The sequence below is a fragment of the Episyrphus balteatus genome, chromosome 1, assembly GCF_945859705.1.
Source record: "Episyrphus balteatus chromosome 1, idEpiBalt1.1, whole genome shotgun sequence".
Taxonomy (NCBI): Eukaryota; Metazoa; Arthropoda; class Insecta; order Diptera; family Syrphidae; genus Episyrphus; species Episyrphus balteatus.
In genome coordinates, this window is record NC_079134.1 from 57,391,218 (window position 1) to 57,535,396 (window position 144,179).

General features: G+C 33.0%; 3 protein-coding genes across 5 annotated transcripts; 2 read left to right on the forward strand and 1 right to left on the reverse strand.

The window, feature by feature from the left end:
* The first annotated feature begins 15,639 nt into the window (after nucleotides 1-15,639).
* Nucleotides 15,640-17,218, forward strand: LOC129916213 (uncharacterized). Its single transcript, XM_055996052.1, has 2 exons — nucleotides 15,640-17,011; nucleotides 17,087-17,218. Exon 1 carries the CDS (start codon nucleotides 15,842-15,844, stop codon nucleotides 16,868-16,870), a length of 1,029 nt encoding a protein of 342 aa, XP_055852027.1. The 5' UTR covers nucleotides 15,640-15,841; the 3' UTR covers nucleotides 16,871-17,011; nucleotides 17,087-17,218.
* A 3,461-nt stretch (nucleotides 17,219-20,679) lies between these two features.
* Nucleotides 20,680-102,114, forward strand: LOC129916273 (out at first protein). The gene is made up of 4 exons (XM_055996131.1): nucleotides 20,680-20,971; nucleotides 60,464-60,577; nucleotides 101,131-101,449; nucleotides 101,524-102,114. The coding sequence occupies exons 1-4, from the start codon at nucleotides 20,861-20,863 to the stop codon at nucleotides 101,805-101,807; spliced, it is 828 nt and encodes a 275-aa protein (XP_055852106.1). The 5' UTR covers nucleotides 20,680-20,860; the 3' UTR covers nucleotides 101,808-102,114.
* LOC129916253 (putative nuclease HARBI1) lies at nucleotides 72,955-74,816 on the reverse strand. 3 transcript variants are annotated; one of them, XM_055996119.1, is made up of 4 exons: nucleotides 74,406-74,816; nucleotides 74,242-74,345; nucleotides 73,969-74,113; nucleotides 72,955-73,905 (listed from the first exon to the last, which is right to left on the reverse strand). In XM_055996119.1, the coding sequence occupies exons 1-4, from the start codon at nucleotides 74,548-74,550 to the stop codon at nucleotides 73,442-73,444; spliced, it is 858 nt and encodes a 285-aa protein (XP_055852094.1). In that variant the 5' UTR covers nucleotides 74,551-74,816; the 3' UTR covers nucleotides 72,955-73,441. The 3 variants fall into 3 exon arrangements, with proteins under 3 accessions (XP_055852094.1, XP_055852085.1, XP_055852078.1); XM_055996110.1 differs by having other exon boundaries at nucleotides 72,955-73,707; nucleotides 73,768-74,113; XM_055996103.1 differs by having other exon boundaries at nucleotides 72,955-74,113.
* Nucleotides 102,115-144,179: the final 42,065 nt, after the last annotated feature.

The window sequence follows — 144,179 nt, forward strand, 5'->3', positions numbered from 1 at the left end:
TTTTCTGGCAGTACGAATATTAGGGTGGGTCAAACAATTTTTTTTTCCTTAGGAATTTTATAACTCGTAAAAAACAAATTTTAAGAACTGCGCCATTACTTTTTTTGTAGGAAATTAACTACTCTACAAAAATAATATGTGATTTGTCGATTAAATTAAGCGTTCAAAAGATATTCGTCGTCAAACTCCAATGCACGCAAATTTAACCAGTTTTTCATTAATAATTCGGAAAATTTCAATTGAGTCTATGAGTTTGACTTTTTATGAAAAGAGAAATGTTTTAAACTATTTTTGTAGTTTGTTTTTAAGTCGTTAGCATGTTAACTAATACCTAAAAAAAATATGCATCATTTCTGACTTAGATTCAATCTTTCATTTAATGGTAGTATAAAAATACGTTCTTGTTTTTTAATTGGTTATTAGAAAGTTTATTTATTTAATTTTTAAGTAAGTTATTAAATTTAAAACATTTATAAAATATTCGTACTGTAACGATGAATTACCGAACTACTTTTAAGATAAAAGTCTGAACACACTACCTACTACTGCAAAGGTAGAAATGTGAACGGTCCTTTAATAATTAAGAAACTACCTATGCTCTGAACACATCCCAAAATATCCCACTAGACTGGAAGTATGAAGCGCCTCTCCTGGAAAGGAAGTTTCGAGAAGCAAAGACGAGAACCTTCAAAGACATTCTCGAATCTCGAAATTCTCGACATTCTCGAATCTCGAAATTCCGGTATAAAAGGGCAGCATAGACACCGACCGGACACAGTTTAATCTTGAAAGTGAAAGAGTACAGTACAAAGTGAAATAAAGTGTTGCGAATTGTTGGTAGTAAATAAAGTGATTCAAAAGTGTGTTTGTTTGAGCGAATAATAAAAGTAAATGAGTTGAAATAAAGTGTGTTCTTATTTGAACGGAAATATAAGTGGAAATTAAATAAGTTTTATTGTGAACCCGGAATAAAACATTACATTGGTGTCAGAAAAGTGGAATAAAACTTATTTATTTGTGCGAATCAGATAATATCGCGAATGAAAAAAAAAGTGCGCGTGTGTTTTAACAATAAACAAAGTGTAAAACATTTTGAAATAAGTAATAGTGCTCGCGTTTTGAAAAGTTAAAATGGGTAAAACACTAAATCAGTTAAGTTTGACTGATCTGAAGGCGGAATTAACTAAGCGAGGTCTTCCTACTGCTGGATCGAAAAATGATCTCATTATTCGTCTACAGGATTATTTAACCCAGAAAAACGAAGATTTGGATACATTTCAATTCGAAGTTGAAATGATAGAAGAACGAGTAAGTACTAGTTCCAATATGTCATCCATGATGGCTGTTCTCCTTGCAAAATTTGAAGAACAGAAAGATCAAATGGAACAACAACGTAAAGAACAAAAGGATGAACAGAAGAATGTTCTCTAACAAATAGAAAAACAACAGAGTAGTGTTCTAGAAAAAATAGAGACACAACGCACAGAGCAAAAGAAACTTCTAGATGAACAGAAAACCCTCATCGAAGGTAAGCTAAATATGATCGAAAACAAGTTTGTTGGTCTTGTTGCTTCCATAAAAGACGTTGCAAAACAATCTCAAGAAAAAATCGAGAAAGTTGAAGAAAAACTCGAGAAATTAGAAGGAAAATTCGACCAAGTCGATGACAAATTTGAAAAAATAGAAATTAAAATGCAAAGTTTTACCGAAGAACTTGACAAGGTTCGGAAGATTAAGACCCGAGAAAGCTCTGGTGAGTATTCAAAGAAGAAGGAAATGCATCCACAAACCTTTGATGGACAAAGTTCTTGGTCGATCTACAAGAAACAGTTTGAGGCAGCTGCCACAACAAATGGCTGGGATGACGAAGAAAAATGTCTACCGCTGACTCTTGCTCTTAGAGGTCCTGCTGCTGAGTTATTACAAACTTTACCACCAGAGAAGAATGGTAACTTTAACGCTCTTGTCCAGGTAATTGAAAAACGCTTTGGAGATGGCCATATGCAGGAGATCTTCCGCGTCCAACTCAATACAAGAGTCCAGAAAAGAGGAGAAACTCTGCAACAACTCCAAGCTGATATTGAAAGGTTAGCTCATCTGGCATATCCGACAGCAGGAGACGACATTATCAATCAGTTTGTGACAGAAGCCTGTATCTGACATAAATCTTCAGCGAGCTATACGAACAGCTGGAAAACGTTCCCTTCCTGAAGCATTAGCGTTTGCACTAACTATGAAAGCAGCAGAACAGGCTTCTCAAGGCGTTCATCGGGTAAGAGAAGTTGCAGTGGAGGAATGCTCTTGTCAAAAACTCGCATTCCAAAGAAACCAACGAGACGGAGCTGCTCGATGCTGGAACTGTAACAAGACAGGACATCTCCAGCGGCAGTGCAGATTGCCACCAAGAAGAACTGCTTGCACACACTGTGGAAACAGGAATATTGCCCAACAACACTGCCTCTATTGTACGAACAGACTTGGTGAAGATGACATGGCTACATAACACCAACAGCTACCGTCTGAAGACCGCCACAGGAGAAGCAGCAAGAGTGTACGGAGAAGTTCGTCTTGAGGTCCGTATAGCAGAACTAAAGTTTTCACATGTGTTTTTGGTGGCAGATATATGTGACGAGTGCATCATTGGAATCGACTTTATGAAGGAGCATGGAATCATTTTGGATATCGGTCCTGTCCTGAAATATAGAAATGTAGAGATTCCAATGGTCTATGGCAGCCAAAACTCGACAACAATTAGAACTGTCATCAAAGAAGACATGTGCCTGCCTCCTTCTTCAGAAGTTTTTGTGTGGACCAAGTTAAAGGGGAACTTTGGAAGCCATCGATACCTCATGGTTGAACCAGAAGTTGAGCAAAGTTCCCAAAACATCATCATCGGGAAGACTCTTGTGGCACCAAAGAACAACATGGTACCTGTACGGATACTCAACATCAAACCATACCCAATAAAGCTTAAGAAAGGAGAAGTTGTTGGGCAATGCGAATCTGTGTCCGCAATAACTAAGATCAACGAGGCGGACACACAGATGACTATGAACTCGGAGAAACTAAAGACTCAAATTCTTAAATCAGACAACTTTAGTCAACATCAGCTTAATGTTGCGGGAAGGCTTCTTCACGAATATGCTGATATCTACTCTTCACCCAGCGGGCAGTACGGCCGAACACAACTCGTGCAGCATCGAATCGATACAGGAGATGCTAGGCCGATTCGTCCACCAGCAAGACGTCTCCCCTTGGCCAAACAAGGTGAAGTTGAAGAAATGATATCGACAATGAAGAAAGATGGGCTGATCGATAATTCCAAAAGCCCTTGGGCATCACCGGTAGTTCTCGTCAAAAAGAAAGATGGAAGCACTCGATTTTGTATCGACTACCGCAGGCTGAATGATTTGACGAAGAAAGACAGCTACCCACTGCCAAGAATCAGCGATACTCTAGATTCAATGGAAGGAGCACAATGGTTTTCGACTTTGGACTTTAAGAGTGGCTACTGGCAGGTAGAAAACTATCCAGAAGATCGGGAAAAAACGGCTTTCTCCACAGGAAATGGTCTGTGGCAGTTTAATGTCATGCCGTTTGGGCTATGTAATGCCCCAGCTACTTTTGAGTGCTTGATGATTGCGTTTTGAATGGATTAACCTGGAAATCTTGCCTAGTCTATTTGGATGATGTCATCGTTTACGGAAAAACATTTGATGACCATTGTGGAAACCTAAAGGCTATATTCCAGAGGATACGAGAAGCACATCTTAAGTTGAATCCAAAGAAATGTGCACTTTTCAAGACAGAGGTTAAATATTTGGGGCATATCATCTCATCCCAAGGAGTGAAGACTGATCCTGGAAAAGTTGACACTGTGAAGAACTGGCCAACCCCTCAGGACAAGCATCAACTTCGGAGTTTCCTCGGTCTGGCAACGTACTTTCGACGATTTGTGAAGGATTTTGCGAGAATCGCCAAAAGCTTGCACCAACTTACGGAGAAGGGTAAACTCTTTAAATGGTCAGGTGAGTGTGAGAAAAGCTTTCAGGAACTGAAGCTGCGGTTATGTGAAGCTCCTGTGCTGGCCTATCCGACTCCAGGCAAACAATTCATCATTGACGCAGATGCAAGTAATGTTGGAGTTGGTGCTGTTTTATCGCAAGTTCATGACGGAGAAGAAAAGGTCGTTGCCTATTTCAGCAAGGTACTCTCGAAACAAGAAAGAAACTATTGCGTGACCAGAAGGGAACTTCTAGCTCTAGTATTGGCAACAAAGCACTTCCATAAGTACATCTATGGACAGAAGTTCCTTCTTCGCACAGATCATGGTGCACTTAATTGGCTTTTTAACTTCAAAAATCCAGAGGGTCAAGTAGCAAGATGGATCGAGATACTTCAGACGTATCAATGTCAGATTCAACATCGAAGAGCAAAGCTGCATTCAAATGCAGACGCATTATCTCAGCGCCCGTGGAAGCAAGACTGCAAGCATTGCACACGACTAGAAGAAAAGTAAGTTGTCGCTGTTAGAAGAACGAGAGCTGATCCCATTTGCGGCTGGAGTAATGAAGTACTCAGAATGGCCCAACAGGAAGATTCGGACATCGAACCCATCCTTGCATAGAAGGAACATCAAGAGAAACCAGAATGGGCCGACATCTCCGACTCACTTCATGTGCAAGAAGAGCTACTCAGGCATAAGTGGGAATCCGCAGATGGTAAATCCTATGTAATGCAGCTAGTCGTACCGCAGTCAAAGGTTCATGATGTTCTCCGAGAGATGCACGATGGAATTTCTGGAGGCCATTTAGGCATCAACAATACGCTGGAAAAGCTACGACAGCAGTTCTACTGGTTACGTATGAGAGAAGACGTAGAAAAGTGGTGCCGAAAATGTGATACTTGTGCCGCTAGCAAAGGACCAGCTAGAAAAATCCAAAGCAAGATGCAGCAGTACAATGTGGGCGCACCTTTTGAGAGAATTGCAATAGACGTAGCAGGTCCTTTTCCCGAAACCAACAACGGAAACCGGTACATTCTTGTAGTGATAGACTACTTCAGCAAATGGCCTGAGGCATTTGCCATTCCAAACCAGGAAACCAAAACAGTTGTGGATAAGATTGTCTTTCATTGGGTGAGCAGGTTTGGAGTACCCATGGAACTTCATTCCGACCAAGGAAGGAACTTCAAATCTAAGATTTTTCAAGAGGTTTTTTCACTCCTTGGCATCAAGAAGACGCGAACAACACCGCTTCATCCACAATCTGATGGGATGGTTGAACGATTTAACAGGACACTTAAGGAACATCTGTCAAAAGTAGTCAATGATAATCAACGAGACTGGGACCGACATATTCCATTATTCTTGATGGCTTATAGAAGTGCAACACATAGTTCTACTGGACATACACCATCGGAAGTCCTATTTGGCTCAACAATACGCCTGCCAAGTGAGATAAAACTTGGATGTGTTCCAAACGAGCCACATGAAATGGATGAGTACGTAGATAACCTGAAAGGAACACTGGCTGACATTCACCAACGGACAAGGACAAATATAAAAGCGTCTAGTGACAGGATGAAAACAAGATATGACGCACGAGCAACAGCAACAGGGTTTCAAGAAGGAGAACTTGTGTGGTTTTACATTCCTCACCGACAAAAGGGACTATCACCGAAGCTACAACAAAACTGGGAAGGCCCTTACACAGTAATAACCAGAATTAACGACGTGGTTTACCGTATACAAAGAGGGATAAGGAGGCAAACTAAAGGTAGTTCATTGTGACCGTTTACACCGTTATAATGGTGAAAGAAGCAATGGAGTTGTTCGGGACGAACAATCCTAAGAGGGGGGCAATGTAACGATGAATTACCGAACTACTTTTAAGATAAAAGTCTGAACACACTACCTACTACTGCAAAGGTAGAAATGTGAACGGACCTTTAATAACTAAGAAACTACCTACCATCTGAACCCATCCCAAAATATCCCACTAGACTGGAAGTATGAAGCGCCCCTCCTGGAAAGTAAGTTTCGAGAAGCAAAGACGAGAACCTTCGAAGACATTCTCGAAACTCGAAATTCTTGACATTCTCGAATCTCGAAATTCCGGTATAAAAGGGCAGCGTAGACACCGACCGGACACTGTTTAATCTTGAAAGTGAAAGAGTATAGTACAAAGTGAAATAAAGTGTTGCGAATTGTTGGTAGTAAATAAAGTGATTTAAAAGTGTGTTTCTTTGAGCGAATAATAAAAGTAAATTGAGTTGAAATAAAGTGTGTTCTTATTTGGACGGAAATATAAGTGGAAATTAAATAAGTTTTATTGTGAACCCGGAATAAAACATTTCAGTACATTTTTACTGTAAAAAATGTTCTTCATTGCAGTTCCACTATTTTTGTTGATGTTCTTTTACAATTTCCAATAAAAATTGAAATTGCTCTACATTTTTTGTCAAGCATTGATTATATTCAGTTACTAATGCGACTGCTCTCTCAGCTGCATCATTAACAACTTTCAATTGTTCAAAGTATTCTTCATTTTCGTTATAACTTTCATTAGTAGGCCATAACTCAATGTCTATATCAAGAAAATCATAAGGAAGATCAAAGGTTTTAAACAGATTCAAAGATTTCTTAGAAACAAAGTCATGCATTTTTTTTTGCGTAAATGAATTCAAATTATTTTTATCAATCAAAAATCTTCTACTTTTAGGATCTTTTACTAGTCTTAACAACTTCAACAGTATTTTTTTTTATATCACATGGAACAGTTTCATCAAATAATGATAAAATGGCAAGTTCATCACTTAAGACTGGGTGTCCCCGAATGACGAATTCAGACTTCATGTAAATGAGCATAGAGGAAGCAATACCTAGAGAGCCGACTCGTACCCTTGCCTAAAACACCCGCAAATTTAATTTCAGATAATTGGTATACATGATACAACTAATACAGATATGGCATTGCGCATGACGGTTATGGCTGTCAAAATATCGTGACGTCAATGACACTCATCTGAGGTAAGCAAATTTTATTTCCTGTTGGTAAATAAAAAGGAAGGAAGTGAATTTTTTTTAATTTGAAATAAAAAAAAGTTATTTAAAAGTGGTTTTTGTTAGTTAATTTATTGTTATAACAATCGGTAATAAATACTAAATAGAAAAAATGGGCGTTTGTTCGGTTTTTGACTGCAATAACAACACAAGAAAGAATATAAGGGATTCGAGTTTCCTTGTTCACCAAACGCAAGGATAAAATTAATACACAAACTGCAAGGATTTGTAGCTTGCACTTTTTGAAAGAAGATTTTGAAAACAATAGGGGTATTCACGATCCGATGCAACTGGTCTAGTATCATTGCAAAAGTGCAAAAGTGTAAAATCTTGCAACACTACAACAACAAAATATTTGGATTGAAATTTTACTATGGTCTTGCACTTTTGCTATACCCTAACCCTATTGCAAAATAAAAATACAATGGTGTAAAATTTTTTTGACAGATGGCAGCTCGCCGTCGCGTGTCGCCCATGATGAACAGTTTATCTTTTTTATTCTTATTCTTTTTTATTTTGTTTCTTTTGATGTAATTTGTGAAAATAAATTAACCCGAACACAACAAAGAATGAAATTATAAAAAAAAATGAAAAAAAAGAAGAAGCATCGGTGGAAAGACAACTCCGTAAAAAAAAAGAGTGAAGCTGATATAAATCATATCATGGATTCCATTCAATATTTACTATAGATAAGAAGAGGTGCGTTCACGATCTATTGTAAAAAAATAAAATTTTACACTCTTACTAGGCCTGTTGCACCAGATCGTGAATACCCCTAATATAAAGTATGAAATGGGTGAGTTGATTCGAAACAGCAGTTCAGAACAAAAGTCAGAAATGAGTTTTTATACCTATCAGGGTTCACCCCGTATCGGATTTTAAAGCCAAATGCAGTGCCTTCAGTATACACCAAGAAAGAATCCACGGCCTGCTTTGAGCCTGAGTCAACACAAAGGTCTAAACGTATGGATTTGAAAAAGAAAAAAGAACTAGTCAATGGGTTGCTAGAAGTCCCCGTTGAGGCCGAATCGAAAAATGTAGATGTGACCGAAGCAGAAGAAAATCAAGATGATGGGGATAATATATCAAACCCTCGGATAGAACAAGCTCAATTTGATGAATTGATTGAACAAGAGTAAGTAATATCTTATTTAATATTTATTGATAGAAAAAAAAGATTGAACTATCTTTGTATATCAGTGTAAAATTATATGTAATGCTTTATTTTCATATACTTATTAGAAAAATCTTACGCGAAGAAAACGACCAACTAAAAACAGAGTTGAAATCTTAGAGGATATAATATATGGAGTGCTTGTGCTGTTAGTTCCGTGAAGCTTTTATAGAGAGCTCTAGTTTCTTTAAGTTTTTCGATGAGTACATGCCTCCATTTTTATTTATTGACAGTTGCGGTACCGGATTCATATTGAAAAACGAAAGAAAGAAAGAGATGAAAGATAATCAACCGTCGGCAGCGACCCCTATCCATGCATATGGCGTTACAATGTATTAGGTATAGGAACAAGCACTCCATATATTATATCCTCTAAGGTTGAAATTAAAAGAAACAAAAATTATGTTGCTACAGACAGAGGTTAAAAAAGCTCAGTTCAACCAATTAAACTTGGAAGAAAAACTTTTATCAGTTTTCACTCCTAGTCAAGTTAAAAAAATTAAATCTGGCTCAAAAAGATTAACTTGGTCTGAGGAAGACATAGCGAGATCTATAACGCTATATTCCTCGAGCTCACGAGCCTACAAATTGCTTCGTAGAAAAAACTTCCCTCTCCCTGCAATACGAACACTTCAAACATGGGCACAGAAACTCGACATTACACCAGGTATCATGATGCCCATTATGAAAATCATGAAAGCAGCACAAGAGCTGACAGAACACCAAAAGCTTTGTGTACTAAGCTTCGATGAGATGAAAGTCAAAGAAGCATACTGCTATGACAGATCTTCCGACACAACGCTTAAACCAGCATCTTACGTGCAAGTAGGGATGCTTAGAGGTAAATATTCCAATATTATTAATCTAAACGTGCTTATACTTATCCAAAAAATAGGATTAGTTGGAAAATGGAAGCAACCCATTTTTTATGACTTCGATTGCAAAATGACGAAGAGCATTTTGTTCGATATCATCGAAAATGTAGGCAAATGTGGATTCACAGTGGTTTCAATCACGAGTGACTTAGGTGGGGCCAACAGAGGCCTCTATACTGAACTCAGTGTCAGTATGGACAACCCTTGGTACGCTCTTTGATACTTAACATAAAACTTAATTACTTAAATTAATCTCTTACAGGTTCACTTTCAAAGAACAAAAAATTTATGTATTCGCCGACGTACCACATTTAATAAAATTGGTTAGAAATCATTTTATTGATGAGGGTTTTTTAATGAATGGAAAGGTTGTCAAAAAAGACATTGTTTTAAAACTCCTTTCCTTAACATCTGGAGAGTTGAGTATAACCCACAAAATATCATCCAGAACTTTAAATGTGGTACAAGCAGAGAGACAGAAAGTTAAATATGCCACAAAATTATTCTCCCACACAGTTGCCAAGGCGTTGTCTCGAGCTGTTAACTTAGGATACATTGAAGACGAAAGTTGGGAGGAGTGCTATAAACTCTTAAAATATGTAAGTCGCTGGAGAAATCAATTCCACAATATTTTCCTTAATAATTTTTGTTGCTAGACGAATGACTGATTTGACGTTATGAATGTCAGGTCACCCTACAGTGATTCGCGTGAAAGAGTCCATGCATACGGACTACATTTGGAAACCCAAAACAAAATATTGAATGACATGACGGATATGATTCGCAATATGCGGGTAGTAGGAAAAAATTGCTTGCTACCATTCCAAAAACGTAAGAAACTATGAAACTAGATATATTTCGAGTGAACACGATTTAATGCATTTTATTCAAAGGTATCGTGCAATCTAATACTGCCTTACAGTTATTGCACAAGGATGTAAACCAGGCTTGTCAAACTCAATGGCATTCACGGGCCAAAATAGCAGGATCTAAATTTCTATGGGCCGCAAAAAAAAAAGATATTAGAATTTTTATGAAACAGATTTATTTTTATAAAAGAACAAGAACAATATGTAGTAATATTAATGTTTTCTGCCTGACACTTGGCATCTCTTTTCTGTACCATCTTCTCTACTTGTGATGAAAATTTTTTAGAAGTTATTACTTTTAAAACAGACCCAAGGCGTAGATCTGTTATTCTGGATTCAACTCATTTCGATTCATAAGTGAAAACTGCTGCTCGCATCGATGAAGTGCTTCCAAACATACAAATGATTTCATATGCCAATTTTCGAGTGTTCTCAAATCTGCTTGTTAGATACTTGTAAAATTCAGGTATCCCAGCTTCATCGAATTTATATCTTTAAACGGAGCCACACTGGATTTCGATTAGCTCCATTTGCAAATGATTACGTACTGATTCTATATTTATAAACCCGTCTCAAAAAGAGATTAAAAAAGAATGGATTTTTCGGGACAAAGTAGCGAAAATATTTGCATTGGTGTTCATTTAAGAAAAAAGTAGCGACTGCAAGTCGACTGCAAATCGAATTTTCGGTTGCTTGGAAGTCGACTTAAATATTTTGTACAATTAAACAAATTCAGAGCTTATTCCCGAAAATTCACTTAGGATGCAACAGATCGTATGGAACTTTTTCACTGCTTTCCCATTATTCAAACTGCACTCCAATACTAAATATAGCAAAAAAAAGCTTGTTTTCAATACAAAAAATGTTTGTTTACCTTTTCACCCATCAAGAACTCATATAAGCTGGAAATTCTCCATTGCGACATAAATAGCAAAAAGTTAAAATCTCTGCAGTGAACATCGTGTTGAAATGGAGAAATTCAAAACAATTTTTTTGGATTCCCCGGTTTGTTCGTGTTCATTAGAGACATTTAAATGTAAAAATTGAAAATGCAAGTTGTACCTAAATTAAGCTTGGGCCGCACAAATATACGATGTGGGCCGCATGCGGCCCGCGGGCCGCAAGTTTGACATGCCTGATGTAAACGAACGTTTTGGTGTCAAATTCATTATGACTTACCGATTGAACCAAGACGTTCTCGAAATTTTTTTTGGTGTCATAAGAGCAAAAGGTGGTCTTCATGATCACCCCGACCGACAAGAGTTCAAGTACAGACTAAGATCGTACATTCTTGGTCGCAATGAAGGAGCACTTTCGGAGGAGGGAAACGTTGGTGTAGATAATACACCAGATTTATGTTTGGAAGAAACTTCCTTCTCAGGTTTTAATCTAAGAATTTAATAACCGATGCGTTTTAACAATAATTTTTCAGGAAGGATCTTTAGCGTTATTAAAGTTGATAACAACACTCCTCGCCTTTCTGAACCAGAAGAAAATCTGCCATTTATATACGATGGTTTGGAAAATTTGGCAGGGTACATCTGTCATCGCTTCAAGGATACAATACCTAACCTTGAGGAAAAAAAAACAACAAACGAAAACTCTTGGGTCAATCATTTAGATGAAGGTGGTCTGTCGAAGGCAAATTCTGCATTGATGACTCAATTGGTCGCATTGGAAAACGTTTTCAATGCTGTAAATGGAGAAGGTGAAGTGATTTACATCACTCCAAAATACATCGACCACTTGCTTGAAGTTGCTGAGAAAGCAAAAATTCAGTGTGAGGAAAAGGTTAAAAAACTTTTCTTTCGTTGCAGGATGTACTTTCGGATGCGAAAACTTAATAGACAAATAACCGAAAACAAACTCTCAAGAAAGAGAAAATTTAACAAAATAATAAACTAAATAAAATGTTACCTATACAGATATCCAGAAGAAAATCATATCTTTTATTTACTTTTTTTTACAACCTTGCAGGTAATTTCACGATGAATAGTTTGAGAAACAACAATGTTTTATGGGCAACAATATACCGACCTAAATAATATTAAACAAAAATCACTTGAAATTCATAAAACTATTCAAGTAAGAAAAAAAAGACACCATGCTCTTGATTCACTTTTATTTTGCATTTATTTCTTATTCTTTTCACACATTTTCCACAATTTTTTTAGCCAAACAACACAAATTATAAATATTAACTAATTTACAAAATTTATTTGAAAAATACACTACATTAAAAACATTTTATTATAAGAAAATCTAAATGTAAACAAATGAATGCCTTTGTTTTGCTTTGAATTTCCATACTGAATGTGAAACGTCAAACTCATTGCGTGTCTATGACGTAGATGCGCAGAACGAAACAAAATTGAAAACGGGAATGCGCTATCTGTTTAGTTGTATCATGATTGGTATACATCTCTCTTATTTTTCTCTTGTTTTCCTATCTGTGAATACGTGTGAAAAGTATAATGCGTTTAATACCTTCCTTTCACCAGTAGATGTCCTCACAAACTTTGAATTTAAACATGATTTTGGTTTGTACATGAACTTGAATAGCTCAAATAGGAAAATACTTTAGCGACATCTTTTGGTAGATCTGCCCTTCAATTTTCTGCATAAGGTTCAAACATAAAATAAACTAGCGATCCCAGCGGTGGCGACGCAAAACAGAAAATTCTACTTCATGAGAGTACTATAAGAATACATATACAATGTAGCTCACTCCAGACACCCACCTTTCAATAAATATGTACAGAAATAAAAAAAAAGTTTCGTGTTTTGAATTTATTATATTATTTTTTTATGAATTAATTCCTCTACTGAGCACTTAAATTGTTTTTAATTGTTTTGAGCACAACTCCACAGTTGAATGTGTTGGTGCCATTTAAAATGCACGGGAAAACTACCACATATAAGCACTGTGGAGTTTTTCCTCTCATTGCAGCTTGTAGGGTGGAAGAGAAAAACCAACCAAAGTCACGTGTCTCTAGGTATTCCTTCCTCTATGTAAATGAGCTTGAAATCAGAAACACAATCACGCTTTGCCAGACGCGTCGTCACGTTACGTTGAGTAATCCTCACACCCCGCCTCCACAGGATATATTTTTCTCTAACTCAATAGGTGTGTTTTTTATTACCACCGGTCTTAACTGGACAAAAAAAAAACGCCTCGGGGCTTAACCTGAAATCTTGGCAGCACTGTATATTGAATGTTCCGAAAACAGCAGACACAAAAAAAATTTAGAGTTGTCATATTTTTCGCTTTCGTCATTTTCTTGTATTTTTCATGTATGTTTTACAAAGAGATACAAAAATGTATGCTAGCAATACAATAGGTGTGTTTTTTATTACCACCGGTCTTAACTGGACAAAAAAAACGCCTCGGGGCTTAACCTGAAATCTTGGCAGCACTGTATATTGAATGTTCCGAAAACAGCAGACACAACAAAAATTTAGAATTGTCATATTTTTCGCTTTCGTATTTTTTTGTATTTTTCATGTATGTGTTACAAAGATACAAAAATGTATGCTAGCAAAACTATTTTAATACATTTTGTCCTTCCAAACGTGAGTTTTCACGTTTTTAAACAAATTCTAAACAATTTATGAAAAATTTGTTTGGTAGCACAGATTTAAAACTCTTCAAAAAGTTAAGCCCAAAGAAATCTCCGGGCTAAACAACTAAGCCCAAGGGGCTAAGGTGTTGTTGTATTTAAAGCCTGGTACGCTGCTCGCGCTAAATTTTAGCTGAGATAAAATTCCCATACAAGTTATCGATAACTTGTATGGGATCCATTTTATCTCGGCTAAAAATTTTCGATAATTTGTATGGGAGCTAAAATTTAGCGCGAGCAGCGTACCAGGCTTAACATGTAAATTGCTTAGCCCAGACTGCGTTTTTTTTGTCAAGCTAAGACCGGTTGTAATAAAAAACACACCTAATGTATTAAATTTTGTCCTTCCAAACGTGAGTTTTCAAGTTTTTAAACAAATTCTAAACAATTTATGAAAAAATTAGTTTGGTAGCACAGATTTAAAACTGTTCAAAAAGTTAAGCCCAGAGAAATCTCCGGGCTAAACAACTAAGCCCAAGGGGCTAAGGTGTTGTTGTATTTAACATGTAAATTGCTTAGCCCAGACTGCGTTTTTTTGTCTAGTTAAGACCGGTTGTAATAAAAAACACACCTAATGTCTAACATCTACAACATAACAAATTTTTTTTCTTGGCTGGGCAAATTTTGTTTGGATATTGTATTTCATATGCCTCGTTCGCCAGAGGATGATGTATGATTTTTTGCGGACAAAATTTATTTTATATGCAGTCAATTTTGTATGAATACTTCTGTTTGTTAATTTTTTCCAATTTATACATGTACGTATTGCTTGGTTTGTTTTTTTTTTTCCTTCTAAAAAATAAACAAGCTTTTTTTTATAGAAATCAATTATAATACCTGTTAAATAAATTCAAATAAATAAATAAATTCAAAAATTATATACATACCATTTCATGAAATCTAATTCAATTCAACATAAAACATTCAAAAATTCGCAAAACAAACAAATATATTTTGTCGTCCGCTACTACGGAGACAACCTTATTCCTCATGAGAGGACAAAAAATAATGAAAAAACTACACTTCCATAAGAAAAAAAACACATTTGTCAAATTCGTTGTTATACAACCGTGTTCAGACAAAATCGAAGACACGATTGTCTAACATTGAATCGTAACAAGAAATGGCGAGCCTCCACAAGACATTTCTTGTTAAGACACGTCAACATGACAAAAATTATCTCCTGTGGAGGCGGCCTGTCCCCTTCAAGCAAACAGGTCCGATCTCGGTCCGAATCCGCTCCGCCTCAGGCGGAGCTGAGTCCGACTTCGAGGCAGAAACTGGTCCGAGGGCGGCTCAAATTAGTATGGAAATTAGAATCACCGCGGAGCCGATTTTATATGTATTGGTTTTTTCACCACGATTTCTCCTTCGACTTTGCGTTCATATACAAAAAGTTGCAAGTGTGTGAGTGCAACCCCGTCTTCCGGGGTCGGAGGTCGGAGTGTCTTTTCTGAACTCCGTTTTCTTGCTTGAAGGGTCCCCTTCAAGCAAACAAGTCCGACCTCGGTCCGTATCCGCTCCGCCTGAGGCGGAGTTGAGTCCGACTCCGGATCAGAAACTGGTCCGAAGGCGGCTCAAATTAGTATGGAAATTATAATCACCGTGAAGTCGATTGCATATGCATTGGTGTGGTGAAAATCTCCATTCCGAGAAAACTGAGCCGAAGTCGGACCCGAGGCGGAGTAGTGAAAACCTACAAGAAAGAGGAACAAAAAAGGGATGACGTTTCGCATTTGCGACCAAAAATAGAACAAGATTTATTTTTTTTTCACTGAAATTGTTTTATTTATTTAACTTTCACAAACACAAATGTTTACAATTATTTTCTGGAGAAACAGCATACAGGCCAGCGGCAGGAATAATTGATTTTCCAAAATTTTATTTGTTGAATGTTGTTCGTGGTTGGTGGTGGCGTCAGGCTGCAGGAGAAGATGACTTCCTACGAAAAACATAAAAAAGATTAATTATTGATTAGAAATTTACTAAGCTACATTTCAGCAATGCATACCTGTTTTTTAATTGAAGATGATTTATTGACCAATTTAGAGTTTATAATCGAAAGAAGTGGAAAAGATTAAAATCTTATATTCCTTTGGCTTTTTTGGTCGCAGTGGTTGTAGTAATGAAACAATTAAGTAACCATTAGCTTTTCCCGACGTTTCGACAGGGGTTGCTGTCTTCTTCAGGGGAACAATTATTTACAATATAAAGACGATATATACAAACAAATTTTCGGAATGCCCATGGGTAATCCACTGTCACCTACCATCGCCGATTTAGTACTCGATTATTTACTTGATGAGTGCTTTGAAAAAATGATTGAAAAACCAAGATTTGTTGCAAAGTATGTAGACGACATATTTGCTGTAATAAATAAAGATAAAATTGAAGAAGTTCTTAGATCCCTCAACGGTTTTCATCCTAAAATACAATTCACCATCGAAATGGAGAAAAATTTTGAAATAGCGTTTCTTGATGTAAAAATTCGACGGCAAAACGATTCTCTTATGTTCAATTGGCACCAAAAAGACACGGCATCAGGAAGATTAATCAATTTTCGTTCCAACCATCCGAAACACATAATTCTAAATACAGCTTCCAACTTAATAAGTAAGATTTTCACGATAAGTGACACTTGTTTCCACAGAACAAACGAAGAAAAAATAATTAAAATGTTGAGAGACAATGGGTTTCCTTCTACCTTAATACGCAGTCTTCTCTTCAAACATAAAAATAAAATTCCCCAAACCAAAAAAGATGATCGTCCAACTGGCTACTATAACAGCGTTATTTTTGTACCTGGCTTAACGGAAAATTTCAAAAAATCTATCGTCAACAAAACCAAAAATATTCTCATGGCTTATAAGCCCAACATGACGCTCAGCCATCTCTTCACAAAACTCAAAAACAAACCAGAGAAAGATAAAGCTACAGATGTGATCTACAAGATTAACTGCAAAGGAAAACCGAATGAACCATGCAATTTGTGCTACATTGGCACAACAAAACAATTTCTCCGCCAACGCATGTCCAACCACAAGTCGGACATCAAATCCAACAACCCTGGAAAAACTGCATTAGCCAGCCATGCAATTGAGTATGGCCACACTCCGGACTTCGAAGATGTTAAAGTTCTCCAGACTGAACGACATACGTCTAAACGATATACACTGGAAACACTGCACATCATTAATAACAAAAACAACATGAACCGAAAGCTCGACACACAAAACATATCATCCGTATATTGTTCTCTTGTCTCATAGTAAATGTCAAAAATATTTGTTTTTTTTTGTTTGTAATAATTAAAGACTAAACTTCTCTTTGAAGTGTATTTTGCTCATTTTTATTTTTTTAATCTTTGCTTTTTAATGTAGATTACAATTTTTGTTATATTTTTATGTAACGTAAGTTTACAATATTGTTTAAATTTGTTGCACAGTTGTTAATAAATTATTTGTTTTTATTTTGATAAAATAAAGTTCCCCTGAAGAAGACAGCAACCCCTGTCGAAACGTCGGGAAAAGCTAATGGTTACTTAATTGTTTCATTACTACAACCACTGCGACCAAAAAAGCCAAAGGAATATAAGATTTTAATCTTTTCCACTTCTTTCGATTATACCTGTTTTTTATTCCAATTAATATTAATAATATTATTATTATTATTTTTGACGAGTCACTAGCACGACACGCGAGGAACTTCAACAAATAACAAATAAATAACAAAATGGCGCTTTGTCATTTTCTTGCCTTTGTCTTTCTTTCATCAGTTCTCCTTTTCGCAATTTTCACCACGCTTCTCCTTCGACTTTTGTGTTCATACACAAAAAGTTGCAAGTGTGTGAGTGCAACTCCTTTTTTCGCGTTCTGAGGTCGGAGTGTCTTTGTTGAACTCAGTTTTCTTGCTTGAAGGGTCAAAGCGCGCTTCTGTCACTTTGACTCTGAACAGTTGATTGAAACATAAAATGTGCTGTCAAATAAAAAAAACAAAGTCACTCACAAAATTATTGCGCCAAGTCTAAGGATATTATAATTTGTTAAAAAATACATAACAATTTGTTTATTTTTTAATTCTATAGTTATAAAAGCAAAACCAATCAAAATAAATTCTCTTTTAAAGAGAACTAACAATAAAACTCAGTCTACTACATCATTAAATTATTGTTATTTTTAATACGTAAATTGTTTTGATTTAAAATATCTCGATGTCGTTTCTTTGTGCAAAAACAAAAAAGGGATGACGTTTCTCATTTGCGACCAAAAAAAGAACTAGATTTTTCTTTTTTTTTCACTGAAACTGTTTTTTTTCTTTTCTTTATTTTATTTTCACAAACACAATTTTTATTATTATTTTCTGATGAAGGCCAGCGGCAGGAGAACTCGATGTAATTCGACAAATTGTGGATGTTGAATGTATGTGGGTGCTGGTGGCGTCAGGTTGCCGAAGAAGATTTCCTAAGAAAAACACAAAATGATTAGTTTATTATTTAAAAAATCACTGCGCGAGCACACTCACCCATATTTTATCAATGAATTATTTTTTTGGCTTAAAATGATCCCATATTATATATTTAATATATATAATTTAATATTAAACAAGGCGAGACACGACACGCCACAAACACTGCAAGAAAAAAAATAAAATGAAGTTGACGCTTTGTTTTTCTGTTCCCTTTGTCTTTCCTTCGTCTATTTTCCTTTTCGCACTTTTTCACCACGATTCTCGTTCGACTTTTGTGTTCATACACAAAAAGTTGCAAGTGTGTGAGTGCAAGCCCGATTTTCGCGGTCTGAGGTCGGAGTTTCTTTGTTGAACTCAGTTTTCTTGCTTGAAGGGCACCCTTCAAGCAAACAGGTCCGACCTCGGTCCGAATCCGCTCCACCTGAGGCGGAGCTGAGTCCGACTTCGGATCAGAAACTGGTCCGAAGGCGGCTCAAATTAGTATGGAAATTATAATCACCGCGAAGTCGATTGCATAATGCATTGGTGTGGTGAAAATCTCCATTCCGAGAAAACGGAGCCGAAGGCGGACCTGAGCCGGAGCAGCGAAAACCTACCAGAAAGAGGAATAAGAAAGGGATGACATTTCGCATTTGCGACCAAAAAAAGAACAAGATTTATTTTTTTTTTTCACTGAAACTGTTTTATTTTTTATTTTATTTTGGCAAACGAAATTTTCACAATAAATACAATATAAAATACAATACATTTTTTTTTCATTTTATTTCATTTGATGCTGCTGCTGTTGTTGGTGTTTTTTTAGATACCCAATCGCATGTTTCACCTTCTAGATTTTTCTTCATCATTAGAGATTACATCTACAACACAAGAAGAAACAACATTTTAACCCAAACACTTTGAGCGATATATAAAACATACCTTTTTTGTTTTCCATATTGTTTATAATTTAATAAAATTGTTTATAATTATAAACTAACATTAGCCGTTTTTTATTATCACTTGATCCATATAGATCATTAGTTAAAATGTATTACAACAACTACATGAGATCTTGCTTTTCATCAGGATCACGAATCGTGATCTTGCTTTTCATCAGGATCATGAATCGTGATCTTGCAAGATCTCATGTAGTTGTTGTAATACATTTTAATTAATGATCTATATGGATCAAGTGATAATAAAAAACGGCTATTATACAAACAACGACACGAGACACGACGCGGTGCCCTTCAAGCAAGAAAACTGAGTTCAACAAAGAAACTCCGACCTCAGACCGCGAAAATCGGGCTTGCACAAAGTCGAACGAGAATCGTGGTGAAAAATGAGAAAAGGAAAAGAAAGACAAGGCCAACAAGAGCCAAAGCGTCATTTTGTTATTTTTTGTTGAAGTGTTTGGTCGCGTCGTGTCTCGTGTCGTTGTTTGTATAATGTTAGTTTATTAATTATAAACAATTTTATTAAATTATAAACAATATGGAAAACAAAAAAGGTATGTTTTATATATCGCTCAAAGTGTTTGGATTAAAATGTTGTTTCTTCTTGTGTTGTAGATGTAATCCCTAATGATAAAGAAAAATCTAGAAGGTGAAACATGCGATTGGGTATCTTAAAAAACACCAACAACAGCAACAGCATCAAATGAAATAAAATGAAAAAAAAAATGTATTGTATTTTATATTAGGTGTGTTTTTTATTACCACCGGTCTTAACTGGACAAAAAAAAACGCCTGGGGGCTTAACCTGAAATCTTGGCAGCACTGTATATTGAATGTTCCGAAAACAGGAGACACAACAAAAATTTTGAGTTGTCATATTTTTCGCTTTCGTCATTTTCTTGTATTTTTCATGTATGTTTTACAAAGAGATACAAAAATGTATGCTAGCAAAACTATTTTAATACATTTTGTCCTTCCAAACGTGAGTTTTCACGTTTTTAAACAAATTCTAAACAATTTATGAAAAATTTGTTTGGTAGCACAGATTTAAAACTCTTCAAAAAGTTAAGCCCAGAGAAATCTCCGGGCTAAGCAACTAAGCCCAAGGGGCTAAGGTGTTGTTGTATTTAACATGTAAATTGCTTAGCCCAGACTGCGTTTTTTTGTCTAGTTAAGACCGGTTGTAATAAAAAACACACCTATTGTATTTATTGTGAAAATTTCGTTTGCCAAAATAAAATAAAAAATAAAACAGTTTCAGTGAAAAAAAAATAAATCTTGTTCTTGTTTTGGTCGCAAATGCGAAATGTCATCCCTTTCTTATTCCTCTTTCTGGTAGGTTTTCGCTGCTCCGGCTCAGGTCCGCCTTCGGCTCCGTTTTCTCGGAATAGAGATTTTCACCACACCAATGCATTATGCAATCGACTTCGCGGTGATTATAATTTCCATACTAAATTGAGCCGCCTTCGGACCAGTTTCTGATCCGAAGTCGGACTCAGCTCTGCCTCAGGCGGAGCGGATTCGGACCGATGTCGGACCTGTTTGCTTGAAGGGAAATGCCTTGTGGAAACGTTGTGGAATTCAGTTGTAGCTCTGGAGGTATTCACTTTGCATTCAAAACATATACATATGTTAACTTTTTGAAATAGGTCGCTGCACGCATGTTTATCATGGGTGCACCGAGCACGGTATTGTCACCTGTGACAATAATTTAGAATCTTTTTGTTGATAAAGAAGTGATAAAGAAGTGAGAAACATGAGAAACAATTTTTATTTTTATTCGAAATTTCTTTTTCACTGAAAGAAAAAACAATAACTCAACGATTAATTAATAAAGATTTATAAATATTCATTACAATGATAAGCATAAGCATTGTAAAATATAAATACCTTGCGCTAAGGGTACTTTTTCTTTTCAATGTATTGTCAAGTGTACATAGCCAACTTTTGATAAATATTCAAAATCAGGTATAATATTTATTAATAATTTGTATTTAATATCAAACAAAATAACAAATTTAAGATAAAACAAAAACTACATTTAATTTTAGCATAGATCATCCCTACTAGTATCTATAGTTTTTTTTTTTGTTTTATTTACATTTTTCTTATGAAGAAACGTACATACATAATATGTTATATATTGATGTTTTCAATTTTCTTTGTTTTAATATCCGTAATTAATATAGTTAAATGCAACAAAACCTAATTTTTAAGCTTTAAAATTTTGATTAATTGATCGCACTTCTTAATGTTTGTTCATCGAGGTTGTTCTGCATTGTTCCGAACAGAAAAGTTCAGCGTTTTGCTGTTTATTGAGGTTTTCTGTTATGAACTGTTCTAGTTGAGCAGAACTATTAATGCGATGGGGTTATGTTAATACATATTTGATGTACTTGTGGCTAGTATTTATTTGACCATAGCTCATAGGATTGGGTTTTATTAAGACAAAAATAAGATCTGTGTTTTTTTAAATTTATTAATACGGAAAACACCCAAGAACTAATGAAACTTTCGCGTCAAATCCCAGCATCATAAAAAAATGAAGGAAAAATACAGTGCCGCTCATTTGAGCGCCCCAATGGTTTAGTACGTACATAACTCTTCAATATTTTACTATTTTGTATTAGACCGAGAGCTAACGACATAATGAATCAAGTCATCTATAAAGAATGTTGTGAGGCATATCATTAGAAAGGTCTTGGGGAGTAAAGCACGACTCGAGAGTTCTGGCAGCATTTTGGTGTGACCAACATGTGTTAAGTTCGACCCAAAAGTGTGACAAAAATGAAAGAAGTCAAGTCATCTAAAGAATGTTGTGACGTATATCAGAAAAAAGCCCTTGAAGAGCTAGACAAGAATCATTAAGTCTGGCAGCATTTTGGTGTGGCCAACATGGGTCAAATTCGACCCAAAGTGTAAAAAAATGAAAAAAGTCAACCTGGTTGGGTAATTTTGTAAATTTAATTCCTAACCGAAAGTAATTTGCATAATATTTTTTTTGATAAAATTTGTCACATAATATTCCCAAAAATGTAAACGCAAAAAGTCAGACCAAATTTCTTTGACAAACACCCCGGTAGACAACTTTAAATGTCGAAATTTCGAAATTTTCGAAAAAAATCCTGTTTCTGTTTCTTTTTTAAGAAAATCAGTCATGTGAAAAATGTTGTGATGCATATTCGGAGAAAGGTCTCGATGTGTAGCATAAGAATAAATTTCTCTGGCAGCTTTATAAGTGTGACCAACATGGGATTTATTCGATCCGAAGCGTGAAAAACAGAAAAAAATCAACTCGTTTGAATAATTTTGTAAATTTAATTCCTAACCGAAAGCAATTTGTTCAATTTATTTTTTGACAAAATTTGTTACACAATACTCCCAAAAGTATTTGCGTAAAGAGTCAGTCTAAAATTTTTTGACAAACACCCTGGTAGACAACTTTAAATGTCGAAAAATTTTCGAGAAAATTCAGTTTTTGTTCCTTTTTTTTTTTTAGTTAAGTCATCTAAAGAAAGTTTAGAGGCACATAAATAGAAAGGTCTTGAGGAGTTAGACAAAAAAAATTGGTCTGGCAGCATTTTGTTGTGACCAACATTGGTTTATTACGGTCTGAATGTGTGCCAAAAATATAAGAAAATATATTTTTAGGTTACGTGTAGGTTACGTTGAGACAAGAAAAAAATCGTATAGGAGGGGAGGGTCTTTTCTCCCGTTTAGTCAGGAGCGGCAATTTTATAAAAAATTGGCTTTATTTGGGAAAAAAATAAAATAAAATCAACGCTTTCACCTACAATTACGTATTGTACCTTTTTGTAAAGCCGTTTTTGTTTTTTATACACTTTATAAATAAAGCTGTTTTATGAAATAGTTTTTGATAAAATAATTTTCAAAGTCAAAATTTTGAAAAAAAAAATGAAAAATATTGAACTTATTTTTTTTTTCAAAATTTTATGTAAATAAGTACTAAATTAGCTTTCAAAAATTTAATGGTCTTATTGTTTTTAAACAAAAACAGAAAACGGGAAGTAAAAATGTCACACCGTTTTCGAGAAATTAAAAAAAAACCAAAACTACTTAAAAAAAAAAAATATTTTTGATTTGTTTTGTTTTTACGTGGCTGGACTTCTTGGTAAATTATTTTATGAAATATTAACCTTCCATTATTCTTTAACATTCAGATAATATGAAGACAATAAAATGGGACAGTATTGGATTAACCCTGAATTAATCAGGAAATATGATTTTAAGAGTCCTTTTACTATTATCAAATGCTTACTTACATATATTGTTAACGCCTTTTTGTACATTAAAGTTGTGTGAAAAAATCTTTTTTTCGATTTTTGCGTGCCCTGTATTATCAATCGTTAGTCCATGATCTAAAATGCTTTTTTTGTTCAGTGTATTTTAAATTTCATCATCTTACGTTTTCGTTCACCACAACCACGAATTAATGAATTTTTTAAATTTCTTTTTTTTTTATAATTTTCTGCAATAATTGACTAAAGCCATAAGCACTTAAAATTTTTTATAGCTGTTGCACTTTTTCTTTGAAAAAATATTGAAATTAGTTTTTCGATGCAAAATGTAAATTTATGAAAAATTTTAATTTTAAATTTTATAAAAAAAAATCTATGGGAATGTAGGTGGCCTGTGGCCAACTTTTTTAAAAATATGCGCGTCCAAAGGGTATTGCAGAATGGCAATAGTTTTTATAAAATCTAGAGTTACTAGGAAGTTATTGGTACCAAAATGCAAAAAACGCCTATTAATTTAATAAATTATTTTAACTGTATAGTCTTAAGTTTTTTTCACATTGCTAGACAAATGCATTAATTCCATCAGTTTTTTTTATCAGTCATATTTTAAAATAATTCTTCTAATACATTACTATACAAAAATGTTATAACCGTTGAATAGTGGCTATAGAAAAGTAATTTAACTTTTTTTTAAATGCAAAGTAGAAAAAAAAAGTTGCATGGGTATGCCCAATTGTGCATCGGAACAGCTTGTTCTCAATTTTGACTTTTTAATGATCTCGTTTTAAAGAAATATTGAGATTTTCGGTCCCGTTGGCCGAATGCAACCTTATCAAAAATGTTGGTACGTTTTCGAATTTATGTTGAGTTCCCAATCTTATTTGGCTACGAAAAACATGCAATATTGGTTAGATGCAATTTTATTAAGAGTTATAATGTAATCCCGTCTTTATTTTAACTTTTTAAACTGATATTTGGCAAATTAGCAAACAAATATTTTTTTTCTATTTTGCGTTTAAAAAAAAGCTAAATTATTTTTTTTTATAGCCAGTATTCAACGATTAAAATTTTTTTTTCTGGTAATGTATTAGCAGAATTATTGTAAAATATGACTGAATAAAAAAACTGATGGAATCAATGCATTTGTCGCAGCAATGTGAAAAAATTTAAGATTATACAGTTAAAATAATTTATTAAATTAATAGGCGTTCTTTGCATTTTGGTACCAATAACTTCCTAGTAACTCTAGATTTGATAAGAACTATGAAACCATTCCGCAATCCCCTTTGGACGCGCATATTTTTAAAAATGTTGGCCACCTACTACATTCCTATAGATTTCTTTTATACCACAGGTGTTTAAAATTTTTTTCATAAAATATTTTTATATTTTTCATTTTGCATCGAAAAACGAATTTCAATATTTTTTCAAAGAAAAAGTGCAACAGCTATAAAAATTTTTAAGTTCTTATGGTTTTAGTCAATTATTGTAAAAATTATAAAAAAAAATTTCAAAAATTCGTTCATTCGTGGTTGTGGTGAACGAAAACGGAATATGATGGAATTTAAAATACAGTGAACGACAAAAAGCGAATATTTTCTAAACTGGCTGCGATAGAAATTTTTTCTATTCGGTTTTAGTACAGTCATAAGTTTAGCTATCAGCCATTTCTGGCTTATCCATTTTTACCGGACACCCTGTATTTACTCATTTTTTATATTTACCTATTCCTTAGCAAAACTAGACTTCTTACGTTTAAATCTGAAGCCTTTGCTTTTACATCTGTATCGTACCTCGTTTCCTATTAATTTTCTTGTCTATCAAAGTATCCCTAGCGTCTTTATGAGCTATTTGTAGTTTGTGTCTTAAGTCTATCGCATAGTCTTCGCAGTGGTACGCTGGATCTACTATATTTGTGAGATTGTAAGGTAAATAACATTGTCTTCCAAATACTAATTTCAAAAGGTGTGTAGGGTATACACACCTTTTGAATGTTGAATGTACTGAAGTGTTGAAACAGAAAACATAATAAGGCAGCCTGATGTTCCAATCTGTATGCTTTTCCGATACATAACTCCTAAGATAAGCTCCTAAAACTTTATGGGAATTCTCAAATGCTCCAATGCTTTCATGATGGTAAGTGGACTGTAGTTGTTCTATCTTTAATAAACTACACATATCTTTAAAAACTTTATTTATAATCTCGGTACCTTGATCAGATGCTATAGTTCCAGGGACTCCATATCTTAGAATAAAAGATTCTACGAGCCCTTTAGCTACAGTATTAGCTTCCTTATTTGTTAAAGCTATTGCTTCGGTAAATTTAATTAATTCGTCTTGAAGATTAAGAATATATTTTGACCTTTTTTTTGATTCGTCAAGAGGTCCTACTAAATCAAGAAAAATTTTATCGAAGCTGTTGACGTTATAGTCATAGTTTGCTTCTTTGGTTGTATATGTTTGTAACATTAACATATAAGGCAGTGCTTAACGTATGTCGTCACATCGTTTTGCATGCTTGTCCAAATTTTTTTTTTATATTTCGCAGCATGCGATTTATACCAGCATGTCCACTCGTTGGTAAAATATGATAATCATTTAGTACTGATTTTATTTTGCAAGGGTCTGTTATATTAATTTTTTCATCTATAATGTGCACATTTATTTTACTGTTTCTAGAGCTTTTAAAAGTTCACTAATGATCTTTTCATTTTCTAATTTGTCTTTTGGGGGATTTTCTTGGTTTATATCAGATTTCTTTGATTGTACTTTTGTTGTGACACAAACGTATATATGAAAAAGACATAAATTTATAACAAACATTTTTTATTAAAATAATAATTATATTTTATTTTCAGTTTATTTTAGTTTTAAAACTTAATATTTACAACATTTATTTTCTTTAATTTTAAATAATTTGCGACGCGTTTCGGATTAGTAATCCATCATCGGGCGGAGGTGTAGTTGACGTATAGTTTTTACAAGTCTTCTGAATGAATTTGTATTCTACTTAGAGCATCTGCAGTGCAGTTGTTTGCCCTTGTTTTTACTCTACATAAAAAGTATTGTAATGTTTTATTCCGGGTTCACAATAAAACTTATTTAATTTCCACTTATATTTCCGTTCAAATAAGAACACACTTTATTTCAACTCAATTTACTTTTATTATTCGCTCAAACAAACACACTTTTAAATCACTTTATTTACTACTAACAATTCGCAACACTTTATTTCACTTTGTACTGTACTCTTTCACTTTCAAGATTAAACTGTATCCGGTCGGTGTCTACGCTGCCTTTTATACCGGAATCTCGAGACTCGAGAACGTCCTCGAAGGCTTTCGTCCCTGTCTCTCGAAACTTCCTTTCCAGGAAGGGCACTTCATACTTCCAGTCTAGTGGGATATTTTGAGATGTGTTCAGTGTGGGATATTTTGAGATGTGTTCAGTGAGATATTTTTAGATGCGTTCAGTGGGATATTTTTAGATGTGTTCAGTGAGATATTTTTCTTAATTACTAAAGGTCCGTTCACATTTCTACCTTTGCAGTAGTAGGTAGTGTGTTCAGACTTTTATCTTAAAAGTAGTTCAGTAATTCATCGTTACATTGCCCCCCTCTTAGGATTGTTCGTCCCGAACAACTCCATTGCTTCTATCACCACTATAACGATGTAAACGGTCACAATGAACTACCTTTAGTTTGCCTCTTACCCCTCTTTGTATACGGTAAACCACGTCGTTAATTCTGGTTATTACTGTGTAAGGGCCTTCCCAGTTTTGTTGTAGCTTCGGTGATAGTCCCTTTTGTCGGTGGGGATTGTAAAACCACACAAGTTCTCCTTCTTGAAACCCTGTTGCTGTCGCTCGTGCGTCATATCTTGTTTTCATCCTGTCACTAGACGCTTTTATATTTGTCCTTGTCCGTTGGTGAATGTCAGCCAGTGTTCCTTTCAGGTTATCTACGTACTCATCCATTTCATGTGGCTCGTTTGGAACACTTCCAAATTTTATCTCACTTGGCAGACGTATTGTTGAGCCAAATAGGACTTCCGATGGTGTATGTCCAGTAGAACTATGTGTTGCACTTCTATAAGCCATCAAGAATAATGGAATATGTCGGTCCCAGTCTCGTTGATTATCATTGACTACTTTTGACAGGTGTTCCTTAAGTGTCCTGTTAAATCGCTCAACCATCCCATCAGATTGTGGATGAAGCGGTGTTGTTCGCGTCTTCTTGATGCCAAGGAGTGAGCAAACCTCTTGAAAAATCTTAGATTCGAAGTTCCTTCCTTGGTCGGAATGAAGTTCCATGGGTACTCCGAACCTGCTCACCCAATGAAAGACAATCTTATCCACAACTGTTTTGGTTTCCTGGTTTGGAATGGCAAATGCCTCAGCCATTTGCTGAAGTAGTCCATCACTACAAGGATGTATCGATTTCCGTTGTTGGTTTCGGGAAAAGGACCTGCTACGTCTATTGCAACTCTCTCAAAAGGTGCACCCACATTGTACTGCTGCATCTTGCTTTGGATTTTTCTAGCTGGTCCTTTGCTAGCGGCACAAGTATCACATTTTCGGCACCACTTTTCAACGTCTTCTCTCATACGTAACCAGTAGAATTGCTGTCGTAGCTTTTCCAGCGTCTTGTTGATGCCTAAATGGCCTCCAGAAGTTCCACCGTGCATCTCTCGGAGAACATCATTTACCTTTGACTGAGGTACGACTAGCTGCATTACATAGGATTTACCATCTGCGGATTCCCACTTACGCCTGAGTAGCCCTTCTTGCACATGAAGTGAGTCCCATTGTGCCCAATATGCTTTTAGAGTGGGGCTTCGGTCGGAGATGTCGGCCCATTCTGGTTTCTCTTGATGTTCCTTCCATGCAAGGATGGGTTCGATGTCCGAATCTTCCTGTTGGGCCATTCTGAGTTCTTCATTACTCCAGCCGCAAATGGGATCAGCTCTCGTTCTTCTAACAGCGACAACTTCCTTTTCTTCTAGTAGTGTGCAATGTTTGCAGTCTTGCTTGCACGGGCGTCGAGATAATGCGTCTGCATTTGAATGCAGTTTTCCTCTTCGATGTTGAATCTGACATTGATACGTCTGAAGTATCTCGATCCATCTTGCTACTTGACCCTCTGGATTTTTGAAGTTCAAAAGCCAATTTAGTGCACCATGATCTGTGCGAAGAAGGAACTTCTGTCCATAGATGTACTTATGGAAGTGCTTTGTTGCCAATACTAGAGCTAGAAGTTCCCTTCTGGTCACGCAATAGTTTCTTTCTTGTTTCGAGAGTACCTTGCTGAAATAGGCAACGACCTTTTCTTCTCCGTCATGAACTTGCGATAAAACAGCACCAACTCCAACATTACTTGCATCTGCGTCAATGATGAATTGTTTGCCTGGAGTTGGATAGGCCAGCACAGGAGCTTCACATAACCGCAGCTTCAGTTCCTGAAAGCTTTTCTCACACTCACCTGACCATTTAAAGGGTTTACCCTTCTCCGTAAGTTGGTGCAAGCTTTTGGCGATTCTCGCAAAATCCTTCACAAATCGTCGATAGTACGTTGCCAGTCCGAGGAAACTCCGAAGTTGATGCTTGTCCTGAGGGGTTGGCCAGTTCTTCACAGTGTCAACCTTTTCAGGATCAGTCTTCACTCCTTGGGATGAGATGATATGCCCCAAATATTTAACCTCGGTCTTGAAAAGTGCACATTTCTTTGGATTCAACTTAAGATGTGCTTCTCGTAGCCTTTGGAATACAGCCTTTAGGTTTTCACAATGGTCATCAAATGTTTTCCCGTAAACGATGACATCATCCAAATAGACTAGGCAAGATTTCCAGGTTAATCCATTTAAAACGCACTCCATTAAGCGCTCAAAAGTAGCTGGGGCATTGCATAGCCCAAACGGCATGACATTAAACTGCCACAGACCATTTCCTGTGGAGAAAGCCGTCTTCTCCCGATCTTCTGGATGGATTTCTACCTGCCAGTAGCCACTCTTCAAATCCAAAGTCGAAAACCATTGTGCTCCTTCCATTGCATCTAGAGTATCGCTGATTCTTGGCAGTGGGTAGCTGTCTTTCTTCGTCACATCATTCAGCCTGCGGTAGTCGACACAAAATCGAGTGCTTCCATCCTTCTTTTTGACGAGAACTACCGGTGATGCCCAAGGGCTTTTGGAATTTTCGATTAGCCCGTCTTTCTTCATTGTTGTTATCATTTCTTCAACTTCACCTTGTTTGGCCAACGGGAGACGTCTTGCTGGTTGACGAATCGGCCTAGCATCTCCTGTATCGATCCGATGCTGCACCAGTTGTGTCCGGCCGTATTGCCCGCTGGGTGAAGAGAAAATATCAGCATATTCGTGAAGAAGACTTCCCGCAACATTAAGCTGATGTTGACTCAAGTTGTCTGATTTGAGAATTTGTTTCTTTAGTTTCTCCGAGTTCATAGTCATCTGTGTATCCACCTCGTTGATCTTAGTTATTGCGGCCACAGATTCACATTGCCCAACAACTTCTCCTTTCTTAAGCTTGATTGGGTACGGTTTGATGTTAAGTATCCGTACAGGTACCATGTTGTTCTTTGGTGCCACAAGAGTCTTCCCGATGATGATGTTTTGGGAACTTTGTTCAACTTCTGGCTCAACCATGAGGTATCGATGGCTTCCAATATTCCCCTTTAGTTTCGTCCACACAAAAACTTCTGAAGAAGGAGGCAGGCACATGTCTTCTTTGATGACAGTTCTAATTGTTGTTGAATTTTCGTTGCCATAGACCATTGGGATCTCCACATTTCTGTATTTCAGGACTTGATTACCTATATCCAAAATGATTTCATGGTCCTTCATGAAGTCGATTCCAATGATGCACTCGTCACATATATCTGCCACCAAAAACACATGGGAAAACTCTAGTTCTGCCATACGGATCGTAAGACGAACTTCACCGTACACCCTTGCTGCTTCTCCTGTGGCTGTCTTCAGACGGTAGCTGTTGGTGTTATGTAGCCATGTCATCTTCACCAAGTCTCTTCGTACAATAGAGGCGGTGGCACCGGTGTCAATTGTAGCCACGTGTTGTTTGTTGTTTATGGTCGCCTCCACTGTCAGACTTTTGTTGTCTCGTTTACTCTGTGAGACTTGAATTGTGGTTCTGGGGCCATCGATACCAGAAACCAGCTTCTGCCCCTCGAAGTTGGTCCTTACTCGTTTCCCGAATGGGAAACAAGATGAGCATGAGTGTTAGTTGTATCGCTTACCTGTTGTTGGGCAATATTCCTGTTTCCATAGTGTTCGCAAGCAGTTCTTCTTGGTGGCAATCTGCACTGCCGCTGGAGATGTCCTGTCTTGTTACAGTTCCAGCATCGAGCAGCTCCGTCTTGCTGGTTTCTTTGGAACGCGAGTTTTTGACAAGAGCATTCCTCCACTGCAACTTCTCTTACCCGATGAACGCCTTGAGAAGCCTGTTCTGCTGCTTCCATAGTCAGTGCAAAAGCTAATGCTTCAGGAAGGGAACGTTTTCCAGCTGTTCGAATTGCTCGCTGAAGATTTATATCAGATACAGCACGTACAAAGGCTTCTGTCGCAAACTGATTGATAATGTCGTCTCCTGCTGTCGGATATGCCAGATGAGCCAACCTTTCAATATCTGCTTGAAGTTGTTGCACAGTTTCTCCTCTTTTCTGGACTCTTGTATTGAGTTGGACGCGGAAGACTTCCTGCATATGGCCATCTCCAAAGCGTTTTTCAATGACCTGGACAAGAGCGTTAAAGTTACCATTCTTTTCTGGTGGTAACGTTTGTAACAACTCAGCAGCAGGACCTCTAAGAGCAAGAGTCAGCGCTATACATTTGTCTTCGTCATCCCAGCCATTTGTTGTGGCAGCTGCCTCAAACTGTTTCTTGTAGATCGACCAAGAACTTTGTCCATCAAAGGTTGGTGGATGCATTTCCTTCTTCTTTAAATACTCACCAGAACTTTCTCGCACCTTAATTTTTCGAACCTTGTCAAGTTCTTCGGTAAAACTTTGCATTTTCACTTCCATTCCTTTCAATTTGTCATCGAATTTTATTTCTACTTTTTCGAGTTTTTCTTCAACTTTCTCGAACTTTTCTTGAGATTGTTTTTCAACACCTTTGATGGAAGCATCAAGAGCAATGAACTTGTTCTCGATAGCATCAAGCTTACCTTCGATGAGGTTTTTCTGTTCATCTAGAAGGTTCTTTTGCTCTGTGCGTTGTTGTTCCATTTGTTCTCTCTGTTCTTTGCGTTGTGTCTCAATTTGTTCTTTCTGTTCTTCAAATTTTGCAAGGAGAACAGCCATCATGGATGACATATCGGAACTAGTACTTACTCGTTCTTCTATCATTTCAACCTCGAATTGAAATGTATCCAAATCTTCGTTTTTCTGGGTTAAATAATCCTGTAGACGAATAATGAGATCATTTTTCGATCCAGCAGTAGGAAGACTTCGCTTAGTCAATTCCGCCTTCAACTCAGTCAAACTTAACTGATTTAGTGTTTTACCCATTTTAACTTTTCAAAACGCGAGCGCTTTTACTTATTTCAAAATGTTTTACACTTTGTTTATTGTTAAAACACACGCGCACTTTTTATTTTATTCGCGAAATTATCTGATTCGCACAAATAAATAAGTTTTATTCCACTTTTCTGACACCAATGTAATGTTTTATTCCGGGTTCACAATAAAACTTATTTAATTTCCACTTATATTTCCGTTCAAATAAGAACACACTTTATTTCAACTCAATTTACTTTTATTATTCGCTCAAACAAACACACTTTTAAATCACTTTATTTACTACTAACAATTCGCAACACTTTATTTCACTTTGTACTGTACTCTTTCACTTTCAAGATTAAACTGTATCCGGTCGGTGTCTACGCTGCCTTTTATACCGGAATCTCGAGACTCGAGAACGTCCTCGAAGGCTTTCGTCCCTGTCTCTCGAAACTTCCTTTCCAGGAAGGGCACTTCATACTTCCAGTCTAGTGGGATATTTTGAGATGTGTTCAGTGTGGGATATTTTGAGATGTGTTCAGTGAGATATTTTTAGATGCGTTCAGTGGGATATTTTTAGATGTGTTCAGTGAGATATTTTTCTTAATTACTAAAGGTCCGTTCACATTTCTACCTTTGCAGTAGTAGGTAGTGTGTTCAGACTTTTATCTTAAAAGTAGTTCAGTAATTCATCGTTACAGTATATTCTTCTTTTAATAGTCGAAATTTTGTTAACCGACTGGTAGGTTCTTTTAGCGAAAATAGATATACTAAAGGCCTATGATTGGTTAATATTTTAAAACGTCATCAGCGTTTTTAGGAGTTGGGTAATTTTTCATTACATTCGATTTAGATGGATCTGGTATAATACCATAATTGGATATTATGTGTCCTAAATATAAAACTTCTTTTCTAAAAAAAGCACATTTTCTAGGATGGATTTTAAGGTTCACTTCCTTAAATCTTTCAAAAACTCCCATTACATTTTTATTATGGTGTTCCAAATTTTTACTGATGACTATTAGATCGCCAAGATATACAAAACAACGTGAGTAAGTAAGATCTGGGCCCTATTTCATAGATAATACATCACACATTACATACATCATACATTCAAATTTTTTTCATACATTACATACATTTTTTTTGTTTCATAGATTTCATTGGAAGTAATGTATAAAATCTATTCTGTTGTATTCAATTTAAGTTTATTGAGACTTTCTTTTTTTTAACATTTGATTTATAAAAGTAGTAAAACTTATACTAGGTTTTGTTGCTGACTTTGAATTGGTCTAGCTCATACATACAAATTTTTATAAAAAGATTAACATTATCTTTTGAAAAAAATAGTTAATAACTTGACTAGTTACATATGTGTTTAAGTGTTGCTCAGGGCACTTTTCAGAATGTACATATTGTGATTGAGTACTTAAAACTAGATAAAAAAAATTAACAAATTAACAAGAGGCAGATATCGACTCGTGCCAAAAAGGACACAAAAGTCCCCTCATTGACACGAGTCGATAAATGCATCATACCACAAAAGGTATTACATAAGTTTTTCATTATACATGGTATAGAGTTTAGTTTCATAAAATTTGTACATTGTTCATTTAGTTAAATAAAGCAAATAATTTAGAATTTTCATAAAGTTTAAAATTTGTACATTATTTAAAAAAAATTTTTGAGATCTGGAATTGTTCAAGTGTGTTAACATTTTAATTTGAAAATAAAAGCCACAAAAAGTGTTTGAATGAGTTGAGTTCCATCTATTAGCCTCTATATACATTTGGATTGCCCCTCCCATAGAAGTCAGAGAGGAATTCGTTGTCATGAAGTTGAAATAATTGGGAAGACGAGGGGTTCGCCAAGCTAATTGGAGATGCATAATACCTATCTTCAATGGCAAATTCAATATTAGCTGTATATACATTTCTAATCAGGGGGTTGTCATGATAACTAAAAGAACGAATTCTTTTCGTAACCAGGTCGAAAAGGTATGAGAGTAAAGGTATCGTATTTGACTCGCCATATATGATAGCATTTTTATACCATTTTCCACCTGGTCGTCTATGTTTGTTTATACAGAATCTTAAGACATATCTTTCGAATATTTGAAGTTCTTTAGCTACAGTTGGAGAAATTTTAAACCATGAAATGAAGCCGTATGAGAGGATAGGTCTGATAAGTGTTTTATATAGGAGGAGTTTGGTGCTTTTGTCCACAAAGGAAGATCTGAAGAGAAATTTAAGCTGAGCTGCTGCAGCTTTACTTTTATTAAGAGCAATACGAGCGTGGGGGTTCATTCTTAGTCTCTCATGGAAGTTAATTCCAAGATATTTTATCTGTTTTTTAAGTGGGATCAGATTTCCATTAATAAAAAGTTTGAGTTGCTTGCTTTCTCTCACTGCTAAGTGATGACCACGAGGGGAAGCGTTTCTAAAACAAATCAACTCGCTTTTTTGATAATTGATGGATATGCCCCAGTGGTTAAAGTAGTCGACAAGTCTTTCGACATGACTTTTAATAAAATTTAAAGCATCGTGAGGTCTTTCAGAAGAGGCAAAAATAACTATTCTGTTGTAGTTGATGTATTTATTTTGACATTTCGTTTGAATGAATTGTGATTTGTGAGGCTAGGTTTCGTACGAATTTTTTTACTGACTAACCAAAACGAAAAGTAACAGAAACTTACGTGTCATTAAATTTAAAAATAAAACAAGGAAAGACAATGAATTATTATTTTCTTTGCAAAAACAAAAAATATTTTATGTGCATATTCCCTATGATTAAATTATGAACACAAAACTTCCATTTTTATACTTTTATTAACTAAATAAATTTTGTTTACAGCAAAAAGACTTGCTGTATGAAATGTATGAAAAATTCACACAAAATGTATTAAAATGATGTATGATAAATTTCCATGAAACAGTATCATACAACATTGGAATACTTCCAGTCGATTCTCCGTTCATACATTGATGTATGACAGTTCTTCATACAACATTTCTATGAAACAGAAATAATACATCAGAAGTGTCAATATCATACAATGTATGTAATGTATTATCTATGCAATAGGCCCCTGATATAGCTATCGACATCATTCTTGAAAAAGTGCTGTGTGAGTCGTTTGGGAAGTCGTTTTATTGGGTAATGTTCGTTTTCTGTTGGAAAGGCCGTGCAAGGTCTGCTATTTTTCTCTAATTCCATTTGATAATAACCTTGGCCTACCTACGTTGCACCTCCAACCATATCAAATATGTCAGTTACATTAGGTAATGGAAATTTATCATCCTCAATAATTTACTTTTCTACAATCAATTACCAATCTGACTTTTTGTATTCCCCTGCAAAAATGCCTTTATTCTTTCGGGAACTCTGTTTTTACCTGATTGAGTTGTTGTTCCGTGCTTGTAATGAATCAGCCACTCACCACTAAGCTTTTCCACCAGTTGATATAAGGTTTTCTGCAACATCGCGCTAAGAATCCCCAAAAAGCGTTATTTGTGGAATTCATCCGCGGAAAATTATAAAGCCGTTTATTCTTTAATTTTTCTTACTTAGCAAGGACGTGACACTCTTAAAAGTATACCACTTAAATTCTTTAGGTCGGAACTTAGATAAAAAGTTAAAAAAGCCACATTGGCACTCTTCTCATGCTAAAAAGCCATGGATGGACACTAGACTGATTCAAAAAAAATTTTTTTTCTTTTGTTCAAAGCATTGTTGAAAATATTGTTGGAAATGACGAAAAAAAAAATACCGTAAAAGTTTCAGCCCTTAACGTTAACATTTAGTACCGCCGCATCGCAAATTTCTATTTCCCATACGATTTGTATGGGAAAGATTGTGTATTTGTGTTTAGAATTTTTTATCTTTTTAATTGTTCATCCAAAAGGCTTGACAAAATCATTTTCTTTTATAAAATTGTCCGCTCTACAAAAAACCTTTTCATAATTTTTTTGATTTACCCCCGCGTTTCGAAGTTATTCAACTTTAAAGTATAAAAAGTAATTTTTTCTCATTTTTTTCCGATTTTTTGACGAAATTATTAGGTTTTTCAAAAAATTTGGCAAAATTTTCGAATATTTGTATTCTATGTTGTGTTTTGGTTTCACAGATCCTTTTATATAACTCTCAAACCCCTAATACTATCATATTAGATTTCTTCAATAAATTCGAATTATTCATTTTTTCAACTAAAAATTATTTTAATTAATTTTTCGCGTCCGTTTTTTTAAAATTTTATAAATGCAATTTTGTAGAAAATGATTTACTACAAGAAAATGATTAAATCTAGCCTTTTTGATGAACCATTAAAAAGATAAAAAATTCTAAAAATGAGTTTTATACACCAACATTTTTGTAATTTCAACGGCTTTCAGACAAAATTAAAACAAAAATTAGAGGCAACGGTACACGTAAAAAATACATACAACTTTCATGGTTTCACACAAATTTATTATTATAATAAGGTTCCATGTTGTTTAAATTTCAACGACTATCTCAAACCTTTTATAAGGGATAGTAACTCTCTATATTGTGTTTTGCGTCATTTTTTAGTGGAATTCATAGGTTTTTAAGGTCGCTGAATCCAAATCCGAAGTCCATTTTGCCTCATCAGGTCAGGTTCTCAAGATAACCTCAAAAAATGTCACAGCTTAAAAAAAATTTTTTTGTTATATCTGGGAGTGCGACTATATTAATTATATATTTTTTGGGTCGTTGAAACCAGATTCGAAGTCTATTTTATCCTATCACTTCGAGTTTTTGAGATAACCTCAAAAAAGTAACGAACACCTTTTTTGAGGTTATCTCAAAAACCTGACGTAAAATGAGTACCTCATACAAACTAATTTTAAATTCGTGTCCTACCCATCACTAGTCTCTAGGTATTCCTTCCTCTATGCGTACGTCTTTCCCCCTAAAACCCTTTTGTGTATAGTGATGTCTGTGAATATATGTGAAAGCCACCACGATGGTAAATGACGTTAACACGCACATATTTATAGATTCACCACACATCGGACACGAACACAACGATAGGTTCACGACATTCACCACACCTCGCATTTTTTGTTTAGGGTAGAGATGAAGGAAGATGACAAGGCAGGTGGTGGTAAAATATGTAAATAAACAAACACCAAAGGCACTACTTAATGGTGTAGCAACAACAGAGTAGAACTGCTAGGCAGAACAATACTTAAAAGAACTCACCCAGAAGGGAAGAGCAAAAAGCAATGATATTGATGTTGGAATGTACAATTTAGTTGGTAGAGTGCGTTTGTTTGTGTACCTACTCCTTCTAAACGACTAGATAGATTTTTCTGAAATTTGGTGGGTGTGATAAGGTTAATCCGAAATAGGTTTTGTTTTATAATTGGACCCGGTAGGTGGCACTATTGTCAAGTTATATGCAAATTCCGTATTTGGGGTCGAATGACTGAATCGATTTTCGTGAAATTTTGAGTGTGTGATAAAGTACATGTTTTGTGTTATAATTGGATCCGGTAGGTGGCGCTGTTGTCAAGCTATATGCAAATTCCATATTTGGGGTCGAATGACTGAATAGATTTCCATCTGAGACATGTTTTGTGTTATAATTGGACCCGGCAGGTGGCGCTGTTGTCAAGTTAAATGCAAATTCCGTGTTTGGGGTCGAATGACTGGATATTTTTTGTGAAATTTTGTGTGTGTGATAAGGTTCATTGGACACATGTTTTGTTTCATAATTGGACCCGGTAGGTTGCGCTGTTGTCAAATCTTAAGAAAATTGCATATTTTAAAGGAACGACTTGACAGATCTTTTTAAAATTTCATGTAAGTATCGCTTTTGTCAAGTTATAGTGAAATTCCATGTTTGGAGTTTGAAAGACTGTATAGATTTTTGTGAATTTTTGTGTGTGTGATAAGGTTCATTCGAGACAATTTTTTTTTATAAATGGACCCGGAAGGTGATGCTGATGTCAAGATATAAGCAAATTCAATATTTGGGGTTTAAAATCATTCAACTGTCTTAAGTTGGACTTGACTTCATGTTACTTGGCTTTTAAGATGAAATTATAATCTAAAGCACACTGGTAACGGGTAATGAAACGGGAGAATGTGTCATATTTGTCGTGTATGCAGCCGGGTTTCATCGATTTATTAGACGTTATCATGTAAAAAAAAACACCAAAACCAATTTTGACTGCCCAATTCATCAGCTATATTTAAAATTTAACATAGGTACACATTATTAAAAGGACCCCGCACATTTTGTATGGAAAGTGACCTTCGGTGAAATTGTCTGAAATTTTAGTAAGTTGTTCTCTTGAAGCTCCTGATCAAAATATGGACAGAAAGTCGAAAAATGGACAGTTTTTCAGATAACAGTTTGACAACCTTTTATTATGATAGAAACTCTCTATAGGTATTGTGTTTTGCGTTGTTTTTTTTAGTATAATTCACAGGTTTTTAGGGTCGCTGAAACCGAATCCGAAGTCTATTTTGCCCCATCACTTCGGGTTTTCAAGATAACGGGCTTCAGCAGAACAACATACTAAAATTTCAGACAATTTCACCGAGGGCCACTTCCCATACAAAATGTGCGGGTTCCTTTGTAAAGAGTCGTATTTTTTAAGTGTATGGAGTCGTTTAATTAAATAAAAAGATTCGAACTTTCATTTCAAAATAATCCAAATTCATAAAATTTAAACTTACTAACTTAGTATACAAATTTCGATTGTAGCCACGAGGCGTAGATGATTATCAAGCGAAAAGATTTTGGGTTAAGCCTTCTATTTATACATTTTACATTTTAATAGAAAAAGGAAATAAAAGAAATTAGAAGAAATTAATGAAATTTGAAAAAATGTGTGACGTAAAGTAATTTCAAATAAATGGAAAATTCGTATTATCTAACAGCCCAATTTTGTAAGTACCGAATTTTTCGTAGCTGCACTACAGAAGTGAGCATTTTACAATCTTACTTACATAAGTTCTAAAGTGAAAGTTTAAAAGTAAACTCATTTTTCTAACTAAAATACAACTGAAAACTTACAAAAATGTGTTAAGAACCTTATTTCGAATTCCAAACAACCAAAAATTCAATCTGCAGTTCAATCAATCTGCATTGAAAAAAACTTGCTACTTTTCCGGAAGATTCCGGAAGACTCGATCTGAAACTCTTTTTGAGACGGATTCACATACATTTTTACACACACTACAATATACAATTGCAAAACGTCAAACCAAACTATAATTTGGGACAAAACAAAATTTAATAAACCAGAGCCTTTAAGCCTGAACTACATAGAAACACAAAGTGAAAAAAGTACAAAAAAGTTTCTAATTTTTCAAATAATTTACATTTTAAATGTCACATCAATAAAATTGTTTTTGTTATTTTGTACTTTAATTTAATTTTTATACTTTGTTTGACTTTGTGTTTCGATGCAGTTCTAGCTTTATTGGATAAAAATAAAGAAATTTAAAACATGAAATCATTTCAAAATAGTAAAAAATCTTTTGTTTGATCTATCACTAGGACACACATAAATTTACAAACAAAAATTCCTACCAATAGAATTTCCTAAATAGCCAAAATATTTGTGCTCCACATATCAACCGAACCGAGTGAACCGATTTTTTTTTGTATAGGAAAAGTTTTACACATTACAGGGCTAAAAATTGAAAATAAATACTAGGAAAGGCGGAACGAAGTCCGCCGGGTTAGCTAGTCCCTTATAAAAGGTTTGATATAGTCGTCGGGAAAACCCGTTATCCCTGCCCACATCAACTTTTGATCAAGAGCTTCAAGAGAACAACATACTAAAATTTCAGACAATTTCACCGAGGGCCACTTCCCATACAAAATGTGCGGGGTCCTTTCTCAACATAGAACTTAGATGGTAATAAAACTTTATTAATTAAAGTAAAAATTGAAGATTTTTTTATGTTTATGTTTTGGCAAGGGTTTTTAAGCAACTTTTTCTTATCTCGTTATGTAGGTATACATTAATTTAAAAAATTATTATCTAACTGAATCTTTGGCGAAATTCATTTGATTTACCTAGACAGTCCTGCATTTGAATTTAATTTCAATTTGAGGCTTAAATTAAATCTTTTAAAGCAGGGATGTCAAACTCAATGGTTACAAGGGGCCAAAACAACGAGATAAAAATTTGTGTGTGCCGCAGAACATGTTAAGCTACAATTTTTGTATGTAAAACAATTTTGTAAACAAAAAACAGCAAGAATGATGAAACTGAAACTATTTTTTTTCATTTACCATTTCTTCTGAGACCAAAGTAAGTTATTGAGGATTTTATAGGTAACTCATTCCTCTTAATGTCTGAAAAACTGTGAAATTTGCAAACGATTTTATATGGTAGTTTTCAAGTGCACAAAAATACTTATAATATCGGGCATTTCAACGGATTTGGAACTTACTTCGGAGTCAAACTAGAATTCGCTTTCCTCCATTTTCACCATTATCCATTTTTGCGACTCAGATAAATGTTTTGCTACATCTAGGTAGGTATCATGAATTATAAACTCTGCAACCATTTTAGCTAGAAAGACATGCTGGTTAGGACTTTTATCATTAAAAACTAAAAAAATTCCCAAGCCCCAGAATCGTTTGTAGGTGAACTCAGAATATTCGCTTCCTAGTTCACTTTAAGAAATCACATAACTTACCCTGATTTAAGCCACGAGATCTCATAAAGTTTGTTAATTTGTTTGTTTTTGTCCCATATTTATTTGTTGATTAGGAAAAAAAGGAGGTGCATGTGTGTCAAAAACATAAAATCTAAATTATATTCTAAAACTCAAAATTAATAAAAATGTGGACAGGGCCGCAAAGTTATTCGTTTTTATTTTCTTTAAACTTAACGTATAAAAATATTAACATGCGTTATAGTCGGAGAGGCGACCGACCGTCGAGTTACTTAGCTCATAAGGTTAGAGGTTAAGTTTAGTGTCAAATGAAAAATAAGTTGATACTGAAAAAAATAATGGGAACTTCAATGTGGCAACCCTATTTTAAAGAAAAAATTGTCACATAACTTATATATTCATATCTTTGTTGTTTGACCAGATAAAAAAATGTTTGAAATGCCAAACGAAAGTCAAAATAGTAAAAAAAATTAATAATATATGTAAAGAACGTTACCCTACAAATGTGGCAACCCCATTCAAATGAAAACAACACTGACAAAAATCTTCTTTGAACGAAACAGTATAACTTTTTATGCACTAGAAAGCTAAACTATACACCAAATTTGAGATAATACTCCCTTCTATCTAAAAAATGTCGGGTGCCAGCTCGCAAATGCAGACAAGTACTCGGCAACCCTACTCAAATGCTAAAACACACTAAAATCACTTGTTTTTTGGCCAAAGTGTATAATATTTGATAGAGTTAAAGGCTATAACATACATCATATATTAGCTTAGACTCTCTTCTATCTAAAAAATGATGGGTGCCACCTCGCAAATGCAGACAAGTACTCGGCAACCCTACTCAAATGCTAAAAAACACTAAAATCACTTGTTTTTTGGCCAAAGTGTATATTTGATAGAGTTAAAGGCTATAACATACATCATATATTAGCTTAGACTCTCTTCTATCTAAAAAATGATGGGTGCCACCTCGCAAATGCAGACAAGTACTCGGCAACCCTACTCAAATGCTAAAAAACGCTAAATTCACCCTTTTTGTCGGCCATAGTGTAAAATATTTGATAGAGTTAAAGGCTATATTATAAATAATATTTTAACTAAGACTCTTCTCTATCTAAAAAATGTCGGGTGCCACCTCGCAAATGCAGACAAGTACTCGGCAACCCTACTCAAATGCTAAAAAACACTAAAATTACTTGTTTTTTGGCCAAAGTATATAATATTTGATAGAGTTAAAGCCTATAACATACATACACAACAAATACATTCAAATCTTTGTTGTTGTTTGAAATGCCAAACGAAAGTCAAAATAGTAAAAAAAAATAATAAAATAATATAAAGAACCTTACCCTACAAATGTGGCAACCCCATTCAAATGAAAACAACACTGACAAAAATCTTCTTTGTACGAAACAGTATAACTTTTTATGCACTAGAAAGCTAAACTATACACCAAATTTGAGATAATACTCCCTTCTATCTAAAAAATGTCGGGTGCCAGCTCGCAAATGCAGACAAGTACTCGGCAACCCTACTCAAATGCTAAAAAACACTAAAATCACTTGTTTTTTGGCCAAAGTATATAATATTTGATAGAGTTAAAGGCTATAACATACACTACTTATATATTAGCTAAGACTCTCTTCTATCTAAAAAATGATGGGTGTCACCTCGCAAATGCAGACAAGTACTCGGCAACCCTACTCAAATGCTAAAAAACGCTAAATTCACCCTTTTTGTCGGTCAAAGTGTATAGTATACTTGTCTGCATTTGCGAGGTGGCACCCATCATTTTTTAGATTGAAGAGAGTCTTAGCTAATATATAGGTAGTGTATGTTATAGCCTTTAACTCTATCAAATATTATATACTTTGGCCAAAAAACAAGTGATTTTAGTGTTTTTAGCATTTGAGTAGGGTTGCCGAGTACTTGTCTGCATTTGCGAGGTGGCACCCGACATTTTTTAGATAGAGCAGATTCTTAGCTAAAATATTATTTATAATATAGCCTTTAACTCTATCAAATATTGTAAACGTTGGCCTAAAAACAAGTGATTTGAGTGTTTTTTAGCATTTAAGTAGGGTTGCCGAGTATTTGTCCGCATTTGTGAGGTGGCACCCATCATTTTTTAGATAGAAGAGAGTCTAAGCTAATATATGATGTATGTTATAGTCTTTAACTCTATCAAATAATATACACTTTGGCCAAAAAACCAGTGATTTGAGTGTTTTTTTAGGATTTGAGTAGGGTTGCCGAGTACTTATCTTCATTTGCGAGGTGGTACCCGACATTTTTTAGATAGAGGAGAGTCTTAGCTAAAATATTACGTATAATATAATCTTTAATTCTATCAAATATTATACACTTTGGCCGACAAAAAGGCTGATTTTAGCGTTTTTTAGCATTTGAGTAGGGTTGCCGAGTACTTTTTTGCATTCGCGAGGTGGCACCCGACATTTTTTAGATAGAGGAGAGTCTTAGCTAAAATATATTGTATAAAATAGCCTTTAACTCTATCAAATATTATACACTTTGGCCAACAAAAAGGGTGATTTTAGCGTTTTTTAGCATTTGAGTAGGGTTGCCGAGTACTTGTCTGCATTTGCGAGGTGGCACCCGACATTTTTTAGATAGAAGGGAGTATTATCTCAAATTTGGTGTATAGTTTAGCTTTCTAGTGCATAAAAAGTTATACTGTTTTGTTCAGTGTTGTTTTCATTTGAATGGGGTTGCCACATTTGTAGGGTAATGTTCTTTATATTATTTTATTATTTTTTTTTTACTATTTTGACTTTCGTTTGGCATTTCAAACAACAACAAAGATTTGAATGTATTTGCTGTGTGACAATTTTATCTTTAAAATAGGGTTGCCACATGGAAGTTCCCATTTTAGAAGTGGCAACCCTATTTTTTTATTTTCAGTATCAACTTATCTTTCATTTGACACCAATTTTAACCTCTAACCTTATGAGCTAAGTAACTCGACGGTCGCCGCTTGAACTATTATACACTGACAAACATAAGGCAATAAGAATATTAAAATTTCTAATAAAAACAAATGAAATCCTTTAAAAATCAAATTGAACTTTATTTATTTTAAATATCTAAGAATTTTCTTCTTAAGTATATCTGCTAATTTTACCTGTGTTCTTATTGAAATTAAAAAATTAAACAAATATAAAAAGATGTTACCGTAATTTAAGAGGATTTTCTTATTTCAATTTTGTTTGGATATACATTTTACACCTTAGATCCTTTATTAAGTGCAAGAAATTAAAAAAATGTGTCCGCATATTTTAAGTCTTCTTTGCAAAAAACCATGCATGCAGAAATTCGCTTAATATAATAGGTACAGATTCGTGTACCTGCTTCAACAAAAATATGAATTTTTATTATTTTTTTTTAGCAAATCGTGATTTGTTGTGTTTTCGCTCTTATTAAATAGGATTTGACATAATATCTTCCAACTAAAGTGAAATCAAACCTAAAATGAAAAAAAAAAAAAAATCAAAGCATATTTAGATATTAACCCTCTGTCGGCACACGGGTGCGAATTTGGCAGGACAAAAATAAAAGGTGGTCACAATATATAAGAACTATAAGGTTCTATGTGGAACATAGAACCTTTTTAAAATTTGTTTTCAAACTTTTTCATAAAAAGGTTCTATGTAATTTTTTAAAAATGCTTCCAGAGCCCTCTTTTGTGGTGAAATTAATGATTTTTTCATAGTTTCGTGACTTTTTTAGGGTCCTTTATAAGATTGCATCGATTTTGTATTACTTTGTTACTATTTTATCCAAAAACCAGCCTAAAAAACTTCGAGATCGATTTTCTCAAAACAAAGCTGAGACAACCCTATAATTCTCAGCCAACGATATGGCAAACAAATGGCAATTCGTATCAAAGCCTCTTAACAATGGATCAATAATAAGATTGGTCACTCTATTATTCTGAACTGTTTCGGACCAATCCCAAGTAAAATAGACTACACCATCCCACAACTGCAATTTGATAGAAGTTTTCAGGTAATCATCCCTCTAGATCAATCTGGAAGGATAGAAAATTCCTGGAAGATGAATCGATCCATTTTTACACGGACGGATCAAAAACTGAAGATGGAGTTGGTGGAGGTGTATACTCAGACAGACTAAATTTAAGTCTCTCCTTTCGTCGTTCTATTCACTGTAGCGTGTTCCAGGCGGAACTTTTGGCAATAAAAGAAGTCCTGTCTTGGCTTTAAGAAAACGTGGTATCAAACAAAGATATCCGTATCTTCTCGGACAGCCAGACAGCCATTAAATCTCTTGATTCTGTCTCTACCAACTCAATAACTGCCTTTAACTGTTGATCATCTCTGATGGAGATGGCACAGCAGTTTAACATTCACTTTTGCTGGGTGCCGGGCAGTTACGTCCGAGACTTCACCCTACACCATAAACCCATTATTCCCCACACGCCCCTTCGCCTAACGGCACATTATAAAATTCCTAACTGTTTCCCACGCCATTTTTGCATACGTTGCTAAAACCAATCCTAAACGGATACACCCCCTTTTCCCTTTTACCTTTGTTCACATATTAGAACAACTAGATGAAATATGAATATTTCAATAACAAGCTTACCTTACACATTTTAATTCTTACCTGAGGTTAAGTTCTATCAAAAACACTTTTGTAAATTTAGTCTTAATAAAAATAGCTAAGACAGAGGTGCAGCCTTGCTTTGGACAGCGGCTTCTTCTTAGATCATGTTAATTAATAAATAAACGAATAAAATAAAAATAAATATATATAATAATATATATATAATAATATATATAATATATAATAAAAAAAATAAAATAAAAGAATAAAAAAAAAAAGATAATAATAAAAGAAAAACTTAAATGTTTTTTTTTAACACAACCGTTCGGTCAGAACACGTAATTGGCGCAGTCGGAAAACACACGGAAAGTGTATTTGAATATTCGATTAAGAAATAAACACGAAAAAGTGTATGTTAATATTCGATTAAGAAATAAACACGAAAAAGTGTATGTTAATATTCGATTAAGAAATAAACACGAAAAAGTGTATGTTAATATTCGATTAAGAAATAAACACGAAAAAGTGTATGTTAAAATTCGACTAAGAAATAAACACACGAAAAAGTGTACGTTAATCTTCGATTAAAAAAAAAAAAAAAAAAAAAAAAAAAAAACGGTTTGTAGTGTTCTATAAAAACAAACTATCAAAATTAATAACAATAGAAATAGAATCTTTGATAACATAAGAGCTAACAGGATGGCCCAGCTCAATGTTGAACAGTGCCTAGCCGCACTCACAGAAATCATACAACAAAACAACAGACCATCCAGCACAAGAGCGCGTATAGAGAAAGACATTAGATTTCTAGAAACATTCAAAGGCGATAAAGGAACTTTGCCTTCATTCGTTAGTTCTGTCAACAAAATCCTCAGTGACTATCAGGAGGAAGAAAGATCAACAGTATACCAAATAATATACGATACCAAAATTCAAGGAGCAGCAAAGAATTTGATGTACTACAACCCACCAACAACATGGATCCAATGCCTGGAAAAGCTGCGAAAACATTTCCGACCAACAAGGGATGAGATGAGTATAACAAAAGACATTGGATTACTCAATGTAAGTTAGACAAAAAATTAAAAAAGCTTATAGAAAATATCTCAGAATTTTCCACATTTTCCGAAAACGGTCTTCAAATGACCATGATTTTTAATAATATGTTGATTCAGAAAGTCAAAGAATTAGTAGCTGGCTCATTAGCATTTGCAATAATTAACGTATACGACATTTCTGATATTAGAGGCATTATAAGTAAATTTGTAGGACACGATCAGGGAAATTTAAAAATATCTGAACCTTACCACCAAAACAATTCAGGTTATCCTAGACAAAATTATAGACCCAATAATTTTAGTTATCAGAATAATAACTTCCATAACAATCCCAACATATCTGGTCAACGCAATTCAAACCCTTCAAGTACATTTAATAATAACAATCCCAACAGATTTGGTCAACGCATTTCAAATTCAAATTCTTCAGGTACATTTAATCATAACAATTCTAACAGATCTGATCAGCACAATTTTAACAATAGGCATAATCAAAACAATGCAGGTAACAACTCTTATAATTACCCCACTAATTCCAATCGATCCGGGCAGAGTAGAAATAATTACTCAAACAATTATAGAAATCCAGAACCAATGGACACCCTTTCTACCTCGTTCCAAAGGCAAATCAACTTACAAGACTCGGATTTTCGCGAAACCAGCCCTCCGGTAGATAACCCTATATAGTCGTAGAGACTAATATCACTAACCACAAATTAAGAATTTTAATCGATCCAGGCTCGGAAACGAGTATAATAAACCCGGGAATTTGCCATCCCAAATGGGCAAAACAGTTAGAAAAACCAGTCAAAATTAAGACCACAAGCACACCTCTCTTCATTGATAAAAAAGTCCAAATACCCTTGTTCAAAGAATTCGGCAAAAATAAAACTGCAGAATTTCTAGAATTCAAATTTCACGATATTTTTGACGGATTAATAGGTAACAATATTCTTCTACCCTTAGAGACTATTCTTGACTTCAAAAAGAAAGTCTTGGTTGTAGAAAATATTGAAATACCAATTTTCTTTAATAAAGATGAAGAAGAGTATGAAAGTAAAATACCAAAACTAGAAATATATCACACCGAAACAAGTAATGATCCAATTTCTAATCAAATTAGAATAGATCATTTGAATACAGAAGAAAAATATAAAATAACTGCTATTATTAAAGAATTTTCTAGCATTTTCTATCAAAAAGGAAGTAACTTAACCTTTACAAATGCGATTAAGCATGAAATAAAAACAGTTAATGAAATTCCTATTTATACTAAAAGTTATAGATATCCTCAAATTCACAAAAAAGAAGTATCCAAACAGATACAAGAAATGCTTGAGCAAGGTATAATACGGCCTAGCAATTCTCCATATTCTTCCCCCATTTGGGTCGTTCCTAAGAAGTTAGACGCTTCCGGTGAACAAAAATGGAGAATTGTAATTGACTATAGGAAACTTAATGAAGTCTCAATAGATGATAAATTTCCTATTCCGAATATTGACGACATATTCGATAAACTAGGAAAATGTATGTATTTCACGACACTTGATTTGGCGAAAGGTTTTCACCAAATTGAGATAGCAGAAGAAGATATAAGAAAAACAGCTTTTTCAACCGATATGGGTCATTACGAATTTGTTCGCATGCCCTTTGGTTTGAAAAATGCGCCTGCTACCTTCCAAAGATTAATGAATTCTGTTCTATCAGACTTTATTGGGAGAATTTGTTTGGTATATCTAGACGATATCATAGTCTTTTCAACATCTTTAGAAGAGCATATAGTATCTTTAAGAAAAATATTTAAGAGACTAAAAGACGTGAATTTAAAGGTACAACTTGATAAAACCGAACTTTTAAAAAAAGAAACGGAGTTTTTAGGCCATATAATTACAACGGAGGGTATAAAACCCAATCCAAATAAGATTTCAGCTATCATCAACTGGAAACTTCCCAAAACAAAAAGACAAATCAAGTCATTTTTAGGCATTACAGGTTATTACCGAAAATTTATAAAAGACTACGGTAAAGTAGCTAAACCCATGTGTTTATTTCTTAAAGACGGAGCTAAAATCGATATAAACGATAAAGATTATATCGATAGTTTCCAAACTCTAAAAAAATTGATTACGACAGAACCCATTTTAAGATATCCAGATTTCGAAAAGAAATTCACTTTAACTACAGATGCATCCAATTATGCAATTGGTGCAGTTTTGTCCCAAGAAAATCACCCTGTATGTTACGCCAGTCGTACGCTGAATAACCACGAAACAAGGTACTCTACCATAGAAAAAGAATTATTAGCCATTGTATGGGCTACCCAATATTTTAGACCATATCTTTACGGCCGAAGATTCTTAGTAAGAACTGACCATCGACCCCTAGTTTGGCTAAAGTCACTCAAAGAACCGAATTGCAAACTACAAAGATGGGATGAGAAACTTAAACAGTATCTTTTCGACGTAGAATATATTAAAGGAAAAGATAACCATGTAGCCGATGGTTTATCTAGAATTGAAGTTTACCACAACGAACATGTGACGAACCGAGAATTACTAGATTCCAATGAAACAAATGAACAGATTGATGCACAATCTATGATCGCTACTATTCACAGCGCAAATGAAGATAGCAGTGATCACATCCCAATTATTGAATCACCAGTAAATATTTACAGAACACAAATAATACTAAATGAAACACAAAACATTAGCAACCATAAAATTTATAAGGTTTTTAACAAGAAAAGAGTAGTAATAGAAATAAAAAACTATAACGAAAAACTGATGTTAGATATTATGAAAAAGGTTATTCCACCCAAAAGAATTGTTGGTATATTCTCAAGAAATGATAGTCTTTTCGCCAAATTCCAAGATACTTATATAAAATACTTTAGCAAAAACAAACTCTTAAGATTCATAAAATGTTCCAAATTTTTAGGAGACCTCGACGATAAAGAAAAAGAATTATTAGTAATTTCAAAATCTCACGAATCTTTAAACCATAGAGGCATTAACGAGACTTATGCCGAAATCAAAGATGTTTATTATACCCCTAACCTAAAAACTAAAATTCAAGAATTCATAAATAACTGCGAAATTTGCAACAAAGCAAAATATGAAAGAAGTCCATACAAAATACCCTTAAAATTAACTGAAACACCAATTAAACCAAACCAGATCCTTCACGTTGACATTTGGTACGCCAATATCAACTTAATGTTTGTTACAATGTTGGACAAATTTTCCAAATTTGTCACAGTTCATGAAATTAAACATAGAACTTGGCCAAAACTACTAAATACCTTAAAATATAGATTTACCAATAATGGTATCCCGGAAAGAATTATAGTTGATGGAGAAACAGGATTTTCTTCAATAGTAATAAAGGAATATCTAAAAGAAAATAACGTAGACTTACATATAACGACACCTTACCATAAGACCGGAAACTCGGATATCGAAAGATTCCACTCGACTCTTAACGAGCACATACGAACATTTAACGCTGATAAACAAAATAATGACACTTTACGAAACAAAGTCTTTAAAGCCGTTACAATATATAACAAAACAATTCACTCTTCCACAAAAAGAAGACCTATTGAATTTACAGACGGAACAATAACAAATCAGGAATACCCTACAATTATAGAGACAATTAATAACAATAAAGAACGATACATACAAAAACATAACAAAGACAAAAACGATATAAACCTTACAGAAGATAAACACTCATATTTAAAAACAAGAACACATAACAAACTTAAGCCTACCCACATAAAATCAAATACCACAGCCTTAGACGAAGACCATGTAGTAGATGAAAGAGGGTGCAAATATTACAAAAGTCAACTCAAACGCAACTTTAAATTTGAACAAAATACATAAAATACAATTTCCCTTCCTTCTCCTTCAGATACTACTAACACTACTTTTAGCAACAACGGGTACAAATGGACAAAGACTTGATGTACAAAACGTTAATGCAGGCAATGGCTACGTAATAATAAAAGAACAAAATTTAAACATTATTACAAACTTTACAAAAATTTTACACAATATCAATTTAACAACATGGACAGACAATTTAGACATAATAAAACAAAACATTGACAAACTCAATTTTAAAAACGAATACCCTACAATAATGCATAATTTTATAACCTTGTCAGAAGAGATAGAAAATTTGTTGGTACACCAACACCAGAGGAAGAGAAGAGGACTATTTAACATAGTAGGGAAAGGATTGAAATACTTAACAGGAACTATGGACTATGAAGACGAAGAAGAAATTAAACAAAGCCTGGATATTAATAAAGAAAACAATAAAAACATTATAGACGGACTAAACGAACAGATTAAGATCAACAACAATTTTAACGAAATATCGAACAATATTAGTATACAAATTAATAAGCAACAACACGACATTAAGAAACAATTTGAGAATTTAGGCAATGCTGTTAACCAAGAACATATAAGAATAAAAAAGATGCAACATGCATTTCAGATTAATTACGACATAGATCTATTAAGAGCACAAGTAAAGAAAGTAAAAGAAAATTTAATGCTGAGCCAGCTAGGAATTCTAAATACAGGTTTACTAACCTCGAAAGAAATTAAAAACTTTGATATTACACTTAATAAAATACCGAATATAAAGAGTTCTGCTATAATCCACGAAGATCAAATAATATTTATCTTACTTATACCGAATTATTCCGAAGAAATTTTTTATAAAATAAATGTGGAACCCATTCCAAATAAAAATTATCTAGAAATTGTAATATCTAACAATAACTTTATTACAAATGGGAAATTAGTATACTATTATACTGACAATGAACTTAAATTAAAAAATTTAAAAATTACAAACGATACTTGTTTATCAAATTTATTAAAAGAAAACATGGAATGTGAATTTAAAGAAAATAAAAACATAGAAATCAAACAAATAGCAAATAATGCTATTATAACTAAAAATATTGCACAAACAGAAATATTACATAATTGTCATAATTTTAAGATAACCATAGTTGGAAACAATATTTTAAGATTCGAAAACTGTAAAATCATTATCAACAATGTTAAATATGAAAATTTTGTTTATAACGATAATTTTATAATACCTAATTTTAAGAATATATCAATTAAAAAGATTGTAATGAACTATACCTCTGAAAAACTTCACTTTAAACAAATAGAAAATCGTAAAGCTATAGAAGAAATAAAAAGAAAAAATATTACCCATATTTCTATAAACATTGGAACCTTCCTTGTAACTTTCATTATTTTATCAATTATTTTAATATTCATTTTTAAAAATAAATCAAACATAAAAGTTAATATAAATAATAAAGATTCTCCGGAGCAGAATCTTAAGGGGGGAGGAGTTACGTCCGAGACTTCACCCTACACCATAAATCCATTATTCCCCACACGCCCCTTCGCCTAACGGCACATTATAAAATTCCTAACTGTTTCCCACGCCATTTTTGCATACGTTGCTAAAACCAATCCTAAACGGATACACCCCCTTTTCCCTTTTACCTTTGTTCACATATTAGAACAACTAGATGAAATATGAATATTTCAATAACAAGCTTACCTTACACATTTTAATTCTTACCTGAGGTTTAGTTCTATCAAAAACACTTTTGTAAATTTAGTCTTAATAAAAATAGCTAAGACAGAGGTGCAGCCTTGCTTTGGACAGCGGCTTCTTCTTAGATCATGTTAATTAATAAATAAACGAATAAAATAAAAGAATAAAAAAAAAAGATAATAATAAAAGAAAAACTTAAATGTTTTTTTTTAACACAACCGTTCGGTCAGAACACGTAATTGGGCCATAGAGACATTTCAGGAAATCGCAGAGCTGATGAACTTGCCAAAAGTGGAACACTGATATCTTTATTACCAAATAAGGTCAACATATAGGTATTCCCATCGCTACGTGTAAACTAATGCTCAAACAAGATGCTACAATTGTTTATTATCTCTTAGCAGATCACAAATCAGCTCCGTAATAAGTGTCATAACAGGACACTGTATAATAGGCAAGCACGCAACACGCCTCGGAATCTATTCCAATGATTTCTGCAGAAGCTGCATGGATGAGGAGGAGGTTCTACTATAACACCCTAGTGAGCTAGCAAATATAGACATATAGCTGCGGTCAACAAAATAGCACTGCACCGAAAAATATTTTAAGTAAAACATAAAACATAAAAAGAGTTTCGATGTTGGATTTATTTTTTAGTAAAACTATTTTAGATACATTCTAGATTAATTTTTAGTATGAATGAAATTTCATTTATTGCTAATAATATTGCAATAATCCAAAAACAAAATAAACCTAAAAATTAAGCGGTCAAAATAATAGCAGTGATTTTCTTTTTCTAGTAAACTTAAATAAAACAAAGGCACAAGAAGTTCAAATAAACGGTATTTTACTTGGCAAAAGCTAGCATTTGCTCCCTTGACCTTTATTTTTAATTAAAGCTCGGCAAAAAACCTTTTATGGGGCCGACAAGTCGCTGAGATCTATGAGGTGTTTTAGCTCACCAAACCTGCTCAACAACGGTCCATAACTGCCGTTATGTTTGGGTTTTGCTTTATAAACTTCTTTTATATCCTCGCAATGATTCTAGAATAGATCGATGTCCAAAGACTAAGCAGTCCACTCCATAAGCTAAATCTTAATGTTTTGAAACCATTGTTTGGCTGCTCTCCTGAAGTATTTTGGGTTATTATCTTGTTGGAAGACCCATTTAAGCGGTATTTTGAAGTCGACGAATAGATAGATAGATAGATAAAATTCTTTATTTCATAAAACAAGGTTTACAATATTTATTCCTAAGAATAAGGACGTGGCAATTCTGCCGTCTGCCTGATATGACATTTCATAATAAAGAAAGAAAAAAATATATTGAAAATATTGAAATAATTTATAAAAATTGGCTAATGAACAAAATTCAATAAAATAATAAAAACTTATTAAATAAGGAAAAATTTAACAATTAGTTGAAAATATAAGTAACAATTTTGAAGTGATTTGAAACACAAAATACATTTTTTTCACAATTTATAAAAACTTTAAACATGTTATCAATTTTCAAGTGATTTGAAACACAAAAATAAATTATATATGTACGAGTTCATAATAATAACACAATAATGGTATAAGTTTTACAGGATTTGACTCTATCAATTTTGCAGTGATTTGAAACACAAAATAAAAATAAAATAATTTAAACTGCAATAGCTGGGATAACTTTAGAATTTCTCATAAGTAACTATTCCGAAAAGTCAGCGCATGTTTACAATATTTGTATAGGTTAGACCACCCTTGGGCACCATTAAGTATTTCGCGCAAACGAATTGGGGAAATAAAGCTCTCATCTAAATGTAATCTTCTTATCTCTTGAAGTATTGGACAAACCGCAATAAAGTGGAGAGTGTCTTCAGCTTCTCTTCTGTTACACAAACCACAAATTTGTGAGAGATCAGGGCGATGAGGCATACAGTTGAGGCTAAGCATTTCAACCCGTGCTCTAAAAATGTAGCTTATAGCTTCAGCCGATAGTTCGTTGGTAAAATAGTTATTTTCCGATTGCAAGTGGTGGTTGAGAGTTCTGTATACGTTTCTGGATGTAGTTGATGATGCTTTGGCTTGGTGCTGGATGTAGGCTTTTTCAAGTCGACGAATACAAGCTTACTGTTTTACAAGATATCCAGGTACTACTGCTGGTTTATTTTAGTTTTAATCTAATATAATAGACCAAGTCCGTTAGATTGTTAATTAGATTGGTTTGTTTATTTATGTTATTTGGGTTGGTTCTATTAGTGTTATTATATTGAATAGAATTGTTATTCTGTGGCGAACTAAAACGCGGTTGATAAGATGATCGTTGGTAATTGCTATTGTTGTTAAAATTATTTTGCCTGGGAAAATTTTGAAAGTAATTGCTACGAAAATTTGTTTGCCGTGGAAAATTTCGATTCATGTAACTAGAATTATTAGCATTATTAAAAAAAATTCGGTAATTATTGTGAAAACTCCGAGGTGCAAAACCCTGACCTCCTGTTTGGTTTTGGGCATTAGAAAAACAAGAATTGTTGGCATATCTGATATTTTCTGTTACTTGGGCTGTACTTGGAGCTAACTCTAACAGATCGTCCCGTTTCTGCTTGAACCTCGTAAGTACATTTTTTTTAAAAGATTTTTTTTCTGTTAAAAATTGCTCTAAAACTTAAAAAAGAATAGATACAAAGGTTTAAGTTTAGAAACAACTCAATCAATATGTCTTAAACATAACTTGATTTCCTTTTGTTCAATTCATATTTTTAATTTTGAGAAAAATGTATGTTTCTTTTAAGAACAGAACAAAATTTGCTATGTAGATACGTGGTTCAGGCAGAAACGGGACGAGATGCGCTATAGCATCTTGCATTTTTGTATGCCTTGCACTATCCAGAACTATCTTGTATCTATCATTAACTCCTTGTTTTAAAAACGCTTAGCCTCTACGTTCATTTGCTGCTGTTAATGTTTCTCTTGACTGCTCCCCTTGTAAGATTATTTCTAATTCCGTCATTTTTGATACTAAGTGTTCTATTTCTGACACGAATTCTCGCATAGGTCGATTTTTTTGACGCGATCTATCTAATTTAGCTTGAATACCCTCTATTGTGTTCTTATCTCCGCATTTCGCAATTAAATTTTGTTTTAATTTTTCAAATGTTATTTTTGTTGGATTTTACATTTCAATATAAATTTGATTAGCATAGGTTTTGAAGTTTCATTTAATATATCATGGTAATACGCTATATTATTAAGAAAATCCCTAATATTTTTCGCTCTTTGGTTATTTGCCGCGATATTAAGTACAGGCAACTTTTGTGCCTTACTAAAATCAAACTCTGCCATTGTATTTGTTTTTTTTCTAATTTTTCTTTCTTATTAACCTGTTTCTGTTCATCTTCTTCTGATTCTAATTCCTCTTCTTCTGATTTCTCTTCTTCTGCTTCTAATTCCTCTTCTATTGATTCTAACTCCTACTCATTTATTACTTGAATATTATTTTTAACTATGTTTTCTGACAAATCTTTATATTCTTTCGCTTTAGAAGTTAATTTAGTATTCTTGTTCTTCGCTATTTAAATCCCTTTGATTAATATCTGTGAAGTGTTTGATAAAAATGTTCCAAAGTTTCAATATTTCTTTTAGTTTTATGTTTGCAAAAGCATAGAAAACCCAACATTCATGGACGCCAAGAAAAATTGAAAAAAATATAAACATTTTTTGTTTACACTATTAGAATGTTTTTTTTTATACTGACATTCACCGTCTTACATTATTTTTTATAATTTATTTATGATATTCTTTTCAAATTTTCTTTTTATTATGTTGGTAGCATGCTTAATTAATATAACTATTACTATTATTACAGCAACCATGGTCATATCAATTCCGTATTCAATTTTTTCATTGAATTTATTTAATTGAGGTCCGTTGTTATTTACAACGACCTCTTCAATTTTAGACTGACCATTATTTAATTTATGTTTAATGCTTTGTGTTTTTTTTTACCATCTCACAGTAAGTACCCTCCCATACAAAGTGCGATCAAAAATATACTGACAATTTTTGTTTTAATGAAACGCCTGTATTATGACTTTATATGATTTATTATTGCAAAATAATACATCAATTCAATTTTTTTAATTTTTTGTTATTTTGAAGAAAAATAGAAAAAATGGTTAATGCCGGGAATCGAACCTGACTTTCAATCGTGCACCTTACCCTTACCCTCTAGGTCAGTCTTTTATAAAAATAATAGTGGCAATAAGGCAATCTTTTAGTTTTAAATTGTAATTTTATTTCGAAAGGTAGTACATGTATGTATTCTTCATTTGAGAACTTAAATTGTATAAGGCAATCGAAGGTAAACCAACTAAATCTCCAATTTACTGAAAATTAAGCTAAATAAAAATGATTAAAATTGCTTCGTTTACGAGCCCCATTACAAAAAGCCTTAATGTTATTTAACAATATAATTTATGTTTTTAGGAAGTATTAACCTCCTTTAATATCAAAATGTTCACAATTTTTTAACATCCGTTATCAGTATCACCATTGAATAATTACAAATAGAAGTGACACCGCAGATTACTTTGCAACTATAGGAGTATCGGAAGATAGATGAACTACATAGAGTTGCGTCTACACTAAACCTTCATAAAAAAATTTATAATAATTATTATATATTTCAAAGAGCTTATATTGATATAAGTTTTCGTATATTGAAAAGTCATATTTGTCTAGCGAACAAGGTCGATACCTTTTACTCCTACTGGTCTAGGCAATAGGCTCGAATACTGGTAAAAATTGAAATTGTTTTTTTTTTGTGTAGATTTATTTTGACGAATTTAATTAATTTTTATTCTAGTAATGTAAAAAAACAAAAAAAAAAAATCTCAATTTTCCTTCAGATTCGAACCTAAACTTAACAGACATTCACCTTATCCTCTAGGCTATCTCCACTTTTTGAAATAGGAAAACTTTTATCTATATAAGCTGTTTTTGATTTGATTTTGGGTTGCTGGATTTGCTTTTGGATTGTTGGATTTGCTTTTGGATTGTTGGATTTGCTTTTCTTAATTTTTTTAATTCAACGCACGATATTAGAGACAGTGAGAAAACAGCGGAAGTTTCCCTGGGTGTCCACTTCTATTTGTAATTATTCAATGGTATCACTATCCCAAGTTTACACCTTATAACTGCAGCGATTAGCAAGCTGTACTTTTTTTTATATATTGACTTTGAATGGCTATTAAGAAATGAAATAAAGATGTAACCGTCTAACTTTTTTTGGTTTTGGTTTGATGGGAGATTGTAGAACATTGTTTAATCATTGCATTTTAAAAAAACTGACATTTACTTTTTTATTTTTGACCTATGGCGGTACCCACTGTGCATGTGTTGAAAAAGATTATGGCACGCCTGTTCCTATAATTGTTTCTGTTTTCTTTTTTGTTGTCTGGAGGAGCGGATTGCTCCTTTTAGTTCTTTTAATTGTCGCAAATATTTCTGCCTTGCGTCGGAAGATAGGCCAGGAATGTTGGCTAATCTGTGCAATTCATTATGGTGTTTTTTCAGCTTGATCTGCTTTCCTCCTCGTTTATTGGCTGGTGGAACGATTTCTTCTGACGTACTATTCGAGTTGTTTCCATTTTTTTATTCCTCGATTGTGATAGGCTTTGATCCTGCCTTAATTGATTCGACTTCTTTTGGTTCTGGTTGGATTATAATTGCTTGAGCCTGCTTTATTAAGTTGGCTGCCAAAGCTAAGCGGATTTTCTCAGACATTTAATGGGGGTTAGTTTTCTAGATGTGTCCCATAAGCCTTGTTTTCGTCTCAGTCCCTCAGTATAGACTGGCAAGATCGCCATGTTATATCGCTTGGAGTATGTTAGGCTAGATACTTTAGCAATAAGACACGGTCCGGCGAGTAGCCTGGTGAATTTTAACCCAAAAGCGAGTAGCTCTATAGGGTGTCTATATTACTAATTATACGACAAAATTGCTTAGCCTCCAGCGAGTTGCTTTTTCAAGGAAACCAATGTTTGAGTGTAGAATTAGAAGTAAATTGTTATATTTTTATTCTTCTCTTTTATACAAAAATTTGACAATAAATTAATGCCTATATTGATATTCAACCATACTTCCATACTCTATAGGAATTCCCATTAAATGCAGCATCAGCGTAATAGCCATGCACTTCAAGAGTCTTTGGGCTAGGGTTGGGGTCAAAATTCCATTTTTTAATTTTGTGCAGAATTTGGTAAAATTATCTCCTCACTGCTTATTTGATTACTTAATAACTTTGTCCGTTTTTTTTTATGTTTGTTTTATAAATCAATAAATTAAAAAATATTTAGAAAAGATTTTTATTGCTAAATAATTTCGAAAAATAATTAAAAATTTATTAATTTAATTGAATTTTTGAAAAATTGACGAAGAAAGGAATATGTTGTATCTTTCTTTTTAATTTCTAATAGTTTTCAACGGTTTATATATGTGAATCATAAGAAAGTTAGTCTATGCATTATAACAAATGTTTGGGACAGTTACACAATAAAGAGTAAGAAAAGTAGTAAAGTTGAATTACTACAATGGATTAATGAGATGTAACCGGAAATGCTATACAAAAAAAAAAAAAAAAACAGAATTAGTAGAATTTTTTTGTTAAAAAAATATGCTGGCAGAATTTTGAAAAGCAGAATTTTGAAAGACAGAATAGAAAAATAGCAGAATTTTGAAAATCAGAATTTTCATAAAAAAAAAGCAGAATTTTGAAAAACAGAATTTTGGAGCCAGAATGTTGACCCGATCCCTTTGGGCTAGCTTGCTTATGATGCATATTTTACTACCATAAGTCAGCGACCCTTAATTATGTTTGTTTTTCTTCAATCACTAAAAGTGTTGTTGTATATTTAGTGTCATATTATATAGGTCGTGCACTGAAGGTGCCAGTTGAACTATATGAGAATATATTTATAGCTATATGCACAATGCACAGAGTGTGCCAACGGAAATATAAATGTTGCATTGTTTGTGCTTCGGCTTTGATATAGATGATCATGAATGTAATGCGATGGAAATTCGGATATTAAATATCGAAGCAGGTTGAATGTTCTATTAATTGTTTTGAGGGTTGAGGCAACTAATTAAGTGAACGCTGGTGCGGTCCCTTCACATGTGTATCTGTATATATATCTTTCATTTTAATACTGAGGGTCGATTCTCGTTCTGTGATATTTTGAAATGAAAAAAAATATCACAGCTTCACACCGAATCCGATTCTTGTTCTGTGAAAAAAATTTAAAAAATGTCAAAATCTCTTCACATGATAAAATATTTATCACAAACAAATTCTATCGTGAAGAACAACTTCGAATGATTCCTCAGATAATATTTCCATGCATTTTAGTACATAGTTAAAGTCGAAGAAAATTATTAAAAAACTGCTTATCGTTTTTTAAATTTCTTTCTAATTGAAATGCTTATAAAATACTGCCCAAATTTCTGCCTTGCAGCACAATCTAATCGTATGCAAGAGCTGATGTTTTGTAGGTTGAAGAGCATTGGGACCAATACAAACAAATTAATATAGCATTAAAAAGTTCAGTCAATCTCACAGATGGACGTATTACTAGGAGCTAAGTATGTGCATTAAGAAAAACTTTAGAAGCTTAACCAAGCTGCGGATAGAATTAGGACGAAGTGTATAAGTTTAGGTTTTCCTTTCTCTTGGCGCGTGCATACAAATTTTAGTTCAGTGTTGATATTGGTAAATCCTACTGCGGATAACTTTGTCAAAAACACACGCCTTATTTTAAATTTATAAAGCAAAATTTAATGCTTGGATAATGTGTAATTTGCAACACCTTACCTATATCTATTAAATGCCTTTCATCGTTTAAAGCTGAGGTACGGTATAAGAGATTCTGCCGTTCATCTTGCAATGTTCTTAAAAAGAGGATAAAGTACGTCGGAACCATACGTTTTTGTAAGAATGGCACACGCGAGAACATTAGAATTTGAAGACAAAAAAGGGAAGAAACATAGTAAAAAGCATTTCTTTGCCAATGTCATTTTTATTAAACCATGCATATATTTGTAACCATATCCATATTTTTAACTGATAATGTCCTTTTTGCCAATGTCATTTTTATTACACCACCCAAACTGATGAATTTACAATCTTCTCAATTCTTGGTTTCAAACTTGTCGTTTCAATTTCCTTGATTAATTCCTAGGGATATTATTATAAAAAACATGATTGTTGGTCTTTAAAATAGTTGCATATATATATTTAAATGATAATACCTTTCTTTTAACCATGGGCGAAGTTTATTCTTTATATTTTTTTGACATTTTATTAAAAATTATTCTCAAAAAAAAAATACACAATTTAAAAACTCAAAACTGAAATACATATAAGTGACAGAATTTTTCATTTAGTAGTTTTTAGTACAGATTTTTTCAACGATTTATCATATTGAGTTTGAGAATCGGATTTGGGGTGCCTGTGAAGTGATAAAATGAAAAAACACTGTGAAAACTGAAATGATATTATTTTTATCACTTCACAGCTTCACAGAACGAGAATTGACCCTCTGGTCAATAGCTGAGAAAAATTTAAGTTCGGTAGACTACTCATGAGTACATTATTAGTTATCTAGTTAGCAATACCATTTACAAGGTGAACTGTATTTTTTCATTCTATAATTTTGTCACGTAATTACCGTAGTTTTAACATTTATTTTTTTTTTTATTTTAGGGTGGAGAAGTTATACAAGAAACCATTACATCGAATGTGAGCGACGACTTAGTTACACTAGAATTTCAAAGAACTGATGGTACACTTATATCGCAATTCATCGATTTTAAAAATGTAAGTGATTGTAATATTTGATCTGTTACACTGTGCAAGTCGAAATCTTTGACAAGTGCGCTGTTGACTGTTTCCCCCTGTTTCGGACCTGAGAAATCGATTGGCATCATTAGTTTTTCGATTTATCGGTACGACTTCAAATAAAATTTTAATCGCAAGTTTTTTTTCAATAATTTCAAGCATTTTGCCAGGTTTAAAGTCATTTTTCCAGTTTATATATTTCGAAGTCGTACCGATAAATCGAAAAACTAATCGATTTCTCTGGTCCGAAATAGGGGGAAACAGTCAACAGCACTTGTCTCAAATTTTTTTTTGAAAAAACTTGCACAGTGTTATTATATGATATTAAATACTTATTATTATTCAATAGTTTCTGATTTTAAATATAAATATGGGGAATTCCATGATAGCATATAAGCGTATTTTTGTATGTTTTCGCTCTTATTTGTTTACCTATTCTTTAAATTAAGTATTTTAATACATTAACACTAATGTATGTCCAATTTCATAAACAAACAATAAAAGATCTTTTATCAAAAACCTTCTTAAATTTTATAAGGCCCTTAAATCTTTTTGGTTTCACCAATCTGCAAAAGGGAAATTTTTGTTCAAATTGAGTTTTCCTCACATCCCTGGAAAAATTAATTCCTTTTTTCTTTCTAATAAGCGAAATATGTGAGAGCAAATGAGACAGCATTATTTGTTGAAACAATGTTACGAAAGCAAAAATATAAAAACAAAGCAAAACAAAAATTTTTAACAAATCGTTTTTTTTTTAATTTCTTTAATATAAAAATAAATCCTGTTTGCAAAAAGTCTGTTCACTGACGCTGTGCTGGACTGTTCTAGGCAGAAAAGTACAGCTTTTTGCTGTTCATTGAGATTTTTTCTGTTCTGAACTGTTCTAGTTTCCTGTTCATTGACAAAACTAGAACAGTTTAGAACAGGATTTTCTGTTCTTGGTTTTGAGTAAGATCAGGTTAGAACAGACTCGTGAGAAATGTCAAAAGCAAAGCTGTCATTTTTTTCTTTTTGTTTTGATTTAATTGTGCGAATATTTCTCGGGTGCTCGTGGTTTTTCTAACTAAAAACAATTTTTAATTATATTTTTCGCAGTAAAAACTCAAAAAATAAATAAAACTAACGAGAACCGATAAGCAAAAAATTCATATAATTTACAATTTGTTTTTTTTTTTTTTTTTTTTGACAACTGACGTTTAAATGACTGTTCTAACTTGATCTGACGTTTCTCACAAAACTGTGCTGTCCTGTCCTGTTCTGATCTAGAAAAATCCTCGCTGAACAGACATAAAAATAAATGAAATGAAACTCAACAACTAGACTTAGGCCGTGTGTGAATTAAATAGTTAAATTCGTGTTAAATTTTTGGCACTATTGAGGTGAATAAAAGATTTTCAGCTGTTAAACATTTATTGGGCTCTGGGACCTGGGGTGGAATCGGCTAAAATGATATTTGACCACTTCCACAGCTGCAATTATAAAGGAGAGAATTGTTAAAAATGTAAGTAAATATTTTTTATAATCCTTAAAATAATAATTTCTAACTTTTATTTCTACTTAGGACGCAAGCAAACAAAAAGCAAATAGAATTGCTTACAAATTTTATGCAAGAGCATACTAATTTGGCAAAATCCTTCTCAGGAAAGGGAACAAATTATAAAGAATCCCACAAAATATTGTGGGAAAAACTTTCAACAGCACTCAATGCTAATGGGCTACCGACCAAGACAACAGCAGAGTGGAAAAGGGTAAATTTACTTGTAATTGAGGTTTTAAACAGTGTAAATCTCAAACGGAACGTTCAAAATTTTGCTCCTGTGAATTTTGCGTTTATTTCATTTATTATATATATTTAAAATTAAATTATAAAATTCAATAAATTACAAAAAAATAGTGGGCTATTTAATAGATCCATCCGTTGAATATTAAAATTTAATAAGTGAATTGGTGAATTAAACAAAATAATATATTTAAATTTGCATATATAAATTCATAAACTTGAGTGAAAATGGAAGACAATTGTAGTGGTGACAAATGCGACAAAAGAATTAACCGGAATGATGATTATGTGTTATGTAGCGGGATGTGCGGGAAAAAATTCCATATCAAATGCGTTGAATTAAGCAAATTTGATATGACGCTACTAAAAAACAACGCAAGAATCAAATTCATGTGCATAGATTGCCCAAATATTTTATCTGCTCTCAGCAAACAAATCGCCGAAATCGCGAAAAATAACATTGAATTAAAAAAAATTGTGGATGAAGCAAAAAATATAAGTGTACCAACACCAACACAACAAAAAGTCTCCTATGCACAAACACTAAAAGAAAATAGTGAAGTTATAGTGGTTAAACCAAAAACAGATCAAAACAATGAAAAAACAATAAACGATTTAAAAAATGTAATAAATCCACGGAACATGAAATTAAAAATAAATGAAGTCAAAAATGTTCAAAACGGTGGTATACTAATTAAATGTGATAAAAAGTCGGTTAAAACCATAGAAAACGAAATAAAAACAAACAAGAGTGAATATGTTGCAAAAATTCAAGAACATCGAAATCCGCGAATTAATATTGTTGGAATGAGCGAGACAATTAGTGAAGAGGATTTAGTTGAAGCAATTAAATGTCAAAACATGATAAATGATAGTGATATAAAATGTGTCAAGATATATTTATCGCACAAAACAAAAAAATATAATGCTATTGTGGAAGTAAACAGTGTTACCAACACCAATATTATGAACATGGGTAAATTAAATATTGGATGGGATAGATGTCGTGTTTACCAATATATAAGAGTATTAAAATGTTATAATTGTTGTGGCTATAATCATATCGCAAAATACTGTACTAAAAATAAAATATGTATGAAGTATGCTGGAAATCACGATGTAAAAGATTGTAATAGTGATATATATAAATGTGCTAATTGTGTTTCTTTAAATGAACAAACAAATCTCCAGCTGGATACACATCATGCAGCATCTGACAATAATTGTCCAGTGTTTTTAAAAAAGCTAAAGGCTGTCGAAAATCGCGATAGTTTCTAGCAACTAGAAACTATCAAGTGTTTTTTCTCAAATATCGAAGGTCTTGCAAACAACTTCACTAGTCTACAGATAACTATAAATGAATATAACTTTGATATCCTAATATTAACAGAAACTCATGTGACAAAAAACCATAATGTGGCTGAAATCCAACTAGACGGTTATTACATGTTAAACTGTGATAGTGAATCCAGTCACACTGGTGGATTAGTGTTTTATGTTAAAAAAATATTTAAATGCTCACTCGTCAAAAAATATGTTATTGCGATGAATTTTTGGTGTCTTATTATTAAAGTGCAATATGAAAATACAACTGTGATATACCTTAGTGCAATATATAGATCTCATATGTCTACAAAAAATGCTTTCTGTGATGATTTAGAACAATGGATAGACTTTCTACAACAGTGTAATAGTAACTATATAATAATGGGTGATTTTAATATAGACTGGCTAGACCAAACAAATACATACACCAGACGTATAAACCAAATAATAACAGACAATAATTTAACCATGTTAAACACAGAACCAACAAGAATTACACAAACATCAAGGACTTTAATAGATTATGTTTTAACTAATAACAAATACCTTTGCAGTGCTCAAATAAAACATACTCTAAAAATTAGTGATCACGAGGCTATTGAAGTACTCATTAAATGTACACGAAAAAAACAAAATAAGAAAACTATTAAATATTGTAAGTACAATAAAGAACATTTCATAAATGAACTTAGAATAAACCCTTTTTTTTCCGATTTCGACCCTAACATTCCTTACAACGTAAATGTGCTAAGCGACAATTTTGCTAACGAATTAAAAAATTTAGTCGACAGTATGGTTGTAACACGAGTGGTGCCATATGAAAACGGAGAATGGTTTAATAACACGTTAAGAAGTGCAAAAACACGTAAAGTAAACTTCTATAAAACAGCTACTCTTTCAAATTCACTCAGTGACTGGCAGAATTATCATCAATATAGAAATTATTATAAAAAGCAAATTGAAACTGCAAAGTCTAATTTTATATCTAATAAAATAAATAGTGCAAATAATCAAAAAGATATGTGGAAACAATTGAAAAAATATGTTCTCAAAACAAACAAAGAAGAAATAACAGAAGTGCAATTTGAAAACTGTGATATAGAAACTAATAGTGCAATAATAGCTGAAAAACTGAATAACTTTTTCATTACGAGTGTAAATGATCTTACTAATTCTGTGATATTTTCTGATTATATAAGTCTAATCCAAGAGTGCAATATAGAATTTAAGTTTACTTCAATTGAAATCTGTGATATAAGCAATACCTTAACTGTGATAAATCAAAAAAACGACTTTAATTTTATGAATACTAAAATGTTTAAAGATGCTATTGAAATTGTTGGTCCTGTCCTTTTGCGTATAATAAATACTTCATTTAACTGTGGTGTCTTCCCCGAATCTTGGAAACAATCACTTATCCTTCCAAAAAAGAAAATTACAAGTGCAATTAAATGTAGTGATCACCGTCCCATAAATATGCTTCCATTATATGAAAAAATTATAGAAAAAATTGTATCCATTCAACTCCAAGAACACCTCGACAATAATAACATCTTAAGTGTATACCAATCTGGCTTTCGTTCAAACCATTCATGTGAAACTTGTGTAAATTTTGTAGTAAGTGACTGGAAAAGAGAAATTGACTCAAAAAATTGTGTTACAGCTGTTTTCTTAGACCTTAAACGTGCTTTTGAAACAGTCAATCATTTTATATTATTAAATAAGCTAGAGAAATATGGTGTAAAAAATACGGAACTCAAGTGGTTTAAATCCTTTATATGCAATCGATCTCAAAAAACAACAGTCAACGATAAAATGTCAAACCCTGCAATAGTGAATATAGGAGTTCCACAAGGAACAATCCTAGGTGTCCTTCTCTTTCTGCTCTATATAAATGACATGGAAAAAGTGATACAATATTCTAAACTAGTACTATTTGCTGATGACGGGTTGCTTTATATATCCGGAAATAATCTAAATCTAATAAAAGAAAATATTGAAAAAGACTTAAGTGCAATATATACATGGCTAAATATGAATAAACTTGTTCTCAACACCAATAAAACAAAATTTATGATACTAAATAATCCATCACCTGAACTACAATTTAACATACAAATCAATAACACTATAATAGAACAAATAACCTCAATTAAATATCTTGGCATTGTGTTAGATAACAAATTATCATTTAATGAACACATAGACCACATATGCAAAAAAGTGTCAAAAAAGTTAGGAGTCCTTAGAAGGACGCGTAAAAATATTTCTAAAAATAGTGCAATAAAAGTGTTTAATGTAACTGTCAAGCCCCATTTTGAGTATTGTGCAAGTCTTCTCTATTTGTGTAACATAACCCAAAAAACTAGAGTGCAAAAATTGCAAAACAAAGCCATGCGAACAATAATAAAATGTGATCGATATAGCTCAATAACTTCAATGCTTGAATCATTAAATTGGCTAAATATCAACCAAAGACTTTATATGATGGCAATGGTGTTTGTATTCAAAATAAAACACAATCTTTGCCCAGAATACCTACAATCTAGTGTACCTACAAGAAGAGTAATACCATATAACCTAAGAAATGTTGAAGAGTTCAATATTATCCGGACCAGAACTAGTAGAGCACAAGCCAGCATACTCTACATGGGATTACAAGCCTTTAACTATCTTCCAATCAACATTAGAAACATCAACACTTTGAATCAATTTAAAAATCAAATATTTATATATGCCAAAACTTATATTAATTAAAATTTATAGGTCAATTATTTTGAATGTAACATAAATATCAAATGTAAATTATCATTAAATATAAATGGCCACTGAGCCAAATAAAGTTCAAAATCAAAAAAAAAATGAGTTCGTAAACTTATTTTCAATAAATCTTTGTGTCTCAAGATTTGGACAACAAGGAAATACTCTGCAAAGAAAAAATTAATGGAAAATATAAAGTCCATTCAGCAAACTGGTGGAGGTCCATTCATGGAGTTACCATTAGACGCGACAGAGGAAGCTATTGTTCAAGCTTGTGGAATTGAAGCTGCAATAGCTGGAATAAATGGTGTCTCGAGCTTTGGCTGCGGAGAAGAAAGTGAGACAATTCAAAATATTGATGAAGTTGAAATGCCGATAGAACCGGTCACCTCTCAAGCTCTCTCTCAAGTACGAGTCGGTCCAACGGTGAATCCACACAAGAAAACACAAAAAAAAGAGCCCCTTGTCGAAGAGTCAATTGTACTCACAAAAAAAATAATTGAACTACAAGAAAAATTCTTGAACATGCAGTCATCTTTGCAAGGTTCGCTGGAATCAATTGATTGTTCAATCAAAGAAATGAATGATTCCTTAAAAACGCTCTGCAATATAAAACAAAAAGACAGCCACGATTAGTCTAAAAAATGAAGAAATACGTTTGAAAAGGGTGGAACTTGAGTTGGCTAGGGCCATGAACGAACTAAGAGTGGTGCAGCTGCAAAACTAGCGAGTGCAAGAAGTGCTGTGAAATATTTTTTATTTATTTGGTTTTGTTTTTGTTCTTAAGAAGTGCTTTATTTTACTTACATATAAATATAATTTATGAAATTCAGTTCCTTTAGTTATATTACAGTACAAATTAACTTTATTTTTATTTACTTGTATAAAAGAAATTAAAATCAATTAAAGTTATTGTTGATTAATAATGCAAATATTTCCAATTGATTAAAGAAATAAAACGCGATTATTTTTCAGAAAAAACGTGTAGCCAAAAATGTCAATTTTATTCAAGAGTTGAAAGTAAAGTATGTACAAAAAAGGCGGAAAATGGATTAAGAGTATGACAGGCTAGTTTTTGACAAGAAAGCTTTAATTTTTAGCGCTAAGCCAAAGAAGTTTAGCATTGCCAGAGTGGCTTACAATAAGTAATTTATAATTTTTGTAATTAATATATTTACTAATTATTTTATGTAACAAGTTAATATATTTATTTATTATTTTATGTAACATGCTCCCCACCTTGAAGCGTTGAATTCGATTCAATAGGTAACAAACAAACTTCAGAAACAGCTCTTGTCAAAGTGGTCGTAGAAGTTCTTACAGTCACAACCCGCACATGGTTGTCCTTTCCAGGATGTAGTTTGATAATGCGAGCCATCTTCCATTTAAGTGGAGGGAGATTTTCATCTACTAAAATTACCAAGGATCCGATGACAGCGTCTTCAGATAATGTTTGCCATTTGGTTCGCTTCTGTAGTCCTTGAAGGTATTCCGTAGACCATCTTGCCCAGAAAGATTGCATTGCCCATTGTATCTTTTGCCATCGGGAAAGTCTATTGAGGTTTTCATCTTGAATGTTTGTTTCAACTATCGCTGTTAGAGGACCACCTATTAAAAAATGACCAGGAGTTAAAAATTGAAAATCATTTGGATCATTTGATAAAGGAGTGATAGGGCGTGAATTTAATATCGCCTCAATTTGAACCAAATAAGTGTTGAGTTCAACAAAGGTCGGTGATATGAGGTGTAAACTTCTTTTCATGTGAAACTTGGTAGATTTAACTGCCGCCTCCCAAATGCCACCCATATGGGGAGATCTAGGTGGTATAGTCTTCCACTCAATGCCATCTTGGGCACACATATTTAGAATGGCCTCATTTTGTTCCTTTTTCATGAAGAGATTGTATAGTTCGTGAAGCTCGTTCCTTGCTCCAATAAAATTGAGTCCGTTATCACTATAAATTGTAGAGCACAACCCACGTCAACCAATAAAGCGCTTCAGAGCTGCTATAAAGGCAGCAGCAGTAAGATCTTCAACAAGCTCCAAATGAATAGCTCGCGTGATAAAGCAAATGAATACTGAAACGTACGCCTTTGTTGGAGCTACACCTCGCCGTCGGTGATGAATCAAAAAAGGACCGCAGAAATCAATGCCAACAGTGGAGAAAGGTCTGGCAGGAAGCACGCGTGATGTTGGTAAATCTCCCATCAGTTGATTAAGAGGCTTTGGCTGACATCGGTTGCATAGAATGCAGTTACGAACAATACGTTTTGAAAGAACCTTTCCATTCAGCGGCCAATATTGTTGTCGAACCACAGCCAATAGATTTTGTGGACCTAAGTGACCGTGTTTGTTGTGTAAATATCGAATGATTGTAAGTGTGTATTCATGACTGGAAGGTAGCAAAATAGGATGTTTTGCGTCGAATGAGATATTAGAATTTCTTATTCTACCACCTACCCTTATCAATCCATTTTTATCTAAAAACGGTGTAAGCGATCGGAGGTTACTTCGTTTGTGGACATAGCCCTTTTTACGTAACGATTCCAAATCGGCATTAAAACAACTGTTTTGAACCACATGCAAAATCTGTTGTAATGCCTTTTTCATTTCATCGGTTGCTATAGGGCCACTCAAGCGCTCTGGCACTTCAGTTTCACTAGGTAATATGCCAAGATTGATCTTCTTCCTTAAAGTCATAACCAAGCAATTATGTATGAAGCGATTGTTATAGGCGATGACTCGTTGTAGTTTATTATAATTGTTGTGATATTTGATACTAATTATGATATCTTTTTCTGTTTGGGTCACGAGAGCGAATTTGACAGTACGTCGTTCTAAAAGATCTTCTTCAATTTTAGCAACGTTTTTGATTGAATGTGGCCAATTCTCTTCAGTTTTACTTAAAAACGTAGGCCCATAAAACCAGAGGTTTGAAGCAATTAATGCAGATGGCCTAGCTCCACGAGAAACAACATCTGCGGGATTTAATTTAGAGCTGACATGTCTCCATTGCTTTAAGCTAGTTGTCGCTTGTATTGTTGCAATGCGATTGGCGACAAATGTTTTCCATGTTGAAGATTCGGATGACAGCCAAGAAAGGACGATCGTGGAATCTGTCCAATAAAAAATGTCTTCGAAGTCAATCTCAAGAAGGTTTGTAATCCGATGAGTAAATTGTGCTGCCATAGCGGCAGCGCACAATTCAAGACGGGGAAGACTTATGACCTTTGACGGAGCGATCCTTGATTTGGCTGCTAAAAGTCTACATTGAATAGAACCATCTTCCAAAAATGATCGAATGTAAATACATGTTCCATATGCGAGTTCAGAGCTATCTGCAAATGCGTGGATTTGACACCTTGTCTTTTGAGGAGATATAGCCATCCGTGGAATTCTCAATTCGTGGAGAATATTTAATTCGCATCGAAAATCTAACCATCGTTTTGCATAAGAATCGGGCAGAGGCTCATCCCAAGAAAGCTTAATTTGCCAAAGTTCTTTCATAAATATTTTAGCAAGAACAAGCACAGGATTAACCAAGCCGAGAGGATCGAACAGCTGGGAAATGTCAGATAGAATCGTTCGTTTTGTCATTTGAGAAGATTGCTTCGGACTTCCGGTATTGTATAGGAACGCATCTCTAGTTGGGTCCCAAATTGTTCCCAACGTTTTTATAACGCTTGAACCTTGCATTTCAAAGTGTGTTTCTCTTTGGTCTAAAGGAATATTTTCCAATAGAGATGAGGAATTTGAACACCATTTTCTTAGTTCAAATTTTCCTTTCTGTAATGCCGCTATTAATTCAGCTTGAATTGTCTTAGCTTCATCCAGTGAATCTGAACCGGTCAATACATCATCAACATAAAAATCGGATTTGATGACCTTGGATGCATAAGGAAACTGTTCTTTTTCATCATTGGCAAGTTGTAGTAATACTCTGGTCGCTAGATAGGACGCCGACGAGGTTCCATATGTGACTGTGCACAGTCGATAAACACGAATTGGCTCATTCTCAGAACTTCTCCATAGAATAAGTTGAAGGTTACGATCTCTTGGGTCTAATATTACCTGGCGGTACATTTTTGTAACGTCACTGGTAAATACGTAGCGATGCATACGAAAGCGAAGAATGATTGAGAATAAATCGGGTTGAACGACAGGTCCGACCATTAAAATATCATTTAGCGAGACGCCACTATCTGACTTGGATGAGCCATCAAATACTACTCTTGTTTTGGTAGTACTACTGTCGGGTTTGACAACACAATGATGGGGAAGGTAAAAATGTGTTTCAGAATGATCGATGCACTCAACAGGTTCCATATGGTTTAGCTCAATATATTCCTTCATGAATTCATTGTAGCTTAATCGAAGTTGTGGATTTCTTATAAGTTTCCTTTCTAAATGTTGAAAACGTTTTAAGGCTATAGTGTATGAACACCCTAAAGCCTTTGCATCAGATTTCAATGGTAATCGAACTTGGTATCGACCACAATCAAGGCGACAAGAATTTTCAGTAAAATGTTTCTCACACGAAATTTCTTTCTCCGAGTATGTGCGAATTAATGGAGCATGATCTTCTAGTTCCCAAAACCTTTTCAATTGTTCATCTAATGAGCTTCCATCAAATGACTCCTCTATTGTCAATGCACATTGAACATTAGGATTAGGTAAGGTCGCGTAATTTCCACTTACGATCCACCCAAGGAGAGTATTTTGGAGAATTGTTGTGTTGTTGTGAAGTCGTATTTGTCCTTCCAATAGAAGAGAGAAGAATAGCTCTGCTCCGATTAATAAATCAATTTTTTGTGGAATGAAGAAGTTTGGATCGGAGAGCTTTATATCTGACGGTATTCCCAAGTCGACAGTTATTCTATTAGTTGGAAGCAGACCGGTTATTTTTGGGAGTATTACAGCTTCAATGAGTGAAGAGAAATTTGTGAAACGAGAGTTGATCGTAAAATACGCCTTAAAGCAAGCTTGCTTTGTGTATGACGATATGCCAGAAAAAGACTGATTTGATTTTTTACGAACTGCATTGATAAGAAGAGCGAATTTTTCGTTTACAAAATTTATTTGAGAACCGGAGTCCAATAGAACACGGCAGGCAACGCTAGAGCCTCGATTGTCGATTGCATAGACTATTGCTGTTGCTAAGATAGTCGTGACTTCTCTATGTTGTGTGGAAGCAGTGAAAGAAGAATGAGCGGCCGGAGGAGGAGGATTGCATGAAGTCTGGGGAGTGTATTCTGAAGCATTTAGATTTAAATGAGAGTTTTGAATGTGGATCAATGAGTGATGCCTTTGATTACAGACTCGACAGCTACTTAAAGAAGTGCAAGCTTCGGTGATATGATCTGGTTGAAAACAATTTTCGCATAGTTTGAGCGTCGTAATTTTTTGTTTTCTGTCAGCTGGTGACAAACGCAAAAATCGAAAACATCTCATCAAGGTATGGCCAGACTTAGAGCAATGGTAACAAGATGATTGATGCTTTGTTATAGCAAAACTCTTACGTGTATTTTTGAACTTATTATCTATCTTACTGCTAGAGCTTACCTTCATTATTGGTAGTTGGCCTGCCATACCTTCTAATATTTGACTTCGTTTGATTAAAAACATCGAAATCTCTTCATACGTAGCTAAGCGATCTGCAGGTGCTTCTTCATGCCATTTGTTAAGCGATGTTAAGTCCAGCTTCGATGTTATGATATACACAATGAGATCATCCCAATGTTGAGTAGTTCGGCCAAGTGATTTCAGAGATCGTAGGTGCACATTAAAGGTGTCTAAAAGCGTTCGAAGTGACGTGGCCGAAGCTTTGATGACTTGTGGTGCCTCAAATATATGCTTTAAATGTTCGTGAGCAATGATTCTTTTGTTCTCGTAACGATCTTGTAGCATTTTGATTGCCACGTTGTAGTTAGTGTCGGTAACCTCCAAAGACTTGACGATTAATGCTGCGCTTCCACCAAGGGAGCCAAGAAGATGATGGAATTTGCTCACGTTGCTGAGATTTGGTTGACAATGAACCAATGAATTAAATGCATTGAAAAACGACATCCATTCAGTGATAACACCTGTAAATGTAGGAATAATAGCTTTGGGCAATTTAATGAAATCTGCATTTGCGTGTAATTGGTCGCTCATATTTTTCGATGTGTTGTCAGCTGGCGTGGTCGAAACTTTTCCCAGTTTTTCCAAGTAGACTTCCAGTTTTGGTTGAACGGTGTAGTAGAGCTCTTCAAATTTTAAACGGTCGTCCTTTGCAAACTCCTCCGCATCGGATTCTTCTAGTTTAGTTTGAAGCGAAGAGAATAGCTTAAATGTTGTTTCCAGAGCTTGGAGTCGAATTGTTAGCTCCTGCTTGGTTGCTGTAGCAGCCCTTTCTTTTAAGAACGTCTCGACACGCTCCATTTGTTTCATGCAAACCATTCTTTTATTGCGAAGTTCTTCCGGACTTTTCGACATTTTTATATGGTGCGAAACTAAGATTCCGTGAAATTAATTTGAAAATAATTGACTTTTACCGGCGATCACGTCGGGGTCACCAAAATTTGTTGATTAATAATGCAAATATTTCCAATTGATTAAAGAAATAAAACGCGATTATTTTTCAGAAAAAACGTGTAGCCAAAAATGTCAATTTTATTCAAGAGTTGAAAGTAAAGTATGTACAAAAAAGGCGGAAAATGGATTAAGAGTATGACAGGCTAGTTTTTGACAAGAAAGCTTTAATTTTTAGCGCTAAGCCAAAGAAGTTTAGCATTGCCAGAGTGGCTTACAATAAGTAATTTATAATTTTTGTAATTAATATATTTACTAATTATTTTATGTAACAAGTTAATATATTTATTTATTATTTTATGTAACAGTTATAATTGAGTGAATGAAATGAGACTGAACTCTAAATACATGTATTTATTTTTATAAATTAAATGATAACTAACTTAAAAATCAAATTTGTTTCGCTTTAATTTAATGCCTGATGGTTGACCCACAGATCGTCCCTGATTCTGTTTCGGATTCGAGTTCCTTCATTAGAGTCGTTTTGCCTAATTGTATGTAGATGAGGAGTTCCATTGTCAGATATTGGATGAGAACTTGCAAAATCGTCTAGGAGCGGTTCCCCGTTTTCTATACAAATATTGTGCAGAGCAGCACAAACATTTATTATTTGCGCTGCTCTTTTTGGAGAATACCTCAATTTTCTTTCCTCTAAGATACTTCTCCAACGGCCTAATAAAATATGAAAATATTTTGTTATGTGTGCTAAATAATAATTATATTTCTGGGTACTTTTCATCACCCCAATACAGCGCTCAACAATACTTCTTGCTTGAGCATGAGTTTTGTTGAACCGAGATTCTGGTGAATTTAAAGTCGCACTTCTGTAAGGCGTTAATAAAAATGGTTCCAGTGGATAACCGCTGTCACCTGTAATATAGAAGGTAACATCAGATGCTTCAATTGAATAGTTTGTCCACATGTAAATAGTACCGAGAAGCCATGATGATGATACTCCAGAGCAATATTCCATATTCAGCTTATTTCTTTGGGCGGACTGCCTCCAGACAAAGCTATCGTGGGCGCTTCCACCATACTTCGCATTTATTGCTAATATTTTCATCTTATGATCGCATATCTAGAATGAATGGGATGCGAATATAATACTATAAATTAGTATAATCTATTGAAGTTCATTAGGACTTTGATTAAATTTTCGTTCAACGTATGTAGAATACAAAATGAAAGCTTTTGGAAACAACTTACAACCATAGTATTTATGCTGTGCCTCCCCTTACGATTAAAAAATATATGCTCGTTTTCGGTCGGTCGTAAAATCATTATATGAGTGCCATCTACGCACCCAATTACTATCAAATAGAAAATAGTTAATTAATTTAATTTAACTGTCCACTTTGTAAAAGGTTTACCTCCAGGAATGCGAAATTTTTCATAAAAATGTGTTTTGATACTTTCCGAGGCTGAGGGCATAAATTTTATTTTTAGGGGGCATAGTTTCCTCTCCATTTTATGTAGGGTTGAGGTTGTCACCTCACATATAGTGCTTTGGGCCATAGCAGCAGACCAGTCCGCACCAACTTGCCTTTGGTAACCTCCGCTTCCAAGAAAATTTAACGTTACTGTAGGGTTGCCAGATATATTTTGACGAAACTAGTAATCGAGATGTAAAATCCCGGACTTTCCCGGACAAATAAGGACACAAAAAAGAGTACAAAACTAGGACAAAAGGAATGCATAGTTTTATAAAAACAAAAAAAAAGCGGAACAATCTTTTCTAAATTTAACTAAAAATCACATTTTTAACCCTTGTTCCCGTAGCATTTTTTTCTTATTTTTTTCACAAAAAAAAAAAAAATAAAAGTAAAAATTTTAGCTAAAGCCTGGTACGCTGCTCGCGCTAAATTTTAGCCAAGATAAAATTCCCATACAAGTTATCGATAACTTGTATGGGATCCATTTTATCTCGGCTAAAAATTTTCGATAATTTGTATGGGAGCTAAAATTTAGCGCGAGCAGCGTACCAGGCTTAATATTACAAAAGTTGGAATGAAGTTACAGTAAAAAATGATTTTAAATTCCATTAAAATCCAATTGCTCAAAATTTTAAACGATTTAGAGCCAATTTTTCAATCTTCTAATAAACAGTCAGTTAACTGTTCGACGAATAAAGTTATTAGGCTCATAAACTATCAGATAAAAACATTGAATTTTTCAATCAAGAATAATTTATTCTACAGAATAACAAAAAAAAAAAAAAATTGTCAAATTCAAAAATATTTAAAATTAAACGTCATTTTTATTCATGATTGTTTTTGTTTTCTTGTGTTCCACTGTATTTTTTTCAAAATTCTTTCAAAACAGCTTTGACAACTGACACAATATTTTTGTTGAGATTATTCCTTAGAATAATTTTTATTCGTCTCTGAAAGAAGCAGATAGTTTTATTCCTAGGAATAAAGCTATATCTGCCTGTTGAAAAATTGATTTTTTCTCTATCCTTAGGAATAAGTACTAAATGACTGTTTAACTGACTATTGAAAAATTGGCCCTTAGGTAAATACTAATAGAATTTTTAGTTAGTTACTATTTAAGTTAAGAAATGGTCTTTTTGACTCAGCAATCGTTTAAAATTTTGCACCTTGAGTCTTACAATAAGGTACCTACTGTAATAATTAATAAAATTTAAATAAATTATCAAAATAAATTTTTGTTGGTCAGAGGATTCACTAACCAGTACCTCATACGCACATTTTTGAGTTTTGTTTATATTGGAACAAATCACAAAAAATAATTGAGCAGATAATAGAGCAAAATAAAAACGCCTCGCTTTTAATGAACTTGATTCTTTTTTTGAATAAGGAATGAATTAAGAGTAGCATACAAAAAGTGAGATTTTTAAAGGCTTCAAAAGAGTACAATCCCGGACAATTGATAGAAACTATCCCGGACGTCCCCCACACAGCCAAAAAAGAGTACATGTCCGGGAAAACCCGGACGCATGGCAACCCAAAGTTACTGCCAACTGGAGGTCAGGAGTAATGTGTGTTGAACGAACTCCAGACGGCAGATCCAAAATGTGTAATATACTCAAAAAAGTATCTTTTGATATTCGGAAATTTTGTAAAAATCTATTAAAAAGACGAAATATCATATTGAAATTATTATTTTGTGTACAAAGATATGATTGCATACTTACTTTGAGTCGGGGAGGTTAAATATACTTAGTTTGTTCCTCAAGTTGATGCGAACAAGTCTGACTCTTCTGTTTTCTATTTCATGCTCATTTCCACTATTTTGTAGGGGTAAAAATAATTGAACAGGCACAAAAATATTCATTTTTTTCCAAACAAAGTAAAAACACCAAGAGAATCAAGAAAAAAATATTTTACAAATGTCAATTTTTTTCAAATTGACACCTAAATAGGTGTCAGCTGAAAATGTCAAAAAAATATGACAGTCACTTTTGACTATCAGCTTACACAGACGAATTTTCTTGAATTTGACAATCAACTATCAAAAATCAGCTTACACGATTCCACCCCTGGTTAAATTTGAGTTAAATTTTTTTTGCAGATGGTTTTGTTTTGTTTTTTTTTTATTAAAAAGGAGTATCATGGCAGAAAAAAGGCAAAAAAAATTTTAAACAATAAATTTTTTTTTGAAATTTTTTTGTTCACCTCAGTAGTGTCAAAAATTTAACACGAATTTAACTATTTGACGCAATTCACACACGGCCTTAGTCTGCTTCTACACGAAGACGCAAGGCGCAGAAACTATCTTCGAATTTCCTTTTGATTTTCCCTTCGGTGCATCGTGCGCTTCTTCTACACGTAGTATTTTTTCTTCAGACGCAAATTTGACAGCTATTTCTTTTTTTTGTTTTACTTTGTTCTCGTTTTCGTATGTATTTTTATTCCAAAATAAGCACCAAAATATACAAAAAACAACTCCGGCGGGCTCTATGTGCAACGGAAATATTTGAGTATATTAAAAAAAGATACAATACACGTAAATAATATACAACCGACGAAGCGAACTCTGCGAACTACGAAATCAAATAAAGCAAAACAGCAAGAAAAAGAACAAGATCAAAGAGAAACGTCAAAATGAGTCTCAAAATTTTCGACCGGAGACTCACAGGGTAAAAAATCTTCCCTCCCTTTTTTTCGAACTTTCTTTCTCCCTTACTCTCCATTGAATCTTGAACTTTGCGTCTTCGTGTAGAAGCAGACGAAGCAGATGCTTTTCGAAAGTCGGAATATCATATTTTTTCCAGCAACATCGATTGTCGTTATTGAAGAATAAACTCCTGTTAGGTACCCGGAATACACTTTCACTTACACTTTCAAAAACTTTTTGTTGCTCTTCATCGAAAGCAAACCATTTAAATATTATTAAAAACATGCGATGTATGCAAAGTCGAAATTTGTTTCTTTATTTTCTATCTCCAAAAATTAAAAACTAAAATGTTACAAAATAAAAATATATAGCTGATATTTTATATTCTTTACTGCATCCGATCGTCTGATGACATTTCAATGACACTTTTAAAATTTAATGAGCCAAATATCGGCATTAAGTTTATAAGGGTGTTTAATAGCTTGTTAAATTTAAAAGTGCTTGGTGAAACCTAAAAATCCCATTTTAAGGTTTAAAAGCCTGTTAAATGTTTAAAAGTCCTTCGTGAAATCGACCATTAGTATATAAATTTGTTTCATTGTTTCTAATATCAAAAGTATTCTAAGTGTTGTGCTGTCTGAGAATATCTTCAAACGTGGTGTCTGAGAATACTTTCTAACGTCACTCCCCTTACATCTTATTTTAAGATATACAGTCAAACTTCTTTATAACGAACCTTCAAGGGAACAAAAAATTGCTTCGTTATAAAGAAGTTTTATAAAAAATTCGTTATATAGAAAATTTATTTTTTAATACTGCATGTGTTCTTTTAAAATAATATGGTACAAAAAAGAACTCATCTTAAGGAAATTTATTCATTTATATTTTTTAGTTAAAACATATCAACTTTGAAATTGAACATGCACATGAATCATAATTTTAAAATTTTTAGTTTATTTTTTAACATTGTTGATAGTGTACTAAACGACACATCAAATTTTTCAGCCACATACTTTTCTTTTCTCCACTTTTAATTTTATCAATATTCTCTCATAGCGAAATAGCCTTGTAATTGGCTAATTTAAAATGTAAACTCAAACGAACGATTCACCTGTCTATATGCGTACAATTTCTAAAACACATGTACCCTTTTTCATGCATCCAAACATACATACATACAATAACTTTAAGAAAATTCTTGCCAAAACGGGGAGTTCCCTTTTAAAACTCGGTATACAAATCTAGTGAGCTTTTTTTCAAATTTGAAAATTGACATTTCGTTATAAAGAAACGAATTTGCTCTTGGGTCAAAAAAATTAGTTCTTTATAAAGAGAATTTCGTTATAGGGAACTTCGTTATAAAGAAACTAACTCGTATGGAATGTTTTTTAAGGGGAAGGGGAACGAAATGAAATTCCCTATAGAGAAAATTACGTTATAAAGAAGTTCGTTATAAAGAAGTTTGACTGTATAGCGTTTCATTGGGCAGAATAAATTGATTATTTTTTTGATTACAATAAATTTCGCAGATCTAATTATTTTGAGAGATTTACCCTTCCATGCACCTACATTAAAGCCGTTTGCGATTGGTCGTCTGGAAAGCTTCTACATGCTTTTGAAAGTGTTTTATTGGCCTCAGATGAGAGTTCTTCTTCTGGAAAGAAGAGAAATTCTGTTCTGGATTTGAAATCAGAATCATACTTTTTAAAAGTTAAGTTTGACAAACGTTATAATTTTGTTTGCTTTTGATTAATCTGATTATGAATATTCCTACAATTGGAATCGGAGAGCTCTTCCACCACGGGTCGTTTGCACGCGACACTACTCGAAGTTTCTTGCACTCCAAATTTGTTGATGCAGAAATGTTTCTTGCATGTCTTTTATCTAGCTATTCCAAGTCTTTTATCTAGCTATTCGCTCTTGCGAGCTTAATTAGTTATGAAAAAAGCGTACTTTTACGCACTCTCACTCATGTTGGGAATAATAACTCTGTTAATAATAACGGTATAAACTTAAATAATGGCTCTATTTTAGAAGAAGTATGACTCTTTTTAACTACGTTTCAATTAAATTGATATCATTTTTAAATCTTCAGATATTCAAATCTAAGTCCGTTCATTTTGTATGCCCTATTCGATTTCACTTATCAAAAAGTTATTTTTTATATCATTTTGATATCGATATTTTTTACTATTTAGACCCCAAGGAACATTTATGCATCAAAAAATTTGGAATGCAAGAAACTTCGAGTAGTGTTGCGTATCGCGTTCAAACGACCAGTGCTCCGTGCCGCATTACAATTTCCATCTGTCAGTTTGATTAATGTGGTTTATGATAGGCAAGTAAGCGAAAAGTCAAATCGGACTACCCCCACTTTGAAGAACATGACAGATACAAATTTTAAATTTATTAAACCATGTATTTATTTTATTTATTTTAGCTTAGTACAAGCTATAACTTAAAAACTAATTAAAACTAACATAGGGCCGGTTTTTTCACACTCGATTATCTTTTAATCAAGGATTTTTCTACGGAATAATCCTTGATTAAAAGATAAAATCGACTATGAACAAACTGGCCCTTAAACTAGCTTAGACTAATTAAAAAAACAAGCTTAAAAAAGAAACAAAAATAGAAGATAAAGGGTTTTGGGTGGAAGTGTTTATATGAGGGCATAAGATGCGAATGATTAGTGCAGTAGGGTGTTTTGGAGATTTGTTCAAAGTGACAATTTACTTATATGGAAGTCAAACGAGGGCATCTCTTCGTTCGAGTGCCTTAGTCTTCTGGACATATGTAGGTTCAAAATAGCTATAATTGGTTCGATGAAGGGAAAGGTAAAATAACGGGGGAGAGCGAAGACATCGGGGATTTGTTTTTAGGTTAATTTTTCGTAGGAGAGAAGATGAGTCAATATTTCTTATGAGCAATTGATGGGCAAAGAGTATGTCGGCTATTTGGCGACGCTGGGCTAAGGCTTGCAATTCAATTAGATTCAGACAGTCATGGTAAGATGGTAAGTTGAATCTGTCCTCCCACGGAAGAGGACGTAAAGCGAAACGAATAAATCTTCTTTGAACGTTTCTAATTCTATGTGAATGATTTTCGTAAAAAAGTGTCCAAACTTGGGACACATATTCAAGAGTGGGTCTTACGAAGGTAATGGGATTTTGTAACATATGGATTATTGAAGTCCTTAGACCAACGTTTAATAAAACCAAGGGACCGGTTAGCTTTGTTAGTTATCTGATCAATGTGGGAGTTAAAATTTAACATTCTAGCACATAAGACGCCCAGATCAAACATGCGCGCATATGCCTATTATAGTTGGGCCTTAAGACGAATGATTTTGTTTTATACTTTATCAAAGGATTTCGCAAAGTCCGTGTTAACTGTGTCAACTTAATTCCCATTCTCAAGAACATTTAGTTTTTTTGAGACAAATTCAAGGAGGTTTGTTTTTGTTGATCTACCTTCAAGAAAACCTTGTTGGACGGGTGAGAATACAGACTTACAGTATGAATAGACTGAGTCATAAACTAAACTTTCAAAGAGTTTGGGAATACACGATAGTTTAGCTATCGGTCTGTAGTTTACGACTACATTTTTGGACCTTTTTTATGAATTCGGAAAATAAAGGAGTCTTTCTAAAGATCAAGAAAAACACACTTCGCGAGGGATAAATGGAAAAGATCAGTAAGTGGTTTCGATATAATATGCACACATTTTTTTGGAGTATGGAAGGTACTCCATCGGGTTCGGGACTATAATTTATCAGTTAGTTTAGGAATATAATCTAAACCAAGCTGCGGAATGATTTTTTAAGAAGTGTATAAGTTTACATTTCCCTTTCTCTTGGTGCGGGCATATAGTACATTTTTTGTCCAGTGTTGATAATTGGGAAATCGTACTGCGGATAGCTTTGCAAAAAAAAAAAAAACGCCTAGTGACTTCAAAGTGAACAGTTAACATAAATAATAAATACAATAAAAAGGTTCGTAATCTGGGCCCTATTTCAATAACTTAAAAATTTGTAATTACAAGTTATTTTCACAATATTTGTGAAAAATCGATACATTTTGTTTCACTAGTTTCTTGCGATCACAAAATTGTGCTTGTAATCTACAGTTTTAAATTTGTTAAAAATCCATTTTTTGTTTCATCGAAACTTGTGTTTTACAAGTAACAAATTTGTGAGCATTCAAGTTTCTTGTAGGTTTCTGTTTCACTAAAGAAAAAAAAAATTACAAGTTTCTATTTATTTGTGAAAATTTTCTACAAGAGTAACGACGTATGTCATTTTTAATACAATTTTGTAAAAACCATATTTAGAGTGATTAAAGAGTTTAAAATGCACCTACGCCGAAGGCCATTTTTTTTTTTAGAAAAGCTATGTTATTATTATTCAGGGTTGTAAAAACATCAGCTTAAAAAAAATGCATTTGAATTAAATAAAAAAAAAAATATTTATTGCAAGTAAAAAAATATGTATTGCAACTAAAAAAAATGCATTAAAAAAAAATTTTAATGCAACTGAAAAATATTTGCATTAAAAATAAAATTTTTATTGAAAATAAAAATATTTTGCATTAAAAAAAAAAATGCAAAATGTGTACCTACATTAAATGTTTTTTTTAAATATTCGTCGAATTCCTTACAGCTTTGACTATTTGGCTTTACATAAGGTGCAATAGCCAAAATTGTAAGAAATTCGACGAATATTAATAAAAAATATCTAATGCACACATTTTGCATTAATTTTTTTTTTCTACTGAGAGCATTTTTTATTTGCTATAATTTTTTTAATGCAAAATATTTTAATTTGCAATAAAAATTTTACTTTCAATGCAAATATTTTTCAGTTGCAATAACTACAAAGATATGACAGTATTAATCATTTGAAAATTTTCCGTTTAAAATAGGGTTGGTGTTTTTAAAAGTAGCAATCCTATTGTTTCATATTAGTGCAGGCGCTAGAGGTAGTTGAGTATGCAAAATATGAGGACCGAGTTTCGCCAATGGATTAGAGTTCAGAAAGGGTCTAAGATAAATAATGTGGATCGTGCCGGTCAATTTTGTGGTCCATTTTTTTTACGCCGCTACTCTTATTTGTATGGGGAATATGCCATTTATTATCTTTTAAAGAACATAGTAATAAGGAATTAACCCTTCACGAGTTTTTTTTTGCAGGAATCTTTCAATAGGTTATAAGAGAAGATAAAACCGTGAAGTGCTATTTAACGAGAGGGTGGAAATTGAAGAAAGGGGGCAAAAGCCCCTTTTTGGTTTTTTCAATATATCTCGTAAACGAAACAAAATTTGGATATACATATCACACTAAAACTTTTTGTAGAGAATTGAATTTCCTATCGGAATAATGTATTTCAAAAATTGAAAAACAAAATTTTCATACCAAAACATCAAACCTAACGGCAAGATGTGTTTTGTCATTATGCTAGGTCTAAGGTATAAGAATCCGGTCCTCTCATTTTGCACACTCAACTTCCTCTATTAAATAGTACTCAATGTGTTTTTTTAAACTTTTTACCTTTTTTTCGCAAGTTTTGAAATTGTATATTTCGAAAACAACTGTTTTAAATAGATTGATTTGAATTTAAAATTAAGTGTACAATTCTAGCATTTGAGAAAAGTAACATTCATAACTGTAAGTGTTGCCGTTGTTTTTTAATAATTTTTTTTCCATTTAAAGTATTTTTTTTTGAAAATTTCCCGCCCTCCTTAACGGATTTGAGATAGACAACTATTTTATGGCCAAGAACGATTGTATTAAACTCCTCTACAAAAATACAAAATCCCTGTATACTGTTCCCTCAAATGTTTCTTTATTACTTGACTAAAACTAAAAATGCCAAAAAAAGCAAGGTTCATATAGCCATATTTCGGTCAATTTTCAATAAAAAAAAAACTTATTGAGCCGAGCATATTGAAGTAAATTTAATCTACTTTAATTGTTTAGAACATAGTTTATGCCTATCTCAGCCCACACAAAATTACACCCAAAAAAGCAAAAAAAAACTCGAAAATTTGAAAATTTAGACTTTTTTGTTATGTTTGTTTCGACAATTTTGGTATGAACATTTTTTTTTCAATTTTTGAAATACATTTTTTACTTGCTCTATAGGGCAAGTATTGGTTCCGTGTAGAAAAAAAATTTGAGGTTTTAATCAAAACCAACATTACGATGATGGAGAAGATAAAAAAAGTGGTTTTCGTCATGCCGTCCGTCGGTCCGTGCGTCTGTGCGTCCATCTGTACATCGAGCTAGGGCCTAAACGGATGGATGGATTTGCTTGAAACTTGGTACAGATGATTTTTACGTAATTCCCTAGATTTTTTTATTTTTTTAATATCTCCTTTTTAACGCATATCTCCCATACAACGTTTTCGAGGTATTGCAATTTTCTCGAAAACGGCTCTAACGATTTCGATTAAATTTGGTGTACGTAATAGTCTTATTGATTTTAACAAAACTGCATTTTTAGTTTTTCTCAAAAAATGCGGTGAACAGAAATATGGTGTTGCCGTTTTTCGAAAATCGACATAATTTTTAAGTTCATATCTTTCATCAAAACATAATTCAATTTTATCCCAAAATTTACAGACATCATTTTGAAGTGAAAAATGTAAAAAAAAATTAACAAACATTTTTGAAAAAAAAAAAATTTAATTTTATTTAATATAAAAAAAGTCGAAAGTTGACTTTTTTTATATTTTTTTTTCTCGGCACTAAACAAAATCTTAAAATAGATATTTAAGATAAAGATACTTTGAACTACAAGAGCAAGTACGTGCGACCCCAGTCGTGCATTTTATTCGATGGGAAATTCAATTATCTACAAAAAGTTTTGGGGTGATATATCCATATTTTATTAATTAAACACAAAGAGTTCTTCTTTTACATAAAGTATCAAGATCTATTAATTTTAAACGATGTGTATAAGGAGTTAGGTTAACATCTCTTTTCCAAGTTAGATTTCGAAGCGCAAACAGTAAAAACTTTTTCTGAATAGATTCGATCCGATTTATATTTGAAGTGTAACGTGGACATCATACACTGCTGCAATATACAAGCCCAGATTTCACAAGAGCACAGCAAAAAGTTTTAAGTATTTGTGGGTCGTTAAAATTTGTTGCCCACCGTCGTATGCAACCAAGTTTACGATTTGCATTGTTAATTAAATAGTCACAATGGTTTTTGATAGTTAAATAACGCCAAGATCATAAAAATAACTGACACGTTCCAATGATTTATCAGCAATGGTATAATTCATTATCAAAGGAGAAAGCTTACGAGTAAAGGACATAACTTTACATTTTGATAAATTTAAAGATATATCATTTACATTGCACCAATTAAAAAGTTTATTTAAGTCATTTTGAAGAAAATGTGCATCTTCATGGTTCTTGAAAGAATGGAATAATTTTGTATCATCGGCAAACATAAGAATCTTTGAACGAGTTATTACATTACACATGCCGTTTATAAATAACACAAATAATGGAGGACCAATGTGACTTCCTTAAGGGACACCAGAATAGACATTTATAATTTTAGACATTTTATTCTTAAACAGCACATATTGAGTTCTTTCTGAAAGATAGGATTTCAGCCACACGAGGAACCAGTTGGGAAAGCCTATACGGGCCAATTTCTTAAATAATATCAAATGGTTAACACGATCAAACGCTTTTAGTCCGGTCAATTTAGACATCCGAGGTTACATTAATTCCCAGCAAACTGAAATTTGGTTGGATTGTTGGAGACACCATCATAAATTAAATCTAAAAAGTCCTCATCGATCCGAGACCTGGAAAAAAATTTACTTGGGGTCAAAGGTCACAAAAACTGGTTTTTCACGATTTTCACCAAAATGGTAAGTCTTATCAAAAAATTTTCCATGCAAGAATTGCAGACCAGATTATTTTATATAAAAAGTGTCATGAAATTGAATTTCGTTCTTCGATGGTTAAGAATATGGGGAAAGCAAAAAAAAATTCAAAATTTTCACCATTTTTCCGATTGGGGCCCTTCTCCCGAAACCATTTCCCTGTGAATTTTTGTTTAGAAAAGATCTGAATATATATAGGGTGTCCGATAGAGAATGGACTGTTGGAATATGTTTAAATATGTTTACTGTATTCGTTCACACTCTATTTTTAATTTATAATCTAATACTTTTTATGTTTCTTATCAGAAAATATTTTCAATAAATTTATTATTCATTAATATTGTTTCAACAAAATAAGTCGTCTATTTTATTTTCTTGCTTTTGTTTGCTCTAAAGATATTTTAAATTCTACAGATTATGAGACTTATTGTGGAACAAAAGCAGAAATAGAATATAGATTTGTTTAAACAATATTAATTGCTAAGGTCCAGATTAACAGAAAAACGAAGCAGAATTTTGTACAAGAGAAATGGCAGAAGTTACATCCAAGTTTGCAAAACTCAATAATAGAAATTATGCAAATTGGAAATTCAAAACTGAACTTTTGTTGCTAAAGCAAAATTTGTGGAAGAAGGTAATCATTGGAAAAAGACCTGAAGAAAGAAAAGGGGCAACTGGTATTGTCGAAAATCAAAAAGATATCGATGAATGGGATCAGTTGGATGATGAGGCAAGGGGAACGATTGGATTGTCGGTTGAAGACGATCAACTACCACATATTCGTTCGAAAAGAACAGCCAAAGAATCATGGGATGCATTAAAAGAATATCACGAGAAGAATACTCTGTCAAATAGAGTATTTTTAATGCGATCCATATGTTCTTTGAAACTCGAAGAAGGTGGTGATGTAAAAGCTCATATTAACAAAATGCAAGCGCTGTTTACAAAACTTCGTGACATTGGGGAAGAGACATTGTCTGATAAATGGAGTGCTGCAATGCTTTTAGGCAGTCTACCAAACAGCTTTGATGCACTTATCACAACACTTGAAGCACGTAAAGAAGATGAGGTTACTTATGCGTTGGTTCAACAACGAGTAATAGCTGAATATGAACGACATTCCGAAGGGATAAATGATTCAGTCCTGAAAGTTGTGGGAAAAGTAAGCATTTGTTTTTTCTGCAAAAAGAAAGATCATTTCAAGAAAAACTGCCCAAAGTATAAAGAATGGTTAGAGAAGAAGTTTAAGGGCAAAATGAAGGTTTCAGCTGATAAGTCAATAGCATTGAAGAAAAATCTTCATCTGGTAATTTGTATAAGGTAACTGAGCAAGATTTTCTCTTCACAGTTGGTCATGTGTCGCATGAATGGATAATTGACTCAGGTGCGACCAGACACGTTGTGAACCATAAGAACTTATTTACAAACTTCGATGAATCCTACCAAAGTACAATAAAATTGGCGAATGGTAAAATAGCCCGAGTCGAAGGTATTGGTACTGGATTTCTAGAGTTTTGTAACGAACGTAATGAGATACATAAAGCGAAAATAACTATTTATTTATTTATTTATTTCGTCTATAAGTACATACATACATAATACATACTACTTTCTTAGACATAGATACAAAAAGTATAAAATTATCATATAAATAATAATTATTTCTCTAAACCAATCAATCGATAACAATAATGTTCATAATATGTTTTTTGAATACTTCTTTTGTAGAATCAAGTTCGATTACATCAGCATATTTGTTAAAAAAGTGACAAGCTTTAGTAATCGGTTCATTTAATCCGTAATTTGTCGAATGTTGTAGGATGAAGAAAAATTGATTAGCCCTCGGTCTTAGACAACGTCTAGGTGAATGTCTTATAAATTGTTCTAATAAAGGAGCACAATTAATATGACCTTTTATTACATCTCTAGCGAGTGAAATCAAAAAATAAATTCTCCTGATTTCAAGGGGTTTAATATCAATCAACGCACACCGATCATTATATGTTGGTAACGGGTGGGTCCATTCAAGTTTCAGAAGCGAATATTTCGTAAGTCTTTTCTGTATTCTTTCAATTCTATTCGACGCATTTTTGTAGTAAGGAGACCAGACTACACAGCAGTATTCTAAAATCGGTCGAACTAAACTTATAAATAGCGACTTAATTGTATAAGGACACTTAAATTCCTTAGAATTCCTGAACAAAAATCCGAGCATAGAGTTTCCTCTAGACACGATATAGTCCACATGCATTCTAAAATCTAGTTTGGAATCGAAGAGAACTCCCAAATCTTTGTGATTGAAAACTCTTTGAAGAACGTTATCAGATATAAGGACCTAAAAGACCTAGTAAATGTAAGAACACAACATTTATTAATATTTAATCAAGGTCATTTAAAAGACACCATTTTGACAAGGAAGTTAAATCATTTTGGAGTTGCACACAATCTGAAAATGAATTGATTGCTCTGTAAATCTTAAAGTCATCAGCAAATGAAAGGCATTGTGAATCTAAAACAAAGCTAGGTAAGTCATTAACAAAGAGTATAAATAAGAGTGGACCCAGATGACTGCCCTGAGGAACCCCTGAATAATTCGAGACTATTTCCGTTTAGTTTGACCAATTTTACCTGATTGCACTCTGTTTTCTAGATAGCTTTTGATCCAGTCAAATATCTGAGAGTGAAATCCTAGAGATCTAAGTTTTGACAAAAGAAGTTTATGGCTAACTCTATCAAAAGCCTTTGAAAAGTCGGTATATATGACGTCTACTTGGCTTCTTTTTTCGATTGTGTTAATACAAAAGTTTGTTAGTAGTGTGAGGTTTGTTGCTGTGGATTTCCCAGTAACAAAGCCATGTTGAAAGGGCGATATATATGTATGCTTTCACTGCATCATACATTTTAGTTTTTACCAATGATTCGAAGACTTTTGGGATCAATTGAAGTTTAGCAATTGGCCTATAGTTTTCAATTGATTGTTTAGAACCCGATTTATGAATTGGGGTTATGAATGAATTTTTGCAGGAATCAAGAAAAACTCCAGTTTGGAGAGATAAGTTGAAAATTATATGGAGGGGCTTACATAAATTTGTCATACATTTTTTTAAAAAAATTTCTGGAATATTATCAGGAGGCAAACTCACACTATTTTCCAATTAGCCGAGTGCAGAAAGAATTTCTTCTTCTGATATATATATGTAACCCATATCAATTATAGTCGGAATATTATAGTTCAGTTCCGAATGAGCTGGATTAGATCTAAAATTAGATCGAAAAAATGACGCAAACAGATTACATATTATTTTATTGAGATCACTACTACCAATAGGTACCTTTATAGGTCATATAAGCCGGAATACCAACAGATTTGCGCTTAGAGTTTATGTATTGCCAAAAACACTTTGAGTTGCTTTTGAAACTTGATTCCAAGGACCATACATATTGCTTGTATAAGAACTTTTTAAGAAAGTCGTATTCTCTACGTATACGGCAATATTCGCTTCGAAAACCTGAACCAACCTTACTCATTTTATACGTTTTGTTCAATGTGTTCTTTAATCTCGATAAGCTTTTTGTAAACCAAACGGGCTTATTATTTTTCTTCATCCGTTTAACAGGAATATAGGAAGAAAAAGCTTCATATATAATGTTTTGAAAAGTCTTATAATTTCTTTCTAAGTCCTGGAAACATAAGACCACATTCCAATCTACGCTGTTTAAAAAGTTATTTATACCAATGTAATCGGCCTTGACAAAGTCATACTTATAATCTATTTCTTTTGTATTCCCTTTGGCCAAAAATTAGCGTTGAAAACGGAGTTGAATGAATCAGCTGGAATACCAATTTTAAAATTAACCTTCTTAAGTAGATCCATATTAACATCTTTTCCAACCAACTTAAAGCAAGATATCAACGAAGAATCGATGCCACTAGATGCCGAAACATACTCAATTATCGATTCAGTACTAGTAGTAGGACGAAAACTAGATAAGTGAAGCCATTTCCGACTCTGGATAATTAAATCACCGAAACACCCATCATCTATCATTTTACTGCCTGTGATTTCCTTAGTGTGTCTCTTTTTTGTAGACTTGGCTTCATTCAATCGGTCTTGAGTGTTTTCATCAGTTCTAATAGTAACATCATTTGCATTGACACCACTAGTAGTGGGAGGTATGTGTTTTAGTTACACTCGATACATCGTTATCAGTAGCAACAATTTTCATAGCAACATTGTGTGTGTCGCCGACAAACGCATCATCTTCTACATGTGCATTCATGTCTTGAGGACAAGGAGAAGTAGCATCGCTCACTACCAAAACAATGCCGCCAGCATCAGCAACATTACCATCAGCGGCAACAACAACTTTGTCACCATTAGCAACATCGTTATCATAACCATCAGCAACAACAACAAATTGGTCACCTTCAGCAGCAGTAACAACTTGGTCACTCTCAGCAGCAACAACAACTTGGTCACCTTCAGTAACATCGTTATCATCTGTAACATCAGCTACATCATCCACTTCGTTATCATCAGCAACATCATCCACAACAACCACAACATCAGCTTTCGAAGTAACATCATGGTCATCGACAATAGCAACATCTTTCACAAAAGCGTCTTCAGTGATACGATGAATGGAACCAATGTACGAATTTGCATCAGTTGAGACACCGTCAAAAATCTTGCTTGTTTCCTCACTGCACAAAGCTTTATCAATTTTCGAATTCTGCTTTGAAGAATTAGTATTGATTGTTTGATTTGCAGCGAGCTCTGATGCACAAACCGGTTTTTTAGTATGTGAGAGATTTTTGCCACCATCACTTTTAGCGACGCGAGATGATAAGGGAGTGTTTTTAGATTTGCTTGAGTTGGCCGATGAAGATGATTGTCGAGGAAAAGGAGAGAAATTTAATTCTTTTGTTACCTTATTAGTGTAAGATCGGGTTGCCCGGGGGGGGGGGGGGTTCGATCCACTTGGACGGTCCGTAATGAGCTTTTCAAATTCAAGCTTATTATCAATAAAGAAAGAATAAAAGTCTTTGATTTTAGCTATGCAATTTAAAATTGGAATGTTTTTACAAATATCGCAGCGCCAAATTAAGTTTTTATTTGACTTGAGGGCGGAATGATGAGATTCACTCACTTTCGCACAATTTAAATGGAAAGCCGAGCGGCAACACCCGCAGTAAATCAAATTACTTTTAGAAGTTAAGACTTTACACTTTGAACATTGAATGTCCATAGTTTAATAGAAATAGCAGAGTGGTTACACGTCTGAACGACTGAACTGAACTGAAATTCTATTTGTTCCAAATTTGGTCGGCAATGTTTTGTCAGTTAAACGTATTACAAACAATGGTATGCGCGTTGAATTTGACAATCGCATTGGTGAAATAAAGTACAAGGGTGAACAAATAGGGGTTGCAGACGCTGTTGGTGATTTGTATGTTTTACGCCAACCAAATGCAATTTGTGCTTTAAAACACAATGACGAATGCATACATACATGGCATCGAAAAATGGGTCACCGAAATCCAGAAGCCATTCGTTTTATGGAGTCAAAAGGCACGATTCAAGACTTGCAGATAATTGACTGTGGTTTAAATGAAACTTGTGACACATGCATGAAAGGGAAATTAACTAGAGTACCTTTTCCAAAGAAATCAAGAACAGAATCTTCAGCAACATTAGATTTGGTCCATACGGATGTTTGTGGACCCATGCAAACAATAACATCAAGTGGCAAACGATATATCGTCACATTTATTGACGATTTTTCAAGTTTTACCGTTATTTGTTTGTTGGCTCACAAATCAGAAGTTGAACAGAAGCTGAAAGAGTTTGTTGCATTATGTGAAACGAAGTTTTTGAAGAAACCTAAAGTCATCCGTTCAGACAGAGGTGGTGAATACACGTCGAAGAGTTTGATTGAATACATGAAGTCAAAAGGTATTCAGACTCAATTGACTGCAGCGTACTGCCCGCAACAAAATGGTAAAGCGGAAAGAAAAAATCGTACGTTGATGAGATGAGATGGCACGTTGCATGCTTATAGATGCTAATCTTCCTTTCAGTTTCTGGGGTGAAGCAGTAACAACCGCCAATTTCATTCATAATCGTATAATTACAAGAACTACAGATATGATACCATATGAACGATGGAACGGAACAAAACCAAGTACAGATGTTTTTCAAATATTTGGTTCAAAATGCTTTGTCCATATACCAGCAGAGAAGAGACAGAAACTTGACAGTGTTGCAATCGAGATGATATTTTTTTGATACGATGAGCAGTCAAAAGCTTATAGATACTATAATCCAATAACGAAAAAGATCACAATTAGTCGAGACGTCAAATTTAGTTCTTCGAAAATTACCAAAATTGATGACGAAAGTGAAGAATTTATCGAATTGAGCTCTATTCATAGATCGAGAAACTGTCAAGAGAAAACTTCAGATGATGGGCAAATACTACAGGATCCGGAACCAGATATTCAAAACACCAATCAAGACGTTCAACCAGATATTCAAAACAACAATCAAGACAGTCAAGAACAGCCAATAGATAATGAGAGACCTGTTTTACAAGATTTACATCAACCAAGACGAGTTTCAGAGCGAATAAATAAGGGAATTCCACCAAAACGTTTTCAAAATGAAGCATGCGGAATATTTATGGCAAAAGAACTGATTGAACCAAAGACTTACACTGAAGCTATCGAGAGTGATGAAAAGGAGCATTGGCTCATTGCAATGAAGAAGGAGATTGAGTCTCACGAATCAAATGGGACATGGGAACTAGTCGATTTACCAAAAGGTAAAACAGCCATTGGAGGTAAATGGGTATTTAAAATAAAAACAAATTCAAGTGGTGAAATTGAAAGGTACAAAGCAAGGTATGTAGCGCAAGGTTATTATGATGAGGTCTTTGCACCTGTTGTGTTACACACCACATTCAGAACTTTACTTTCAGTAGCAGCAAAAAGAAAGATGATTGTTTACCACTTAGACGACAAAACAGCTTTTCTGAATGGGAAGTTAAGTGAAACAATTTACATGCGAAAACCAGAGGGATTCAAAAGTAACAATGAATCAAAAGTTTGCTTATTAAAGAAAAGGATTTACGGACTAAAGCAAGCCGCTAGATCATGGAACAATGCGTTACATGATGTGTTGATTGAAGGGAACTTTAATCAGAGCTACAATGATCCATGCATGTATTCAAAAATGATCGAAAACGACTACTGCTACATTATTGTCTATGTGGATGATATTGTAGTGGTTTGTATGACAATTGATCAAATGAAGAAAATTGAAGGTATTCTGAAGTCAAAATTTAAAATGGAAAATCTGGGCGAAATTAAACATTATTTGGGTATGGAAGTTAGCAGAGATTCATATGGAAATTTCGAACTATGTCAATCAAATTATATCAAGAGAACTGCATCAGAATTTGGCCTGATAGATGCAAAGGAGGCTAAAACACCGTTAGAAGTTAACTATGGAAAAAGAGAACCGTCAACAGAACTCGAAAACAACACGAAATATAGAAAATTAATTGGACGATTACTCTATTTGTCAGTTAACACGAGGCCTGACATTTCAGCAAGTGTCAGTATTTTGGCACAAAGAGTATCAAAACCAACTACAGATGATTGGTATTAACTCAAACGTGTGGTAAGATATCTCAAAACCACACCTCAATTGAAAATAAAACTCAGCAATATCCAGTCAAATGATTTATCACTGTTTGGTTATGCTGATGCTACATGGGCTGATGACCGAATAGATAGAAAGTCAAACAGTGGGAGAATCATATTCTTGAATGGAGGAACAGTTAGCTGGTCATGTCAAAAACAAAGTATGGTAGCAACATCAACTTGTGAAGCAGAGTTTATATCAGTATCAGAGGCAGCAAAAGAAGTAAAATGGCTGAGGCAACTATTGATAGAGATGCACGAACAGATTGATTTGCCTACCAGAATCTACGAAGACAATCAAGGATGTATTGAGTTAGTACGTGATAGCAAGTTTTCGTACAAAACCAAGCATATTGATACAAAATATAAGATGATCCGTGATCTTGCAAAGAAAAATATCATTCAACGTGAGTATTGTCAAACCGATGAAATGATTGCTGATTTACTAAATAAACCATTAAATGCAACAAAACATAAATATTTTCGTAATAAATGTAATATAGTATGAACGAGGAGGAGTGTTGGAATATGTTTAAATATGTTTACTGTATTCCTTCACACTCTATTTTTAATTTATAATCTAATACTTTTTATGTTTCTTATCAGAAAATATTTTCAATAAATTTATTATTCATTAATATTGTTTCAACAAAATAAGTCGTTTATTTTATTTTCTTGCTTTTGTTTGCGCTAAAGATATTTTAAATTCTACATGGACAACCATAAAACAGCTGTTAGCTACACTTATGACTGTTCTAAAAACAGAAAGAAAAAAGTTCTATCGTAACCAGTTCATAAAATATTGGCTTTTTTTCGTTCAGTGTATTTTAAATTTTATCATCTTATGTTTTCGTTCACTGCAACCACGAATGAATGAATTGTTTTTATTTCTTTTTTTTTATAATTTTCTACACCAATTGGATGAGTACATAAACACTTTAAAAATTTCATAGCTATTGCGCATTTTGCTTAAAAAAATTTTGAAATCCGTTTTTTGATGCAAAATGTAAAAGAAGTATTTTATGAAAATTTTTAAACACCTGTAGTATAAAATAAATCTATAGAAACCTAGGTGGCCAACTTTCTTAAAAATATTCCCCTTAGACGAGAATATTTTAAAGAAAGTTGGCCACCTAGGTTTCTGTAGATATATTTTATACTACAGGCGTTTAAAATTTTTCATAAAATACTCTGTTCACATTTTGCATCAAAAAACAGATTTAAAAATTTTTTTAAGGAAAATGTGCAATAGTTATGAAAATTTTTAAGTGTTTATGTACTCATCCAATTATTTTAGAAAATTATAAAAAAAAGAAATAAATAAAATTCATTCATTCGTGGTTGCAGTGAACGAAAACATAAGATGATAAAATTTAAAATACACTGAACGAAAAAAAGCCAATATTTTATGAACTGGTTGCGATAGAACTTTTTCTATCTGTTTTTGGAACAGTCATAAGTGTAGCTATCAGCCGTTTTAGAGTTGCCCATTCTCTATCGAACACTTTGTATTTTATTGGGACCCATTCTAAACAAAAAATACTAGGGAAATGGTTTCGGGAGAAGGGCCCCAATCGGAAAAATGGTGAAAATTTCCATTTTTTTTGCTTTCCCCATGTTCTTAACCATCGAAGAACGAAATTCAAGCTAGAAAAATAATGAAATTTCAGGAACTTTTCAGTTGGGAGTTATTTTCCAGTTATCGGCTTGATTATGACGGTTACAACTCAACTTCAACTTTTTGAATCGTTATACCTAAGAAACGGTGGGTCTTAGGAAAAAAAGTGTCATCGCACTTTTTATATATAATAGTCTGGTCTACAATTCTTGCATTGAAAATTTTTTGATAAGACTTACAGTTTTGCAGAAAATCGTGAAAAACCAGTTTTTGTGACCGTTGACCCCAAATAAATTTTTTTCCAGGTCTAGGATCGATGAGGACTTTTTAGATTTAATTTATGATGGCGTTTCCAACAATCCTACCAAATTTCAGCTTGCTGGGAATTAATGTAACCTCACCCCCTTATTTTAGTCTAATTTGACCGGACTATTTGGAGAAATCTAAGTATATAACATAAGTTTGAAAACCATGCTAATTTTTTATCACAGTTTCCGAGCAGAAATACATTAAGTTTGTGGTTGTAGATTTTCCTTCTGTGAAGCCATGCTGATAAGGAGAAATTAATTGACTCTAGTTACTTTTTAAGAGGTCACACATGATGTTTTCAAACATTTTTGGGATACAAGACGGTTTAGCAATACCTCTATAATTTTCAATATTGGATTTATTTCCTTTTTTGTGCAAGGTTAAAATAAATGAAGATTTCCACATTTTCGGAAAAACTGATTTTTTTTAGAGATAAATTAAATAAATTACACAATGGGTGTACAAGAACAGACATATTTTTTTTTCAATATACAGGAAGGAAATTCGTCAGGTCCGTAGAACATTGAGTTTTTCATTTTTAAAATATAATCTTTTATCACAGCTTCACTGATTATAGGGACGGAAAAATTTAGTTGAGGGTAATATTGCACATTGTTATTTGAGGTATCTCATTTCTTATTATCACAGGAATCAGGTAATTGGTAAACGTGTTGAAAGAAGTCAGCAAACATATCACAGATTGTATCAGTCTCACTAGAAGTGTTATCACAGAAGTTCATTGTAGCTGGAAATTTGGATTCTTTCCTCTTAGATTTTACAAAATTCCAAAATGATGGGATTTTCCGAATTTGGATGTTGAATTCTTCTCACATAATTCATGTATGAAGTTTTTATTTTAAATTGGAGATCCCTGTGGGCAGCACTATATTTAACATAATCGGTGACAGATGAGGATAACTGATATTTTCTAGAAAGTTTAGTTTTTTTATTTCGGAGAGTACGAAAATCCTTGGATAGCCATGGTGATCTTTCGAAGTCCACCGACACTTTCATTAACGGAGTACAGGCAGACAAACAATTTTTTAAGTGTACATGAAAGGTAGCACAACAATCATTTACATCTGGGTTCACAAACATATTTTCCCAATTATATGATTGAAAGATTTAAAAACAGAGACTCGTTTACTTTTTTGAAGTCAAGCTTATAGGATCTTGCAGTTTTTTGAGGTTTTATAATGTTGTCAACAAAATATTTAATATTAATTGAAAAGTGATGTTCCGATTCAGCAAACAGGAAGTTATCATATTTTTCCAAAGAAGTTATATCAGGTGAACCAGTTAACACTAGTTCCAAAGATCTCTCATTATTATTTGTTATATAATTAATTTGAACAATACCGTTAACACAACATTCATCAACAAAGGAATAACAATCTTCATTCAGAATTTCAGGTAAAACAGGAATAAGAAAAGAGCCGGCTTCGGGGTCAGGAATCCACTTAACTTTTGGCATATTAAAATCACCTAAAATAAACAATACCGCGTCGGAAGATTGTTTGATAGCATGTGAAATCGAATCGGGTTTTCCATGGATGGTGATTTTTACACTGATGAACTCAATATCTGTATACAAAGCAGTTATTTCAATAGATTGCAGGGAAGATTTAAGGGCAATGAGTACACCACCACCTTCGCTCTTATCACTCGTTTGAGCAATTCGATCTTTGCGAAACACAGTATAGTCACTACACAAGATATTATTATCACGAACAGTACCATTCAGCCATGTTCGGTAAAACTAAGCCATCATATTCAATATTAATGGATTTAAGATACAATTCGTTCAGTTTAGATTTCATTCCACTTGTATTATGGTAGTAAATAGACAGAGTTTTGAGGCTTATTAGTTTTTTGAATTATTTAATGTGATACAAAGTTTTTCAGGATCAACAGTGTTTCGCGGACCGCGCGGACGATCTTCGAATTCAGGCCACATTCTAGGATTTAGAACTAAATCAAACAGATTACGAGGCGTTTTAACTTTAAATGAAGCTATTTCCCTTTCATTTTTAAATTTTAACTTCGTACATGTTATTTCATTTAAATTTTCGATTTTTGTAAAAGCTTTTATGTAATTTACAATATCATCTTCAGTCGTCGATGCATCAAATCGCGAAAGGAAAATAGTTTTAGGCTTGTGAATAAGCTTCAAAATAGGTGGTATAACTGTTGAGACGTTTGTTTCAGTTTCCATCGGGGAAGTGGTAACAGTTTCAGAAACTGCTTCAGACAAATCGGGAAGCGGGGGAACCGGTCCGTTTGTTGAACCTTCCAGACTGTCAACTTCTTTGTTCTGCTTCTTGCTTGAAGGTTCTGATTGCATTACTGCTTTCCTTTTGGCACCTGGAGTAAGAGGCGGCGAAGATTTTACCAAACTTTCCACTGTAGTCTTTATCTCATTTATAAGATTTTGAAGTTCCAAAAGTTATTCCAAGGTTGACAATAATTTGTCAACCTTGGAATAAAGAGATACAGACTTACCAAAATTACAACGATCACAAAAATAATGCAAATTTGTATGAGCGCTAAATATTTCGAAGGTTGAGAGTTCCATTTTCGCACATATTAGATGATATGAGGCACCACACACCCCACTACATGGAATGGATTGTTCGTTCTTCAAAATAACTTCCGAGCACATTAAACAATTTGCCAATTTGTTTTTTATCAATCAAAGTTTTATAAAAAATAGACAAGTACCTTAAAAGCAACATTTTTCACAGATATAAACACCAAAAGTTAAATTAGAACAAAATATTGTTTTTTTTTGTGTTTTCAGTTTTAATTTTACCGACTGTACTGTATTGTAATTTAAACAATTTTGCGCACCTTAAAGTATGCAATATACAGTCAAACTTCTTTATAACGAACTTCTTTATAACGTAATTTTCTCTATAGGGAATTTCATTTCGTTCCCCTTCCCCTTAAAAAACATTCCATACGAGTTAGTTTCTTTATAACGAAGTTCCCTATAACGAAATTCTCTTTATAAAGAACTAATTTTTTTGACCCAAGAGCAAATTCGTTTCTTTATAAAAATATGTCAATTTTCAAATTTGAAAAAAAGCTCACTAGATTTGTATACCGAGTTTTAAAAGGGAACTCCCCGTTTTGGCAAGAATTTTCTTAAAGTTATTGTATGTATGTATGTTTGGATGCATGAAAAAGGGTACATTTGTTTTAGAAATTGTACGCATATAGACAGGTAAATCGTTCGTTTGAGTTTACATTTTAAGTTAGCCAATCACAAGGCTATTTCGCTATGAGAGAATATTGATAAAATTAAAAGTGGAGAAAAGAAAAGTATGTAGCTGAAAAATTTGATGTGTCGTTTAGTACACTATCAACAATGTTAAAGAATTAACTAAAAATTTTAAAGTTATGATTCATGTGCATGTTCAATTTCAAAGTTGATATGTTTTAACTAAAAAATATAAATGAATAAATTTCCTTAAGATGAGTTCTTTTTTGTACCATATTATTTTAAAAGAACACATGCAGTATTAAAAAATAAATTTTCTATATAACGAATTTTTTATAAAACTTCTTTACAACGAAGCAATTTTTTGTTCCCTTGAAGGTTCGTTATAAAGAAGTTTGACTGTAATTTGTTATTGGTAAGAAGTAGTTTTCACGAATAGCACCAAAATGAATATTATAATAAATGCACCAAACTGTTGCTGAATTTAGAGAAGATTGCTAAATGTCATACTCTAGTAAAATATTAATTCACTTCGACTTCTTGGCACAAAAATGTTTTTTATTAATTAAGAACTATTCACTGAATAACAAATGCAAAAGACTTCAAATAGGAACGAAAAAATGTTTAACAAAAACAACAGTCAATAATTTTACAAATTACGGGTTATACAATTATACGAAAAAATTAATCAAAATAGAGACGATTTTTTCAATGCTTACACTCACAACAGAGTTGCCGTTATAACCTATTGAACGATTCCTGCAAAAAAAACTCGTGAAAGTCTAAATTCCTTATTGCTATGTTCTTTAAAAGATAATAAATGGCATATTCCCCTTATAAATAAGATTAGGGGCGTAAAAAAAATGGACCAAAAAGTTGACAGGTATGTGGTTTGATTTTTGACCCTTTCTGAACTCTAATCCATTGGTGAAACTCGGTCCTCATATTTTGCATACTCAACTACCTCTAGCGCCCGGTCTGTATTCAATATCAACTTATTTTTCATTTTAAACCAATTTTAACCACTGTCTTTAAGAGTTAAGTAACAAAACGGTCGAAGCTAAGACTATAAAAATTTTCAATTTCAATACAATTTAGTTTATTGAACTTGTTATTTACAATTGACTTAAATTTTACTTATTTCTAAGATACATTGATAGATACAAATTTTTGCTGTCACAGAGGGGCCTAACCTTATACAATGACTAAGTTATAAAATATAAATAAATATTATACATGGATAAACTTAATTTAAAAAGTCTGCTGACTAGGTTGTCCTCGGGGTGATTACCAGTTGTGGGTTTGAGTTGAGTTGGGTTGGTTTGGTTGGCATTAGCCACGGTAGTATGCCGACTTGGTGTAAAAGTTAACTTCTTCGTTGTCCATTGAAATTATGTGCTCAGCCAGTATATCCAAAGCGCAAAGGTACCTAGATTCCAGATGTTGTTCTTAGGCTGTCATTCTTCTCATCAGTTGATTGGGTTGGTTGGCGATATTTCCTACAAGTATCTTCGACGATTGCAGTAGATACTTGTCCAGTGGTATGATTTTTGCTTCCTCGTAGAAGTGTCAATGTGATACTTATACAGCTTCCAGCCGATCGACTACCTCTTCCTCCTGATCGTCTAAGGCACAGTAGTTCCGACTTGGATGAGTTGATTCGGATACCCTATTTACTGTAGAACTCATACAGTTTCCGAATGTGAGCTTCGACTTTCCACTAATACTATAACGAGCCTTACAAGTTCGTGAGAGAAACTTGTTGTTTACAAGAAAAAAATTAAATTGGTGAAACGGTTTTTCTACAAACTTGTGGTTTTCAAAAGTTACTTGTAATTTTTTTTCAATAATCACAAATTTCTGAATTACTTATTTGTACTTTGTGAAACAGAGTTCTATTGTACAATTTTGTACTTGTGATCTACAAGGGAACGGGTCGTTATTCTGTATTCCTAAATTCTGTATGACCAAAATCGGTTCATTAATGCCAATTGTTTATAATAAAAGATTTAAAGAGAGAGTGAGTTATAAACAATTGGTCATATCTCAGGCATTAACGAACCGATTTGAAAAATTTAAAGATTTAATTGTCTTGCTAGACATCAATTATAATATTTACCCCTCTGCGCCCATACGGCAACCCAAGTAACAATTTGATAATAAACAAGGGAGTTGGAAGGGACCATCAAACCTAACGGCAAGATGTGTTTTGTCACTATGCGGGGTCTAAGGTATAAGAATCCGGTCATATTTGCTGGTCCTCACATTTTGCACACTCAACTTCCTCTATTAAATAGTACTCAACGTGTTTTTTAAACTTTTTAACTTTTTTCGCAAATTTTGACTTCGAAATCGTATATTTCGAAAACAACTGTTTTAAAAAGCTTGATTCATTAATTTAAAATTAAGTATACCTACAACTCTAGCATTTGAAAAAAGTAACATTCATAACTGTAAGTGTTGCCGTTGTTTTTTAATAATTGTTTTTCCATTTGAAGTCATTTTTTTGAAAATTGCCCGCCCTCCTTAACGGAGTGAGATAGACAACTATTTTATGGCCAAAGTGCGCATTTTTTTTCATTATCAAAACAATTTTTCTTTTATCATTTACAGAATTTAGGAATGCAGAATTTTGAAATCCAGAATTTTGTATTTACAGAATTTTAGAATACAGAATTTTAAAATACAGAATTTTGAATTTACAGCATTTTAAAATACAGAATTTTGAAAGCCGAATTTTGGCACCTACAGAGTTTCGACCCCAACCCGATCTACAAGCCACAAATTTGTGCTTGTAACTTAGTTGGTGAAATAGGGTCCTGGAGCCATTATGAACGGTTTTTTTATTTGACTATCCCTGAAACGACCCACAGATTAGCAAACACACAAAAAAAGGAAAGGATAAACCTTTTCTTTTTTTATTGAAAATCTCAACCTCTGAAAGCTTTTAATTGTACTGTAGTGTATCTCGTAGTCTCTCCTCCAATGGATTAAAACCTAGTGAGTATTGATTCTACATTTTCAATTCAAATGGAAAAGTAAAGACATGGTTTACAGCTGGCTTTAAAATGCAATGGTAAGTCCAATCACATCACAAATAAAATACCTTTGATATTTGATACCTTGCCGTTAGTTTTGGAAAAGCGAAAATATTTCTTCCTTGATAAATTTAACCCACATTTTTCATGTTATATTTACTTGTATATCGACTTTTAATATTGTTCTTCTATTAAAATATTTCTTTTAGGAGGTGAAGGTTCTAAAAGCATTAGTATTAGGAGAAGAAGAACGTGGACAGAGCCAGTATCAAGTTATGTGCTTTGTGACCAAATTTATTAAAGGTGACTTCATTTCTGCCGATGCAATGTCAAAATTACGTCAAAAAAATCCAAGTACAGTTCGAATACCGGAAGAAGATAAAGGAAAGGAAACAATAACAATGACATCATGGATACATTTAAATAAATCAACGCCAATTACAAGACATTTGTCAGGATTGTGTTCCGAAGCAGTGGATGCGACGTTCGTGCGTGATATTGATGTTAAATCATGGGCAGAACTTCCAGGTAATATTAATTTTGTATAACTATATTAATAGCAAAGTATTACAAAGGAAATATATTGTATTTTGATCAAATAGGATCTTCAATATCGAGCTTAGAAGCAGCTACTCAACTATTTCCCGACAGTTTAATATCGCACTGCAGTGAAGTTACCAGTTTTTGGGCACCCTGTCTCTGCACATTGGAAATGTGCATAGGCTGGTATCCATGCGGTTTGAAGTACTGCAAGGGAAAACCGGATCAATCCATGGGTAATGGTCAGAATGTAGCAAATTATCGATGTGGCATTAAAACATGTCGTAAATGTACTCAATATGTGTACTATGTGCGGCAAAAACAGCAGTGCCTTTGGGATGAATGACGAGTGCTGAATTTGTTGCTCGATAATTCTTCACCATTGCAAACTGTTGTTGCCAATCGAATAATAGCAACAATAGTAGAATCTCAGAGAAAGATTATCGATCGACAACTAAGCTATAACTATCAAGATTACTTTCTAGTTAGACACTACCGTTCTACCTATCGACTTCACCGACATTACCGGTATCAACCTTTTCTTAAACTATTTACCACTCAATCGCTGCCAGCCTTGATAATAATTTTAAGCATATTTTTTATACCAAAAAAGTTCATAGACAAAATTATTAAATGAAGAAAAGCAATTCAAATCGTCGTTTTGGATTTGCATTTATTTTGTAAATAATCTGTACAAAGTTGACTTAAACAAAAACGGAAGATGTTTATATTGTTTTCGGTTAGTTATTAGACCGAAGTGTTATTAGATTTAATTTTAAAATTTGAAATCAACAGAAAGTCGGTTTTAATTTATTATTACTAATTTATTCAACTATGTTTTTTTTCGAAATGAAGACATTTTTTACTTGCTCTATAGGGCAAGTATTGGTTTCGTGTGGAAAAAAATCGAGGTTTTAATCAAAACCACAATTACGATGATGGAGAAGATCAAAAAAGTGGATTTCGTCATGCCGTCCGTCGGTCTGTGCGTCTGTGCCATATGTACATCGAGCTAAACGGATGGATGGATTTGCTTGAATCTTGGTACAGATGATTTTTACGTAATTCCCTACAACCGTTTTTTTTTATTTTTTAATATCTCTTTTTTGACGCATATCTCTCATATAACGTTTTCGAGGTATTGCAATTTTCTTGAAAACGGCTCTAACGATTTCGATTCAATTTGGTGTATTATTGATTCTAACAAAACTGCGTTTTTAGTTTTTCTCAAAAAATTCGGAGAACGGAATTATGGCGTTTCCGTTTTTCAAAAACTGACATATTTTTTAAGTTCATATATTTCATCAAAGCATTGGTCAATTTTATTAAAAATTAACATACAGCATTTTGAACTTTCAAAAAGTTTTTGAAAAAAAAAAATTAATATAATTTTTTTAACATTACATTTTTTTTTTTAATTTTTTTTTTCTCGACACTAAACAAAGTATTAAATTTTAAATAGATATTTAAGATAACGATACTTTGGACTACAAGAGCAAGAACGGGCGACCCAGTCGTGTATTTTATTTTCTTTATTATCTTTTCATTATTCTGTTTATTTACATTTTTAATTCCACGCTGAACATAATCATACCCCTTCTTTCAAAACCTCTTAATTTTATTAAACAACATACATACAAAAATTATGTTAAATCAACAATTATCTTTCCGACTGTAAACTACAGTTAAAGTACCGTTTAATACATAGTTAAAATACTTAAAAAATACATATGGATGTAAAGAAATTCAAATGTCAAAAATAAATCCAAATCCATAATATTCATTACTTAAATGCAATCTTCAATCCATTTTTTTAAATCCAATCTCGTTAAATCCAAATAAATCTAAACTGCTCTCTGGAGGTCTGTTTAACTTTAGAAATTCAGATGTAAAAGATGCAAAATTCATTTGCACAGTGTTCAGTTGTTTTGTCAGGTATTTTGAAAAGGAAAAACAAAGATAAATGCAAATTATACTAAATTTATTGAATATATACATAATTTTTTTTTAGAGAATAATATGAACAAAAAATGAAATCCTTGGATTTATTAAATTTAGAGTGAAGTTCAATTCTAACAAGCAGTCCCCTGCTTGCGTGCTTCGCATGTTTTATAATGTTTTTTACCTGTGCCTTGCAAAGCGCTTTTGTAGCAACGACAAAGACGGGTGGCAAAATTTTAGTAGCACAGTAGCAGCAGTTTTCTTTGGCTACCAAACTTGCCAATCCCTTTTATCTGTACCTACAACATTGCTTTCATAAAACGATGTGCGTGCAGTGTGTAGTTGTAAAGTCAGTTAGGGATGAAAAGTATAAACACTGCTTTCAAGCCACTCTGTTTTGAGGTTTTCGTTAATCGGAATCGGACAAATCTGATTTCTAATTTTTAGTTTCACAAAAATAGCTACCTCTGTCATAATTGAATCATGTATTTTCAAAACATGATAAGTCCATGATTCCAAATTTTCAAGGAGAAGAAAAGAACGTTCTATTTTCTTTTGTTAAGTGTAGCAAAATGTATAAAAAATATATTTTGTAGAACTTTTACCTAGCTACAGAATATCGTTTGGTATTTACTTTTTGGACCGATTCACAGTGTGTCGTCCCCTTATGATAAATCAATTTTTTTTTTGTTAAAAATTAATATTTTTCCTATTAAAATATAATTTAGAAGTGTCAACTCATATGAAAACATATTTATCTTAGAAAATAACCCAGGTTATGTATTCAAAATAAGCTCCGAAACATGAGTACCTCGGAAATCGAAAATATTTTGAGGAATTTATGGGAATCTTTGAGAGTGTATATTTCACGTTTGGTAATTGTTTGAAAAATTTTGTTAATGTTATTTTGTTTATTTGAGTGTTGTTGTAAAACGTATAACAAAAAAAATTAAATTTATAAAATTATATATGAGTTATTAAAATTTCTTTGATAAATGGCAAAAAAAAAAATTTAATTTTTAAACTTAATTTAAAAAAAAAAAACATATAAAATCATATCGATAATTTTTTTATATTATTTTGCCTTAGGCCTATACTTAATATTGGCAAAGTTTGGTCTGCTTCTGTTTGCGATTACCAGAGATATTCACATTTATGTGCTACGAGTCAAGTACTCAAAATAATTCATTTTTTGAGAAACATCTTCAAGGGGATCACAAAAATGAAAAAATCGATGTTTTTAATAATTTTTAGCCATACACAAGTAACAAAAAGCTGTTTATGTAATTAAAAATATTTTAAATATTGTTTTCAACAAGAAAAAAATTATATTTTTCTGCATACTAAATTTTTAATGTAATTACTTGACCCGGCCACGCTCTACTGTGTATTATAGCGTATTTACCAACCTCGCCGATATAAGAATTTACGAAAATGCAAATAAAACGTTATTTCAAAATTTGAAAGCGATTGACAAAAAACTATTCGAGATTTGCTATGAAACGCAAATAAACATACGATTTTTTTGTATAGAGAAGATAAACAAAACAAGTTGACTTCAACTTAAGATTTCTCAAAGTAGAAAAAAGATATTGAAAAGATTTAAACGGGCTTTAAAAGAAAACATTTAGTTCTTTTAGAAACTGTCACAAATTTATTTAAAATAAATCACCACGTTCAAGAACATAACCTCAAAAACTGTTAAAAAACGACATTTCAGATTTTCTAACGGGAATATTTCAAAAACGTGATATGATAGAATTTTTCTGACTTCGGATTCGAGTTCAGCACACCAAAAACCTTACGAAAAAAATATTTTTGTTTATATATAAAAAAAAAAATTAATTTTGCTCACAAGTGGCTTCTTCAATAAATGTTAATTTCATAAATTATACTAAAAAAAAAGTAATAGGTTGTTTAATTTGTTAATTTGTATTTTTTTTTTCTATTCCTGCCATAAAAACACAAAAAAAGATATTAAAACTCCAAAAACTTAGCTGCAAGTATTTATGATTAAACTTTTGTATGGGCTCGACACACTGTGCGATTGTTTAAAAGATAAAAAATAAAAACGATTTTGGACTTATCATACTTTGAAAATAAACGTATGTGAAATTAGTTTTAAAATTAATATACAATTTTTTTAAAGCCTCAGTCTATCAAACAATTGCATTTGGGAATAGAATATAATGTTTCGAGTAGTTATTTTACTTGAAAGACGCTTTCAACTTAAGATTTTGAGTCAGTAGTCAGCTTCTCTATGTGTAGTCAATTACTCATAAAAAAGTTGCTGTTTATTTTCAAAAGATGATAAGTCCGGGACTTTTATGATGTTTTGACAATAAATTTTTTTTTCGCTTAGCTGTAAAATCGAATATAGACTGAGTAGATGCTTCATATTTCATATTGAAGGCAGGTGTGGTTATCCCCCAAGAACATATTCAGTTAAAAAAACGAATTTTGAAAAAAAGTGGACTTATCATGTTTTGAAAATATTGAAGGGAAAAAGCTATTTCAGGCAGATTTTATGAAATTTTAGAAAGTTACAGTTCATAAAGCAAGGATCACGGTCTTTCGTGAAAATTTCATGAAGCGAAAAACATTGTATTTAATTGTTTATGCTATAGGGATTATTTTGTTCGTATAATTTCTTTTAAATAAACCCAAAAATATAATGTTAGCATCCCTTCCACTTTTTTTTCTTTTAACCATCATATGCATATTAGGGTTTAACATAGAAAAAAAATGGATTGTTCTTATACAGAAAAAATGGATTGCATCTTTAAAACATATTGAAGGTGCGTTCTTTTTCTAACAATAGTCAACTATAGTTGTTATGTCAAAAAAATTGTTAGAAATTGTTGGGTTTTTTACAAATCATTTAGGAACGATTTATTGTTAGATATTGAGTCATTCCATTTGAAATCAATAAATATGGTGTGCGGCATGATTTTTAATTTAAATTAAAAACAAAATTGGGGACATTCTTTGAGGTAATAGAAACGATAAACCACCACTATTAAATTTTTTCGAAAATTCGATCAATTTTACACTGGTGCGCAACGGGTTGTAGCTTTTTACTTATAATACGCATTGAAATGGTTGATACTTTTTTTCTGATAGGGTAGTGTATGTGTATTTCATGTAATAAAATTAGAAACAAAATGGTTGCCATCTGAAATGTTCACTATTTTTCTTCAATTTTACGATTTTCACCTGCGGTCTGCGTTAATACGGTTGCAAATCCAGGAGTAATTTTTTTTAAATTAAAGTATGAACCCTTCCGTTACCACGAAATAATTATTATTGCCCTAGAGCCTAGAATAATGTCTTCTAAGAAAAAACAAAATTTGAAAATTTATGTTTTTGATAAATGCTCAACTTTGGCTTTAAAAAAACCCATGTGGTACCAAAAATTAACATTTGATACCTATTTTCAGTAAATATAGTATAAATCTTTGTGAATCATGGTCACTTAGTGTCATTTTGTTATTTTCAGTTCTTTAGGAAATATGATTTTTTTTTTCAAAGTATTAGTTTAAAGGAAAATCAAAGCAAAGTTTTTTTCATTATAAATCATATTTTCATGGATCCATCGTTTTTTTTTATCAGCCATATTTTACAATAATTCTTCTAATAAATTACCATTAAAAAAATGGTAAAACCGTTGAATAGAGGCTGTAAAAAAGTAATTTAGCTTCTTCTTTTTTTTAATGCAAAATAGAGAAAAAATATTTGTTTGCTAATTTGCTAAATATCAGTTTAAAAAGATAAAATAAAAATGGGATTTCAAATAAAACTCTTCGTCGCCGAGGAGGAGTTTTTAAAATGAATTTATATTTATTAAAAAATCGAAATGAAATATAATAACACCGGCACACAAAAAAAAAAAAGTGTCATGAACCAGAAACCAGACCTATCTTTCTATATGTTTTTGGGCACGCTGAATTCGAATTTGAAGTCCGTTGCATTTTGTTTGAATTTTTATGACTTTTTTGGAGTTTTTTGCATTTTTCTCAAAACTGAAGGGTGACCGGGCAAAACGGTCTGGTTTCTGGTTCATGACACTTTTTTTTTTTTGTGTGCCGGTGCACAGTGGGTCCCGCCATAGGTCAAAAATAAAAAAAGTAAATGTCAATTTTTTAAAATCCAATGATTAAACAACGTTCTACAATCTCCCATCGAACCAAAACCAAAAAAAATTTGACGGTTACCCTTTTTTTCATTTCTTAATAGCCATTCAAAGTCGGTATATAAAAAAAGGTACAGTTTTTTTAATCGCTGCAGTTATAAGGTGGGAACTTGCGATAGTGATAGCGGGTGTTAAAAATTGTGAACAGTATTAAATTGTTATGGATATTAAACGAGAAGGTTAATACTTTCTAAAAACATAAATTAAATTGTTAAATAACATTAAGGCTAATTGTAATGGGGCTCGTTAGCGAAGCAATTTTAACCATTTTTATTTAGCTCAATTTTCATTAAATTAGAGATTTAGTTGGTTTGCCTTCGAGTGCCCTCTACAATTTAAGTTCTCAAATGAAGAATACCGTCCTACCTTTCGAAATAATAGCGCCGTTTTTTCCCCTTTTTTCCCCTTTTCGAGTAATACGAGTTCAAATGACGATACACGGAGAAAAAAAAAATACAACGTAAAACTAAAAAAAATCCTTTTTGGCACTTTTATTTTTATAAAAGACTGAACTAGAGGGTAAGGGTAAAGTGCTCGACTGACAGGCAGGTCCATTTCCGGCATTAACCATTTTTTTTTATATTTAAAAAAAAAAAAATTTTTTTACCTTTTTTAATTTTTTTTGAAAATAACCAAAATTTTAAAAAACTGACTTGATGCATTTTTTTGCAATAATAAATCATATAAAATGATAATACAGGTGTTTCATTAAAAAAAAAATGGTCATTATATTTTTGACCGCACTTTGTATGGGAGGTGACCCACTGTGCGGTGTAATTGACGATGGTTGTGGACTTCAACTGCTCAACTCTTGTACTGTAGTCTTCTAGTGTAAAGTGTAAAGTGATTGTATCTCTTTGGATATTTTTGTGTCTCCCCTTTATATTGATGATGGGATGCGATGGTGATCTCATGATGAAAAGCGGTACATCTTTTGTGGATATGCTCGATCAGCATTTATTTGCTTTGATTTTAATTGTGTTGTACGGAACGTGATATATATCTTTTCTGGTGTGATGCTTCATCAGCATTTATTAGTTTGTTTTTAATTATTTTGTTTGAAATATGATATTTTATCTTAATTAATGCTTCATCACCATTTATTAGTTTGTTTTTAATTAAATTATTTTGCTTTGGTGGATGATGATCCCCATCGGATCTTCGATGTTGGTTATAATGTTATATGTACAGTATCTTCGGGGTGGACTTTGTATGTAACTCCCCCCTCCTTTAAGTTGTTGCTACCCCTGGAGCAAAATTTAGGTAGTTTATTCTTACTTAAATATAGTATAATTACAAGGATTGACAATATTATTGCAGCATGGAAAGTATAAGTTACTTTAGTATGAATAGCTATTTACTTTTAACATTTTTTCATCAATTTTGTTAATAGTCTTTATGTCTTCGAATTTAATTTCCTTGTGTTCAAATATTGTTGGATATTGGATTGTTCATAAAAATGGCTTGTTCTATAATTTCGTTCTTATTTTCATATAATGTTTCGTCAATGTTTAATACACAATTTTCAAAATTTATCAATACATTATTGTTAATGCCAATTTTATCTTTTTCATTACAAGTATTATTAAGTTAAAAGTTTCCAATTTTCCATTTTTGATTAACAATATTCCTCTGTCTAATTCTAATAAAATATTACTGTTTCTGTTTATTTGTTTCTTGCAATTCTTTAAGCTTGGACAGTTTTTATATAATTTTAATTTTTATATTCTTTTTCTTCTAATTGAATAATAGAATCATCTTTTATAATTAATTCTTCTTTATTTAAATTAGACATGCTAGTAATATAGTATTAATTAAATGTTATAATGTCTTCTGGAATACTTATCATGAATAATATTTCATCTTTATTATTATATTTTATTTAATTTCTCAAAAGTTTTATTGTATTCGCTTATTTCATATTTTGTTAAAACTGAATTTACCATTACATTTATTTTGCTTGCCAAAATATTGTTTGGAATTTTGTCAACTATTTCTTTCACTTTATCAAGTGTTTCTCGTATTTCTAAAACTATTATTCTATGAACAAATAACATTCCTGTTAAATTAAAGTTAAGAAACTTTGTATTTTTATACAATTCATTTAATTCTTTTTGAATTAGTTTTATTCATGTTTGAAACTTATCATTTATTTTGATTTGTTTATTTAAATTATTTATTATGTTGTGATTATTTATTTCATTATTTTCTAACCATTTTTCAATATTAATTCTGTCTTCTTCGTCCAATGTTCCGAATAAGAACCTAAATACACTTCCACCTAAATTAAATAAACTTCTTTAATTTCTGTGCTGCGTAACACTTTCTATTTCCGATCTAATTAATTTTATTTCTTCAAATATTTCGTCGGGGAATTCTATTTTTGTTAAATTGTCTATGTTTTCTTCTTTTTCACTTAAAACGTTTTTTATTTGGGTAATATTAATTCTATGTAGAATATGTTTGTAATCTTTCACAATTTTGATTTTATTTAGTCTTATTTTTGCATAAATCCTTCTTGAATGTTAATGTTTTCTGTAGTTATTATTTTTGATTTTGTTTATTTTTCAAGATCGCGAGTGGTATATTTTCTGAGAACTGTTTGTAACTGATCCTACTGTGAATACAATTTTCTTTCCTGACTTTTTTCTATTTTTCTGTTCTGATGTGTCATCATTCGAGCTTTTTTTTCGGTTGTTTTCTTTTTCTTTGAATATTTACAGGATTAACTCTATTCGTCGTTTTATACTTGAATTTTGGTAATATTTTATCTCTTCTTCCAGGATTGACAACATAATCTGTTGCTTGAGGTTCTTCTATATCATCCCTATCTTTATTAAGTTTATATATATTTTTTTCTTTATGGTCACAGAAAGTTTTATATAATTGCTCTTTGTCTACTCTTCCTTCTTGGATTTCAAATGGTTTCTTTTTACTTATATTTTGAATAGCACTAGATCTGATAAGTCTCTTCCGTTTTTTAAGCATCGTATTTGATCTAGTATTGAGCTGTATGCTCTTTCAATAGGGCTATTCCCTGTGTGTGAATGAGGTGTTTCAAAATGTCTTTCTATGTTCAAATCGTTAAATAATGTTTTAATGGCAATTTGATCAAATTCATTGTCCATTACAAATTGGTTTCAAAATGGTTTCCCATGTTGTGAAATATACGGTACTAAAGCTGTATATATAGTTTCTATATTTTTATTAGGAATTGAAGTAAATGTAACACGCTTACTAAATTTATCAATGGTGGAAAGGAACGCTAACTTGTTTAGAAAAAATAAATCTGCATGAACAATTTGATTAACGTCACTTGGTGTCTCAGTTAATTTAAACTTTGGTTTAACCGGATGTCTATCATATTTATTTAAACGACAAATAGTGCAATTATTTTTATTACATTAGTTATTAAATTTTTCAATTTTGGAAAGTAAATGTATCTTTTTAATCCTGAGTAATTTTCATCTATACCAGGATTCATGACATAATTTAATTTGATTTACAGCTTCTTTTTCAGTTTTCATTTCTTTTGCATAATAACTACGTCTATGAAATGTCATAAGATTTTTCTCAAAAAGTTTTATCAATTTTTGTTGAAGTATATTATATATTTTATCATTTTCACAATATATACCTGGGCCCTATTTCAGAAAACTATTAGTCTAATACTAATAATTTCCAAATTATTAGTTCTAATAAATTATGGACTAATAAAATTCATTTTCATAAAAATAAGTTCCGGGACTAATATATCCTTTGATTTCACAGGGGAATTATTAGTGAAAAATTAAAATATTATTATTAAATATCCCAAACAACTTATTTGGGTAAAAGTTTTCACTATTAAAAAAGCCTTGTTAGTCTAACGAGTAAGGTGATTGCCTCTTACTCCTCTGCCGACCAAGGTTCGAATACCGTCGTTGATTGAATCCTTTTTATTTGTTGTTTTTTTTTTTTTTTTTTAAATATAACAAACACACTTAAATAAAAATTAATCTTATTTCCATATTAGTGGAGTCAAGGTAGATTTATACCTCGGAATCCAGGAAGGGAAAGTCGATGAATCTGTAAAACTAGTATAGGGCTGCATTATTAATAGGTCAAATAAGAAAGTTAAAAAAAAAATTTCACCGCTCTCGATTACAACAATTTTTAAGGACCGTTTACTGTCATTCCGTATGCAAGCGTTCAATCGGAATTGCTGTCTCACTTTAGATTTTGCTCAAACTTTGTAGGGATGTTCTCTAGGACTGTAAGGAAGCAAATCCATGATGATTTAATTTTAAGTTGCTTGGTTTCCCCGCTACCCGCATTTGAACTTTTGCAAAACGTCATTTTCATGTTACTATAGTTTTGCGTATATAGTAATCCCTGGATTCCGAGATGTTACCAATTTTATGCTTAATTTTACTCGACTATATACCTACTTACTATAGACTATAGGGCTAGTTAACGGCTCGTTTTTTTCGATGGGATATCACATTACGATGATAGAAAGTGGGCCTCGTATAATTGTGTGCTCAAAAAAAATTATTTTCGAAATTCGGATTTTTTTTTGTCAATAAATCAATTTTTTGAAAATATATACCAATGAATTTTATTGAAACTTTTTTTTTTTGATTTTTTTTGATTTGATTATATAAAAAAAAATAGATACTATTTAAAAAAAAGGCTCTTATGATTTTCAAAAGTTTTTTTCTCAAAATTATTTGGGAACCTGAGTGATATACTTATGTCGAATTCCTTTCAATGGAAAAATCGAATTTTCGGCGATCTTGAAGCGAATTGTTTCTGAAAATCATGTTCCATAGAAAAAAAATTCGCCTCAAACGAAACAGAATTCGAATTTTTTTTAATCCCTCATTTTTGAAAGATCTACACGGATTTGCACACATGGTGCCGTGAAATAACGCCGAGCGAAATAACGCCGAATTCCAAAATTCGGCGTTATTTCACTTTATAAAAGCGAAATAACGCCGAATTTCAACATTCGGCCTTATTTCGCAATGATAAAGTGAAATTACGACGATTCGGCGTTACTTCACTTTTTCCTGCTAAGTGGAGCTTAGGAAAAATTTCTATGTTACCACCTGCAGTCAGTTTGGTATTGAAATGCCATATTTTTGGCACAGGGACATAAGGCCCATGGAATAAAAGCCACTATTTATTTGTGGGGCTTACGTCCCGCTTAAGTGAGACATAAGTTTCAAATTAAATGTGGGGCTTATGTCAAACTCAGGTTGGACAAAAAACCCACAAATAAAGGATGGGCGTTATGTCTCACTAACAAAGAATTTACAAATTATAAAATTATCTCCCAACTGGATAACTGTATTTGGGATAGTTACATAATTCGATTTTGCACTTATGTCCCACCTTATTGGCAAATAAGCCGATTCAATAGTGTATCCAATCAAGGGGATTGCAGCAGAGCAGCATGCTCCCAGCCTCCAAACCTATTTCACTGTTTATAAACCTAAGTCCTGGGTTTTATTGTTTTATTTATGTGCATACCAAACAAAACAGAGATATGTTTGTGTTATAACTTGGCAAACGCGAAGCGAAAAATAAATTCTTACAAAAGAATCTATTTAATTTTTGGAACCCGAACGCGAAGCGGAAAAAAATTTTGCCCACGGGAGAATCAATTTTGAGGTGTGAAAATAAAAATTCGCGCGAATTTTTATTTTCCAAAAATTAAATAGATTCTTATGTAAGAATTTATTTTTCGCTTTGCTTTCCACCAACTAAAACAGTTGGGATCTATTTGTTTCTTATCATTATCTTATTCAAAGTTTCTTTTGCATTTAAAGAATCTGGAACAAAACGCGAATAAAATATAACAAAAGTTATAATTGTTCATTATTGTTTTATATTTCGAAAAGTGTGGGGCTTATGTCCCACTTGAATGCAAAATATATGGAGCTTATGTCCCACTCAAGTGGGATATAATTTTTAAATTAAATGTCAACCCACTCAAGTTGAACATAACTCCAATAAAAAAAAAGTGGGTGCTATATCCCTGGGCCTTTTGTCCCTGCGCCATGTTTTTGTACATTCTTAAGACTAATCTGTTAATGAATAAATAAGAGGCACATAAGACAAAAAACTTTTTTGGAACCTATACCTCGATTGGATGGACATAAGTCCCGAATTGGTATTGGGGCCATTCTGCCTTAATAAATTAGGGCCTTATATGCCTTTGAAAATAAAAAAGGTTAGCAATTTAATATACGGGTTAACTTAGGTCCACTTCTATGCTCACTTTTCTAGCATTCGGCCTTATTTCTCACTTGGGACTCGGCGTTATTTCACTTTGACAAAGCGCAATAAGGCCGAATGTTGAAATTCGGCGTTATTTCGCTTTTGTAAAGTGAAATAACGCCGAATTTTGGAATTCGGCGTTATTTCGCTCGGCGTTATTTCACGGCACCTGCACACATACTTGGAACATTTGACATTTTTCAAACGTCAAGCTGAAAGTTTTCTTCGTGTTGTTTGTTTATTTGAGAACACCAACTTCAAATTAAGAGTGAACTATAATCGTATATTGTATTTTTATTGCGGAAAAATATGAAATAAATTAAAAACAAACAATGAGCGATCAAAATATATTTTTTTCCTGGCATACTTCTTGTGAAAAAGTCAAATTACTTTGACTTTTCTTCCCGTGATTGTCTTCAAGAAATTTTTTCTCTGTAAAACTACAGCATACGGCCAAAATAATTAACCTTTTACTCCATCTTCACTCAGATCTTAATAATAACTGCAATTTCCGTTTGATTCTGATTAAAATAAATTTATATTACCGAATAAAATAATCAAAATTATTGATTAAAGGAATTTCTGGTTTTATTTTGAAGAAATTGTTTTGGTTTCAGCTTGACGGCCGTGTAAAAATTGCTGTCAAATGACACACATACAATCGCAAAAAGAATTCGGTCTGTTTTCATGTTCCTTTTTAACACCAAAAATTCGATTTTTTTGAAGCGATTAAAAAAATTGAAAGGAATTCGACATTAATTACCATTTGAAGGTCAAAACCATTTGTATTTTTTTTTTTTTATTATTAATTTTTTGTACCTAGCTTAAATTTCTTAAATAAATTTTTTTTTTTGAATTTTTAAAAAGCTTAAATATTCCAAGCAACTTAATGAACTCGTCATTTTGTAATAAATTATTGTGAATCAGACCTAAGTTCACTTTTTTTTAAATCCTGGGTAAATTTGCTTTCAAATATGTATATTGCTTAGAAGTAAAAATACATTTATGTATCAAATTTTATCTTAAATATACATATACCTAATCAATTTGTTTCGGATATTTTATTAAATAAATAAATAAATAGACAATCCATCCCTTTCGACTGCTGAAAATTTACTAATATTAGCACTCCTACCTACGTTTCTTGACTAATAGAAAAAATATTATTAGTTATTAGTGCGGCAGAAAACTCAACTAATAAATTTGTTGTTTTGAAATTTAATTTTCCTGCAGTAATAATTTCCCACTAATATTAGTAGACTCTGGAGAAATAATTAATTAGTGCGGAAAAAGTTTTATGAAACACTTTTTTGCTAATAAACTAATAATTATTAGTAAATTCGCTAATAATTATTAGACTAATAGTTTTATGAAATACGGCCCTGTTTGTTTGGGTTCTAATATTTTCTTAATTTTTCTCTCGAAGCTTGGCGAATCCATTAAGTTGATAGAAAGTTCTACTAGTTTTCTTTTTCCTATCATTCGTCTTATTCCTATTTTCTTACCTTGGTAATCCGGATTGATTACTATTTGTTGTTTGTATGTGTTAACAGCTTTTTCTATAATTACAAAATGATCTTCTTTTGAATGTCGAGTTTCTAGTTCTACATCATCATCCAGATGATTTATTTCGTTATCTTTTATTTCTCTACTCAAATAATCGGCAACTATGTTCTGTGAACCTTTTAAATAATTGATATCAAAATCATACTCTCCAAGAGAAAGTATCCATCTCTGTAATCTTCCAGAAATGTCTTTTCCTAAGCTGTTGGTCTTTAGCCACTTCAAAGGTTGGTGATCTGATTTTAATTTTCCTTCCATACAAATATGGTCTTAGATATTTTACTGACCAAACTATTGCTAATAGTTCTTTTTCAGTAGTTGAGTATTTTCTTTCATGCTCGTTAAGAGTTCTGCTTATATATGTTATCGGATGTTTATCTCACGCTAGGACGGCGCCAATTGCATAATTTGATGATCTGTAGTAAGTTCAAATTCTTTATTGAAATCAGTGTACTCTAAGACTGGAGGACTCATAATGTTCTTTTTTAAAGTTTCAAAGCTGAAATATACTGGGAATTTGTAGTATCTATAGTTCCCTTTTCCAAATATTTTGTCATCGGTTGTGCTGTACGAGCATAATCCTGAATAAATTTTCTATAGTAGCCTGTCAAGCCTAGAAATGATTTTATTTCTGTGGTAGTTTTGGGTATCCTAATTTTTTGAATAGCTTCTACCTTTTCTTGCTTAGGTAAGAGACCCTTATCAGTAATTACATGCCCAAGGAACTTAGTTTCCCTTTTTAAAAATTCACATTTATCCACTTGTATTTTTAAATTGTATTTCCTTAATTTTTGAAATACTTGGTTCAGATCAATAAAATGTTCTGGTAAACTTGTAGAAAAAATGAGAATGTCGTTCATATAAACAATACATATTTTATTTATTAAACCTTCCAGAATTTCATTCATCATGCATTGAAAACTCGAAGGTGCATTTTTAGGCCGAAGGGCATTCTTAAAAATTCTTAGTGACCATTTGGTACACTAAAAGCTGTTTTTTCGATATCTCTTGGATCAACTAATATCTGGTGAAATCCTTTAGCAAGATCCAAGACAGAAAAATATTGAGCTCTGCCCAATTTGTCTAAAACGTCATTTATATTTGGTAAAGTATATTTATACTCTATTGTATACGCCATTTGGCTTTGCCAGAATTGTCTGTCTTCTTGGGTACAACCCAGACTGGTGAATTATACGGACTTATAATTTTTCGAACTATTCCGTTTTCTAACATTTCTGAAATTTGCTTATTTATCTCTATCTCATGTACTTTGGGATAGCGATAAATCTTTGTAAAAATATGAGTATTATTTTTCGTAGGTATCTTGTGGGTAGTTTGCGTTGTTGCACTAAGCTTTTGTCCATCTGTATAAAACAGATCTTTATTTCTATTCAAAAACTCTGACAGTAAATTTTCTTCTTATTAAGATTTTTATGTAAAAGTTCACCTATATCCACCGAGTTACATTCCATTATATGAATTTCATCATAAGAAAAAGGACATTGATCATTTAAGTTGATTGATTCTTTTTCTTTGATTTTATCATTAATAAGAGGAATTTTACTATTATTTATTTCTACATATTTATCTCTCTTATAGCATTTAAAAACATTTTTGTTTTCAAAATTAATTAATTTCTATTCCATAGTAGCTTTTTCATTAAACTCTATTGGTAAATTAGTAATTATTTGCTTGGTTATATAAACATGTGAATTCACTGTATTTATTTTTATTTCTTCCATCATAGTGGAGCATTTACTTGCGATAATGATTGCCAAACTATTTTTGAAGCTCTCTAACACAAGTTCTTCATTATTTACTTGCGTATATATTAAATTTGGCTCGATTAGAGTCTTCATCTCGATCTTTTGCAATTATCCATCTAATTTTTCATACAACAAGAGGCGGACTTACCATAAGGCTGAGTAGGCTGGAGCCTGAACGGCAATTTTTAGGGGCGGCAAATTTGGAGACTGATCTGTTCACCTCATAGAAGTCAAAAAGATTTTTCCATGACGACTTTCTGATGTCTTCCAGATAGAATTTTGTAAAAAAAAATTCCAATGTCTTTTTTCTCCCATTAGTCATTGCACATTCCATATTCTAGATTAAAACAGCAAGTTCGGCTAGTAATCGGCATCTGCGCCTTTAGTCCATACTTTGTATGAGGAAATCCCCCCTATTACGTTAGTCGTTTGTATACTTAAATGACTTGCTCTGGGAGCTACAATTTGTCTTAAATTAGAAATTTATCTTAGCAGTCTCCTTCGCTCTTCGCCCATCTTTCCTATGACACTATAATTGCTTTACGTCGAGCGAGTCGTTTTTGTGTCGTTTTAGTACAAACGACTTACGTAATAGGGGTGAATGCATTCCCCTTTTCCCACTAACAACCCATACATGTCAGTCCAACAACTGGTTGGAGGCTATGAGTTGGCTTGTTTATAAATATATAATTTTGTTTTTTTATGTGGTTTCAAACCGTGATATTAAAAAAAAATTTTTTTTTATGAAAATCTAAAAAAAAAAATACGCTAAAAAAAAACAAGTACACGCAACAAACCATATTTTAACCTTCGTGTTTTTTTAATTATCAAGCTCCTTAGGAGTTTTCACGTGAGAATGAGAAGGACTAATGAAGCTATCATATATGAGAATTTTATTTAAGTTAATTAGATTTATTAAAAAAATTGAATTTGTGTTCACGTTAGAAAACACCACCGAGTAAAACAATGTTTTTAATTTTAAACGAATAACTTTTATTTGAGTATAGTTAAAAGCCTCAGATCCCTTACCACTGGTAGGGGGAAATCTTCAGATCTAACAGAATTGAGCTCAAGTAATCCCTTTTGTATTACTTAATTGCTGACGCAGCATTTTGTCTGCGGATGAAAACTGATTCATAATATAATGAAATATCTTTGGTATCCATTGGATACTTCCACACAAGTTGCTTAAGGCAGAAAGTGCTGATATCCATTTTTATGTTTATAAGATTGGATACGATCATCCGCTATTAAAGGCATTCAATTATTATGAATCGTTTGATATGCTTGTTTATATTATCGGAACTTGAAGTGTTAAATGTTTACATTATTGGAACCTGAAGTCAAGTGTTCGTGAGGACGCACAAGTGGGCTCTGATATAACACCTCCCCCTTTAGAGTCTTCTAATGGTTGCAAAGTAACCGTGGGAAGATTTACATTATTTATTATCTTCCTATTTTTATTTTTTATTTTTAAATAAGCATAAAGTATTAAAATGATTATTATTGTTAAAATGATAAAGTATATAGTTAAACTTGACTTCTTGTGATTATATTTAAGTTCTTTAATTTCCTTTAAATTGTTTATATTTTGATATTGTAATTCTTCAAGACTTAAATTTTCAACTTTAGTATAATTAATATTTAAAATTGTATTGCGAATTATTGGCTCATGCTTATAATTATTTCTTTCATAAACTTCGTTGTTCATTTTTATTTTACAATTTTCAAATTTGATAAGGTAATTTCCTTCTATTATAATTTTTTAATTATTTGTAATTTTACATTAATTAATACAAGATTATTGTTTCCTATTTCTAATATTTCTTCTTTTGTATTTTTTATTAGCTTACAATTCATTGATTTCTTAAGTATATTTTCGATGCAATCATCATTTACTTTACTTAAATTTTGTATGTATTTTGTATCTTCATATATAATTTGATTATTGGTCAGATACAGATTGTTATTTATTTTTAATTGTAAATTACACGGTGTAACACTCAAAATATACGCGGGCGGAGACCTATCAGGTTTTGTAGAGCTAGTCGCACTGAATACGAAACGGTATTTGAAAATTCCCTAACACCCCCAAAATCTGGAGTTACGGGCAAAAAACGGTTTTTTGGACCTTCACCCATTGAAAAAATTTTAGCTTCGACAATTTTTTACCCATTTTCGATTTTTTTACAGTTTCTGATAGAAGATAAATATACCTTTTTAACAATGTATAAAACATGTAACTCGGTTAAACCAATTAGAATTTATAAGATGTCAAAGTTCAAAAATTCAATTTTTTTTGTCATTTGCCCAACTTCGGCATCAATTTAAAGTATATGTTTTCAAAACAACATGCTATTTAAAAAATATATTCTAAAACTATATCTATTTCCCAATTGATCGAGGTATTTTTTATGAAAATCACTTCAAAATTGGCTTAGAAAAAAAAATTTTTCGATTTCAACCCTTCTTCTTCTCCATTATCGACGATAGTCATGATCTCGGATGGGGTCACAACTCTCCCACTTTACTGCTTCACATTACGGCTCCGCATGTGGGGTTCGCCGGGTTGACCTCAGGAAACGTCGGCAGGCTTCTCGATTTTGAATTGTTCCATGTCTAAGGCCAACTGAATGCAGTTGTCGTTGCATTTGTCTCCATGAGTTCTTAGGCCTGCCTCTTCTTCGCGATTGCGTTGGAACGTCGTAAGCGATCGCCTTTTGAACTGGGTTCTCAGGGTTTCGTCTTTGTACATGACAGTACCAGCTTAAACGGTCATGCTGTATTTTATCCAAGATGGTGTTTTTGATGTGAAGGCTTCCTCGGATTTTCTTGCTTCTGATTCGATCAAGCTTTGTTACTCCTGCTGTCATACGAAGCATCTTCATCTCAGCTGCTGTCAGTTTACTCTCATACGTTCTGTACATTGTCCAACATTGTGAACCGTATGTAAGTGCCGGGCGAACAACTGCAGTATAGAGCTTTCTTTCAGTTTAGGGGGCATTTTTCGGTCACAGAAGATGGCAGAGTTTTCGCGCCACTTCATCCACCCTACACTTATTCGGTGGTTGATGTCGTCATCACAAGAAGCTTGGTTGTTGATCATAGATCCAAGATATTTGAACTTTTCGCACTTGGGAAGTGTTGTTCCATTCAGGTAAATGTCCGGAATAGGGCCGTCTGGGTCAGAAAATGGACAGCAGAGATATTCTGTCTTTTTCGCGCTTATCCGGTACCCACTTCCCTCCAGAACATCCACCCACACATCAAGTGCTCGAATAACTGATTCACTTTCGGATCCGTCACTTTTCCTTCAAGCAGAAAGTCAAGGACTGTAATAAAGAGCAAAGGACTCAGGACGCTTCCCTGGTGCACACCGACTTTGATTGGGAACTCTTCGGTGACTCCTGCGGGGCATTTTACCTTCGTTTTTACTTCATCGTACATGTCCTTGATCATCCGTACGTAGATTTCCGGAACCCCTCGCTGTCTCAGGGACACCCAAATCAGATCTCGTGGTTGTCTATCGAATGCCTTTTCGAAATCAACCAGCACAATATGCAAATCCCTCGAGGAATCACGGTGTTTTTCCATTCGGATTCTTAAACTCTGTATGGCATCTGTGGTTGATTTACCCGAGACAAACCCGCACTGGTCATCAGACAGCCGTATTATTTTTCGCAGTCGGCCGTCCAAAATCCGCTCAACGATCTTCATGGTGTGTGACATCAGCTTGATCGATCGGTAGTTATCACAGTTTCGTGTGTACCCCTTTCCTTTGTAGATTGGGAGAAGGAAACTTTCTCTCCACTGATTTGGCATTTGGTCACCGCTAATGAGTTTGGAGATGAGAATCGTGAGCCATTTACACCCAATGTCTCCCATCTTCTTCCAGAACTCAGAGGGTATTTCGTCTGGACCAATAGCTTTTCCTTTCTTGGAGTTTTTCACCGCCACGCTCACTTCTTCAACTGTAAGGTCGGGTACTTCGTCTAAATTAGGTTCGGCTGTTGGAAAGTATATCCTGGGAAATTGCTCATTTAGGAGTTCATCACAATACTGTCGCCACCTGTGGAGAATTTTGTCGTCATTCACAAGTAGTAGGCCTTGAGCATCGTTAATGAACTTTGGTGAACGTATTTCCTGAGCATTCCTTCTCCTTTGAGCGGCAATTTTGAAGATGGCTGCACCCTTGTTCATCTTGGCATGTCGCAGTTCCTGGAGAGCCTGGTTTGCATCAGCAGCTGGATCAGATATTTCCCCAAGCTCGCGATACATGCTTTCCGTACTCTCTGCCTTATGCTGGGCGCATTTCTTCTTGGCTTCCTTCTTGTAGCGCTTGTAGTCCATTTCGAGTCGTGCTTTTTCATCTCTATTATGAGAGGGGCATTTGGACCAAGCTTGGAAAGCGGTCTTTTTCCTTGATATCACTGCTTTGACTTCATCGCTCCACCACCATGTTTCTTTTTCCCGTTGGTAGTTTCCTTTTGATGTTCCTAGCAGTGACCTCGCCTTCGACAAGCAAGTTCGTTGCAGAGAGTCCCACATATTTTGTACTCTGCACTCTTCGTTTTGTAGTCTGCTGATGGTTCCGCACAGATAGTTTCTCATAACAGAGATGAATGCATTGCCTTTTCCTTTGTCCAGGTTGTACCACTTGATTCCTCCGGTAGCCTCTCTTTGTTTGTTTGCTGCCTTCGTCTCCATAAAAAATTCTGTCAGTAGGAGACGGTGTTGCTGGGCGATCGCATCTCCTAATATCACTTTGCAGTCTTTCGCTAGCGGCTTCATGAAACTAGATACCAGATGGTAGTCGATCTGTGTTTCATTTCCACCACTGCTATAAGTGATAAGGTGTCGGCTTTGTTTAATGAACATGGTATTCAACACTATAAGACCATGTGACCTGCACATGTTTAGAATTTCTTCACCAGGTGGGTTTCTAGTTCCGAATCCAAGGCCACCATGGCAGTTCTCGTAGTCTTCGTTGCCGTTCCCCACATGTCCATTTAAATCTCCACCTTCCTTTGGGATGTCTTTAATGAGGTTGTGGAAGTCTAGCCAGAATGCATCTTTTTCCACCTGCTCACACCCAATTTGGGGAGCATATGCACTGACTATATTCCACACCTTTCCTTCCATCACCAGTTTAAGAGACATCAAACGGTCACTGGACTTCGAAATGGCCAAAACGCTTCCAAGAAGTTTTTCCGCAAGGATGACACCGATTCCGTTTCTACCTTGCTCTGTTCCGTAGTAGAACATCTTGTATTGTTTTGTCTTGATGTCTAAGAAACGGGCTCTGTTTCCAGTGTTTCGCCACTTGGTTTCTTGGACACACAAGATGTCCACTCGCCTCCTCTTCATCATCTCTTCTAATTCACAGCTTCGGCCGTTCATACTGCCCACGTTCCAACTCGCGACTCTTAATTTTCTTCTCACCTCGTGCATTACTTTGCTAGCCCCCGGAATCCGTATAGCTCTGACCCGATTATTACTAATCGGTCCAGGATCAGTATTGTGCGAAGCATCTGTACTGCCTGGCTTGGTAGTGCTGCTCGTATTAGCAAGATTGTCCATAATGCTCGAAATTTTCCGAAAATTTCGCGAAACGTTATCGCATTTTTGTCGACACTGGCATGCTCCTATTTGTGTAATTTGATCGTCTTTTACTACGCCGGTGATCTCCAGTCGCCTAACCCAAGGAATTGCATGCACGCTTAATGGAAAGCTCTTAGATGTTGGAGTGTGTCGCTAGGCTCACCTTGATGTTATTTTGCCTAGATGTGATTTGCACCTTATAGACCTGTGCTCTGAATATGTCGGAGTAGCTCATATAAGGGGGTTCACCAAGTAGTTCGGCCTAACTGGAACTGTTGACGCTACCGTTGATTCTATAAATGAATTCTTCCGCTACCGTCAATTGTTGGGAGTGCCTTGGTGGGAACACTCCTTCGATTTCAACCCAGATACAGAAATTGGAACTTTTAGGTATAGAACAAAAATGTTGTTTCGGCACGTAGTAGGATAAGTTGGGCGCCAGGATTTGATGAAAGGTTTTTGTAGAGGAGCTCAATACAAACATTTTTTTTCTTTGGGAGGGGGGTCTATCTCCCCCCGTTTAGGTGGGAGGGGCATTTTCCTAAAAAAAAATTATCAAAATAAAAAAAAATTATTAAAAAACACTTACAGTAATAAATGATACCATTTCCAAAAGGCAAAATTGTGCATTTGATTCTAATTTTTATATCAATATAATATTCCCAATAGTTTTTGAAATAATCGATTTCAAAGTTAAAAATAGGGGAAACAAATTTTTTTAAAACTCATTTTATACTATTTTTGTCCAGACTGTGAATTTTAGTAAATAAATTACTTAAACAGAAAGCTGCCTCAATTAATTCCTTATCGAACAGTGAAAACTATATGTTTCTATGTCTTCTAGTTTTTGGGAAAACTGAAAAATTATTTTATCAGATTTTTCTTTTTTCAAAATATTTTTTGTTTTTATTTGTTTTTATTTTTCAATTTTCTCAAAAACTTTAGCTATATCTTGTTTGTAGCTATAGGTCCCTATAAATGTATCGATTCTTTTTATTATACTATTTGTTTCATTCTTTAAAGTTTCGGTTAATATTCTGATTTGGTTATTAAATTTGTCGTTGATTATTATTTGTTTATTTTAATTGTTAATTTCATTATGGTTATTTGTTTCTATAATTTTTAAATGTTCCTCAATACCTTGACGGTAATTATCGTCCATGGTACCGTATAAAAATTTCAAACCTGTTCCTACAATATTTATTAGTCCTCTTTTTTGTTTTGGGTGAGGTAAGAGAACTTCAAATTCATTACGTATTTTTGTCATTTTTCTAACTATACTATCATTTTCTTCTGGCATTCTTTTAACATTTCTTTCCATGATTTCTATATTTTGTTCATACTCTGTTAGATTTATTATGTGGACAATTGTATCGTAATTTTTAATTAATGGATACTCTTTCAATTGTATTACGGTGAATCCATTCCCTTTATTCAAATCAATTATTTCTAATTCTGCTTTAACTGTGGTCATCATTGTTATCGTTAATATCATCAGGATGTGTTATTTTTGGATCTGGAATCAATAGTATTTTTTGTAAATTTCTTACGTACGGGAAATTGATCTTTATGAGCAATTATATTTTTTATGTTTTTATATTTATTACTATGTCTAACGTGTATTTATTATTTTGTTTCCTTGTAACTTTTACTTTTTTATGTTTAGGTGTGATTTTATTTTTAATTTTCTCGGGCTCAGTTATTTTGATATAATTTTCATCGACTTCTTTGTCTATTCGACCTGTATTCATTTTATTTAAAATTTGTATTTTAGTTTTTTCTATTCTTTCATATATTTTCTCGTTGTCTAATTTATTAAAGTGGACGTCGCACAGTGTGGCCAATGGTATCAAAAGCTGGCAAAAATAGCTATTTTCAAATTGTACCGAACTGCCAAATACAAATTTACTTTAATAAAGGGATTAATAAGCTACACAAAACCGGTTTTTATTCCACGGTTTAAGTCTAACGCGGTGAGTAACTACACTTTAAAATGTCGCCATTGACGAAATTATTCGTTATTTACCTTTTTCTAGCTCCCGTCTGTGTTTCAAGTTTTAAGTGCTATTTCGTTAAATCAAAAGATAAAAATTTGAAATAAATATGGAATTACAAGCAAAAGTGAAACTTTCGATTCTCATTCCTCTTTTAAATTATGAGTGTCTAGTTTGTTTGAAAAAATTATTCGAATTCGGTGTCTTTAAAATCATTCGTTTTTTGTGTGCGTCATACAAACTCGTTAAGAAAAAGTTCACAAAGGTGTGAAGTGGCGCTTTGTTTTTGGTATCCCTTTATTGTTGATAGTGTCGTCTTTCGTGTCAATTAAAAAAGTGGTGCCCATGTTTGCCCCTTTTTGAGTAAACACTATGTGAAGTTATCTAAAAATAACGATTTTTATATACAATTTAATATCGTTGTATCTATTTCTTTTATTATATTTATAAAATCTTCTTCTTTATATTCTTTTCTACTGAATATTGTTCTTCTTTTTCCAACATGTGGGTACAAAATTTCTTGATGATCATTTTCATTGATTTCAAGAATTACTTGTCGATTAAATAAATTGACCGGGTTTTCACTAATAGGAATAAGATGTGAACTATCTGATTCAGTATGATGTGTTGCTAACTCATCTTGGTTATGTAATATGACTTTATTGTCTTCTATTTTGATTCTGGAAAGTGCATCTGCTATACTTTATTCTCTTTTCCTTGGATATATTCAATTTAAAATCGTATTCTTCCAATTTTATTTTCCATCGTTGGAGTCTGGTATTTGGCTCTTTTAAATTGTGTAACCATACTAAAGGTCTATGATCTGTTTTAATAATGAATTGTCTACCGTATAGGGAATGTCTAAACTTTTTCGCTGCCCAAACTATTGCTAATAGTTCCTTTTCAATTGTACTGTAATTGCACTCATGTTTTTTATTGTGGTTTCCTCACTCTATTAAGGAGTACTCTAAATTTTTACTCCTTTTTCTGGAGCGAAAGAACATAATGAGAGTAATTTTTTTTTATGTAATTGTGTGTGTGACAAGGCAGAAATGGATAATTTCCTTGAAAAAAATAGTGATAACAGGCCTAGGGAAAACATTTTATGAATTGAAAAGAAAAATTAATATTAATAACATATGAAGCATAATACACGAAGACGGAAGGCGCAGAAATCATCTTCCAGTTTCCTTTTGATTTTCGTTTCGGTGCGTCACACGCTTCTACACGTATTATTTTTTAGAAGACGCAAATTTGAATGTTACTTTGGTTTTATTTTGTTCTTGTTTTCGTATGACGACTTCTACAGGAAGACGTAGACGCACGAGATGCACATAAGAACAAGAGAGAGAGAAAGATCGATTTCTCCTTTGCTCTTATGTGCATCTTGTGCGTCTACGTCTTCGTGTAGAAGCAGACTATGTATTTTGATTCCAAAAAAACACCAAAATATACAAAAAAAAAAAAACAACTCCCGTGCGGGGTCTATGAGCAACGAAAACTTTTGAATAAATTAAAAACGTTACAATACACGCAAATAATACACAACCGACGAAGCAAATTCCGCAACCGACGAAATAAAATAAAGCAGAACAGCAAAAAAAAAAAAAAGAACAAGATCAAAGAAAAACGTCAAAAAGAGTCACAAATTTTTTTAACGGAGACCCACGGTAAACAATCTTCCTTCCCTTTTTTTCGAACTTTATTTCTCCTTTGCTCTTATGTGCGTCTCGCGCTTTGCGTCTTCGTGTAGAAGCGGACCTTAGTTTGATTTTATAATTGTAAAATAAAAATATCCCATCAACGCAGAAAAAAAGGGATTTTTTTTTGATATATGGCACTTTTCGCAATTTTCAATTTTCAAACAAAAATTTTAAATGTCAAACTTCAAATTCATAAGTGTGTGTACAAATCGGTGTAAATCTGACTAAAAATGTGGAGTAAATCCGGGGTACTCCGGAGTACTAAAATTACTCCGGAGTAATTTTTTTTTTTACAGTTATGTGGCGTCAAGGAACACAAAACTAAAAGGGTACTCTCATTGGAGTGAAAGAAAACGACATAAGTGTTCTTGAGGCAAAGCTTAGAGGTCCATGTGTTTGACTTAACACGGCTCCAATGTGGCTCCAGGGTGTCTATTTATTAAATCATTAGTCATTAACGTTTTTAATTTATGAAAAGATTCTTTCTTTAGGCATAAAGTTAAGGGTTTAATTATTTTTGCATAGTCATCTATAAATTTTCCATAGTATCCTGTTAATCCTAGAAAGCTTTGTATTTCTTTTACTGTTGTTGGGATAGGAAAATTCTTTATAGTTTCAATTTTCTTTGGATTTGGTTTTACACCATTTGGGGTTACTACATGCCTTAAAAATTCTGTCTCTTTTTGCAGAAACTCAGATTTATTTAATGATACTTTAAGATTTGCATTCTTGAGTGTCAATAAGATTTTACGGAGTGAATCCATATGTTCTTGTAGGCTAGAGGAAAATATTATGATGTCATCTAAATAAACGTAACATATTTTTCCTAATTTTAATTAATTTCTTTGGAGCATCTTCTTCTCTAAGAAAGCTATTTGTTGCTCCTGTATCAATGAGCATTCTGAGTGTTGTTTGTCCCTTTTTTAATTTAACAAAGGGCAATCCCATTCTTGATCCGAGGCTGAATACCGAAATTTTGCTTTAACTTCTGAATCATTTTGAATTATATTTGTATCTATATAATTGGCTTTAGGTGTTCGCCTAATTTGCGAGGATGTATGATCTACCTACATCCATAGGCTAAAAATGTTGGGGTTGTTGTCTATAATTGTTAGGATTATTACCTCTATTATAATTGTTATTATAATTATTATTACTGTGCAAGTTTTTTGAAAAAAAATTTTGAGACAGGTGCGCGATTAACTGTTTCGCCCTATTTCGGACCCGAGAAATCGATTGGCGTCATTAGTTTTTCGATTTGTCAGTACGACTCCGAACAAAATTTTTTTTGAAAGTTTTTTCAATTATTTTGAGAATTTTCCACTGTTTTTAGTCATTTTTCAACCAAAAACAATTTTTATATTGCTAATTATTCTGCTCAAACGTTATTTGCTACCAGTAGAAAGACATTATAAACAATTTAGAACAATTTATTTGAAAGTTTAGTGATTTTTTTGGAAAAATTTGAAAAAAATCGAAATTGTTTGCATTGTTTATCGTTTTTTCGCTGTTTTTGTTCTCTTTTGCACAAATACATTGCGGGGAATATTTTAAAGAAAGTTGGCCACTTAGGTTTCTATAGATTTATTTTATACCACAGGTGTTTAAAATTTTTCATAAAATACTTTTTTACATTTTGCATCAAAAAACAGATTTCAAAATTTTTTTTACAAAAATGTGCAATAGCTGTGCAGTTTTTAAAGCGTTTATGTACTCATACAATTATTGTAGAAAATTATAAAAAAAAGAAATAAATAAAATTCATTCATTCGTGGTTGTAGTGAACGAAAACATAAGATGATAAAATTTTAAATACACTGAACGAAAAAAAGCCAATATTTTATGAACTGGTTGCGATAGAACTTTTTTCTATCTGTTTTTAGAACAGTCATAAGTGTAGCTATCAGCCGTTTTAGGGTTGTCCATTCTCTATCGGACACCCTGTATATATTCAGACCTATTCTAAACAAAAATTCTCAAGGAAATGGTTTCGGGAGAAGGGCCCCTATCGAAAAAATGGTGAAAATTTCCATTTTTTTTTGCTTTCCCTATATTCTTAACCATTGAAGAATGAAATCCAAGCTAAAAAATAATGAAATTTTAAGAACTTTTCAGTTGGGAGATTTTTTTCAGAATAGGCCTGATTATGACGATTTCGACTCAACTTCAACTTTTTGAATCGTTATACCTAAGAAACGGTGGGTCTAAGGAAAAAAAGTGTCATGACACTTTTTATATATAATAATCTGGTCTACAATTCTTGCATTGAAAAATTTTTGATAAGACACACCGTTTTGCTGAAAATCGTGAAAAACCAGTTTTTGTGACCTTTGACCCCCCGTAAATTTTTTTCCAGACCTCGGATCGATGAGGACTTTTTAGATTTAATTTATGATGGTGTTTCCAACAATCCTACCAATTTTCAGCTTGCTGGGAATTAATGTAACCTCGGATGTCTAAATTGACCGGACTATATGTTAATTCGTTGTTTACATCCAATGTCAAACGAAAACTTAACTTGTAGTTCAAATTGTGTTTAATTTTTTTCGTTGCAATTGCCTTTGCGACAATTTAAGCTGTCGTACCATTATATTTAAACGCGTTTGAGAAATCTCAACATGATTACAAGTCTTTTCTAATTCAGAAGGTTGATAAGCCGAAAGTGATGATTCTGGCTTTGATTGAAAGGAAGGTGGTATATATTCATCAGATGGACTTGAACTTGGACACTTTGGAATCGGTATGACATCTAAATGAGGTATTGGCATTTGAGCGCACGGAACACTTTTGTAAATAGTTTTGCAACGAGTTAATCTGGCGAATTTATTTACACATGCGTAGCAGTTATCTTCACTGTGATCTTTTGGATCTGACCATATCATTGGGACTCCAAAATCCAGACTTCACCATTTGATAAGCTTATTATAACAATTTGAACAAATAATGCTTGGTGCCCATTCGACGTCTCTTATAACTTTTAAATTGAAATATTTTTCATACGTACCAAAAAGTTTTAAAACCACTCGTACAATTTCTCATAAAAAAAAAATAGCTTTGAAATTAATTAAACACAATTTGAACTATAAGTTAAGTTTTCGTTTGACATTGGATGTAAACAACGAATTAACATAGTGTTTGATAGATATCGATAGTTTCCACTATCTATAGTTTTAAGAAAAAACTATCGATAATATCGGTAGCCTTGTGGTAAAATAATTTGGAAGTATTAAACTATCGATAGTTTTGTGAAGTATCGATGTTTTTTGTTATCGATGCTATCGATAGAGTGTCGAAGTTTAACCAACACTAAATTAACAGTAAAATTAATTTTTAATGGAAAACATGCAATGTATTTGTGCAAAGAGAACAAAAACAGCGAAAAAAAACGATAAACAATGTAAAAAATTGCAATTTTTTTTTTTCAATTAAAAAAAAAAAATCACTAAAATTTCAAATAAATTGTTCAAAATTGTTTATAATGTCTTTCTACTGGTAGCAAATAACGTTTGAGCAGAATTATTAGCAATATAAATATTGTTTTTGGTTGAAAAATGACTAAAAACAGTGGGAAGCTCTCAAAATAATTGAAAAAACTTTCAAAAAAAAAATTTGTTCGAAGTCGTACCGATAAATCGAAAAACTAATGATGCCAGTGGATTTCTAGGGTCCGAAATAGGGCGAAACAGTTATTCGTTTATTTTCAAAGTATGATAAGTCCAAAATCGTTTTTATTTTTTATCTTTTAAACAATCGGTCCAAAAAATAAATACCAAACGATATTCTGTAGCTAGGTTAAAGTTCTACAAAATATATTTTTTATACATTTTGCTACACTTAACAAAAGAAAATAGAACGTTTTTTTCTTCTCCTGAAAAATTTGAAATCATGGACTTATCATGTTTTGAAAATAAATGATTCAATTATTTTGATTGTTTGGTACATAAGGTTTTGGTTGCCAATTATTATTGTTATTTTTGTTGTAATTATTATTTTCCCTATTGTTATTATTTCTGAAGGGGTTATTAGGGTTTTTAAAATTATTATTATTATTTTTTTGTTCATACTTATTTTCAAATTTTTTATTATATTGTTTTGGTTTTTCACTGTAACTATTTGCATCAATGTTTTGTCTTGTGACAAATGCTGCATTATTTAATTCATGAAGTGCTAGCTCCATGGTTTTTGGTTTAAGGGCATAGAGAATTGTCCTCATATGGGTATGCAATCAATCTTTAAAGATATTTAATGCTGTTTCATTATTACGAGGAATATCCAAGAAATTATTTTCTTGTTGGCATTTTTGATTTAATAAAGAGAGGGTTTTTTTTAATATAATTGAGAATTTCTCAATTCTTCATATAATTGGTTGCTATTCTTAAAGGGTTTAATAGCAGGCTTCTTAATATTACAGGGTTATTATTATTAATATTATTACCAACTCGTTGTTGTTCTTGATGTGCTGTTGCTGCTTCTAATGCCGCTTGTTGCTGGTTAATCGCCATGATGTTTTTTCGATAGTATTCAAAATTATATGTTGTCTTTGTTGCCGTTGCGAATCTCTTCTGATTCGATTTAAATTTTCCTTCATTAATTTTTCGATCCCGTTGGGGCTCTCGTTTACATGCCACTTGCCGTTGTATTCAAAAAGTTTTTACTTTATAATATGAACCATAAATTTTAATTTTTTAATGTGCGTTTTTTCTTCACACAAAAGTTTTAAACAAATAATTTTTATTTTGTTTTGTTATAGTTTTGAAGTTAATTTTCTTTAAACTATTTTTTATTTTAATTTACTTTGTTTTATGTTTTATTTTATTTTGTTTTTGTAAAGAGTTTTTATTTAATTACTTTTCACTTCTTCCACTTCTTCTGTACTTCAAAATTAATACTCCTCTATAGAGTTTTGTGGCATTACCATATGCGTTGGGGTGGGTCACTGATTTAATTTTATTATTCGATTTTCATTCGAATTTTAAACACTTATTAAGTTTATACTTGTAATCGATTTTCATTCGATACACAACTTTATTGTTAATGGTAATTTAATAACAAATAATAATGTTCATCCAAAAGATAAATCGATGACCAGAAAAGACAAATACGAAGGAAAAGAATTGAAATGTTATCTATGAAAAAATGATTCCCTTGAGACCTTTAACAATCAAGGAATATGATTTAAAAAGTATGAACTGCTTGGCCAAATATAATTTTTTTTTTTCATTAAAATGAAACAATTTTATTGCCTTAAAGCCCTTACGGCTAGAATCCATGGGCGGCCAGCACCCCAGACATAGTAAGAGAAATTCTCAGGTTAGTTTTCAGGTGTTGTCAATGAAAAAAGTTGATCAATTCAGGGTTAATCCAATACTGTATAACTTTATTGTATCCTTATTTAAGTCTGAATAGTTAAAAAATAATTGCCGAATGGTTAATGTTTCATAAATTAATTTATCGACAAGTCCAGCTACGTAAAAACAGAAAATAAAGAGGTTTTTTTAGAAAAAAGTAGTTTTGGTGTTTTGTTAATTTCTCGAAAATGACAAGATGTTTTGGAATCCGGTTTTCTGTTTTTGTTTAGAAACAAATAAGAGCATCGAATTTTAAAAACTTAATTAGTACTTAATTACTTAAAATTCTTTGGCACATTACTCCTGAATCAACCTGTATATTAAGTTGTAATACATTTTGTATTAACTAAAAAATTTTAATATTTGTCATGTATTAAATTTCAATAGATTTTTGCCTATATGTAACCCAAAAAAGTAGCTGTGTTTTATTTTCCTCGTGATCCTGATCAGATCATTAATTTATTTGCGAAACAATAACAAAACAAAATCCTGCTTTTGTTGTAAAGCTAATAAAAACAATGATCTGATCTGGATCACGAGGAAAATAAAACACAGCTAGTATTAGAAAATACTCCAGAATTTTTAACCGTGTATGTTAGTTTACTTGTAGATTTTAAGAGCTGGCTCTATATAAATTAAAAAAAGAAATTTTGATGTTGGGGAAGCGCCAATATTTAGGGTAAAATTTTATATAATGACATTTTTTTTTTGTTATTTGACTTTTTTGAGATTGCTTTGAGTATAACGTCTACAAAGTTAAATCAAAATCGTTAGAGCCGTTTTCGAGTAATTTGCTATAACGTAAAAATTTGTATGAGAGGTACACTTTCTAAGCGAGGTATAAATTAAAAAAAAAAAAAATGAAGCGGCAAGGGCGGAAAACACTGAAAAGCCTATAACTTGAAAATTTGCTATTCCGCCTCTACATACAACCTAACAATATTTTTTTCTGTCACTGTCCCTATTTCTTGAGCTAACTTTAAATAACTTTCTTTTACACTGTATTTTCTCACCAAACTATTTTTGATGTCCCTCCATGGAGCAAGCTGAGGTAGACCATTGATCACCCTGATGGCATCCCCCCGGTCCCTGGATCTTGTGATGCACAGCGAATGTTGCCTTTACTATGTTGGACTCACTAGTAATTTTGCTCATCAGGTATTCCACCGATGAAATAAACAAGGCCAGGTTGTCTTCCTGAGTGCCTTTAAATGCTGGGATGTGTTTTGTAGTTCCCTTAGCAAGAACTCCTGTTCTTTATCTTCTGCGGGGACTACTTGTGCTCCGTTATGTGCCATTTCTAAATTTGAATCACTTTCCCTTTCGCTGTCACTTTCAAAATTTTTGTTTGGATTCTGTCTCTATTTAACTGTTTTTCGTCACTATTCATTTATTAAGTACTTTCTCTATGAGATAGCGCAACATACATTTATATAAAAAATATGAGTTGCTGTACTTTTCACAAATGTGTTTTTTTTTTTTCAAATGATTTGTAATTCTTTTTTTTTTCAATTAAGCACTCTGTCTACGAGTGTGTTGTACGGAACGTGATATACGAGTATTTTCTGGTGTGATGCTTCATCGGCATTTATCAGTTTGTTTTTAATTATTTTGTTTGAAATATGATATTTTATCTTAAGTAATGCTTCATTAGCATTTATTAGTTTGTTTTTAATTAAATTATTTTGTTTGGTGGATGATGATCCCCATCGGATCTTCGATATTGGCTGCGGTTATATATACAGTATCTTCGGGGTGGACTTTGTATGTAACTTACATTAGGTACAACTCTTAATAAATTGCATCTAACAAATATTGCATGTTTTTCGTAGCCCAAATGGTAATTTATAAGAAGAATTATTTTAAAATATGACTGATAAAAAAAAACGATGGATCCATGAAAATATGATTTATAATGAAAAAACTTTGCTTTGATTTTCCTTAAACTAATACTTTGAAAAAAAAAAAAATCATAAAAAAATCACTGAAAATAACAAAATGACACTAAGTGACCATGATTCTTTTAATAATAATATTTAACTATATGCCTGTAAGACCTAAGGTCTTTTAAATGCAACTGCACGGCACTAGTTAGAAGGAATAGAAAGATAGGAAAGATTTTTTGTTGGTCCAGTGAATTGAGAATAAGATGATTATTATCTCATATAGTCCCACGGGTGGCTTCCAAGCTGGGGGACTAAGAAAAGAATGCTGCCTGAGGTAGGGCTCGAACCCACAAACTTCAGGTCAGCAGTCAAGTACTACATCCACTGCATCATTGCCACCCACAAAGGTTTATACTATATTTACTGAAAATATCAAATTTTAATTTTTGGAACCACATGAGTTATTTTGAAGCCAAAGCTGAGCATTTTTCAAAAACATAAATTTTCAAATTTTGTTTTTTGTTAGAAGACATTATTCTATGCTCTAGGGCAATAATAATTATTTCGTGGTATCGGAAGGATTCATACTTTAAGGTAAAAAAAAAATACTCCTGGATTTACAACCGTATTAACGCGGGTGAAAATCGTAAAATTGAAGAAAAATTGTGAACATTTCAGATGGCAACCATTTTGTTTCTAATTGTTCTGGTTCAGTTTTATTTTTTTACATGAAATACACATACACTACCCTATCAAAAACAGTATCAACCATTTCAATGCGTATTATAAGTAAAAAGCTACATCCCGTTGCGCACCAGTGTGAAATTGATCGAATTTTTGACTTCGGATGGGTACTGATCAGAAACTAAACAGTCAAAAGAATAAATAGTGGTGGTTTATCGTTTCTAGTACCTCAAATATTGTCCTCAATTTTTTTTTAATATTAAAAATCATGCCGCACACATTTTAGCTCCAATTTGTTGATTTCATATAAAATGACTCTATTGTTAAACTATCAAACCACCAGCAAAATTTTTTTGAAAATACTTTTATTTCCATTATAACATAAAGTTATGTTTTTTTCATCAAAATAAATTCTCTCGCATCAAATAATTGATGCGAGAGAAAAAAAAATCTTTGAGTTTTTTTTTGTAAATAAAACATCCATTTTGAGCTGAATTTAAGTTCTGAATTTTTAGAGGCTCTGATAGGTCAGATATCATAAAAAAGTTAGGTGACATTCAGTTACGTTTCTTGACATTTGCTATTTTTTTTTAAATTATTTTATTATAAGAGAAAATAAAGAGGGAGCTCAAAAAATCTAGAACAAGATGGTAATTCTAGGCACAATGTATGGATGTGCAATGATCACCAGCAAGATCACACAACATGTGTGGACGGAAGCAATTGATTTTTAAACATAAACTTGTTATTATTATCATAATGTCACTCACTCCCGAAGTCATAACTATACACAAGAAAACAATATTAGCAATTGATTTTTAAACATAAACTTGTTATTATTATCATAATGTCACTCACTCCCGAAGTCATAACTATACACAAGAAAACAATATTAATTATTTATTAATAAATACCTAAACTTAATGCAAAAGTTTTAGGTTAAAAAGCTGCAAACAACAATAACGAAGATAAAGAAAAAAGGAAAATAATAAGAAATTAAACACTATGGGAAAGCACACACCATGTACATGTAAAATAATGTTAATGTGACATGTACATACCTACTAGATTTATTTTTGTTATCTTTTTTCTCAATATAATTTAAACTTAACTCACTACTAAAACAGAATTTATATGAAAAAGATGCAACAAATACATATATTAAATAAGCGTTTAAACATAAATTTAATGAAAAAAAAAAAAAAAATAATTATAAAAGATTGGAGTGGCGCCAATAAAAAAAAAATAAGGCGACCTCACGGGGAGAGATAGTAGTTGAAACTTTATGGCTTCGTTGTACTGTTTCGGTATGAAATTTTTCGTTTCACTTCAGCAGCATACTAGGCATAAAAGTCTGAATGTTAAAACTCATACAAATTTATAGTCCTCAAAGAGCTGTATAAGGAACCGCCTAACCGCGCGGTGCCGAACATGTGTGAAATTTGTCATTAAGGTGTACAAAAAATGAAACTACATATTGAATGTGATTGCGTAATGTTTGTTCATATGTCATAAGCATAAGAACATTCCCACGTTTCAAAAGAGAAGTCCGATATTCTATGCTAAACATCGTTTCAGACGCACTTGAATAAAAAAAAAATCGAAAATAAAGAAATCTATCTTATGTCAAACTCTTTTCAACAAAAAAATGGAATTAAAATCGATTTCAATGCGCTTTACGTGTCGTAAACAATGTTCGGAGCATGTTTTACTGAACAAAAAATCGATTTCAAATCGATTCTTTTTTGAAAGGAATTCGACATTAAATTTAAAAAAATATTTAAGAACAAAGGCAACACTAATCTTATGAAGCTTATCTTTTTTTGAAGCTAAGGATTAATTTTTAAATAAAAAAAAATTAAACACAAAATTTTGAATAGTATATTTTGCAAAAATTATTAATAAGTTATTTTTATTAGTTTAGTTAATAATTTGTAAATAACTTTTAAATAATGTATATATGTATATAAATATTAACTAAATTAAATAATCCAATTGTTCTTCCTACGCGAATTTCCGAGATCAGTTATAGAAAATTTAAATCTTCAGCTTAAATTCACAGTTTAAGGTGGGTGATTTTGTATACCGAACTCACATTTCTAAAATGAAGTCCTCGCAAAAGCCATCTTGAGAACTTAAGCCTTATCTTGTCAAAGCAGATCATCTTTTATCCATCTTCTTCTTTTTTCTTTGAAAGCCTCTTTCCTACTTATGCAACAATGTTTATGTAGTGTCTATCCACGGGTTATATTGAAACCTTAGCCGTGTTTTATTGGTACTCAGTATTTTATTAAGTAAACATTTTGAAGACTCAAAAATGTATAAATTTAGAAACAAATTTTCTCTGTAAACCAACAAATACAAAATTTTTGTTTATCCTAGCAATCATTTGTTGTTGTTTCCCGTGCAAAATTTTACTGAGCTAAGTACCGAGTTACCAATAAAACACGGCTCTTATTCCTTATAAATGATTAGCAAAATCATCTTCAATTGACTCTCGGTTTAATTTAAACTAACAATGCCACGCATACACCAAATGAAAACCATTGATTTCTGAGGTCATTTTAAGTCGAAAAACTTAAATGGCAATTTTCTCGTTTTCATCCCGCTTTCGAGTATGACGGTTTTTACAATTTTTGCTCTCTTTTCCTTTAACTGGACTTATCTTTGCCAAACTACATACGTCTGATTCGGAAGATTTTTTTTACAACTAATCAAGAATTTATTACTGTGCGGTTAACCGTTTCTTCCAAATTTAGCATCAAACATAATTTTCTGCGTTTTTGAAGTTGTTTTTTTACACTTTCATATCATTTCAGTAAAAAAAACAACACGTAAATTAGTATTAATTTTTTCGCTATTATTAAAGCCCAGCTTATTTACTTAAAAAACTTAATTTTTTCATAAAAAAGACTACTGAAAGTAATTAAAAATAATAAACAAACTGAGTGAATTCAAAAAAAAATATTTTTAAATACAAAATTAATTCAAATGAATTAAAACTTTTTCTGAGCTTTATCGATTTGTTCTTTTCTTAACCACAATAGCTCAGAAAAAAATTTTAATTCATTTAAATAATTTTTGTATCTAAAAAATATTTTTTTTTTAAATTCACTCAGTTTGTTTATTATTTTTAATTAAATACTTTCAATAGTCTTTTTTATGAAAAAAACTTAATTTTTTTATGATAATCTTCTTCTTCTTCCTTTTTCTCGGCGCTGTTATGATCTCGATGTCGAGGGGATCATAACCTTCCCACGTTACTGCTTCACACTAGTGATCCGCCTGTGGGGTTCGCCGGGTTGACCTCAGAAATCGGCGGCAAGCCTCTCGGTTTTGTATTGTTCCGTTTCTAAGGCCAACTGAATGCTGGTGTTTTTGCATCTGCTTGTACCAGGAGTTTTTAGGCCTACCTTTCTTTTTATTTCGTGTTGGAACGTTATATGATATTGCTTTTTTGACGGGGTTCTCAGGATCTCTCCTTTGAACATGGCAATACCAACTGAGTCGGTCGTGTTCAATTTTTTGGGAGATGGTATTTTTAACATGAAGGCTTCCTCGGATCTTCGTACTTCTAATTCTATCAAGCTTTGTTACTCCTGCTGTCATGCGAAGCATCTTCATCTCAGCTGCCGTTAACTTACTCTCATACTTTTTGTACATTGTCCAACATTGTGAACCGTATGTGAGTGCTGGACGCACAACTGCGGTGTAGAGCCTTCCTTTCAGCTTAGGGGGCATTTTTCGATCACAGAAGATAGCAGAATTTTCCCGCCACTTCATCCACCCTACGCTTACGCGATGATTGATATCGTCATCACAAGTACCTTTGTTATTTATCAAAGACCCAAGATATTTAAACTTTTCACACTTGGGAAGCACTACACCATTCAAATAAATGTCAGGAATAGGCCTGTGTGGATCAGAAAATGGGCAGCATAGGTATTGTCTTTTTCGCGCTTATCCGGTACCCACTACCTTCTAGAACATCTACCCATACATCAAGTGCTCGTTGCAGGGATATTGGGTCTTCACTTATGATGGCTCCATCGTCAGCAAAGAATAACTGATGCACTTTTGGGTCCGTCACTTTGCCTTGAAGCAGATAATCAAGAACGGTAATAAAGAGCAGAGGACTCAAGACGCTTCCCTGGTGTACACCTACTGTGATTTCGAATTCTTCGGTGACTCCAGCTGCACATCTTACTTTAGTAACTGCTCCATCATACATGTCCATAATTATCCGCACATAGGTTTCCGGAACTCCTCGTTGTCTTAGGGCCACCCATATCAGATCTCGTGGTTGTCGATCGAATGCTTTTTCAAAATCAACCAATACCACATGCAAATCCTCCAAGGAATCTCGATGTTTTTCCATAATGATTCTAATACTCTGGATTGCATCTGTGGTTGATTTACCCGCAACAAACCCGCACTGGTCATCAGATAGCCTTATTATTTTTCGCAGTCGGCTACCCAAGACTCGCTCAACGATCTTCATGGTTAATCGAACGGTAATTATCACAGCTTCGAGTATCACCCTTCCCTTTGTACATATATTGGAAGAAGGTAACTTTCCCTCCATTGATCACCTCGTATAAGCTTGGAAACAAGAACCATGAGCCATCTAGACCCGATGTCTCCCATCTTTTTCCAAAACTCTGAGGGTATTTCGTCTGGCCCAACAGCTTTTCCCTTTTTGGAGTATTTTACAGCCTCACTAACTTCTTCGACTGTGACATCGGATACTTCGCTTAAGTTAGGTGAAGCTATTGGAAAGTGTAGCCTTGGAAATTGTTCATTTAGAAGTTCGTCACAATACTGTCGCCACCTGTGGAGGATTTCGTCGTTTTCCACAAGTAGTTGGCCTTGAGCATTGTTAATAAACTTTGGCGAACAGATCTCCTGAGCATTTCTTCTTCTTTGAGCGGCTATTTTGAAGATGGTTGCACCCTTATTCACGTTTTGTCGTAGCTCTTGAATAGCACCAGCAGTCGGGGAAGAAATTTCATTTAGCTCCCGATACAGATCTTCCGTATTCTTGGCTTGAATTTGGGCACATATCTTCTTCCCTTCTTTCTTGCAGTTTCTGTATTCCACTTCAAGGCGTGACTTTTGCTCTGTATTATTAGAGGAGCACTTCTACCAAGCTTTGAAAGCCATTTTCTTTTTACTTACAACTGCTTTAGCTTCATCATTCTTCCACCATGTTTCTTTGCCTTGTTGGTTGTGTCCTTTTGAAACCCCTAACAGTGTTTTGGCTTTTTCTATGCAAGTTCGCTGTAGGAGGTCCCACATACTTTGTGCTGTACTCTCTTCATTTCGAAATATATTGGTGTTGTTATACAGATAGTTTTGCATATTCGAAATAAAAGCTTCGCCTTTTTCCTTATCCAGATTATACCATTTGATCTTCCCAAAAGTCTTTGTCTTTTTGTTGTCGTTCACTGTCTCCATAAAAAATTCTGTCAGTAGGAGACGGTGTTGGTGGGCGATCGCTTCTCCCAGTATCACTTTACAATCCTTGACCCGAGGTTTCATGAAACTAGATACCAAATGGTAATCAATCTGGGTCTCATTTCCACCACTGCTGTAAGTGACCAGGTGTCGGCTTTGTTTGATGAACATGGTATTTAGTACGATAAGACCATATGTTTTGCACGAGCTCAGGATGTCTTCACCAGGAGAGTTCCTGATGCCGTATCCGAGGCCTCCATGGCAATCTTCATAGTCTTCGTTTGTTTTCCCGACATGTCCATTTAAATCTCCGCATACGAACAAAAACTCTTCCTTTGGGATGTCCTTAAGTAGGTTGTGAAAATCTAGCCAAAATGCATCTTTTTCCACCTGCTCACATCCAATTTGAGGAGCATATGCAGTGACAATATTCCACAACTTTCCTTTAATCACCAATTTAAGGGACATCAAACGGTCACTGGATTTCGAAATGGACAATATGCTGCCTAAGAGGTCTTTTGCAGGGATGATTCCGATTCCTTTCTTACCCTTTTCCGTTCCATAGTAGAACATCTTGTAATTTTTTGTCCTTGTATCCCGTGTTACGCCATTTCGTTTCTTGGACACACAAGATGTCTACTCGCCTTCTTATCATCATCTCTTCCAGCTCGAAGCTTCGACCTGTCATACTCCCAACGTTCCAACTCGCAACTCTCAGATTTTGTAAAATCTGTGGCATTACTTTGCTAGCCCCCGGAATCCGTCTAGCTCTGGCCCGAGCATTGCTGCTCGGTCCAGGATCAGTACCATTAGTAATGGTAGTGCCTGGCGGGGTAGTGTCATTTCTTTGGACGAGTACTTCCATAATGCTTCAGTTCACAAAATCTTGCGGAACGTTGTTGTTGTTTTGTGTCAAACTTAACTGGACACAAATTTTTTCAAAGACGTCGAGATTGGACCTTTACTCGAACTTTTTGTATTTTACATTGCTTTTTTTCATTTGCAATTTCATGTTATGCTTTGACTTTGTAGAGAAATTATACACCAAGACTCTCAATGCCAAAATTAAACGACGTGATTTGCTCGGGGAAATCATGGCTTCTCCAAACTTTTCATTCTACGAACTTTTTCCTTCACCCTCGTATATTAAAAAAAATTGACAAATTCAAATCAGTGTATTATACATTGCAGTATGATTATGTATGTGTAACATAACGTATCACAAATCTTGTATTTCTATTCACAGTAATTTTTTTAGGATTAAAATAGCCCGGGAGCAAGCGTCATTAATTTTTGAAAGATTTGCTAATGGATGAATTTATTTTTTTCGGGTAGTTTTTAAGTTAGAAAAGCATAAAATCGATGCCTGCAGGCGCACCCTTGGTGCATTAATTTACAGTTAATTTTCAAAGTTGCAAAAAAAAAAGGAGGTCACATGTCTAACATGCTAACACCTGAGACCTGTCTAGAACGTTAGTTGGTATTGCCTTGAGAAAAAAAAACCATGCCTGCCACCTGTACAGTGGGGCGAAGTTATCCTGCCGCTGACCTAAAGTTGTAAAAAAAATCGTAAAATTGTTATACAGGGTGTCCCAAAAGTTAACGTCGAAACGAAAACGGTAGATAGGGTAGGTGGTGACAGTTATCAGAAAAATAATAAAAAAAATCGCAGCCATATATTTTTTTTGAGTTATGGGCATTTGAATAAAAGTCAAAAAAATGGTCACCCTGTGACGGTTTTTTATGTGCCGTGACTACAAATCTTAATTTTTCTCATTTTTTTCTTTTGTTACGGAACCTTGAATAACCCTGCTACCAAATGCATTCAAAAATTTTTACTCAGCTGCATCAGTTTTAAAGAAAATTTCACTTTTTTGACCAACTAAGTACTAAAAAATTTTGTATGACTCTAATTCAATGAACCGTAGTGTAAAAAAAATGCACTACGCTGTTTCGGCCAGTCACCTTAAAAGTTGGTGTGTTCAATTCTCTTTTCAAAATGGTATAACATTTTTGAGAATATTCCATAAATAACCGAAATAAAATTTATTTTCTTAAGAAATCCGACTTTGGTATTAAGTATTTTTTTCATATTATTTTAGTTACCATTTCAGAACCTTCCAGAATACAAAAACTTAATAGTCCAGTAATTTAAGGTTTTATCTGCGGAAAAATTCCTACTGGGCTGAATTTTGGTATACAGCTTAATGACGGCTTTGTTATGAAGATGTGAAAAATCGACATTGATATCGTGTCCGCGTAAAGAGTTATAGGGGTCAAAAGGTCACGAAAAGTTTTTTTGCAAATATCTCGCGACCTATTGATCGAAGGTCATCAGAGGTCATATAAAAATTGATGGTCGTGAAATTATCTACAACATATGCCCAACACATTTTTCTGTGAAATGAACCGTTTCGCGAGTAGAGCGCAGAGAAGGTGACTAGATTACACTCACATACGAAAAAATACATATTTTTGGTTTATTTTGCTTGATTTTTGAGGTTTTTATCGAAGTAGCTTATTTTTTTTAGTTTTACTAACTAATATTATTACGTTAATACGGATTAACTAAAAAAAATAAAAATGTACACATTGGGATAAAAAATATTATGCAAAAGGGGGAACCACGTTTTTTGGAAATGTTGTATGTTTCCCTTTTTTGTACAATAAGTGCCTTCATTATTAAGAACACACTTTTTAAACATGGTTCAATTTTGGCTTTGAGCTTGGTATAAACCTTAAATTACCATTAAGCTTTTTCAGAAGCTAATTTTGTACTGTTATAAGGTATTCTGCAACTTTTCTCTTGAGAAGCTCCAAACGACATTTTCTATGGAATTCATGTTTGGAAAATTGGTAACAAGCTCAAAACTAAAATTGAACCATGTTTAAAAAGTATGTTCTTAATAATGAAGGCACTTATTGTACAAAAAAGGGAAACATGCAACATTTCCAAAAAACGTGGTTCCCCCTTTTGCATAATATTTTTTATCCCAATGTGTACATTTTTATTTTTTTTAGTTAATCCGTATTAACGTTATAATATAAGTTAATAAAACTAAAAAAATTTAAGCTACTTCGATAAAAACCTCAAAAATCAAGCAAAATAAACCAAAAATATGTATTTTTAGTATGTGAGTGCAATCTAGTCACCTTCTCTGCGTTCTACTCGCGAAACGGTTCATCTTACAGAAAAATGTGCTGGACATATGTTGTAGATAATTTCACGACTATCAATTTTTATATAACCTCTGATGACCTCCGATCAATAGGTCGCGAGATATTTGCAAAAAACTTTTCGTGACCTTTTGACCCCTATAACTCTTTACGCGGACACGATATCAATGTCGATTTTTCACATCTTCATAACAAAGCCGTTATTAAGCTGTATACCAAAATTCAGCCCAGTAGGAATTTTTCCGCAGATAAAACCTTAAATTACTGGACTATTAAGTTTTTGTATTCTGGAAGGTTCTGAAATGGTAACTAAAATAATATGAAAAAAATACTTAATACCAAAGTCGGATTTCTTAAGAAAATAAATTTTATTTCGGTTATTTATGGAATATTCTCAAAAATGTTATACCATTTTGAAAAGAGAATTGAACACACCAACTTTTAAGGTGACTGGCCGGAAACAGCGTAGTGCATTTTTTTTTACACTACGGTTCATTGAATTAGAGTCATACAAAATTTTTTAGTACTTAGTTGGTCAAAAAAGTGAAATTTTCTTTAAAACTGATGCAGCTGAGTAAAAATTTTTGAATGCATTTGGTAGCAGGGTTATTCAAGGTTCCGTAACAAAAGAAAAAAATGAGAAAAATTAAGATTTGTAGTCACGGCACATAAAAAACCGTCACAGGGTGACCATTTTTTTGACTTTTATTCAAATGCCCATAACTCAAAAAAAATATATGGCTGCGATTTTTTTTATTATTTTTCTGATAACTGTCACCACCTACCCTATCTACCGTTTTCGTTTCGACGTTAACTTTTGGGACACCCTGTATAACAATTTTACGATTTTTTTTACAACTTTAGGTCAGCGGCAGGATAACTTCGCCCCACTGTACAGGTGGCAGGCATGGTTTTTTTTTCTCAAGGCAATACCAACTAACGTTCTAGACAGGTCTCAGGTTAAATTACCATTAAGCTTTTTCAGAAGCTAATTTTGTACTGTTATAAGGTATTCTGCAACTTTTCTCTTGAGAAGCTCCAAACGACATTTTCTATGGAATTCATGTTTGGAAAATTGATAACAAGCTCAAAACTAAAATTGAACCATGTTTAAAAAGTATGTTCTTAATAATGAAGGC

What these genes read in the sequence shown, in the direction of transcription:
- LOC129916273 (XM_055996131.1), top strand. Translation starts at nt 20,861, where the DNA reads ATGATAAGCATAAGCATTGTAAAATATAAATACCTTGCGCTAAGGGTA. An exon ending in TGATAAATATTCAAAATCAG is followed by an intron (nt 20,972 to 60,463) that starts GTATAATATTTA and finishes TTTTTATTTTAG; the next exon opens with GGTGGAGAAGTTATACAAGA. An exon ending in AATTCATCGATTTTAAAAAT is followed by an intron (nt 60,578 to 101,130) that starts GTAAGTGATTGT and finishes TATTTCTTTTAG; the next exon opens with GAGGTGAAGGTTCTAAAAGC.
- LOC129916213 (XM_055996052.1), top strand. Translation starts at nt 15,842, where the DNA reads ATGCCCATGGGTAATCCACTGTCACCTACCATCGCCGATTTAGTACTC.
- LOC129916253 (XM_055996103.1), bottom strand. Translation starts at nt 74,550, where the DNA reads ATGGCCCAAAGCACTATATGTGAGGTGACAACCTCAACCCTACATAAA. An exon ending in AAAATTTCGCATTCCTGGAG is followed by an intron (nt 74,346 to 74,405) that starts GTAAACCTTTTA and finishes TCTATTTGATAG; the next exon opens with TAATTGGGTGCGTAGATGGC. An exon ending in ACAGCATAAATACTATGGTT is followed by an intron (nt 74,114 to 74,241) that starts GTAAGTTGTTTC and finishes CATTCATTCTAG; the next exon opens with ATATGCGATCATAAGATGAA.